General features: G+C 37.1%; 2 protein-coding genes across 2 annotated transcripts; one reads left to right on the top strand and one right to left on the bottom strand.

Annotated features, from left to right (window-relative positions):
- The first annotated feature begins 50,848 nt into the window (after positions 1-50,848).
- Positions 50,849-108,758, top strand: TMPRSS15 (transmembrane serine protease 15). The gene is made up of 27 exons (XM_074816707.1): positions 50,849-50,993; positions 53,447-53,577; positions 53,879-53,946; positions 54,801-54,845; positions 57,129-57,271; positions 58,978-59,022; positions 61,893-62,009; positions 63,939-64,058; positions 69,621-69,729; positions 72,395-72,504; positions 74,412-74,549; positions 76,410-76,559; positions 78,870-78,972; positions 79,435-79,585; positions 80,780-80,921; positions 86,105-86,194; positions 87,485-87,610; positions 88,080-88,211; positions 90,610-90,720; positions 93,366-93,498; positions 99,321-99,416; positions 102,786-102,835; positions 103,283-103,457; positions 105,374-105,555; positions 105,804-105,899; positions 106,839-106,978; positions 108,603-108,758. The coding sequence occupies exons 1-27, from the start codon at positions 50,849-50,851 to the stop codon at positions 108,756-108,758; spliced, it is 3,204 nt and encodes a 1,067-aa protein (XP_074672808.1).
- A 4,727-nt stretch (positions 108,759-113,485) lies between these two features.
- Positions 113,486-142,097, bottom strand: CHODL (chondrolectin). Its single transcript, XM_074816844.1, has 7 exons — positions 142,007-142,097; positions 124,455-124,767; positions 123,539-123,696; positions 120,346-120,393; positions 119,878-119,961; positions 118,106-118,208; positions 113,486-114,018 (listed from the first exon to the last, which is right to left on the bottom strand). Exons 1-7 carry the CDS (start codon positions 142,095-142,097, stop codon positions 113,934-113,936), a joined length of 882 nt encoding a protein of 293 aa, XP_074672945.1. The 3' UTR covers positions 113,486-113,933.
- Positions 142,098-144,179: the final 2,082 nt, after the last annotated feature.

Below are 144,179 nucleotides of genomic sequence, written 5' to 3'. Positions count from 1 at the left end.
TGCCACTGCCCGAAATACCATCTTAGGTCTTGAAAGGCAAATTTTATGGTGACATGGTACTCCTGAAAGAATTGAATCAGACAATGGGACCCATTTTCGAAATAATCTTATAAACTCCTGGGCAAAGAAACACGGCATTGAGTGGGTGTATCACATCCCTTATTACCCACAAGCGTCTGGAAAGATTGAAGGATAAATGGACTGTTGAAGACTATGTTGAGAGCATTGGACAATGGGGGATGGAAGCACTGGGATATAAATTTAGCAGAAGCCACTTGGCTAATTAACACCAGAGGATCTGTTAACCGTCCTGGTCCTGCCCAAACCAAACCCCTTCCCCTTCATACTGTGGGAGGAGATAAGGTCCCTGTAGTACACACAGGGAAATGGCTGGGGAAGGCAGTATGGATTGCTCCTCCCTTGGGAAAAGGCAAGCCCACTCGTGGGATTGTTTTTGCTCAGGGACCTGGATGTACTTGGTGGGTAATGTGGGAGGATGGGGCTACTCAGTGTGTGCCTCAAGGACATTTAACCTTGGGGGGAAAATAATCTGTGGGGTGAGTTGTATGTTGCAGGAAGTGATGGAGGAAGTAGGAACGACGAAGAGTGAACCAGATACGTGCAATGATGACCCAAACCTAGCCGGTGCTGGAGTCCAACAGTCAAACATACTGCTCTGTCCTGAACATCCATCTTGACAGATGGGAGCCAAGTCACTGAACATCTGGAGGAGTGAAGAAAGCTTATGGAATGGATAAATGAGTGTTATGTGGGACCTGGGCATGACGTAAATGGTATGGAATAAGGAGTGGAGACTGTACTGGGTCTGGCTGAGCTGGAATTGGTTTTCCCCTGTAGCAGCCCTCATGGTGCTGTGTTTTATGTTGGGAGTTGGCAGGGTGTTGATAGCACACTGGTGTTGTGGCTACTGCTGAGTAGTGCTTACACAGCACCAAGGCTCTTTCTGACATTTCCCCCCACACACAGTGGGACGGGGTGGGCAAGATCTTGGGAGGGGACACAACCAGGACAGCTGACCCGAACTGACCAAAAGGATATTCCATACCATATGATGTCTGCTCAGTATAAAGCTGGAAGAAAGGAGGAAGGGGGTGGGGTCACCCTTAGTTCTCCGAGGCAACCACTATGTGTATCGGAGCCCTGCTTCCTGAGAAGGCCCGACATCGCCTGTTCATGGGAAGTAGAGAATAAATCTGTTTTCTTTTTTTTTTGTTTCTGCGTGCGGACCTTTGCTTTGCTTATGTTAAAACTGCTTTTGTTTTACCCACAAGGGTTGTTGGGTTTTTTTTCCTATCTTGTTTTCTTTCTCCTCTTTGCCCTGTTGAGAAAAAGGGAAGGGGGGGGAAGTGATAGAGCGACTTGGTGGGTACCTGGCATTTAGCCAAGGTCAAACCACCACAATAGCCCTCAAATTACTTTCTGAAAGAAAAATGCATATGGGAGGTCCAACCATATGATAGTTACTGTGCAGTTCATCTTGACATCACTATGATATTTTTGGGTATCTTTGTAATGTGCATGCAGATCTACTGTCCAAGACATGTGGAGCATGTCTAGAAGCACTGGATTTATTATAGATGAGCTCCACAGTGTGTGCATGCATCTTTCTGTCTGAAATCTAAGAAAAACATCACAGCATCTGTCAGTTGAATAGATTTTTCCTGTCTTCTTGTAGTTTTTTTGAATCTGAGTTACAGTGTTCATATGACTTAACTCATCTCCATATGCATGGGTGAGGATCATGTGATGTAGGGATAATATGACATAGGATGTTGCCTGGCATAGTCTGCGTTAGTGAAGATTCTCATTCATATATGTACAATCATTTTGTTCAAATGGTGTCGAGACTTCATGAAAGCTCAAGAACTGAGGAAACAAAAAGAAGAGAGCCTAGAGCAATGTGATACAAAAGCTTAAGTATAAATGCCTCCTATGATCAAATATACTGAGGTTCACGTGGCACTACAGTGACAGCTCTAGCATTGTAAATGAAAGTAGTAAAACAGTCATAGCATCTCTTGGGGGAAAGAAATAAAAATGGAGTATGCTTTCAGTAGGAAAACCCTTATACAGGAACAGAGTCTAGAGAAATGCCACAGGCAAGCAAATTATACATTCTCCTAAGAAATATATCCGTTTGTCCACTAGTGCTAGTGAATTCCTTCACTTTCAGTTTTGCAGTCTGAGTCAGATACTGCAGATTTGGGGAACAGTGCAGCCTTTGTCTTGCTGATACAAATGTTAGTTGTGTTGTTGGGTATTTTATCTCAAGGCTGAAGGGAGTGGAAGTACATTAGCAGCTAGTGCTCTAAAAGGCAAGTGGAGCTATTTCTATGAAAATACATAAAGGAAAAAAATCTAAGCAACTCCAAGGCCAATAAAAATAATGAATGAGCTATGCTGGCCCATTAGATCTTTTTTTTGTTAGCTAAATAACAAGTTTATGCTTTACTGTTTCTTTTTGATTTTGCTTCCTCCCAGGCCATCAAGAAATCTGCTGACAAAAAGGAAGACGTTTTTCTTTCTTCGCTAGGCATATGGCATATGACTTAAAGGAAGCATAAAGAAACTTACAAATAATTTCTTAACAATACCTTGTACAGCATTAAAGACAGTAACAGATTAATTTCCCTTATGAATAATGTGAGCCTCTGCCTGTCTCCCACCCCAAAAATTAACAATTTGTTAAAAAGAGAGCTTAAGAGATTTATGTCTCGGATGGCTCTCATTTCATTCTCGCGGGCATCTGCCTGCACAAGGAAATCTGTATTGATTACCACAGTCATCTACCACTCATTTTGAATAGACAGCAAGCTTGAACATCAGGCAGATTAAATGCTTTCAACCACCAAAATAAAACTTTTTAAATTGAGATTGTAAGCAGCCTGAATGTCTGTCTGAAATGTGAAATGCAGAATATAAAGGAAAGTCCCTGCATGGTTAGGGAAATTAAGGGAAAAACTAGATTATCCCTAAATGGAACCAAAAATACTCACTTTTTTTTTTTTTTCTGAGCCACGTTTGAAGTGTCCAGAACAGATCATATTCACAGAGATCTGTATTAAAGAACAACTCATTGAGGGCTTTCAACACACACTGCACATTGTGTGTAAAGGACCTGATCCTGCAACAACTGAGAGTGGCTGAAGGACTTTCAGGCTTTAAACCATGATGGTGTACTAGGCCGGCTACTCATAGGCTGAAACTGTAAGCAGACCCTGATGTTCGCTATAGTTGATTAGATAAGAAATGTTTACTTTTCTTAAGATTTCTGTAATCATATATTTTTATAGGCAATTTCTTACAGAATAAATTATTCCTATTTCAGGAAAATCTTTGACTGACATATTTTTGTTGAAAGCAATCATACCTCCTCTAGCTGATGTTACAAACTGCAAAAATGTTACCCTATGAGGGTGTAGAGGAGGGCTTCTCCAGAAAGGGGAGAGTGAAGTTAACAGGAGAAAGAGCCAAAAGATGTTAAATAAAGAGCCTCCTATCTGTTGGAGGAACTGTTAGAAGACGGGGAGGATCTTTCCTGTCCTCCAAGCTTTATGAGATATTTTTGAGGTTCAGAAGAGGCTGGGAGGGCTGGTTTAAACGTCCCCTCAGCTTTTGTTTGCACATATGTATTTTACAACATGCAGATCATCACAGCAATTTTTTAAATGTACGACTCAAAGTTTTTACAGGTAAATAGATGTAAAGACATGGCATCTGTTTAACTCACAGACTGTAATGTGTCTGGAGGAAACAGTTTCTGCTAAGAAAGTTTGAACAACTTCTGTATTATCTCTTATTCTTTTATGCAAAAACTAGACTATGCTCTAGTAAACATTTTGAAGTATCAAAAAGAAGCAAAGTGACAGTTACTTCTCTCAAATGCAATAAAAACAATGCTGCCCCACTGTCACTGTTGTCTGATTCATATGCCAAACAAAAGGTAATGTACTTTTTCCCAGATATTTCCCTTAATCAGCGTAAAGCTTGAAATAAAAGCTATATCTGAGTATCAGCCTTAAATCTTAATCTTCTTTCCTTGTCAGGTCTCTGTCATTACTTTACAATGTTTAAATATAGATAAATAAAAAGAAGGCATGTCTATCCACTGCAGTCATATAGCTATTAGAAGAGTAAATATCTTAACAGCTCAAAGAGAAGTGAAACCCAAGAGAGAGACAAGGTTTAAATTCAGAAGAATGCAGTTTTCAATTTAGGTGAAAACAGGGTGGATTATGAGTTGTTTGTGACTACCACCTCACTGTTTATTTTGCTGAAGATTTGTAGTGGTAATTAAGTGATGACTTCCAAGGAGTGCTGAGTATCCATGGAAATAAATAGACCTGTCTTTATAGACACAGAGATGAAATGAAGGTATTCATGGAGTGAGAATTTATTTATTTCTTCATTTAGTTTGTAATGCTGTGGGAATATCTGTCTTAATTTAAAATATTTGTTTATTTGCAAGTCCTGTGTTTTCATTTTTGTTTTTGTAGTGGGAATAAATCACACTTTCAGGTGTTTAAAAAAACCCACAAAACTTCAATGGCTCTTTTGCATTGCACAGTGTCTTCATGGGATACTTTGAGCAGACTTCAGTCCAGAGACAGTTTTAGACTGAAATTATCAAGGTATTTGCAAATTATGGGCTAAATTCTGCAAAGTTATCTCTGACTCTGCCATCTATGAGTTTTCAGTACATTATTCTGTCAGAATAACTCTCTTGTAATTGAATAGCAATTTTTCTCTCTGTTGTTCAATTGGCTTATACCCTCTAGTTCTTCCCCATACTTTGACCATTGTAGTAATAGGCATAGTCCTTGGACAGTTGCATGCTCAGTACAATGGTATAAAATTGGGATTTTCATTGGACTGGATTCTTGCCATTTAACCTGATTTTTCATTAAATGCTATTCCCATTTTGACTGGATAAGGCTGAGTTTCATTAGAAAACAGGACAAATTACCATTTTCTCCTAAAAACAAACAAAACAAACAAAATAACAACAAAACACAAAACCACTGGGAGAAGTAATAGCTTCAGACCCAAATTTTATGCTTACTTTCTGTCACTGCCTCCAATTGCATATGGAGTACTCCTGAGAAAAAATCCATCCTCTTCCTCAGATTAGCAAAGGAAGAAGAAATGAGCAGCTGGTTTATTTTTCTGGCTCCCATCTGAATGTAAAGCTTCCTGAGCTCGTTGAGACCATTTTGATATGATTGTTGTCCTGCCCTCTTTTCATTTCTCATAATGAAAATACATCAGTGTTACCAGATTTCTGAATAATCTCCTGGTTTGGTAACTGATTTTTTTTTTCTCTCATTTTAAGGTTACATTGGCAGTGTCTTTCAAATCATTCACAAAAGATATTTTTCCTTACAACACTGTTGAGGTTTAAGTTAAGTAACAAAGAATAAAAGTAGAAAACATGATGCTAAAGCATAATTAACAATGTCTATATTGTCTGAACTTGTGAATGGGGACAACTTTTTCTTGTAAAGAACAGGCAATCTTTTTTTTTTCTTTTTTTTTTTCCTTTTCCGAAAGGTGTTTCCCTTTTGTGTCCTCTTTCTTCAATGAGTATGAAGGATTCAGAAGTAAACTAAGTGCAAGAGTCAGGTAAAGGAGAGCCTGACTAACTGCAGTTTGTTTGGAAAGCAGTGCCAAACATATATCTTTACATAGATAATACAAACAATAGAATGTCCCATTTTTACGGCCTGCCACTTAACTCTTTTCCTATGCCCATAACTGACTTTCATCTACTAACAGTCATTGTTAACAGAGGTGTCCTAGGTTTAAATGCTTCAGATCAGACTCTAGACTCCTCTTCTGTTTCACATTGTATTATAGTGCAGTGGCTGTTGCTAGGCATGAAAGGTCATGGCTGAAATGCCATTACTTTAGCTATCCACACTCAGTTATTTTCATTTGCTGATGAGAATCTGAGGCTAGTCAAGCAATTAAACTAAATGTAAAAATAATTTTGATAGCTCAGTGGTTTCATCATGAGAGTGTTATCCTATTTGGCCAAACAGTTGTCTGAAAACAGACATAGTGGTGCTTAAATGCAGTCTGCCTAATGGGTATTTCTAGGTGTTTCCTAGAGATTTAGGAGGCCAAAGCATGAACAACAACTTCTCACTGTGGTTCCAAAGCACTGCAGTAGTGATGTTCCTTGGTAGAAATGAATGACACTTCTGAGTCAAGGTCTAGTAAATTAGAAGTTTTCATACTATAAAAAAAGGACAATATTTTGGGCATGAGAGTGAATACTATACAATTTCAAAATTATTTTTACTTGGATAAAAAAAAGTAAATGTCTAAATATATTCCAATACAATCTTTATTAAAGAGTAGTAAGTTCAGAATCAACCAGATTGATCATGCATTTGGAACTAATGGCAATGAAATTATTTTGAATGCTCTAGGTTTGTGTTTTGCTCTTCTTGTTTGTCTTTGCATATATAACTGCATAATATATGCTGCCATGAGGGACCCCCAGGGCTCTAGCAATTGTGAGAACAGTCAGAGCAGTAGATTTGCCATGATTTAAAGAGAGAGCTTTCATTTACATTTCTCTTCCACCATGAACCAGCAATGCAATTGTGGGAATATCTCCCTCATGTCTGTCTGTGACAGTGACCCATGAAATTACACCCATGATGGTAACAGAGACACACACACAGAAGAGATATATCATGTTTTCCTCTCTGAGATATCCTCTTTCTGATTTCTCATGGCATCCTTCTACACTCTGAAACAAATGTCATTTTAAGTTGATTCTGCATGGTTGATCTTTAACTTTGGAAAAAGTTGGCACATGGACTACAAGGGATTAAGACAGCCAAGAAAAGAGAATTCATTTTTTGCAGCCTCTCTGGATGAGCCATGTCAGAGTGCATCATGGATCCACTGTGAAAGCCATAGCAGATTACTCAGCAGTTGTAGAGGTTCTACTTGGTTTTAGTGATCCACTAAAGTGATTTGTGTATAAAAGGTGGCATTTGGCCCTGTAAGCCTTAATAAACCCGAAGAACTTAGCTTTGCCATGTTTGACATAATGTGAACTAAAGTCCTAAATCACTAGAATTATATGAACAAGTAAGTGGAATTGTTATGGACATGTTCATGGATGAACTTAAAATTTCACATATTTCAGGCATAAGTGTGTCCTCAGATTGCAACCTTTCATTATAAAATTCTCAAATACAAAGCTAAACTCTCCTCATGAGAGGAGATATAAACAGCATTGCATTTCCAAAGCAAGTGATTCAAACCCTCCTTAATTCAAGCAGAACAAGAACAACATAGTAAGGAATGCCATGTCAAGTGTTTCTCCATGTGAAAGACTGAAGAACACTGACAAGTGGAACACCATATGGTGGGTGGGGGAAGAGTTTCATAGCTGTAGACTTACGTATCAGAATACCAGCAGTGTTCATACTGACTCTTGAAACTTGGACTATGATACTTAAGAAAGCACAAATGGTCATTAACCAAGTATGGAAACAACCTTCAAGATATACTTCTGACTTCATTTCTGCAACAGAGAATTTTCAGGAAAGGACTGGATTCACCCTCTTTTTCCAGTAACATATTTCAAACCAGGGCTGTGAATGGCTGTAAAGTTACTGAAAAGTGAAGTGGAAAAAAGCTTGCTTTCAGCCTGCCTACTTTACTTTTGGGTGCCTAGCCTGTGGTCTCCATAGGCTGACTGTCATGTCATCAGGACAATTGATCTCGCTTTCTGACTATTCAAAGATACCTTATGCTCTGCTAACAGCTATTTTTTTCCCAAAGATGATAGTTGCTCACAGCTGCTATCCTTTCTAGATGCTTGGCAGTCCCTCTTCTGTCACGCTGAGAACACCTGGTCATATAACTGAGAGGCTACTGGACCATTTGGAAGGATGACAACTAAACACCAGCTGTAATCACTAAAAGAGTTCATTCATCTTTCATTCCTCTCATCATTTCCTGAGATGTCTAAAGGAAAAAAGGTGACCAAGAGTGGGCTAAAGTAGTTGTTCTGTTAGTCACAGCCTACTCCTAGCTGCCTTCTTTCCACAGGGATTTTTGTAGCATATATGCACTAAGACAGTTTGTTTCTGGGAGAACATGGTATTTATTGCTGTGCTTGTACAGTATAGTTTAATTTGTACAGGTGAACCAGGCCCATAACATATATACTTCTGATCCTGAAGGCTGTGTATACTGCATAGCTAGAAAGACTGGATGCAATTGCTCTGTTTTGTTCTAGTTCTCTTGCTGTTTCTATTCCTACAGTGCTAGAGAACATTTATTGCAGTTTAAACTTTCCCTAAAAAATATCACATTTCTATCATCCCAATCACTCAGTCACTTGTCAACTGTAAGCAAGCCCAGCCTGTCAAGGCTCATATGCAGAAAATCAGACAAGGATGCTGGTTTAAGTCATAGTTAATAAAATGACAGCTCAGGCCTCATCTTGAAACTTCAGGAAAACTTAATTACACTTTTTGGGTCCACTAAACTGATTTTCTCTGCTTACTAATAGCAATCAGTTGATTTAACTTTCTCTATTTTATCAAACAGAAAAGGAAAAAACATCCCAAAGTAGACAAATGGGATAACTATCTTATACACTAAAGCTATAACTATTCCACACGTCACTTCTCTAATGAGATTATGTGGAAACTCTTAAATCAGATAGTTGCTTCTTTCTAACACGGAGCATTCATCTCATTCATAGTTTGCTCTTCTCAAGGTTTTGCCTGGTAGCAAGCCCTTATCTAAGCTGCAGTTGATCCTACACTGTGAGCTGTTTCTCTTCTGTCACCTATTCCTTACTTCTCACACTTCTGTCATGTTTGGTTAGCCATTCCCTACTCTGCCAGTTGTTCCTTGTTGCCCTTTGCCTAATCGCTGCTTGCTCAGTGGCCTGTTCCGACTATGCAGTTTTACTAATAATTTCTGTTAATTCAGCTCTTACAATATAAACATCACTGAGGCTTGACACAGCCTAAATACAACATCACTTATCCAGCTTCGACTGCTTTACTAGAAACTCTTAAGTAAAATACTCCATTTTTCTTTTTCCATAGCCCATAATTTTGCATCCACAACACTACAGAATTGCTGCTTAAAGTGAGCATTTACCTTAGAAATAGAGTTGTGAGTTGGCCTGTATTTTTATATTTTCTTACAGCTCCAGACTTTCCTCTGGTTAGCTATGGACTCGTTTTCAGTAACTGCCAAACACAACAAAATAGCATATGTTTGAAAAGGTCACATGTTGTTAGTCACTTTCATTTATTTTCTTTTCTCTCTGTCACATATGCACAGAGCACTCTTTTGGTCTCCTATGCTCTCTGAAAATCTCCTGTGTCTTTCATTTAGGATCCAGCCACCAGGTTTGATTCAGAATGCAGAATTTCCACTCTGCAATTGTAGGACTACAATAGTGTATGGAATAGGATGAACTCCATTCTCTAATCCCAAAATTAACTTTGACCCATCTGAGTGTGGAATTTCTTTATCTGCCTTTTTGTTTTAAATGGTTTATTCCATTCAAAATTCAGAAGATATCTGGTGCAAAAGTAGGTTTCCATCCAGTAGTAGTTACAAAAGCAACGTCAGAATAAATTGTAAAGTGACCAGATTTAGGCCACACTTTCTGAATTCCTCACTAATCTCAATTTAATCAGCTGAGGGAAGGCTTACACTAGAAATAGAAGTAGAAGCAGTTGCTCAAAATATAGAAAAGTGAGCAAAGAAAGGAATCCACTTCAAATGGATGAAACAATGAAGGAGGAAAAATCTTGATTTTAGGAAGATTAAGCATGGCAATTCACTGTTGCATCTGATTGGTCATGACATAGCATACTGTGGGCAGCCGGTAATATTAGTCAGTTTAAGAGAAATTAAGCTCAACAGCATAGCACCACCATTCTCCCTTAACAGCTCGGTGTTCTCAGATAGCATCAATAAAAATGCCCTAGCCATATGGGTATCACAAAATACCAGTTTGTCATCCCACTGACAGTCAGCACAGCTTGGTCCGAATAAAAGTAGTAACATTGTTCGCTGAGGAAACACATTCATTTTTGAAGGTCATTAGCTTTCTCCTCCAAATTTGTGTTGCCTGGACTGTTCTGGGAAAATCATATTTACCTTCCTGGAAAAAGAGTAAGCACTTGCTTTTCATACAATTCCATAAAAGTCTCAGTAACTCCCATTACTGCTGTAATGTATCACAGACCTATTTGGTACTCCCTCTCAAACAGCCTTAAACCTTTAATGGATTAAGATACTTACAGTTCGTCACACAGGAGTAAATTCCCTATCTCTGTTGAAGCTCAGAACTTGCTGCTGGGTATCATACACCTGGCTGCTTTCACTTGCCATGTCCCCTGCACTGTTAGCTGGATGTACTGGTTTTTTCCTTTCTTTCTCAGTAAGAGATAATCTCCAGTTTCTGTGGATCTATTTTCTTTTTACTGGCACTGGACTGCACAAGCTGTAAAGAACATATCTGTTAAGTCACCTTCGAAGTGAGAGCAGGGGTTTTCTAACTGAAGGCTGGCAAATATGAGCTCCATATTCACAGTAATGGCAGTGATATTCTCTACCTCAAACAGTCTTCTTTTCCTAAGAGATCTCCTCATAACTCACACGCTTTCTTAAGGCATTAACAGGATCCACCTTTTTCTTGGTGTGAGTTGGCTATGATAACCGTGGGCTATGGACAATAACCCTGGCAAAGGCAGCTGCTTCTGTCAGTCCTGAGAAAGCACAAAAGTGCTGGACTGCCCTTCCCTCAGCACGGACAGAGGGACCACCTCATCCCATGAGCTCAGTGTGGAGGAAGACCTTTCAAAGAAAAAAAAAGTATATTGTGTGGACTGCTATGTGCTGTTTTCATGCTGTGTAAGAAATAGTTACAAGAGAGTTTGCATTACCCCTGAGGGTGCTGATGTTTAACAATAGACAGACCCCTGCCTGATGAAGAAAAAGGCGTACAGTGTTTTATACAGTGTCTCTAGATGCTTTATTATCTTGAAGCATCTGAGTCTCACCCAGAGTCTGATATCTTGCAAGCACTGTACTTCAAATGCAAATTAATAGATAATATTTGTTGAACAGATACTGCCAAATGGATATGTCTACCATTTGTGCCAGAGTGCCTTGTGGCTTCTACAGAGTGACAACCAAATACCCACTGTAATTCTCTGAAGAACTGTCCTAGAAAAAATTATTTAAGCCAGTTTGGCTTTGGCCCTTTTACTAGTGCTATGCTCAGAATGGGAGTCTGGCATTCAAGAAGATATTCGGTATCATACATTCAAAGGACAAGTGATGAATCTTCTGATCTGAAATGACTGACAGTAGGCTGAGACATTGAAGAGAATAGGGCTTTAGTAAAAATTTCTTGCAAGGAACTCATACTTCTGGTACACCTGTGAGGGTACCTTAAATGTTTTAGTAAAGATCTGTTTGAAACAGGCACAAATATGGAAATATGTTGAAAATTTCTGTCAGAGGTATTGATAGAAACTGTCATATATGATGTCATTAATGTCTTGTGCAATGGAGTTTGGTGTTTAAGTAAAGCAGTTCCTGCTGAGCTATATATATTTAAATTGGTTGCTAGGCTAGCTGTGAAGAAAAAATGTCTCCTTGAAGAAAATGTTAGTTTTTATTCTTCATGAAGCTCTTGCTTGTTGAGATCTCCCTCAGCATACTTGACTTAATTGAGTTTCTAAAAGTAAGAAATATGTTTTGCTGAAGATGTGAGACTTAATAAACATTTAAAGTTTAGTTATATTTGGAGTATGAATATGCAGTATGGCAAAGGTATTTTAACTCGACCGCATCTCCTTATTCGGAGGAAATAGAGTTATACCTACAATGAACCTAGTAATCCTTATGAACTGATACTTATCTAAAGCGAGTAAACAGTCACTGCTCTGTACATTTAGCTAGTACTTACCATGAATCTGAACGTGGATTTCCCTGGAGTAACATCTAGGATGCATACCATTTTGAGCTTGTACTCTTTTAGCAAGAGCTCCATTTGACTTGTGCAGCAAGGAAGTTTAGCATACTCCTTCACAGTGCTCTCACAAAAATATAACTCTTGATCAATTACTGCCAGCATGACCTTGAAGTCTTAATTATTAAATTGTTTTATACTATTCCTTGCAGAGATGACACTTACTCATTAATTTCTCTGCATTCCTTATTCCCAAGATATTTTTCACCGAAGGATTAGCAATTTTATTTGGCTACTTATTATCTTGATTTACAGGTTACTTATATAGATTATAGACTGTCTCTATTTAGGGCATTAAAATTTATCACTTAGATACAGCAAATAGCTACAAGTGTGTGGTCGTTTACTGTCCTGTAAATGATCCCATTTGTCACAGCAGTTAGATTGAGCTGGGGGGATGCAACTTCTGAATGCTGCCTGCTTTCCATAGCAAAAGTTTTTAACAGAACACAACTACCTGTTTTTGCCTGCCCTGAACAGTTGTGGAAACAGCAGTAATATCCAGTAGCTGTTTAATATGATGTTGCTTGTGATAGAAAAATGAGAAAGAGGAATTGTGAGTATATGTGAAGAAAGACATGAAGTCCAGTCTTCAAATGTGATTTCTTTTAACTCTAGCTGTGTTTTGCCAGGAGTTTACAAGCACAGGAGGCTTGAAAGTTATGGTCACATGAAGTATATGTTGAGTTTTCCTCGGTGGCCAGTATTTTCTGCACTCCTTACTCTATGAATCCTCCTGAGCAATATAGGCAGGGATGAAGTCACTACTTCTTGCCTGCTGGTCAATATCAAACAGTTCTGTTCAAACAGTTTTCTCTCTGTAACCTCTATATTTACTCTTCCACAAATTCATTGCTTATTTTAGTGTGTGGAAATGTCTCTTTCTTCTTTTCATTTTGTTTGGCCTTAAGTGCTCCTTCTCCAGCATCCAAGGAGAGGCTAGGGACTCTGGCCACCCACAAGGAAGAGGGCATTTAATTCTAGACTAGGCAAAAGGGCAAGTATAGGTCTATCCACATGTATTCTTTCTTGTATTCCTTGTCTTTCCCTTCTCCATCATTAAAGATGCATCACTGCACATTAACCCCAAGGCTTTATTTCATCATCATCCTCCCCACCCCAGAGACTGAGAGAATTGTCTCAGGATGTCCAGGGAGAGAAAACAAGAGACATGGTCAAACCTTCACCTTCCAATAGGAAAATGCATTCACTTTGTCTGCTCGAACAGGAGCCGGACTCTTGCTTTAATCATATACAACATAAACCATTCTGGAATTATAATATCTCTCTGCTTCCTCCCTAGCAGATTTAGTTTCTCATTCATCAGATGAAATACTGAATTTGTTGAACTTACCTGTGACTGTTTGACTGGGTGCTGAGGTTATAAAAACTGCTTACCTGCACTTAATAAAGGGCATTCGCAGTCATTTTAAGAGTATCTTGGCTATTCAAGTCTTGCCTTCTGAATATATTGTGGGTATGCAACAAACAAATCTGAATTTTCCTTTAAAATTTCATCAAAGGCATAGTTCTCAGAAGCCACTAGTTCTCTGACAGTCCAGGAGTGCCATCCACAGGATGAAATTAATATTTTTGTGCCATTTAATTTCTTTGATACTGTTGGAAAAAAATAGTTAAAAAAAATTAAATTAAATTCAGCAATTTACTTTTGATATCACTTAATCATTTACATTGCAAGCAAATAGAGAAACCTTTCTCTCAGCTAATCTTCCCCTTTCTGCTGGAATTGACTGACAGATAAATTTATGATTTAGATCTTTAAGCAGTTGATAATCGATTTTTAACAGATTATGGAAAGTTAATGGTACAAATATACTAGAGTTTGTTCTCCCACTAAAATAACTTAGCTGTGATATATTTTATTTCAAAGACTGTCTGTTGTGGTTTAACTCCAGCCAGCAACTAAGCACACTCAGATGCTCGTTTACTCCCCAACAGTGAGATGGAAGAGAGAATCAGAAGGATAAAAGTGAAAAAACTCGTGGTTTGAGATAAAGACAGTTTAATAGGTAAAGCAAAAGCCACATGCGCAAGCAAAGTAAAACAAGGAATTCATTCACCCCTTCCCATGGGCAGGCAGGTGTTCAGCCATCTCCAGGAGAGCAGGGCTCCATCACACATTAACGGTGACTTGGGAAGACAAATACCATCACTCTTAACATCCCCCCCTTCCTTCTCCTTCCCCCAGCTTTATATGCTGAGCATGACGCCATATGGTATGGGATATCCCTTTGGTCAGTTGGGGTCAGCTGTCCCGGCCGTGTCCTCTCCCAGTGCACTCACTGGTGGGGTGGTGTGAGAAGCAGAAAAGGCCTCGACTCTGTAAACACTGCTCGGCAATAGCTAAAACATCCCTGTGTTATCAACACTGTTCTCAGCACAAATCCAAATCATAGCCCCATACCAGCTACTATGATGAAACTTAACTCTATCCCAGACAAAACCAGCACACTGTCCTATGATATTAATAGAGAACATACTGCTTCTGTATTTGTTGAAATCACTAGAGGAAATATTCCTTTGCCCAAGGATAGTTCACTGGATTTTAAAACCATGAACTTCTGCAGGTCTGGGTTATCTAGCTAAAATAATGGTGTATAAAAGCCAATTTCCCAAACTAAGGTGGTATTCTCTGAGGAAACTGCTTAAATAAGAAAGCTGTAATTTCTTTGTGTATGTTCTGTTATTGAGTCTAATACTGTCTTAATAAACTACAATGAGAATAAAAGAAAGGATGAGGATTTTGTAAAATTTAAGAGGAAAAATTTTCCTCTCAAGTAAAGGGAAATCTGCAAGTAGAATGGAATATGCTTTTTAAAAGGTAACTGTGCAGAAACTCTTGTAAATCCTCCTTCACATCTTTCAAAATACCTGAGTATTACTTTGAATATTTTCATAGTGTGAGTCCACATACAGAAATTAATTAAAACTATGATTTTTTCAACTTGAGAAACAATTGCAGTTCAGCTTCATGATATTTTTGGTCAGTGTTAGTACCCACAGTGACAAAATCAGGCTCTGGTGGGGAGTCATAAATTATTTTGAGGGGTCTTGTACCATCAGTGGTATTTGTACCACTGTTCTGGAATTGCTGGCCTGAAATTTTTGTGAGCCTTCTGCTATTAGTTGCAATGAAACAAGAGATGGACAACTCCTCAAGGCCTCCTTATTATCAGAAAAAGTTTTCCTTGTCTTCCTTTCCCTATTCTCTTTCTTCCATTCCTGTTTTCTATGCTTATTATGTTTTGCCAAGTCACTCTAAACATGCTTTCTTTCCTCCCCACTGTGCATATTTGTCTGTTTTACTACCTTTTCTGTTCCTACTTACCACAAGGTTATGTTCTGCTCTGAAGAAGTAGTTACGAAAAACTAATGAATGACCTCAAGTCAGTACTTTCTGAATCTGTTCATTTCTTTGACCTTGAATGTCCTTTATCTTAGTACAATTCCTAACACAATAAGTGTAATTACCTTCCTACTGTCTGAATTTTTCCCATACTGTACGCTTTTTTTTAGTTAGGTCAAGCCCATCAAATTTTGTTTCCAGTCTACAAAATATGTTCCAAAAGGTTCCAAAGCGGAAGTGATTTTGATCCAGATATCATTTTATTTTGAGAAGGGAGTGGTATAAATTTGATTAGAATATTTTTGCAAAAGCTAAGACAGGGAAGCCAAAGACCAATAAGCATTTCAGCTGCCCAGTATATCTTGCAGAATTAACCTTCCATGATTAATTAGCCTTCTGTGCCCCTAGCTGAAAGTAAAGTTGAATCGGATGGGATTGCTTAAGTGCAATTGCACATACATGTAGAAATATAGTTATTGGGACTGATCCAAGAATACGCTGTCCAGACAGTCTGATTCCTAGCTGAATCTGCAGGAATGGTAGTTTCAGATTCATTTGTTAGACAAAGATGACTCAGGGAAGAATGCAGAAAAATTCACTATTGGTCCCATAATCTTACTGTGCAGCACAGTATTTCAGAATATCCTCCCTGCAAAGTGTGACCCAGAAATCTATGTTATTTCTTTATTTGTCAAACTGCTGGTTACCACTGCACAGGTCAGTGCTTAAATAATGCATCACTTCAAGGGTTATTCTCCCTGATTCATTTCTCACAGAGAGTAAGTTCTGGTATCATGGGAGTTCTTTGTTTATGCTATTAATCTCTATTAAGTTCACTGCTGAAAATGGAGAATAATCCTGGACTGTTAAAAAAAATGCCTGAACAGTTTTATGTATTTTTCTGGGCTTCAGATATTTTTCAGCTTTTTTTTTCCCTTGAAAAATCTCTGTGATGCTTACTCACTAGACTATCAACTCCTAATATCTGTTTCTACACCTTCTGCAGACTTACTCTTTGATGCCCAAATCTGCAAACAAATCCGTTTGTTTAGAAGTATTAAGATCTTAGTGTGTTGCCATCAACATGTATTAAACAGACCAAAATGTCTCATTTCTCTTCATTTTCCTATGTCAGTCATTATTGACAGTCTTATACTTAGCCTGAAGCTTTGCGTAGCTTAGGAGCTCTTTCTGTATTTGCACAATATTTACTACAAATGGGATCTTGGCCCATAATTAAAGATGCAAAAAACTACAGTAATATAGGTGACGGTTAACACTAATAAGCACTCCCAGTAATAGGTACCTCTTCCAGAATCACAGGGAAGGCTAGAAAGAGATAAATAAAACTGTTCAGAGGTACAAGATTTAAATCAAAGGTGCCCTGAGATATTCAGTATTATGCTCTATATGAAGAATGTTTAAGGGCTAAGAGAACGGTGTAGCTTCTGTTGTATCACCAGTACACACTAAAATGGTCTGCTGTCATTTTAACATACAGAACATAACCACTGAGAATTCTGCCAACGTTGAGTGTCTGAGCAAGCTGCATTTATTGCCTGATCAAATATTGGTATGATGAGAGGTCATGATCTTTTCTGAAATTCCATTAGTAACCTGTGTACTGGGGAGGTGGGGGGGGGGCTCTAGCATTATTTTTAAGCTTAACCACTTTAGAAATTCTTGGCTAAGATATCTATAAATAATACATATCTCAGGTCCAGACTAAAAACATCAAATTCACTCTGAGCTGCTAGTCTTGACTGAAAACAGATTGTGAAAGGTGGAGGAGGTGTGATTTGCTCAGACTCCTTTTTCAGGACAGCTCACAGCATTATGGAACAGAAATGCTGATGACTTTTGGAAGGTCTCATTTGAGAGTTAATCTTCAAAACTGACCTTCCCAAACCTGACAGGGGAGATGAGCCTATTGACGATTAACCAGTTTCTGAAGTAAGGGCAGGGACTGCTGGGGGAAGGTCTAAGGCTGCAAGGGATTGTCATCTCTGTTTGCAGGGATTAAGGCTGAGTAAATGAACAGGAAAAGTAAAAAATAAATTGCCCGCTAGGCCAAGGACAGATTTATTTACAGGCGGTAGAGAGCATGGTGCATTATAAGCATGTTTAACAGGCTGCTTGGGAACCATCTCAGACATGATATGCCAACCTTTGCTCAAATTTGTGCAATACCAGCCTGGATGCAGCTGTTCCAAGGGCTCCTTATCTTGCCTTTCCACCTGGTCTATGAATGCAGCAATCATTAACAACCTTACTGACCCCATGGCTCTTGCTACTAATGATAACTAATAATAAAGTTAATATGAACATTCATAGTATTATTATTTGTTCTAAACACAATACCATCTATGCACTAGAGGAATGTGAGGTTCAATTTTACAGATCATTATTGTCATGGTCTGTTTGAATATCTCAAATTTACAGGACAGTGTACTCTGTAAATTAAGCTTTATTTTATTAACTCATTAGCAAAAATAAAACCAAATTAGACAAGCAGTGTCTCAATTCTCTTTGTATAGGCTTTGTACACATGATTTCACTAATTCATTATTTCTTTAATTCATTAATTCTCTTACAAGTTCTCTAATTCCTAACTCACACATCAATGAGCAAAATGGCTCCCTAGCTGATGGTGAGAGTGCTCATCCTTCCTCCTCCTCCCCTGCATTGTTCCAGGAAGCATGAAAGCCTCACTAGTGTGGCTGCTGTTGGATCTGCTTCAAAAGTTTTTTGGGTAAGCTGATGTATTTATATCTTCCAGCTTGGAAGTTTGGTCTATACCATATACATTAGTTAGTGGATTCTGAAGAAACTTTGAGACAATTACTGTGCAAGAATGCAGGAGGTGATATCTGCAGGAGACAGGAAGCTGCTAGTGATAACAACTGCATAGTCACCTCTACCCTCTCCTGTCCATTGCATGTGGCCAGTGTGTTGCTCTGACTTTGACCTAATGGCGCTGTACCCGACACACATCAGGTCTTAGCATGAGCTGTGTGTTAGGCCAAAACCAAAGAAGGATTTGAATGAACAATCAGAGTTATGCAGTCATGAGATGTTTCAATAGCCTAGATCCTGGAAAGAGAGAACTCATAGAGTTCACAAGTAGTTTTGAATGCAACCTTTTGCAATGTAATGTCTTAAGTAATGTAGAGAGCAAGAACATTCAGTCAGGAAAGAGACTAATTAAAAAAAAAAAAGTGTCAGTCAAAAAAAAGAGGACCATATTTCTTTGGGAAAATCATATTGAATTTCAATGGAAACGGAAGCAGTGAAAATCTTTGGTGAAGACTAAAAATATGTAAGTGGAAAACTTGCATACAAAATCCAGGGTCTTGTCATGCTGAAAAACCTGTCTGAAATGTGAAGATACGATTGACCTTTTTCAGAAGTAATATCAAATCACATAGCCCATTCCCATTGCATGTATTTAGTTTCAGTACTAGAGGGAAGGAATATTCTTTGTTATTTTCTGTTCACTATTATGCATTTTTGTAATGTTTAGTGTTTCTTATGCCTGATACAATACCCTTGTGTTTATCTGTAGTATCATGGAGAGAAAGTGTAATGTTAGCTGAAGTTTGATGACACCGAATAAGGTTTTTGCTCAAGTCCTATGTCATGGTCCAGAAGCCTTAAATTAAATTAAAGGAAATTTAAAAAAAAAAAATTGTTAGTGGACATCTCAATACCCAGAGAGTTTGAAAAGACAAAAAAAAAAGCTTCCTCTTGTATCCCAGAGGTGAGTGTCTTTGGTACACTTTTATATAGTTGATAAAGAGTATTTTTTCATAGTCTGATCTCTGACTGGCATTAGCAGAGTAGTAGGGAAGGATGGGAAAGTCCTGAAAGACCAGAACATTGCCAAGAATACTAGCTTCAGATGTCTTTGAGATCCATCATTTAGATATGTGCACATCTAACATAAGCCTTATTAATTCTGTATAAACCTAAATTTTGCTCACTCAGTTCAGTAATGCCAAAGCCCGTCTTCCATGAGTCATCAATGTTACTAATATTATCCATCCACCTGGACATATTAGTAAAGAAAGATAGCAAGTTAGTTTGGTGAGACCTCATTTCTATGAATGTAGATGCAACTGGCATTGAAGATCATCAGTCTATTCAAATACTCCTGTGCTAGCTTGAGTGCTCTGCTTAGCAAGATGCCCCTAAAGAATCACTAGCCAAAGAGACCCAGTAGACTAAACAGCATTAGTGCACTTCTATTTACACTGTCATTACATTTCCGGAAAGAATTCATGGGGCTGCTGGGGGAAAATCTCTGAAATTCTGTAACTGGTAGACTGTGATAAATTTGTAATTAATGTGAAAATGTCCATCTGGCAACCATTGGCTTTTCAGATAGTTAGCAAGTGTGTATCTTAGAAGGTATATCATATCCTCTGTTATGTTGCATTAAAAATGTAGGTGATTGTGAATTCTATCACCTCATGTGAACTTTATATTGTTAATGGCCTTAGGAGTGGTGATTATAAGAGAATATACTTTACTGAAGGATAGATCAATCATCACCACATTCTTGCTGAATGCCTGAGATAACATTCCTGTTTTTACTGCAGTGATAGACAGTTTTTATCTTCCAGTAGTTCCTCAGTTAAAGTATCATACTTCCCAAAGTCTAGTGGGAAAAGCATTCTGTTTTACAGAATTCCATTTTCTGTGCCTATGGATTGAAGAGAAACAAAATTAAATGAAAGCTTCCAAAAATAGCCAAAGAGATTGTTGGCTGTTTTAATGCTTTCTCTATTCAAATGAGAATTCAGAAGGATATTCTGTTCTTTTGTAGACCACATAGGAGTGCCTATATGCAATGTATTAGTCTCAGATGCTTTGGAAGTGTCTAAAAGGACACCAGATAGCCACTTCAGCCTCTTTAAAAGAAAAGCCATTTTAGAAGTAGTAATCAAATACAGTATTCTGTAACTGAGATATCATAACTGGCCCAGGAAATTCTGACCCAGGAAAGCTGGAATGACAGCTGGTCGATGACTGCTCAGAACTTCTGTGACAGGAGCTGCAGTCACCTGCTACCATGGGCAATGCCAACATGTTTTCTTCATATACTGATTATTTACCTTTTTAAGACAAGTCCATTTTTGCAGCGGCAGCTTTCACCCCTTCTCTGGGAGCAGGGGGAAGGGAATAGGTGGGGAAAAAAGTCCACCATCCTGAGAAGAATTTGGGATGCTGGTGTCACCCTGCGTCTCTCTGCTTTAAGAGAACTGTCCCCACTGATGCTAGCAGCCAGACAAGCATAACACATTAGAAGCACAGATAACTAGTAAGGCTTCCTGTCCAACTGTTGGAAGGGTATTATTGTCAGTGAGTTTTTTCTTTACTAGTTTGAACTAGGAGTGGTAGTATTTTATAACTGGGTTAACTACTGCTTCATTTTCATTAGTGTTAAGATTTTATTAGGCTAACAATAAATTCTTGGCTCTGTGTACAAGGTGTGGTCCCTTCCACACATAACAAGATTTTTAATAGTGTACACTGCCATTCATACCAAAGTTGTGTACAGAGCAATAAACAAAAAAAATTAACACATCTACTTTCAAGTCACAGCAAATTATGAGGCAAAATCAAGGCATAACGCAACATACACAATAAGAGATGAAGACAGGGAGATGAGTGTATATGAATCTTTAGAAGATTTTCCATGTGCTAGTGGAACCTACAGCTGTATCAGCAGATTCCACTTGCCTTCATTGCTAGAAAACTTGAACCCTAATTTAAAATAAGGCTGAAGCAATAGGAGAGTAAGAAAAAGACACAAGTAGATACATGAGTTACAGAGATACTGTTTATAAACTGACAGCTATTTTCCCTCTTATTTTCCTTCAAATCAAAGCCCTTGTTGCTGATGATGTCAATAGCATCTGAGATATCAAGGACATTTTGCCGGTGATTTGTAGCTATTTAGCTCTCCATGCTTCTTGTTCAAAGGTTAAGAGAAGTGAGCTGGGTTTTGTTATTTACTAATTGCAGCCTGTCAGCTTAAACCCCCTTTAGCAGTAAGAAAAAAATCTTTATGAAGTGTCTATCTTTCTCCTCATGGCTTCTGACTGTGGTCCAACATTATGAAAACATGCAAATGGAAAAAAACATGGAAAAATAAGAGTGGAATTTGTTGTGGAGCTAAAAAATCAGTGAATTTGAAAGACACAGATCTTATTAAAGTTTAGCTGGGGATGGTAGGAGCAGTCTGGAAGGTGACAATATAATAGCGTTAGGAGATGCACAAAGTTGAATTTTGAGCCTTGCAAAACTTGTCCTAATTTAGTATCAGATCAGGTCTTGCCTCTGCAGCTGTGAGAAGCTCAGGTGGTGCCAATAGAAAGTCAACAAATCTAAAGGGACCCTTCCAGTTATCCAACAGGGAGTTACAGTTTCAGTATCCAAAGCCTTTAAAAAATGGCAGTATGAGCAAGAGTAAGTAGAAAAGAGACAGATATAGTCAGAGTACCACTGGATTCACTCATCTTTATCTGAGATCTTCTCCCTAGAAATTATTTTTCAAGTAGCAATTAAATTTGGCAATTAAAATAAACAAACAAACTGACTAGGGCTATCAGATCACAAATAAATCATGCTATTCTTGTAATTAATATACTTTTTTGAAACCTATGTGACTGGGTCAGAGTTTCAGGAACATAACTCTTTCCCCAGGACAGCTCTCATTCTGTTGTGCCCAGGAGTAATGATCTACACAGAAATCTCCTGTCATATTCAACCTTCTTTCCCATCTACCACTGTTGATGAGCCTGGTTTGACTTTGTTAAAAATCCTGTAGAGAAGACCACACTAAATTGTACATAAAATCACCACTATGCTGGAGATGTTACCACCATAGAAAGACTTTTGGGACATTTCTGCTTTTTGTAAACAACAATTGTAAAGCTTTATTTTTCAGTGCTGGAAAGCCTGAGTGATTATAATCCATTGTACCTACCTTCATACATCTGAAGTTGATAAAATAACAATATTTACACAGGTAGTGGTGAAGCAGAACCTAAGAAATGCTTGTCTCATCTTAATGCGAAGTACTGAAGATAAGAATTAATGCTGCAAAAAAAGTATTTCTCTGAATAAAAAAGCTCACTAACTTTTACTCCTTATCTTTCTTAAACTGAAAGATTTCAACAGGAATAATCTGAATTAATTTTTTTGGTATGTTACTTTGTTTTCAAGGATTTGAATAGAAAGTGCATCTTGAAGATACATAGGTACATACATTACTGAAAGATTCATACCCAGTGAGTTCATGCAGCCATCTGGAATGCATTGCTTTTCCTGATCTTTTTATGAAGAGGCAATCATTTTATTAAGAAGCAGAATTGTTCTTGCATAGCATATGTAATCATCAGTTTCCAAGCGAATGAAGGAACCAAATAATTTTGGCAATTACTCAGAGACCAAAATGTAATGCTTAAGTGGACAATTTCATAACTGTAACAACAACAAAACAGCAACAGTGCTCTGGAGTGGGAAATCAAGGCTGCCACTTTCAGAAACATACTTTGCTGTTAAATTCTTCTATTTTTGGGTAGTTCAAACTGAGATCTATTATTTCTGTCAAAGTTGCATAGACGCAATATAGTCACAGCCAGGTGAAACTGTAGATAGTTGAAGCATCCCAAAAAAAAGCATACACGTGTAATGTGTAACTGCCTACCCACATGGGTTAATTAACCACATCCAGAATGTAGCTTACTGTGGGAACGCTTCTGTGCATTTTCCCTATTCTCAACTGTCAGTGTAATACTAGGAACAGCAGTAAAGGTGTTCTTCTCAGAGTTGCACCCTGAAACCCAGGTTTGTTACACCTTTTTTAGTTCCAAATAGCAGAGGAAAAAAAAAAAATGAAACTGGTGAAGAGCAGCACTGCCCTCCGGTGGCCAGATTAATACTTCACAGAGGTAAGGCTTAGTTATTCCTTCAACGCTTGGCAGAGGTTTATGTGAAAAGCAGTGCCCAGACCTGTACTGCCAGCAAAACATCTGTGCATGGGATCGAAATTTTCAAGTGAAAACCCTTTTTTTTTGTTGTTTTGTGGTTTTTTTAACAAATCTGTAAAATATTTCTATGCAAGATTAGAAACCACTGCAAAATAAAAGTGGAGTAAAATTGTCTTTGGTAATCTATAAACACTATGGAGTCAGTAAAGATGAGTTCACTTGCTTCATGTCTCATTCACTGTCTCATGAGTTTTATTCACTGCCTCGTGAGTTTTCAGCCCCGAGATGAAGCATTTAATGGGGACTTGCCCTTGACCTGTTCAGAGTAAAATATTCAGTTTTGAGATGATAATCTTTTAGTCACTGGACAAAGCACAGTAGAACTAGCTCAGATAAATAGCAAAAATATTCCTATTTGAAGCTAATTAGAAAGAAGCAGGGAAATAAAATGTGTATATTTTAAATTTGTGTATATATAACTTTGTTTACATAGAAATAATGTTGTTAAGCAGTTGTTTCTGCTTAAATGTAATCCTTATGAAAAGATTCACTGGCATTCTTCCAGTTACCAGACCACCAATGGCAGCATTCTGACAACAAATTTTCAAAAGCTTTGCTTCACCTTGCAAAATTTTATTATGAGAAATTTCCATATAAGACAGAATCAGAAGTCTGCTTAAATCAAAACATCTGACTGACCCAATCTACAACCTCTCTTACCCTAGGAAAAACGTTTGAATTAGATTGTTCTGAGTGAATTGTTCTTGAAATGTCCATGTTCTAACTTCTCTGTTTTCCTAACATCTCTGTTTCATATAAGATGCTTACAACTAGCTGGAGTATTTTCTCCATTGGTTTTTAGATGTTTGTACTGGGAATTGAAGCTGCACTGATAGATTTGTGGTTTTCAGACAGTTCTTCCTTTCTTTTTGTAAAGATATATATTTTATATATAATGTGTATACACACCATATATATATACACCATATATAATATGGTGTGTATATATATACCATATATATTATATATATATATACACCATATATATTATATGGTAGTCCTTCTGCAGTCATTTAACATTTGTATTTTAAGATTCCTTTAGAGAGCTGTTTTGGGTTATTTTAAGTACATTAAGAAAAAGTTCCTGAGATCCAGTTAGCTGAAAATATCTAAATAATCCAAACTACTCTCTAACCTGTTGGTTTTTTCTTTTTCCCCATACTTCAGGCTGAGGCCTTGACCCACTCTTGTTAATATTCACTTCTTCAGCCACACGAACATAGTTGAAATTTCTAATAAAGGAGTTATATTTACTCCTTTGCTCTTTTTATTGGCACATCTTCCCTTACAATTGTATTTTTCAAGCTCGAACATTATTTTTACCCTTGTATAGTCTCCCTGGATTAACAGAAATTCCTCAGAGGGAGGATTTTTTACTCCCCTTGTTCTTCACTTAGATACTGACTTGACTTTACCAATTCTATGTCAGTAGTAAGATAGATGGTGTTCCTGACTGTGACATAAACTTGTGTCCGTCCAGATGCCATCTGTTTTACCTTAAGAAAAACTAAACAAACACATCGCATATGATCTTCATTTTCAGACGTATCTTTAAGTCTGCCATTATCATACCACTGTCTCCTAGGACCTTAGTTTTCTTGACAGATTTCTACTTCCCCCTTCCAATCTTCTCAAAAGATGTAAACTCATACTTGAAATCTTACACTGCAGCATCCCTTTTTTTAGCATGTTCTCTATTTTGATTTACTCATTCATGTTGGCTGCACGTTACAGACAGGATGAAGCAAAATATGATAGAATATGCTTAGCTTTAAGCGTATGTTTCCATGCTTTACTGAATCAAAGCTAAAATTATGAATCAAGTTTAATTTTCTCTTGATGATTTTCCAAATGTTGTGGCAATATGTTTCCCTCAACAACTGATTTGTTTAGTATTCATGAACATGCAAGATATTTTAAAACCATTCTGAAGTTCACAGAATCACAGAATCATCTAGGTTGGAAAGGACCTTGAAGATCATCCAGTCCAACTGTTAACCTAACACTGATAGTTCCCAACTACACCATATCCCTAAGAGCTATGTCAACCCGACTCTTAAACACCTCCAGGGATGGGGACTCCACCACCTCACTGGGCAGCCCATTCCAACGCCTAACAACCCCTTCTGTAAAGAAATGCTTCCTAATATCTAGTCTAAACCTTCCCTGGTGCAACTGGAGGCCATTCGCTCTTGTCCTATCGCTTATTACTCGGTTAAAGAGACTCATCCCCAGCTCTCTGCAACCTCCTTTCAGGTAGTTGCAGAGGGCGATGAGGTCTCCCCTCAGCCTCCTCTTCTCCAGACTAAACAACCCCAGTTCCCTCAGCCGCTCCTCGTACGACATGTGCTCCAGACCCTTCACCAGCTTCGTTGCCCTTCTCTGGACACGCTCGAGTAATTCAGTGTCCTTTTTGTAGTGAGGGCCCAAAACTGAACACAGTCATCGAGGTGTGGCCTCACCAGTGCCGAGTACAGGGGTAAGATCACTTCCCTGTCCCTGCTGGCCACGCTATTTCTGATACAAGCCAGGATACCATTGGCCTTCTTGTCCACCTGGGCACACTGCTGGCTCGTGTTCAGCCAGCTGTCAATCAACACCTAGGTCCCTCTCTGACTGGCAGCTCTCCAGCCACTCCTCCCCAAGCCTGTAGCGCTGCTGGGGGTTGTTGTGGCCCAAGTGCAGCACCCGGCATTTGGCCTTATTGAAACTCCTACAGTTGGCCTTAGCCCATCGCTCCAGCCTGTCCAGGTCTCTCTGCAGAGCCTCCCTACCCTCGAGCAGATCAACACTCCCACCCAACTTGGTGTCATCTGCAAATTTACTGAGGGTGCCCTCAATCCCCTTGTCTAGATCATCAATAAAGATGTTAAACAGGAGTGGCCCCAAAACTGAGCCCTGGGGGACACCACTCGTGACCGGCCGCCAACTGGATTTAACTCCGTTCACCACAACTCTTTGGGCCCGGCCATCCAGACAGTTTTTTACCCAGCAAAGCGTGTGATCATCCAAGCCTCAAGCAGCCAGTTGATCACCAGTTGATCACCAGCCCATCCCACCTAAACACTTTTTAAATTGTGGGACTAAACTTCACTGGTTTTTAAGAAGACTGATTAGTCAAAATAATGTAGAGACTTTTAATGTGGCTTAGCTTCTTTTTAAATATTGTCAGAAGTTCAAAAATAAGCTGACACTTTTACAAATACTGTAACTGAATATGCATTACAGTTTGTTAGAAAATTACTTTTAAACATGTTTTCTTAATTAAATATGCTTTTAAGAAGTTGTATTTGGATATAGATTTAAAATACCACTTAAATCTGGGATATTCACAGTGAATTTAGATTTTAATTAACCTCTATAAATATATAATGCAGCAAAATCCAAATGCAAGTATGGTTTTTTATACATTCTAAATATAATCACCATTCTGTGATCTCCTAGGACTTGCTTCACAACTAGCTGACATCAATGATGGTGATGTCAATGGGAGCCTCCCCATTCAAGTGGGCTCCGGATCAGGCCTGTTAACAACCACTTCCAGTTATGACCAACTGGATTTATAGTTAGTTGATATAATTCCTGAAAAAGCAGTGGGTGATTCTTGAAGAAACAAATGCATTACACCCCTAAGCTGATCCTTCCAGATATTAGATCAGGTAACATAATTATCTGTACCTGTCCATTTTGGGTGATAAAAGGGACATATCTCCTTGCTATCTAAATGCCAGTATACAAAAAAAGACCTAATGAAACAAAACCCACAGCTCCAGGAAAGAACATTTTAGTTCTATTATCCTGCAAAATTGCAAGAGGATTAACACAGCCTGGGGAAGATTGTAAAATGAATTATCCTTAGCTGCACTTTCCCTTATGGCCTGATTCCAAAGCAAAGCACTTTCCTTTCATTCACTATAAATATCTTTTCCTGTCATCCCCTGGTTTATTTTACTTTAGGGACATGATCAGCTTTTATCTGCTTTTAAAGATCCATCTCTGACAGCAGGTAACGACATTTGGAACCTTTTGCCTTCACTATCACTTTAGACGTTTTGTGCCATGAAACTGGTCATTTTTTTCCTTCTTAGTTTGCACATAGTGAAAGCTGATGCATCAGCCTCCTTGATGTTTCCCGTTGGGAACCAAGAAATCATCAGGCAAAAAGCCAAGTCTGAATGGGATCAACACAGAGACAAAAATTTCAACAGTGTTGTTTTTTCCTCAACTTTTCATTTAGCTAGAATTTCATATTGACTCTGCGCAGTAGGAAAGACTGACTCTCTCCAAAAACACTTTATTTAACAACAGAAATCTAAAGTCCTTCTTTGCTGTGGATGGAGGACACACTAAAATTAGTTTAGTCACTTTGCACACTGTGATGTCTAAATTCAGGGGATCAATGAATGATTCAGGGCGCTTGCAGGGCTGACAGACTCTGGTTCCCTATATAGCCCACTGAATTGATCCTGCATATAGATTATTTATCCATGTTACTTAACCTATGTATCTGTTCATCGGCACCAAAATACCATGGATCATCTTCCTGGATACACTTTGATGTTGGTAGGTTGTATGAGGAGCCCACGTGCTGTGTTCTGTGAGCAGTTCAGCGGTACAGAGGGAAGGGTTAGTGCTCTCTGACCCCTCTTCAGTCATGTCTGACATAGCTGAGCGAGCGCAAGGAGCACAATTTTAATCTGATACAGCCCAGTGGAAAAAAAAAATCTCCTTTAGACAACCCAGAAAGCACTTAGAAACCATTAAAGGTTTCTGACTCAGGGAAAAATGTCTGGGGTGCAGTTCATGGGCTTTACCTAAATCTGCACTTAACCCTTACGAGTAATAGAAGGATATCATACATGGTCTTAGTACAACTAAAACTAAGCTGTTTCCAACTTACATTGAAAGATATGTAATATTCTATTACATATTATCTTTGGGTGCTGCTTATGTTATAGCATGAAAAATTATGCCAAGAGTCCTGGTTTAACCAGGATAGGGTTAAGTTTCCCCAGCAGTGGGGGGGAGCTCTAGCCGGGTTATTCAGATACCATGCGGACGTCACATCCTGGCGTGGGAGCGCGGGGCTCGTGGTTTTATACATCTGGTCCTCTCACTGCTGTATTGGTAGATATTTTGCTCTGTTCATTGTTATCACTATTACTGTTATTGTTGTTGTTTGTTGTGTTGCTGTTGCTCTGTTGTATTAAACATTTCCTTATCACAGTCTCGGGGCTTTGTATTTCACTCCCTTTGTGGGGGAGGGGCAGCGGCCGCGTGGTCTCAGACCCCGGCAGGGGCTAAACCATCACACCAAGAAAGGTGTAAAAGAGACAAGAAAAATTAGATTAAACCAGTTAATAATTTCTTGAAGAATACTAGATTTACAAAATGAAATGAAGGATCATTTTTCATTAACATTTATGTTCATAACTTTCTATTTATTAAATATCTTTTAGAAGTTCATGTCTACTTAAATTATAATCATCAGAGTATACCTAAAGTACCATGAAAAATAAATGCAATTATTAGAAATAGATAACATTTGATTAAATTTTTAATTTTGAATAGGTAATAAAGACAAAATCACACTATCACTGATGTAACTGTAATTATTAACTGGACCAAAGTAAGAATAAGAAATAATAGAAAATTAGAAAGTAAAATTTGCATATGGAAAATTTGAGAGAAACATTTGAAGCTTTCTGGTGTGTTTTTTTCTGGGAAAACTCTCTTAATTTTTAATATACATGATAATGAAGAGAAACATTCAGAAACTTTCAGAAGTTCTTGGAAAATTTCCTCTGACATACCAGGAGCCTAAAATCTGTGTAGATTAAGTCCTTATAAAAGAAGGCATTAGAAGGATACATCTTAAGGTGTTTGAAAACAGACTGCTGTCAGGTAGGCTCCAAAATCACCACTACTGAAATGGTGTTCAGTGAGGGCAGCGTACACGCTACAGTCAAGTGTCTGTTTAAAATTTGTAATATCAACTTCACTGTGCAGTGAAGCATCATTATGAAAGTTAAACAGAAGACATGGTCAGTGTAACTACTGTAGCACAATGCAGAAATCCTGGTGGTTCACGCAGTAGTATAAAATCTCATTGGTGAGAATCAAAAATCTTGTTTTCCGATCATGGAAGAAGAAAATTATGGTTTATTTGTCTGAGTTAAAAATGTCATAATGTGAAAAGAATAAGATTCAACAATAAACAACATGGCTGCCTCCTGATACCTAATATGTTTTTCCCAAGGGTTGGCAAATCAAGCAAAAAGCCTGATTTTTAACCTAGGAAAGAACTCTGAAATTGAAAAATAAAACTGGGTAATTTTGCCAGAAATGTTAAATTATCTTCTAACTAACATGCAGAAGAAAATTCACAAGAGTTAAAGAGCAACTAGTTGTTTTCCAGAACAAGGGCCAGAGCTAGAGGTTTTGGTGCATCTTCCTGAGAAATTAAATTTAACTCTGTTGTTTCATAAATTCTGAGTAACATCTGACATATATTAACCTTGACACTTTGGATTTGAATGCCTTAGAGCAGGTAGATTTTTTTTTTTTTATGAAGTCATGGTAAGGGCTATAGATAAAACTGGAAATTGTATCACAGTGAGAACTTGTATCTAACAGCCTATGGGGCAGAGAAAGGAATCATGGGGTGAACATAGATGAAAAATTGTGTCGTTTTGGTTGTCATACTAACTATTCCACTCCTCCGTGTACTGCCAAATTCAATATATGAAGTTATTTCATATATATCCATGAGCAGTTTCCTATGTGAGGTGTGGATAATATAGGTTAGCAAACTATCTGGCAGTAGAAGAGCAGCGATAAACTAGCTAGCATATATAAATTGCATTATTAAATACTAAGAAAAGGCAATCTGTAAGACAGAAGGTACTAATTCAAATTATGACTAAAGGCCCAAAATATAAAACATTAAATTAAAAGTGTATTTTAATAACTAAAGTGCTGAATAAGTTTACGTAATGTTCCTGTACTGTAGTGTCATAGAAGAATTAACTTGCCACGTCATATATTATCCTAGTCATATGAAATGGTAAGGAAAGGACATAAAATAGAGGAATTAACCAAGTGCCATCCACCTGTAACTCGGTTTCATTTAATCACAGGGTTTTTATTGTAATACTTTACACTAAAACTGTTTGCTTTTTAGGTTCAGATAAACTATTTTATAATGCATTTCCCCTTTCAGCCCACTCAGAAATTATTTTTCATATTTTGAAGTCTGGGAATTTTCTGCTTTAACTTGATATCATTAGTTCTATTTTCAATACCTTTTGTAATAAATTTTTGTAATTAATTATGTAAACTATAACTGATAGAAAGTGACAGTGAAGAAAAAGGGGTCTTAAACACAGGCAGATTAGTAGAAAATAAGTGTATAGGCTATGATGAGTCCAGTGTTCTATGCTCTTACATCCTTTGTCAGCTGTTGCAGAAATGTAAATATACCTTTTCATAATTAGTTACTTAGAAATATGATTAAGAAAAAACATTTTATCTTAAATAATGTTCCTGTGATTTAGAGTTGTACATTTGAAATTAATAAGCATCAGTACTTCACTGGTTCCACTGAATAAGTAAAATATCATTTTCACTGGTACACTACTTTCCATCATAGGCAGTTTAAGGAACATAACAATTAATGAAACATCCCTGGTCATGTGTCAGTACAATTGAATCTTATGTCTAATCATAGAATCATAGAATCATAGAATGGTTTGGGTTGAAAGGGTCTTTTGAAGATCATCTAGTTCAACTCCCCTGCCACGGGCAGGGACATCTTCCACTGAATCAAGTTGCTCCAAGCCCTGTCCGGCCTGGCCTTGAACACTTCCAATAACAGGGCATCCACAGTGTCTCTGGGCAACTTGTTCCAGTGTCTCACCACCCTCATCGCAAAAAATGTCTTCCTTCTATCTAATCTGAAATGACCCTCTTCTATTTTAAAAACATTGCCCCTTGTCCTATCACTACAGGCCCTGGTAAAAAGTCTGTCCCCATCTCTCTTATAAGCCCCCTTTATATAGTGAAAGGCTGCAATAAGGTCTCCCCGGAGCATTCTCTTCCCCAGGCTGAACAACACCTACTGTCTCAGCCTGTCTTCGTAAGGAAGGTGCTCCAGCTCTCTCACCATTTCTGTGGCCCTCCTCTGGACCTGCTCTACCAGGTCCATGTCTTTCCTGTGATGAGGATTCCAGAGCTGGACACAGGACTCCAGGATGGGTCTCACCAGGGGAGAGCAGAAGGGCAGAATCACCTCCCTTGACCTGCTGGCCATGCTTCTTTTTATGCAGTCCAGGATATGATTGGCTTTTGGAAGCGATAAGGGCTACAATTTTATATTAGATGAAATAAAAACTGCATAAAGTCCAAAAATTATCATCTTAGAAGGCAAAAGTTCATGCAAGAGTCAACAGTCAATCAATGCCAGTCTCCTTATTGAAAGTTTACATTGTGCAAACTGGCTGGAAGAATATGTGTGCACATACGCACTGACTGAATAGTCAATGTCTTTAAGATCTGCCAATTGTTAGAATTAATGCGTATGGTTACTGAAACATCCAAACCAAAAGTAGCTTGTGCGAATCATGAACATAGATATTCATCAAGTATGGATCTGTGAGGTGATTTCCTTGAACTTGTGGGAATGATTATACTTGTGCCTTGATCATACTGTGCCACTGAGTAAGAATACATCTTGAATAAGCTTCCTGTAAAATTGCACTGTTTATAGTATCTTCAGCTTTTCTATTCTGCATAAAGTTTCTGGTCCTGAATTCTCATTTGGTATTTTTAGAGGAACACAATTCAAGCATAGGACTCAATTTTCAAAAGAGCTCAGTCTTAAAGTGTGAATATGACCTATGTTAGGCCCTGTGTGAAGTTTGAAAGCAGGTTATGCTGTTAGATTAATATAGCTGTAGTCTGCTGCCTGATATACAAGGGGATTCTACACCATCAAAGGATGAGTGGAGTACAACTGACTGTTAGCCAACTCTTCATCCCTCATTTACATCCTACACAATTAATTTCTGTTCCCTTTAGCTGTCTGTCAGCATCCAAATCTACACTTTTCATGAAGTTTTAGAGCTAAGTGTTTCATTGTTATGGCTTTAGGTCAGTAAAGTGAGTTGCAAAAGTCATAAAGAGAAGGAGTTTTGCCTATAGGTTGATTTTTATTCTTTTTTTGTCTTGTAAAGCCACTAACACATGGTAGGCATAGTTTGCTGTGCTTTAGACAGGCTCTTATTTTAAACCAAATTCTAAATTTCCATAGGAAAATGTTATTTGCCTATGGGAAAAGTACATTTTCCTCCTGGTTTTCAAAGGTTGAAGAAATATCTTCATTTTAAAAAAAAGGTGGGGGGAACACCTGCTTGCATCATCCTACTCCCTGTAGGACCTCCTACTCATCCACTCTTTACTGAGAACATGTGTACCACCTATAATATTTAAGTTTTCCAGGGAGGACCCTAGCTGCCTCTCCAAGCAGGCATTCAGAGCTGAACCAATAACATCTAGCATATCACTGCTAAATCCCTGAGCCCTTTCAGATAAGCCCCATCTGGAATAAGGAATTTAGGAAGAATGGTAGAAAGACTCTAAGTTTTTTGTTTTGTAGCAAAAGTTCGAGTGATAAGATATATCCTTTTTGCTTCTTGTGTTATAAATCCATAATAAAGGCATGCATTATCATTTACAAGCTTTCAAAAGGCTAAACAGAAATACCTGCTTCCTCACATAAGCTTAAAAAAATAAATCAGTACCATTTTAACAGAGTGCAAAGCTCACTCATCTGTGTGCTGCTGCTGATTCATAAAATCGGCTTTCCAACATATCATACAGAGTTACAGTAGCTCATTTTCCAAGAGACATGGCATATATCTTACCTTTTTTTATTGAATTTGCTCCACAGTTGTACAGTAAAAAGCGTCAGTGCTCTTCTAGTCATTGGCTAAGTTAAGGCTAACTTTGCAAGTGTTTTACTTGTTTAGATTTGGTGATAGGCTTTGTTACTCATTTCATTTACTTGAAGCATTTTAAAAGACAAAATGTATAATATGTATATGACCTTTTATTACATCTGTATCTACTTGCTATTGATTCTTTCCTTTATTGATTCTTTCCTTTGGTTGATGATATCAAAACCAATCCTAAGTAACTGGTTAAATTTTACTCATGCAATATCAGGTGTTTTTTCATGTCAAGCTGTTCAGTCACCTTTGTCTAACATTTCTTTTCCTTCTACAGATAATGATATCTCTTCCAGTGCAAGCTCTGAACTGTGAAATTTCTTCTGTGAAGATCTGAACCATTTTCCCTTGATTTCTCTTCCCTGTTTTAGCCAGTTTTACTGGTAAAGTTTGTAGTTCTGTTTTTCTCAGAGATCTATTTTTTCATTCTCATCTTTCTCACTATAATTATTATCTTTTGTATTCAGAAGTGCCATACCCTCTATGTGTTGTATAATGTGAAAAAAATATCCAGAACAAACATTCAATACTAAGACCCGTCACTATCTTGAAGGTGCAGAAGGCTTCCTTTTATTTTCCTCTATTTGTTTTTTTGCAGAGTAAATTACATCCTGAAAAAGAAAGTTAGATCATAGCTAAGATACCCATTGCCTGAAATCAGTGTTGTTTACTTTTATTATGGTAATGTCTAGAAATCTTATGAGTGAGGTACTTTCTTGCAACACGTTGTGTCTGTTGTGATGTCCAAGGTCATAAAATTACTTCTATTCAACCTTTTCGTTTCAGTGTCTGTGAGACTTAAGGACATATTTGAAGATAGGTGTGAGCTTATGTGCTCTTCTAAATTAAGGTTTTAGGATCTACTTCAGCAATCAGGTGTATAGTGTCATTGCCATGACCATGCAGGTCTCTGCTCACAACAAACGTGATTCAGTGATGAAGTTTTTGCTGAGAAATTACACTGAAGGTAGCATGTGCACATCCATAGGAAGATAACTGTTGTTATTAATTCATTAGAAATGGCATGTATATGCTCAAAAAGGAGAGGTATGTCTCAGCAGCCCTAATTAACAGTGGGTATTGTTGGAGTAGATACTGGATTACTAAGTAAAAAATATATTTTAAGGGACTTTTAAAGAATACTTTTAATATGTACTTTTTTTAGTTTCTTTTAAATATATACAATTTTAAATATTTATTTGTATGTGTTTTATATATATACATATATCCCCACACAACCTTAGTGAAGTGTTTTACTATCCAACAGTACAACTGCTAAGAAGTTACTCATTAACAAAAGTAAGTCTTATCCCACAGTGGATGGCATGAGGATTTTTCAGGAAAACTAAGGGAGCTGTAGCCTTCTCTACTCTCTCACTCCAGTATGCACTCAGAAAGTTCTGGTGGTTTTTCATTCTGTATTTGTTATTTTCCTAGTTGTAGTTAGTCACCTAAAGGTAACTTCAAATTTTACTCATCAAAGTTTAAGTTATGAATACTTCAAATTAAGGGTTTATATCAAAAGCATGTGGGGATAGAGAAGGCAATTTAAAATTATTTTTGCCTAGATTCATTTAAATCCACTTTAATAAATAGATGTTCTTCTCACAGCTGATGAAAGCTGATTATTGCCTAGGGAAGGAGGTAAACAAATCCGGGTAACTAAAAAGAATGTCAATGGGTTAAACAAAACAAACCCTAAGAAAAAGATTGCTAAAACTCTGGCCTCAGCGTTATGCATTTGCTCTGCTCATAATGACAGACAGTGACATAATCAAATTCCTGCCTGGTATGAGACGCGTAAAGGGGAATGGAGAAAAATTCAAATAATTTATACTTTGTAAAAAAACAACAAAAAAATCTAAAATAATATTTTTTTAAAAAAATCCAGTCTCTTTTCTCTACTCTACTAAATAAGCTGAAATTATCTTATTTTCTCCCAGAAGACTGTGCAGTAGAATAAAAAAAATTCTTTCTATCCAAGAAGGGAGTTCTAGTGAAAGAGTCTGCCACATGAGTGGAAGCTTTCAAATACTATAGCAATTTCTTGCAACTTTTAGTTTTGGTTTAATAAGAGAGGTAATATGATTCTTCCTTGAGTGCAGTAATGGGAATATGGCCCTAAATTCAGGGTTTGTAATAGCTCTGCTTTTTATTTTCAGATGGAACAAGAACTCCCACAGCGCCTTGATGAAATCATGCTGAAAGCCACAGACTTGGGAAGGAATTCTAAATAGGAAGTGCTCTTTTAAGGGAGTGGCAATGTGGCATCCTCTCTGGTGGCTCAGCCCTCCCAGAGGAGCATTTCTTCCACCTGGCTTGCTGTTCTCCACTCTGTCCCAGGCTGAGTAGCTCATTCCAGTTATTTTCCTCAGTCTTCTACTCCCTCCAACCCCCATCCCAAATAAAAGTTTTTTTCTGAAAGGCTTTCTAAATAGCATAACAAACAGAAGTTCTTAATCATAAGAACTGCAGCTATAATAATGCCATTAACTATTAGCCTCTGCCTCCACTGTGCTCAGATGCCCACTGCTGCTACCACCATTTTAACAGAAAGCAATGAAAGTGCATTTTGGTCTTCACCAGCTGTGCTAATGTAAGAATGCTTCCAGTTGCAAATACTTCACTACCTAAAGCTATCTCCACCTGTGCCACGCTCTCAGTAGCACATACTGACCAGCCTGTGTGAAAGATTTCTAACTAACCCCCTGTTTTTTGTCTGAGTGTTCTGTTGTAAGGTTGTGGGCATTTGTGTGTTTGTTTTAAATATGGACTTGATGGTGAAATCAACATCTTGGCCTATGACTTCCCAGATAATAGATTTTGAGCTTGGTGATTACAATAGCTTGAGGAGTGTAGATGTGACATTAATAAAAGTGAACATGAAGTGTTAAGAATGTTAAGACCACATGTATTTCCTCAGATTCCTACTCTGACACATCTAGACAAGAAGAACTATTTGGCTTCACTCTATTACAATGACGTGTTTACAAGACTAGGGTTAACATTATATTTTTTAATGTTTTCTGCACTCCATTTTCCTAAATACTACTAGGATTATGTGATCTTCTCTTTGAGTTCATTCATCTTCAAAGGCTGAAACTGTCTTGTGCATTATCATAACATGTGAAGAGACAGCCTGTAAGCCCTTGTTAAACCTCATAACAGTCTATGATAGCATAGAAAGTGAAGTTAAATGTGACCAGTTTTAAGCCCAAAATTGAGCAAGACCTAACAAACTTGCCTTTCTTTGCTTAATAGAAGTTCAACAGATTCTGGTTTTACTCTCAGGGAAAATACAGTGTTTGACTATTACATAACATCATAAATTGCACATATAGTATGTTAATCTTCTCTTTGGTAGCAGTGTGCCAATTAATACAAAATACAAAGTCTTTTTACTGGATGAGTGAATATGTGAAGGTTTAAGATATGAAACACAGTTGATGTGTTTCAGCTTTTTTGTCTCTGAAATTGGAGACTACATTTCCATTAATATAAAAAGTTGGAATATCTTATCTTTTATTATATACACCTTATTCCATAAGGCAAATAACATAAAGACCTTTTTTCTTTTATTGTACAGATTTACCAAGAGGATTAGGTAGACTTTGTGCCCCTTCATAGCATTCATCGCTTCAAACTACTGTGACCTTGTTTCTTTATCGAGCTGAAATTGTATGTATGTTGTAACTTATACTAGTAAAATTCCTTTCGGGATTGTTAAAAACACATCTCCACACACAGTCACAGAAAGCTTTATTTAGACCAAATTTCTGGATCCTTGTAGAGAACAGGAAGTAAATAAGATTCTTCCTTCATCCACAATATTAAGATTTATAAATTTCAGATCTTTTCCTCTCACAAAAGGAGAGCATAGGGACTTACCAAAACTTCTTTGAAGATGGAGTGTTGTGCTTGTTAAAGAAATTTAGGATCAGAGCAAATGTAATTAATAATTGTTTTCCTCTGAATATTGTGAATTGTATTGTTTTAATTTGAGCCCTAATGCCTAAATCAAAAATAATTTGTCTAACTATTTGAAGGAACTATACAATCCTGTTTCATTCAGGAGATACAAAGCTGAGACTACAGAAGTGAGAGATCTCCTGTGGAAGAAATTTGATCCAGGGAGTTGTATGCCTGTCATCCTTCCCTTCCTTCCTTCCTTCCTTCCTTCCTTCCTTCCTTCCTTCCTTCCTTCCTTCCTTCCTTCCTTCCTTCCTTCCTTCCTTCCTTCCTTCCTTCCTTCCCTGCTTCCTTTCTTCCTCTTTTTCTCTTTCTCTTTCTTTCTTTCTTTCTTTCTTTCTTTCTTTCTTTCTTTCTTTCTTTCTTTCTTTCTTTCTGCCTTTCTGCCTTTCTTTCTGCCTTTCTTCGTACTTTTTCTTTCTTCCTTTCCTTCTTTTTTCCTTTCATTTTTCCTTTCTTTCTTCCTTTCTTCTTTTCTTTCTTCCTTCCTTTTGTTCTTTATCCAAATATTTAACCTCTGTAGTCTTGGGCATTTTTAAATTTTAAAATCATGCAACTTACTACTGTCTTTACTAACAGTGTTTACTCTTATTTCTTTGGCAAATAAATATTTAAAATTAATGAACAAAAGGAATGTTTCAAATACTAAGCAAAGCAATTAAACAGAGTTAGAATACAAGAATATGCTGCTATTCTTTGTAAAATATGAAAAGAAATTTATAAGTTTAGATTTAGGAAATGATAATTTTGGTTATTTGATTTTGTCTTTCCCACATCCAGCCCATTGTCCACTATGGCAGAGTACAAAAAGGAAAAAAAGGACAGAAGAAGAAAACATAGAAGCAAATAAAAAGGAAAAGTGACATAGGGAATATACTTCAGAAACAAGTTTTTTCAGTAGAGGGTCTTAAAAAATACACTTTAAAATTTCAGAGATTTTTGAAGGTGGAATAATTTTAAGTAGCACAGCCATATATTTTCACGAAATATCTCTAAAGTCTGATAGGGTTTACAAATTAAGAAGCAGACATACTCATTAAAAGTAATATATTTTACAAATAAAGAGTATCTGAAGCACTTCAACCATCTGCTTTTCAGAAGTTACTGATATTTGGTAATGTTTGGTTATTTTCTCTATTTTGTTGCGTATCATAGAACTGATTTAGAACTTATTCAGAATAAGACATACGGAAAGTTAACTTCAAAAGAATCCTTATTTCATTTTTCAGACCAAATCACATCTAACACTCTGGAAATAACAAAATGTCTGGACTTATATCAAATGATATGGGTCTGGGCCACCACTTTTCCCTGCAGGCCTAGTAGACTTTAGTGTAGGAGAATGGACAAAATTCTATCATGCAATCATTTTTATACAGTGTATAACTATATTCTTCAAACATTACCGTTGTTATTCCACACTGTCTGTTATCTTATGCAAAATACTGTAAAATAGAGTAAGGAAGTAGATTAATAGTAGATTAGCACATATAAGTGCCACAACATTAAGTATACAACAGGTATCTTGTGCCAACACAGCATTAGGCTAGGCTAACTGGAAGCAAGATGTCCAGGAAATACTAGAGATATCAGAAAGAGTTGAATTGGAGCTCTCCACAGGTAAAAAGATCAGAATAAAGAGCCTAACTGCAAAGTAGCTCATAATTTACATCCTATAAATTTATGTGATTCCCTGTATAGATTTAGGTAGTTTTAGATCAGTGCTTAAAATTATAAAAGAAAGATTGGCATGACAGTATTGGTCTGACCATGAGATTTGTTAATGTAGGCATTCATATCTTCTTGTAACTTTTTAGAACTGAGCTGTTAGTGAAGAGTTTCCTCACTAGGAGGTTAAAATTCCCTACTACCTAAGTAGTGTTAACTCTTAAAACAATCGCTTCTCATCTTTTTCCTCTTTTTTTCTTGTCATTTAGTGCCCACAATGTCATCAACTGTCACCAATGTGTGGGCTTCATATCACTGTATTAGATGTAATGTTTATCATACCTACTTCATTGTTATTTATTTACTCAGTACATTGTACCATTAGATTAAATAATATTCTTTTTATCTATTGTACCAGATCCAGCTGGGTGGAGTTAAGTCTCTTCAAAGCAGCCTGTATGGTTCTGTGTTTTGTATTTGTAACTAAAGCAGTGTTTCTAACTCAGTAATATTTTGGCCGTTGCTGAACAGTGCTTGGACAGTGCCGAGGTTTTCTCTTTTTCCCATTCTGACCCCTCAATGAGTAGGATGGGGTTGAGTAAGAAATTAGGCAGGGACAGAACCAGATCAGCTGACAAATTGGCCAGAGAGATATTCCATGACATATAACATCATGCTTTCCAATCAAAAATACTATAAATACTTGTAGCTAATCTTACTGGAGAGATATCTTTGAACCTTTGTCATTCTTTGCTACTGTTTGGAAGTGTGGGTGTCAACAAAAGAGCGATGGTACCTCTGTATGTCAAGATGAGTCACTGGGTATGAATCTGTTCATATTCAACTGTACTGCAGAGATGGCATTCATTTCAAGAAAGTCACATTCAGGAAAGGAAATTTTGAGCACCTGTCATAAGCAGATCACTCTGGAACTAAGAAGGGACCAGATCACTGCAACCAGACTCAAGCATCCCAGGCAAATGTAGTGTTCTGACATGTTTAGCAGTTGTATCAAGCTTTCCATACAAGAGGTGAACATGTTTCTCATTCTTCAACAAGTCAGGATAATCCAAATTCTGTTGAAGGCTCAATAAACATGTAAACTTGGGATCATTACTAAACTTGTATTTAAAAAATTAAGGAACACAATATATATATATATAAAGTAGGCTTTTAAAAAACACAAGGCATGAACAACTTTGTCAGACAGATGGTTCATCTATCCAGGTATCAATCCTATTAACAGGATGCGCTGTCTCTCAGTGGGAGATGCCACTTAGGAAACGTACAGAAACCTGGTTACTCCCAAGCCTAATAAATTTAGTTGCCCTCCTCTGTACCCTCCCTAAGTCTACTCTGTTGTTCTTCATATACAGAGGATGGAAACTGCCCATTCAGCAGAAGCTACACTCAAGATGAGAGTGCCCAAGGGTTCTAAGTAGTGATTTAACTAAGTTTTAATGATGTCCTCTTTATTGTAGCCATTAACCCTCCTAATGGTGCCCTCAATATTTTCTTTGTTCTCCTGGCTGCCCCCATGAACTGAATTGAAAATTTCAGATGACTGCTAACAATTCTCCTAGGATCTTTTTCCTGAGTTATAACTTCTACTCTCAGCTTTATCATCATGTAGTCATATTTTAGTTTTTTTTTTTTTTCCCCTAGATGTATGATCTTGCATTTACCTACACTGAAGGTCATGCATGTGATGACACAATTTGACTTTAGAATTTATGACCTCCTTTTTCTCTTGGATAAACTACATCTCAAAGATAAAGTCTCAAAGATAATCAGTAAGAACAAATATGGGGGAGGGGGGAGAAAAGTATATATACTATTACAAGTATGTGACCCAAATGAAAGTGTAAGCTTATTGAAGAAAGTCGGATTTTTGTTATAGTGTAGGAAAATATTTTATTAAAGACATTAAAAAAAAAATCAAACAAATTTAAATAAACCAGATTTATTTTTCAAGCTTGTTCTTTTAGAAGGAGTCATCATGGTTTTTACATCAGTCTTTGCTACTTCTGGAAAAAAAAATAGAAACTTGGGCTTAATAGTTGTTATAAAAGATGTGGGACTCAACTAATTCAGCATTTACAGATCCTGAATGTTACATCTGCATTGCCCTGACACCCTAAATCTCTAAAAAATTGTTAGATCTATGGGTTCTTATTCCTCCAGAGAGGAGTCTTGGAGGTCAGTTTATAGCAGATTATGCTAAAATCTTTTTGTCCCCAAGACAATAACTCCAATAACTCTAAACACATATGGGGTTTTTTTTCAGTTGGTAGTAACAGGAAAACCTTGCAATATAGTTGTACCCTAACAATAATGCCTTAGAATATATATACAACTCAATCTAATATCTGAATTTTAAGTTAAAGATGATTATTTTGTGACCGAAAATAGTTTACTTTTCCATTTAAAGAATTGACAGAGGTATGAGAAAGGGAATTACATTCATTTTATCAACAGAATTGCCAGCTTGGTTCCACTTCTGTAATCTTTTATCATTTCTATATGTAAATGAAAAAGAACATCAAATTCATTTGCAGTACTAGTACTTAATAAGACAAATTTTTAAAGATAAATTGATTTGAAATGGGTTGCTTATGCAAAGTTGGGAAAAATCAGGAGGTTTATAGGCAGTATAGTGATTAAGGGTTCAAACATTTCTATTGAAATAATTGACATATCTGTTAGTTGGAAATGCTGAAACTCTTGTATACTTGTATAGCAAAAGTAAGATATATAAATACAACCTAAAATGCTGATATATTTACAAACTTTAAAAATTCTTTCTTGCAGAATTATACTGAAGCATCCCCTTCCTGTTCCCTGTCCCACCCTTCCCATAAGGGAAAGAATATTGTATGAAATCTGAAATATAGGTCTCATCTATAGGGGATTTTTTAAGGCCTGATTTTTGGCAGGATTGCCATTTGGTCAGTTTCTAATAAATTTTTTACTTTTTGCCACATTTCAGACTGACTTAAAACAGCAAATGTTTTTCAATTTTTGTTTTTTATTTTCCTCCAAAGCATATCAAATCTGTCAGAGTTGTTTTACATTTATATGAAAATCCTTCCAAGCAGAGTAGTCTAGTGTTTCAGATGTCCAGTTTTCATCGCTTTCTGAGTGGCAATTCTGATTTTTAAATAAAGACAAATCAAGGCTGAAAGCTTGTAATAGAAAAAAGCTATACAATTTCAAATATCATTGTTAGTATTTCATGTGTTCTGTTGTATTTGATATCGGGTAAGTTTGTCCCATTTTGGATAGATATTAAATAAAGAAGTCATCACTAGTTTTAACAACAGAGTTATAAAACTTTTTACCATTCAGCATCTTGGGAGCATTTAAATTGTTTCAAAAGAGTTAGTCTTATTTTTGTAGCGCTCACAATGGGTAATGAGGAACAATATAAACACAATGACCAAAATTTGAACTGTTTAAATAGATGAGTCCAATTATATGAACCTTTGAGAAAGTAATTACATGCTTAGTTGACCTCATTTTCAAAATTCAAAGGCATTTTTCTCATCCTTTTGTGTTATCTGTCAGCAACTGTTAAAAAAGTTATCATGAAAAAACTCAAAATAAGAACCCCATTGTACATTCTTTATTTTATTTCTCCACCATCTTGGCAAATGTCTGATGTGAAAAGTTAATTAGGTGCAAGAAGCTAAATGGATTACCACAGAGGTCTAATCTGGATGCCTTTCCACATGTGTTTAAAAGAATATAAATTATCTTTTGTTCAATAGTTATTTTGTGGGTCAAATACAGAGGACAAGAAATAAAGAGTCATCAAATCATTTAGTGATCTAACTTGATCTGTGTTGTCTTGTTTGGGAGATCTTGAAAGATGGAGAATGATAGTTTACTTATCATCCCTTTCTTCCAGAACAAACACATAATTGTTGCCCTACTGCTATGTTAGGTGTAAAGTGAGATTTTTCAAAGGACTCTGCACTGATGTAATTCTTCTACAAGTCAGGCTCAGCTTCTACTGAAGGTTTTACCACAAATTTCAAAAGGGAAGAAGCCGACTGAGACTGGATGTTTTTGGAAGGATGTGCAGAGTATTTTTTACATCAAAAAATGTCATGCTGTCAAAGCACTTTGTAATATTTGTATTTAGAGAGAGCAAGCTTATGCTTACATTTGACACATTGAGCACTAGGTAAACACTTAACAGTGCTCTTTTACAGCCTCTTTGGCCTGAGCTCTCTCCACAATTTGTGCACTATTTATATGAGTGAATTCCAAGGATTCCAGATTTACTTCTTCCTATCTTCTCCTTTAAATTGAGTATTCTGTGTCTGACCTGTGTATATGATTTTCTTTTGCTCTGGCTGATGTGGTTAACCAGAAATAACCCCAATAAGGTGGTAAAAATGGCACAATGACACAAATGACACAAATTTTTGAATATGTATCAAGGATAACAGTTTGCTAACTAGCATGGACAACCTTGGGAAAGGTTGCTGGGGATGACACAAAAAGACGAGAATTAATTTTAATGACAATTGTTGAATATTTAAACCCAGTATTTTCCCCCATACTTTGTAGAGGTTATAGCTAGGATGGAAAGATGTTAGACTAGCCCATATCTTAAGTCTTTGTTTCAGACCTTTTCCCTTTCTGTGTTTTGTGGCCCATTAACATGCAAACAGATATGAAGATTTTATTCCAAAGTTTCTTTAGAAACAAATACATACTGACAAAAACCTGTGTGTCTAATGTAGAAAAAGTAGCTTGCATTTATTCTATCATCCTGAATAAAAGCTAAGGAAGACAGATGAGAACCATTCCCCTGCCATTTTAATTTTCTTTTCAATGCCTCCATATTGGCCTATAAGGCAGAAATCTATATTCACAGTAATATTGCTGTAATTGCTTTTATTCATAGAAACTATTACATTGTGGTAAATTTACTGCTGTTTTCAGCTACTGCGCCACACTGGCTTTTACATTAATTCAATCAGAGCAGCAATAATGTTGCTACTTCCTCTTGACCTTTGTCTTTTACCTGCTTATTTTGCCATTCAGTGCTATCAGTTAAGACTCTGTGCCATACCTGTTCCTGCCTCATTCTATTTACTTGTCAAAGAGAACTTTGCATTGGCATGCTCTTTTCATTACTCAGATGGTTCATGCTGGTTTGTTTTCTTCTGTTGTCAGTCTGCACTAGCTAGTGTTTTATTTATTGAATGTTATTATCTTCACTTTGATCCCATGATCCACACCTTTTTTCTCCTAATAGTAAGGGAGAATATAAGGAAGCACATGCATCTAGGGGTGCAAAGCCAGCTGACTAATTCCATATGACTAACTTATTTTCTGAAAGGCATCATGCTATGCTCAGCTCAGCTAATTTTAACTACCTAAAAATTAGACATTTATGTTAAAATATTTATGATGTTGCTTTAGACAATGAAGAAGGATTGACTGCCTCCAGAAGAAAATTCTTCCCCTCACCATTAGAACTCTAAAGTTAGGTGAAAGTCTTCCCTTACTCTCAGTGCTAGCTGCTAGCTCTGTGATGACTTCTGCTGAAGTAAACTGGATTCACCATAGATTTCCTTTCTGAATACTCATAATCTGCCCCACTTTTTACTACAATCTGTTAAGAAACACATCTTTTTGATTCTGACTTAAATAGGATTCTCTCATTCTGTGTTGGGAACTGGTGGAAAAGTAAGTGAATGTTGAGCTGCAGCTATCCAAAGTCAGACAAGGTATTGATTGATCTGGAAGGGAGCATTAATGCTGTCCTGTGGAATCTTTCTGGATGTGTTTAAACAAGGGAAGTTATGATTTTGTTGGTGCTGGTGGTTTTTTGTGGGGTTTTGTTGTTGTTGTTGCTTTTTTTTAAAAAAAAAAAAAAAGGTCTTCCTCCAAATTGTGGGAAAGGTAATATATTCCACTTTTGCTTTCTGTGCAAATTTTTTTTTCACCAAGCCAGTCTGAATAATTACAACTGCTAATGACAGCAGTGCATTTTTAATTACTTTCCTGATATGGATCGATTAACACGGAGACAGATTAGTTCCCAGAAATCCATTTGGATCACGTCATTAAATAGTTAATTTTAATCCATATTTCTGAATCCTCTTCAAGGGTTGTATAAAATCCATGGGGCTTTTATGCTTTTTTTTTCCCTTTGTGTTATAGGCTTATTGGAAGTCAGAATTTAATCAAATTGTGAATGTACAAAACAGCATAGATATTAGCTCATGTGATAGGAATCTAAAACTCCTCAGAACTCTTTGTCAGAGTTTCAGTATGGTCTTCCATAGAAAGTAAATTGCATTCAGTTACTTAATTGCATTCAGTTACTCACTACTGTACTATTTTGCACAATACACATCCCATCTGTTTAGGTTTAGATAGTGTCTTAGAGCAAACACCGTTCTCAGATGACTCCATGAGCAGGTCTTCCCACTACTAGTAAATCTTCCAACGTGATGAGATCCACCAGACATCAACTCAGAGTTTTCAACAATTGTTACTTCAGTCTATACATAGAGCCCCAATTTGAGGAATGCTTAAGAACTGAAGGCAGCTATCAGTGTCCAGTTCCCTTCTCTATCTTCCCACCTTTGACATAGTTTCGCTGAATGGAGACCTACATTACCTAGGCCTCTGAGCAGTTACACTTGTTACATGACCCTGAAACTAAGGGGGTTTTTTTTGGTTTGGTTTTGGAGGGTTTTGTGCTTTTGGTTGTTTTTTTCAATTAGCTAAAACTGTATGAGTTCAGGGAAAAAATTGAGACATTGTTCCTTCATACCTTTCATTTGACTAAAATACCGGTCTTTCCAAATTTGTTTAACATTTTTGTGTTCTATGGCATAGTTTTTTAATCATCTCGAGTCCAATTTAAGGAAGAGAAAATTACTCATTAGTTTCATCTTTAATACCGTATGCACTTTTAAAATTTTGTGATCTTGTCTAAGAACCTCAGGATAAGAAATACCATCCTAGAAAACTGAGGATTCAGCAAGTCCTCCAAATTGGATTATCCTGGAAATGGGTAAAAATAGGGTGTATAAAAAGACTACGTAGTCCTCTGCTGTCATGACTTCCCTGCCAAGCTGTCTTGCTGGGTCAAATATGCATGAGAAGATGTTTGAAGAGAGAATAGCACAGTAGTGATATATATTATGCCACTTTTAGTCAAGCAATATTAAATACTAGATTACACAAAGAATTCTGTATTTTTAACTACTAAAAATTCTGATAACTTATTTAGCAAACAAAGTCCATGTTTTTCACTTCATGTAAGGTTTGACAGCTGGCTGACCACTACCACGTATCTTCCTCATCCTCCATCCATGCAGTTGGAAGAATTAAAGGTAATCAATAGGCATGTTTTGGATTTTTTAAATATAGCATTACTGAGAAGTTGTTCTTTCGTATGAGCTCCCTTTTAAACTTCTCTTTATGATGTAATAGTAAAAATAAGCTCATAATCTGTTTCTCCACTTTCACTTCAGATCCATTGATTTGGTATTCTGCCTCCCTCTATGGAAGTCTGAATAGCAAAAGGGACGAATCACTTACACATCTGAAAACAGATTCTGTAAGAAAGCTGATTTTCATTTCGCTTTGATAGGGGAGGGCAAGTCTGTGTGGGTAACCAAAACATTTTCCCCCAGATAGCTAGCTATTAATGGAATGTCAGGCTTTAGGTACGTTGGTGATAGAGTGGGTATTAGAGGAATTACCTGAACACAACATCCCCTCCTTTCTATGTCAGCAGTCTTTTCACCCTGTGCTAGAGAGATTGATTGAACAACAGAATAAAAGCAGCCCAATAAGGCTATAAAACCTGTGGAGCTGCAGATGTGGATGCAATATAAATGACGTAAATTGTGAATCTGTTAGGCTTCTACCATGGTAATGACCTATTTCTTTAAAAATTACCTAATCTTATATTTCACTAGTATGACTTTAGTGATAATTCTAAAAAATTATCAATTATCACTACTTAAATCAGTTGCCATATTTCTCTGGCTTTGAACACATTAATAGAGTATTTGCCTTTGTACCATTTAAGCTATTTTTAAATCATGGTATAATTGTTTTATCATACAGTTCACAAGCAGTATCATAAAACTAGAGCTTAGAAAATAATATGCAACTGATTTCATTAGTTTCCTATTTACAAATTGTTTGCCAATAGAATTGAATAATCTGGTTTATTATTTTTAATTTTATATTCTTTTCTCCAGTGAGTAATTTCTGCACTGCAGGCTGTTGATGACCTGTGAATACTCACAACTTGTAGTAGATGGAAGTTCTCTAATTTGGTAGTAACATTGGTTAATGCTCACTCTTTTCCTGAATGGATCACAGTGTTTCATCAGTTTAGTCCTATCAATCTATAGAGGAAATGGAAGTGAAAAATAAACTTCAGAATTATAATCAAAAGAAAAAATATACAGCTAAGACTGCAGAAGGAGAATGAACAGGAAGACAAGTAACTAAATGAGGAATAAAAGAGTACAAGTAAGTGAAGTCAATGGCTAGAGGGAAGGTTGCAGTTACAGGATGTACTTGTCATTAAGAGACATAGAAATGGCCTGACAGAAACCTCTTAAAAGTTCAACCAAGTTCAACAAGTGCAAAGTCCTGTATCTGAGATGGAATAACCCTATGTACCAGTAGTGGCTGGGGGCTGACAAGCTGGTAGGGGTGTCTAATTGCTGCCCTCAGCTACCTAAGGGATGACTGCAGAGAAGATGGAGCCAGACTCTTCTCAGAATTGCATAGTGAAAGCCCAAAAGGCAATAAACACAAATTGCAGCAACTGAAATTTCAGTAAGACATAAGGAAAAAAAAAATCACTATGCAGGTAGTTAATGCTGGCACGGGTGGTTTTTCCAGAGTGGTTGTGGGGTCTTCCACCTTGGAGGTATTCAGATCTTGCCTGGACATGGCCCTGAACAACCTGATCTAATTTCAGTTAGCCCTGGCTTGAGCAGGAGGTTGGACCAGATGACCTTCATAGGTCCCTTCCAGCATAAACGGCTCCGCTTCTATAATTCATGATTAATGGTAAGCTTGCTTGCATTGGCACGGTGTTGAAGTCTGACCCTCTCATTTTGAAGATTTACAAATGAATATGGGAAATCATAGGTTCTTACATTCTTTTTTAAGCAGCTCACAGCAGTACAGACTATAACATGTTACAGACAAATTAATGAAAGAATTCACTCTTAATTACTATCAGCTAAGTGTCTAGGGCTTACCTATTAATTATTGCTACCATGACCTTGTTGCCGGCTAGAATTGTTTAGCAACTGAGTTCATTTGTAGAAGTCACAACTCCAGCTGGAGACTACCCATGCTAAGTTATGTCCTTGGCCAGACTGTAATCAATGTATATGAGCACATATACAACTTGACTATCACATGCAAGGTGATAGTAAAAGAACTGAACTGTAAATGCCCACAACTTTTACTTTTCCAGTTAATTGCTTCACCATTAGGGCATAAATCCAGAATTTAAAATGCAGTGACATCTGTGGGTATTAATGTTTATCTTTTAGTAGTGATATATAATGTCAACGATACAAATAGTTAGATTATGCAAAATATGACAGAGGAATCTCCATCTGCACAAAACTCCTCAGATCTGTGACAGAAAATGTCTGATTAGGAATAAACTTGTACTGTTTCATGCAGCACCAATGACAGCAGTGAGTTAACCCTGGCTGGCTGCCACATGACCACCCAGCCACTTCCTCATTCCCCCTCCTCAATAGGATAGGGGGAGTGAGGAAAGGAAAGCTCATGGGTCAAGATAAAGACAGGGAGATCACTCACCTATTACCATCACAGGCCTTGGTTTGGGGAAAAGTAATTTAATTTATTGCCATCCCCAAGTGGCACAGGAGGATGGGGACTGAAGGGTTGTGGTCACTCTATAGCAGCTCCTCTCTGCCACTCATTCCTCCTCACATTTTCCCCCTGCTCCAGTGTGGATCCTTCCCATGGGTTGCAGTTTTTCAGTATAAACCTGCTCCATCCTGGGCTCTCCATAGGCTGCATTTCCTTCATGAAATATCCACCTGTTCCAGTGTGAGGTCCTCTATGGCTGCAGTGTGGATACCTGCACCACAGTGATCTCTCCATGGGCTGCAGGGAAATACCTGCTCCACCATGGTCTCTCCAGGGGCTGTAGGGGATCCCTGCTGGGGTGCCTGGATCACCTCCTCCCCTCTCCCCTCAGGGCTCTCAGGGCTGTTTCTCACACCTTCCCCCTCACCCCTGGCTGTGGGGCAGCGTTTTGCCCTTCCTTACCCAGGCTTTCCCCGAGGTGCCGCCATCGTGTCTGTGGGGCTCAGCCGTGCCCTGCAGTGGGTCGGTTGGAGCCGGCTGGAACCGGCTGTGTCTGGCATGGGGCAGCCCCGGCCTCCCCTCACAGCCGCCCAACTGCGGACCCGGGCCAGCCCCGGGGCACCTGAGTGCCAGTACAACTATCATATAATTATTTAGATCTGCTAGATGTGGAATAACCTAACATGTAAAACTGAGCGAAATGAGATGTTTAGAGGTATTCTGAACTTCTGTGATAGAGTGAACGTTCAGAAAAATATAGAAACTTAAAACCCTTGTAAAGAAGATTATTAAAATTATTGCTGAATAATCACAGCAACAGAGATACTACTGTGTCACAGTTCAGCAAAGTGTTCAGCAGTACAAATTTAGTCTGCTCTTATACGCACATGAATATATATATAAAAATACATTTATATTCATACATGTGTGTCATACAATATATACAAAAGCAATTCTTACTCTAATTCATCTAGCATGATGACTCAAAGATCTCATCCAGTTGTAGAATATAGACTGAGTTCACTCTTGCTCTGTAAGGGCAATTTGATTAAATTGCCCTGAATTTTGTTTTTAAAACTTTGCATTTAAGTAAATATTTATTGTTAATAATCAGAAGTGTTAATGAATTTCTTTCACTGTGTTATGATAATACACTAAATCAAGTATACTAATGTCAGGCCAAGATTTTCATTGTGATATAGAATGCTTTAAATCTGATCAGTGGCGTTGCAGAGGCTTTCAAATATCCCAGTTCTCAAACACTGGGCAGAGAACTGTTATGTCATACAAGAGTCTTATTTTGAGCTTCTACTGCTGAATTACCGTTCAGTGCTGAACACATTGTTGAACTATGGCAAAGTAGTAAATAACTCATTTGACAGCATTTCCTATCTACATAAAATTACTTTTAAAGTAACTTCTTAAGCATAATAATGAAAGATATGGCTTTCATTGTTGTCCTCATAACTGCACCTGTGAAGAATTAGCAAAAACCCTATACACACTGTAAATCCAACAGCAGTATTTTATATTAATTTTCACTTAAATATATCAAATGACAAGAAATAATGCAAATCTGGTGACCAACCTTACGTTTCTGTTGGTTTGCTTATTCTTTATCTGTGACATAATCTTAAGCATTTCCTTTCTGAAGAGATTTCTTTTCTTCATATTTGCATATCTTGTGCATGAATATGGCTGTTCATGAATATGTTGTAAAATCTTATGTCAATAAAGTTTTATGGTATAATTAGTTTACAAGCATCTCCTATAAATATCTGTTCATGTGGATTATTACCCACCTTTTCAGGTTGTGTCTTTTGTCAGTCCTTAATTCATACAAGTTTTTGAGACAGAAATGAAACTCAAAAAATCACCTGATAAGAAATATGTTCCTCTTAGTTACTATGAAATTTTGTTTGCTTCTCTGCTTGCAGTTTTTACGTGTGTCTGTGTTGGATTGATTGTACTTTCATGGTTATCAATCCAGCAGTTAGAACGAGGTAAGTAGCTAACCTTTAACCTTTTCAGGAGTTCTTCAATATATGTTCAGACTTTGAAGCCAGTGGTGTTGTCATTGTAATTATATTTCATATTTCATGCTATGCTTTTAATGCTGGGTGGGAGGGTTGGAGGGGGGGGTTATGTTTTCCTGCTCTCCTCCCCTGGAAATTGATGTGAAGAAAATAAGTAAAAATACAGGCACTTGAAGCGTGTCCTGAAGCCATGTAAAATCATTTTCATGGTTTAGACTTTGTGAGAGGTCCCTAGAAGGCAATCCAAGCTATAAAGCTTTGGTTATTCAATTGTATTCATCAACCAGATAAGGTAATATGGCAAGTTGTGAATTTTTGCTTTTTTCTCCATGTATGGGGCTTGATTTAGAAACATATACTGATAATCCACTGAAGTGTGTGGGGAGCTTTAGGTGTTCTACATCTCTTGGAATCTTTTCATTTTTACTAAAAAAAATGTTAAAGTCATTTATTGGTGTGAGAGAGATTCTGCATTAGAATCAGCTCCCAGTCCTATGTAAAGTTAAAATCATTCTTAATATTTAGCCAATTATCAGAATGTGATAGAATCAAGCTACTGATACTCAAACTAAATTTAAAAATTGATGCAGGATGATTTTCAAATGGAACTGAAATTTTGGGTTAAAGATTTGGTGGATATATGTTAACTGTGCCCTGGTAAGGCCACTCCTGGAGTACTGTGTCCAGTTATGGTCTCCCCAGTACTTGAGAGATATGGAGATACTAGAGAGAGTCAAGTGAAGGACTGGTGAGATTCTGGAGTCTCCATCCTTGGAGATATTCAAAATCTGTGTGGACATGGTCCTGGTCAACTGGCTGTAGGTGGCCTTGCTTGAGCAGAGGGGTTGGAGCAAATGACCTCCAGAGCTCTCTTCCAACCTAATCCTTCTGTGATCTACATTTTTGATTGGAAGAAAATGTATTTAGGTCTATGGAGCCATCAACACTAATAGCAAAATGATATTTTGAAGTGGGGTGAAGGAAACAGGTTAAGCAAAATGTTCAAAAAATATATTTTTCATTATCGTGATTTTTGTAGCTGAAAAAATAATTCTGATACATTGACATTTTTGGTGCCTTTGTTAACCAAAAGTTAACTATTTCATACTGAAGCACATGAAGGCTAAAGTAGCTGTAAGCCGTATTTTTAAAAAACCTGTTTTTTCAGAATATTCATGTTTATTACTTTAGTTGCTATTGGTTTTCATTCCAGATTTTAAAACTTGTTGTCCCTACTGATTTTCTTCCCCTCTTACCAGAATACTATGACATTCCAGTAAAATAAAATGAGCTTAAAGGTAATTATGGTGTATTACTGCATCTAGAGACCTGCTTTAAATTAATGACTTAGGTTTTAGGAGATGAATAGGCAAGAATTTAATAACATATCAATAATAATTATAAAACATTTTTTGAAAATTATATTAGACATATATATATATAAAAATACCTTTTCTATTTGAAAACATTTGTTTAAACAGATTTGCAATTGTTGTAAGGATAAATGGTCTTCAAAGAAGTTCAAAGTAGTCTGCTGTTACTAGTTAATAGTAGCAAATTGGTGTCACTAGGCTGTGCCTTCCATCACAAGCTGTTTATTATAGCATTTATTAGTTATCTGCTTTTGTCTTAAAACTTGTTTTGTATGTTAATGCCTTCAAAAACAACCTAAAAATACCACTGGTACGGTAACTGGTAAGCAAAAGACATTTTCTATCACTATCAACCACATTAATTCAGGTCTTATATGAAAATTTCCAGTGTGTTACACAGTGAAGAAATATTTTTATAATGAAATGTTTTATGCATACCTCATATGCTGTAACACATTAAAAATCAAGATTAACTTTTCAATAAGGACCAGTTATCTAGTTTCCTCATAAATCCTCCAGCATTTCATACATGTGTTGGTAAGAAAGATCACATCAAAAATAGTTTAACTAGTCTGACAGTAGTGTTTTCAGTGCTGCCATCAAAAACATAGTACATATATATAAAAAGTGCACAGCATGTAATACAGAAATTGTGAAGTAGTAATCCTTAATATTTTTAATCCAGAACACACAACTATTATTCTTCCTATGTATCTTTGTCCCTTGTGTTAAACATAACTGATCATAGCATTGTCTCCTTTATCTATTCACAAGGCTGCTGGAAAACAGCATTTAAAACAGAATTGAAAGTAATGAGAGCCAAGGACAAATAGTATTCATAAAAATATATTTATAGTTGCAACTATTGTAAACATTGAAAAATGTCATCACTTTTTTATAATCAGCACTAGGCAAAACATCTCTGATTACAAAGCAAAACAGAAAGCTAAAAGTTATTGCATTGATAATCTGCGTGGAATAAAATCTAATGTTTTTCATTTATTTCTATATCATTCAAACCACTGAATTATATTTTTCATTATCTAGCTGAAGCAGATGGGAATACTCATGCCTATATTGGAACATTTAAAATACTCTCTGGGACATCATTCACTCCTGCTTTGGAAAACAAATCATCAGCTGATTTTAAAATCCTTGCCTTTGATGTTGAACAGTTGGTAAGAACCTATTGGTCTCTGGTTAACTCAAGAGTATTTGGTAGATGCAGTAATTCCATAACATGATCTGCTGTTGATGGCTTTTTCCTCTCTCCAAAATTAGATATTTCAGGTCCTAAGCTTGGTCAGAACTAAATATATTCCTTATTTGTGAAAATCAGTGAAACATCAAGGAAAAAGTTTGCTTCTGTAGCCTAGATTTGGGAAGGAAAAATTATTTAGTATTAAAACTATGAATGCAGTTTCTAATTGGTTGTATTTTTATTACTGTATTGGTTCGAGATTTCTCTTTTTCCTATAGATACAAAAAGTCTTTCAAGCAAGTGACCTGAAAAACAAATATAAGAGATGTGAAATTTCCCAGCTCAAGTAAGTACAGTTTAATTAAACTTTGCAAATAAACATCAAAAGTCCTCACTTAGATATTTCTCTCAGGAGTGCTTATTATGCTTTGTTTTTCAAGAGATCCTGGGGAACATCCTATATTATTCCTTCCATGTCTTATGTCTTCCAAGTACTGCTGTGGGAAGTTTGACACCAATGTGGTTTTTTGGGCAAACTTCTTTCTTGGACTCCTATATGTCCATGCCTTGACCAAACCAGTAAGGCTGAGCCCGAAGACCAACTCACAAAACTTCTATATTTTAATGAATTGCTAAATTTTTTTTCTTTTTTTTTTTTTCCCCCCAAGGTTTATTAGTTGTTCTGTGTTTGTAGGGTTGCTGTCCCTTGCCATCTAGAAGAAAGTTTAGGTTAGAGACCTGCTGGCATAAACTGAGATGAATGGAAATACACTCATATGTCCCTATATGGACATGGATCCACTTAACTCATATTCCTTAGGGCACTAGCAAGTGAGGCTGTTATTTGACACCAGGTAAATCTGCACTCTGTGTGTCCTAGAAAGTCCATAAAATAGGTGCAGTAAGACCTGCTTCATTTTTTAAAGTTTGTTTGACCTGATTTTTCAATATCCTATTATGTTGATTGTCCTACTGAAGGCAAGCTGGCAAAAAAGTCCAGTATATGCAGTGAGGTCTGTAGTGTTAATTCCATCTGCACTGTTCTTAATAAGGTCCTGACTCAGCAAAACACATGTAACATGTAACATTATTAAACAGTTTCAGAATATGCTTCCATCCTATCCACAACATTCCTCCACTCATGGGGAATCATATGCTTTTGTGCTGTGTTTGGGTTTATTGTTGGTTTTTTTTCTACAGGAAATCTGAAGATGGACGTCAAAGATTCAAGAAGTCAGAGACTGGGTAATTCCATATGACAAATTTTACTTAAAATATGGGCAAGAGACAATTAAGCTAATAAAGTTTTTCTGTGGACAGTAAATAGATGAAAAAACCCCCATCTTTAGAGTGGATAAGGCCCTCTAAAAAGCATATGACACTTCAAGACATGCCTCCAAAAACATCCTTTAGGATTAGAAGAAAAAAAGCTGTAATAGTCCCTGGGACTGTCAATTTAGAAAGAAAAATGGGAAATGTAAGGACAGTGAAGTAGGTAGGAAAGTACCTAGAGAGGAAAGGATATCTGTGCTGAGCTCGCTTGTGGAAAGCTGCTTAGACTTTGGGCAGATCTTACATTATCATTAGTAACTTAAGTTTTAAATAAAGGTCTGATGACACACTATGATAGGCAAGAACAAAACAGAGAACAAAATATTAAGACTCTCGAAGAACTGGAAGACCTTGAGAAATGATTGCTATAATTAGTTGGTATATAGGTCAGACCACAAAATTAAAGAAAAGTGCACATTACATGACAACAGATGATGCAATTCTGTGATTCTGTGATACCAGCTGTTCTTGTGACATTAATGCTTTCTGTAAATACATAAAAAGGATGAATATTCAAAGGAGATAGTTCAGTTGAATGACTGTGCTTGCAAAAGACAGATGGATATTAGCCAACTGTGAATACATGTATGTTTAATATGGGAAGCAGAATTGAATTAGAGCAGTCTTTTGGTTGGAATAGTGAGGGCATAAACCTAATTAGCTAGAAAGTTGGAATATGATCACTTTATGAAGGATTTTATAACATCAGGGAATGGAGTACACAGTGGTAGGAGTAGGTCACTTCCACGTTTTTGTCCTTGTGAAAGTAGATCCAACCAACACAATTTGATTTCTGCACATAGAATGGGATTATTCTCATCAAAATTTGGGCAACAGAGATGGAGACATCTCTGAGCTAGTTGCTCAAGACTCTCTTTGTAAGTGATGGGGTTTTGAGAGTTTTCTTATCTGGTCAATTTAGATGCTTTTTTTAGGAGGAGATCAATTATGCCAAAGAACAGCTTATTTCTTTCCATCAACTACAATGGGAATCTAGGTATCTGCACTGTAAACACCTATATTTGGTAAAACCAATTCCACCCCCGTATCTTGACACAAATACAACAGACATCACAGAAAATATGATGTCAATGAATGTTGAATCCGGCTTTTAATGCATCAGTAAGGATTTGTCTTCATTTCCACTTTGAAATAATACTTGTAATATTACTTTGTCTCAGAAGTTCTTTTCTAGCTGACTCTTGTGATTTTAAAAGTGTTTACCCCTTTGGGCAATCACCCTTGAAACTGCTGAGTCACAAGGATAGCAATAAAAGCTTTTGTTTGCTCAGCATGGCCTAGGGGTTATCAGAAACATGTAAGAAATTAAAGAGGAGAGTTTTCCCACATATTGTAGATGGCAAACTATGCTCAGCAAAATGGCAGGATTAATCACCCCTTATCAAAAAGTACTACTGAGTCAGTTGCAATTGGGTAGTATAAATGCTTAAGAATATTAAGAATAAAAAGGTTTGTACCTGAATTTAAGTAAATGGAGAAAAACTTTTATCTTTAGCAAGCATCATACTTTGACACTACCTTAATCTAGCTACAAATATAAAGCAGTATCTAGAAGGGATGGGAGAGAGGATACAGAAAACACTCTGGATAAAATTCAGGCCTTATAGTAGTTAAATGTAATTTAACCACTGATTTCAAAATATCTGTGTTTTCAGCCATTACTGTTTCCTTATGAGAATCCAGGCAGTCACACAGAAGATCCTCACAGATGCAGAATCCACAGATGATGTTTGCTTTATAGAAGTGATCACTTTGTATTATATTTTTATACTTTTATTTTTGAATATATTATATAATTTTTATAACACTTCAAGGGTCACCATCAATATTTTAGGGCTTAAACTAGAACTGTTGAATAATAATAAACCTACTTCTCCTTTAGTTTATTTAAATTCAGCTCCATTGCAGCAATTGATATGAATGTTGTTTTGTGTTTTCCCACAGTGAAAGCAAGAGTAAATAAAGAAAAAAACCCTGTTTCTCCAAGGTTCAAACTAGCTGATAATTAAGACGTGTTTCTTTATGTGTCATCTTTGCCAGCCAACACTTAAACATACTGTGAATTTGCAAATGGAACTTGTGTTGGAATGAGATATTGTCTAGATGATAAGTCATATGACAGATTTACTTCATTAGCTTGCATAACTAATCACCTTCTCTGTTTTGTATTGCTAGTGTTGTTGTGATCTTCAACCTTTATTTTACCCAGATGGTGACAGTTGAGAAAGTAAAAAATGATCTGGTTTTGGGTATCAGCACAAATAAAACTAATATTAGCCAGACTTTGAAAATTGATGTGAACAGCATACAAGTCACAGGTAATGCTAGTAAACATTTTTTCTCTGTATAAATCCTTGAGAACAAAGGTAACATGACGGAAAACTTTGACACTCCAACAGCAAAAGGACTGTTACGTATGCTCATGGGTGCCCTCCTTCCCCGTTACAGAACTTTCAGTGGCAGTTCAAAGAACCATTTACAACCTTGTCAAGTCAGGATTATGTGTGTTCACTAAGGAGCAGGTAAAGGACAAAATAGTGATTTCCCAGAGAAAACCACTCAATTTCATCATTTTTATATAGCATAACATTTGTAATTTCATTATCCCTCAGATTAAAGCAATTAAGCCCCAACTGTGTTCTTTCATAAGTAAATGCAGTTATCATTTTGTTTTGCTAAAGAATAAGGAAAAGGGCTCTGACTCATAGTGAGTGAAGTCTCATTTATTGAAAATATGTCAGTAAGAACAAAAAACAATACAGAGTGTGGCTTCTGGAGAAGTACGCCCAAGGAGCTGACTTCATATCCTCTAAAGCTTAGGTAATGTGTAAAAGAAAAAAAAAAGGAATTTGGCTTTAAAGACTAGGTAGTTTTAAATTCTGCAAATATACAAATAGAGTGATTTTATGTAAGTACTAGAAAATTTATCAAAGCCTAAGTGGAAGCTCAACAAGATCAATGGGAATCCTTGCTTTTACCTCAATAAGCTTCAAAACAGACCTTCACCGAGGATGAGGATAAAAAGTAATTTGAAACCTTTGAAGTGGAAGTTGATTAGCTGACATTTGAAGACCTGCTGGAGATACTATTAAGTAGCAACTTACTGCTTTAAGAAGAGTGGGACATCTGGCGTGCAATGTCTCTTACTCTATTCTAAAAGGTGCATTTTTTGCTAAGTACTTTGGATATTCAAAAGCTAAATTGAGAGTCTTGACATCTTTATTTCTCTTTATTACTTGCACCAAATATAAGAAGTTGTTCTAAATAACTGCACATCACTGTGGAAAGTGATTGCTCAATATACTTCAAAGATGCCACCAAAGAAATTTATGAAGAGCTTTTTAAAAGGTTGTATATCTGTTGATGAACTTTGAAGTAGTCAAACTTTTCTTGCTGTGGATCATTAAAATGCCTCTTTTCACATGAGATATAATCTGTCCATTCCATCAGGAGTGCTTCAATAAAATAACTACTGTAACTAATTAGCAATCATAATCATATATGGCACTTTTGCATCCTATATCTCGGTATGTTCTGCAAGTGAAGTTTTACTCCTATTTCAGAGAGGGAGGGAACTATGACACAGGTGTGACTTGCTTGAAATCACAGTTTTCACAGTGATTAAAAATAACTTTCTTCCTTGCAAATTATCCTAGGTTAATTTTAACTCATTTATCTGGTCTAAAAACTGTTCTATAAGACACAGGTGTTCTGAAAATCTCCATAGTGTAAAAAGTGTCAAGACAGATTTCCCAGATGAAGACATTTTATATGCAATACAATGAATAGGGACTGAGGATTGAAAGGCATTAGCATAGACCTTTCCTCTTTAGGAAAATTCATAGAGTTTGAGAAAAGACTGGGATCAGGGTGAGATAGTCAGAAAGAGGGAAGCGGGACACTGCTAGTGATTCAAAGATAAATAGCCACAGCTGATTTTTTTTAAAAACTTTCTTTCTCTGAGTTGTATAAAACTAGATACTGTGCTATAAAAGGAATTTATAATGAATTTGCTTTCTTCCAGTAGCTGCTGAAAATCTTACTACAATGATACCTTTAACATCCTCAGGTCAGTATATTTCATAAAACAGAAACTATTTTTTGTTATCAATACAATATGAAGAAACGTAAGACTTGCTGTTCAGCTGGTATAACTTAGTAAAGCTGCCTTGGCTGTAGCTGGGACTTGACTTCTATGGTCGTTCATTGATAGTGATAGATTCAGTGGTAGTTAGCCATCTTTCGTCGTTTCTGACCATTTGAGAAAGCAGTGATCTGAAGTCTGTACAAAAGCTCTAAGAGCTTAATTAGTGGATCAAATCAAAAGTTGAGTCTCCATCAACCAGCTGAGGTGCAAGCTGAAGCTTTCACAGATTTAGGCAGGTTGATGAGGCTGGGGAGTCCTACTCTCATGCTGTGCGTACTAAGCAATGTTGATTGATAGACTTTCTTTTCACTATCACTATCATAGGGTATGAAGCAGACACAACTCCTTGGTCTTACAAATTCACGGAGTACAAACCTGCAAAAAGTCAGTCAGACAGCTGAATAATACAGTAGGTGCTTTGTAGCACTAGACGCAGGTAGAGCTGTTGCGTACAAACTGCATATAAATTATCACTTACAAATTCTCCAGGTCAGGATACTAGACCAGAAGCTTCATGCAATTTATGTGAGCTAAAGAAATGCACCTATGAATATGGGAGCCAAGTATTTATTGATAATCTAATTACAGCCATAACAATGAAGGAGTTATTATTAGTCTAGTTACAGACCTACTAACGTGTATAGTCCAAAGTGTAAAATTACTACAGCTTATTCCCAATGATACAGTTAAAACTGCTAACATACAAATTTTTCCTATCTATTCCTTCCTCTGATATGTTATCTCAATGCTCCCCTGAGTTCTAAGTTCAGTGTTGCTAATCATCCTCAAGAATAAACTGGGAGGTGGGCAGGAGGTCCTAGAGGAAGGGAGAAAGGAGCTGGGACTTGTCAGCACCCCAGGCTGGAATGGGAATAAATTTTCTGGTGTGGATTCCTTTCCCCTTGGTCTTGGGTCTGCTTGGGGTCATTTTTGTATGTTTGCTAACACTGTCTGCTTCCTTGCTTTTTCTGTTTCAGTCCAAATCCCAATATATGCCCAAGTTTTACCATATGTGGTATGTTTACATCTGCTGAATGTTTGGGTTTTGGCTCTGTTGACCCTAAAACCATCATTATCCACCTCACATGTTACTTTACTGAGATCACGTAGTAATTGACCATTTGTGATTTGTGCTTATACCACTGATGTCTCTGTCACTGTCCTGTGCTTTTACTTTCATGGGTTTTGCTGTCAACTTCTGCATGCACTTTTGGGAGTGGCTGTAACAATCCCAATTCTTTTCAACAGTCTTCAAGACATAGCTTCCTGATAATTGTCTTATTAGAACTGCTCACTCATGTATACATCCATGTTTTAGGTCTTTGAATATTTCATTCCTTCCAAAATAGTCATCCTTTAGAAAATATGTAAACAGATATATGGGTAGATATGTATGTATATAACACTTTGGAAACTACTGGGAAGGAAGGAAGGAAGGAAGGAAGGAAGGAAGGAAGGAAGGAAGGAAGGAAGGAAGGAAGGAAGGAAGGAAGGAAGGAAGGAAGGAAGGAAGGAAGGAAGGAAGGAAGGAAGGAAGGAAGGAAGGAAGGAAGGAAGGAAGGAAGGAAGGAAGGAAGGAAGGACGTTTCCTTCTCTGAACGTAGCTGTGTGAGAACAGTCCATCCAGCTGCACCCTTCCTGCACCTTCTACTGGGCTTTCCTCTCTCTCTCTGCCAGTGGAACTGTGTCCTTAAATTTGCTGACATAGAATGCTCCATAATCCATTTAATATAAAATGGCCTAGCTTAGCTTAATAGTGTTTGCTAAATAAGGATGTTTTGGCAGAAAATTGGTAGGATGTCCTCATGCAACTTTGTGCACTAGGAGGTCTGGGAGAGCAGGAACATCTAACAAAAGTAAGTCTGTAATTAGCAACTTCTGCCAGCAAAACTGATAGATGACAAACTATAGAAAAGGCCTTACTACATCTCAGTTTATTCATTCTGGTCCTTCACCTTATAAACTAAGGGACAGGATCCATTAGCTGTAGTGACATGGGGATCTTTTTCAGCTGAGGACATCATCATCCTACTCACATATTTGAGTCTTAATGTAAAAAGTAAAAATAGTAAACAGGGATGCTAATGCAAATTCAAAGAGAAAAAAAAAAAAAAGACTATTTGAGAGCTGGAAACACCATGGGCATCCTCAGTGATTGTTATCAAAAGCACCACTAAGTGGAAGTTGTGTTGGAGAATGACATATAAGCATTCCATTTTTCCAGAATGTTTTGCGGTTTACTATCACTAATATAAATTTACTTATGTACCTAGGCATTTGTTCATGTGCAAATATGTATACACACAGGTATGTATGTATGCCTGTATGCAAATATACAAATACTAAATAGGTTTGAGGCTCTTCTCCTCACACTGCAATAACTGATTTGTTGAGAAAATTTATAAGAAAATGTACATATAAATTTTAGTACTAATATTAAAGTTGTTGTAACTTGTCTTGTTTCAACAGATCCCATGAGTTTAATTACAAGTTCCCTGGCACGAACTTCAGGTCAGAACTTTTACATATCAGGGGAAGACAAGAAAACATTGCTGTTATTTTAACGGGAAAAACACAAAAGACTTTTGAAGTAATTGAAAAACATGTGACTAGAGCTAAAAGAATGAGATTTAAAATACATTTGGGTTCCACATTATTTTTCTTATGTTTATCTTGACATTTGACCTTCAGGATCAAGTCACTCAAGCTTGCATTACCATATCATTACTTAAACTGGGGTTTGGGGGTACAGTAAATAATGCAGATATAAGAACAGACTAGCTGCTGCTTAGTTCTGCCCAAGCAACTGCAGAGGTGCTCCCAGAGAGCAAGAAGTAGAGTTCTAACCATCAGTTGTGTTTGCCCATGTTCAGGACAACTCACCACAAGCAAGTCCTCAACAACTGTAGGTAGATAACTATACATGGGGAGAGCAGGGAGGTTATATGAAACAGTCTGAGATCTTAGAATTGGACTGTGTACAGCCTCTACTCTCATCACTCATTTCTCACATCGCATTCTTACAAATACGTGATATGCAGGTTTACCTTTGATTTGACTGAGGAGACCTCTTCAAAGAGAAGGGGCTTCTAAGGCTGTACATCCTACAGATATCGTATATGTGTTCTGTATATTGATGTATATATTGACATTTATACTGAGTGGTCATTTTTGTTTCCCATTATTTCTTGGAGCTTTTTTTGGGGAAAAAAAAAAAAAAAAAAAGTTAGAAAACTCTTACATGACTTCCCATGGACAGAAAGCCAAAGCTGTCAAATCTTTGAAAACCTCCCCTAGCCTTATTAAATGGTGAAATATACATGACATTTATAAGCATTTTCAAGTGGGTCTAATGTATTTACTGCCTTTTTTTGTTGAGCATAGAAATTACATTGCAATTTAGGGTAATTGTTTAAAAAAAGTCAAAATGTTTTACTAGAAGATTATAATTTCTTTCTGTCCAGTAGGTGGCAATGCTGTTTAGTTTTCTGAGTTGAAGAATAAAGCTAGAATTGATCATGTCATATGTAAACAATGTTTTCTTGTATATTGGGCTTGTGCAAAAGCCATTTACAGATTATTGGTTGAGTTTTTGTTCTGTGTCTAGAATGCACAGTTTTGTCTCTGCTCATCTGTGGCATTTCATTCATTGGCTCTGTATCACCTCCAACACTTGACTAAAGTATGTTTGGTTTGCTTCAGTTACCAACTGGATGCAAAATGGCAGCTCTTTTGCTTTACAATGTCTGCACTGCTGACACTGAAAGTGTTTTGTAAAGCACTTTGAAATGCTACAATCATCCAAACCAATTTCTATCTTTGTCACTTATATACAATATCATACAAGCATTTACTTAATCTGATTACAGAACTAACAGTTTTATGAAAAAATAAATCAAGCAATAATGGTTAGAGGCTGCAAGATCAGTTTTACAAATTAATATTTTTCCTTCTTGCATAAGGAATTTTGACCTTTTCCAGTAAGCATTTACTGAAGTAAAGAACTACATGAATAGATCTAGATGAATAGTTTCCATATAATTTAATGCAATTTTCAAGGATTTTTATATTAGTAGTTACCCAACGTTTATTTTAGCTGCATGGTTTTCTTTGCTTTAATAAGACCTACTTGAATTCTACAGCTCTCTAAGACCAAAACCATCTAAAGACTAAAAGGGCATGTTTGCTGTGGGTGAACATTTATGCTCTAGTAAAACACTGTTTAGTGCCACAATTTTAAAGATCTGCCCATGTATTTTATTTGCAGAAATTTGCTTTTAACTTATAAATTTAATTTGCAAACCTGAAAAGAATAGGGTTTCTGATATTCCTGGTATTTCAAAATCCAGCCTTAAAGGCTTTCATTTTCAAGATATGTTGGTTAAAAAAAAGAGATTCTTTAGCATGATGAAGTGCAATATTGTGATGTGCTGAAGAAATTAAATTAAATTGTATTCATCAAAAAACAGAGATTTTTTTTTTGCTGTTATTTAAACCAAAGTACAGTTTTCTCATATTATTCAAGCATAAGAAATTGGAAAATGTCATTTATTATATTGCATAAAGTAGTTTATTTGGGTAGAGAAAGGAAATGGGAATTCATGGACATTTTCTTCTAGCCCCACTTAAAGCATAGTTTCAAAAAATATGTCACTTCTGAAAACTTATGTTTTTAGTATGTGATATTTCATTCCAGCCTTCTAAAAATGCAGTTTTGTAAAACACGATAGAGTGGTTGATTTGATTTGTGCTAAAGTAACCAGTGGTAAGTCAATTTTCCTTTGTAGGGAAACTGCATTATTGCTGTATTGTTATTGCTATTGTCCTTATTATTTCAGCTGAGTGTTTGCCACCTGCTGAACTTTGTGATGATGGTGTAACCTGCATTAGAAAAGATTTATTTTGTGATGGAGTCTTCGATTGCCCAGATGGTTCAGATGAGTCTGAAAAAAGATGTGGTAAGGATGTAAACCGCTGTAAATCAGTGTTTTTAAACATATTTAAACCTGTCAGTAGTTTGTAAAGAGTTTACAGGCAATAAACTGCACAGTGGAGTCCAAATCAATTCTACTAATAACAAGAGTGATTGTTATAAATTCTGTCTTGTAAATTGAAAGGATTTTCTTTAAAATTCTTATTAATGAAGAATATGCTTAATAAATAATGAAGAAATGTTACAATCTGACTATATTAATATAAAATAGTATTGACATTTTTATTACTATAGAAATATTAATAATATTAAAAAATATAATGTAAAATATAAAATAATATAGAGATTTTATTTGAAGCTGTCTGCCAGTTATATCAAATAATGTTTTTTTCCAAATAAATTAAAATTATGACCCTATACAGATACAAAGTCACCTTCCCTAGTATCAAAAACCATCTAATGGCATATATGGAGTCAAAAGAGAGGTTTCTCTTTTGATTCCAGCATTAAGAATGTGATCATACAAAACACTAGTAACAGCTTTTCCCAGGTTACTATGTACACTCAGATACATTGATACCGTACATCCAGAAGGTTAGATGAGGTGGAAGGGAGGGGTCGGCAGTGGCAGCATTTCGCAGCTAGGGCAGGCGAGTGTAACTTCTGCCACAGTAGGATGGAGTCCTGGCAGGAACTCTAACTCTGTCTGTTGGCTTCCCACCTGCATCTCACTACACTTAGTGCAAGGGAATGGGAGTGTCTGTATGACTCTGACACAAATGCTGGAGCTGCTGGCACCACAGCGAGAGATGCAAGGTGATGATGTGAAAATCTGGGCAACCAGCTCTAGGTGGCCCTGCTTGAGCTGGGGGCTGGACCAGATGACCTCTGGAGGTCCCTTCCAACTTCAAGCCTTCTGTGATTCTGTGAAAATCTTACAAACCTGAAACCTGATTGGTTTTTAAGGGAAAAAGTTTATATCCTTCAGTGTCAGTGAGTTTGTTTGCCTTTCTCTGACTGCCTAGTTTTCCTGAGCGCCTTTTTGTGCAGAGCAACCACTGCTCCACATACCAGTGAACACTGTGAAATTGTACCAATGAGTCTGACTATGTTGCTGCTTACCAAAGTGCATGGGCAACTTTTTGCTAGTTTTAGGAAAAGTTGGAGCAATTAAATCCCTGAGTGTTTCGTTTATTTGTTTGGTTTTTAAACATAGAATTTGGTGCTAGAGATCTCGAAAGCTTATTTCCCTTCTGCTGTGAGAACAGCCTTCTGAGCTTTCCTGAGAATAACAACGGCGGCATTCTGGTCTGAGCTTTCAGAAACATGTAAAATGATGGGCTCTGGTTTAAAAACAAGCAAGCAAATAAAGGACTAATTTTTTTAAAGAATATGCAAGCCTGACTCTGAAGGCTGGTGACATGCTGACCCCTTCTGTCAGAAGTGGAATTTTCTTCAGAAAAATAAGATGAACAGCAGACCTGACCATTATCTGCATTTTTTTGAGTGCAGCCAACATAGAAGGGAGACTTAGCTGAACTTTTTGGGGAAAATATCCATCAAAATCTTTCAGTAGAATATCCACTGAAATGCATCTAAATGTCTAGTTAGCATAACAGCTGCATCTAGCTAGATCATAACAATGATGCGTTATGAGAAGGCCCCCTCTATGGTTGAGGAAATCAGAAGGTCTTAAAGTATCCTCAGCTAGACCTTTGTTCCACTGCAAGAGTTCAGGTAGCACAACCCCAAAGGGGTACATTCATTTCTATCATACTGTTTTTCAAGACATAGATTTTGTTTGAGGTATTTGTTTATTTGGTTTATTTTACTTTATTTTAAATCTAGCTAAATAAAAAAGTGGCTTGTAGCTAAAAAGTAGTATTATACATCTTATCAAAATAAATGTTTTCTAGTTACTATGAATGATTAGGTCTGAGTTTACAAGTTTTTCTCACATTTTATTAAAGATACTATGGTCAGACCTCTTATATAGGACAGAATTTAATTGATACTCATACACTGGTAGATACAGACAAAAATAAGCTCACCTACTTGCAGTCAAAATTATGTAGACATGACTCAGCTGTGGCCTGGAGGCTACACAGTGGTTTAAGTTACGAATTGTGCTTGAGTAGTTTTTTTTCAGCAGAGGCATAACCTCTTATGAACATGGCTTTTGGATCTGGTTTACATCTCTCCCTGAATCTCTACCAAATATAAGTTGTAAATGATCTGCTCATTTGTAACTGAGGATATTATTTCTTAATCAGCATTTTAACAGGCACTAAAGAATATGCACAACTAGCTGACAATTTCAGGAACATACATACAAGTAAAACTAAATACAATATCATAAGAAAACTAGCTACCATTACAGTCCACTTCAGGGAGCTAAATGATTTGCCCCTGTTCATCTTACTGATTCCTGGTATTTCCAAGCAATTTGTTTAGCAGTTTCAGCTCATAACCTTACAGAAATACAATTCTGGGTGGAGAACAAATTGTTGCTCCATGACTCTTATGTTGCCTTTTCAGCCTTAAAATTTTCCATCCAAAAACTCAGAGCTTTTCTAAATTTATATATTTAGGTTTCTTAGCAGACTCTGCAAAACCAGTGGAATGAGTGTCAATAAGCCATATGCACGTTTGGGATACCTGCCAATTTTTCCACCTCTTTGATTTTTCACTTATGTCCCATCCCTCGAGTAACTTAATACAGTCATATAAAAGCTAAAATTGTCTAGATTTTCAGAAGTGTGTCAGAGTTTCACAATGAGATTTACAGCCAATTCATAATTTGTGCTACAAGTGCTCTTGCACACAATGGAGCTGCTGCTCTTTAAACAACTTTGTTTTTTCATCTTGATTATTATTCCCTCTAGTACTTCTGATTTTAGCATATGTTAGTAGTTTTAAAATATAGGATACGAGGGTGAATTTTAATAGTCTCATCCTCCATTAGGTAGACTACAGTAAAATCTCAGATTCTCAGCAGAGATTCAGGCAACTGAACACCTTCATTTTTTTGGTTTTATTGATTAAAATTATCTTGAAAGGTTTCTTTCTGGCTCTGCAATGCAGTGCAGTAACAAAAGGCATTGCAAAAGTGCAGTTAGCAATTTCAATGAAAGGGTCTCTAGAGAAATGTGAAAGTCTGAACAGCATCTATTAATAATGGCTGGCATTGCTGAAAAGCAGCCATGTAACACATAAGTGTAAGGAAAGGGAGACTGGAGGCTGATCCCAGGAGGTGATTGTCTCTGCAGATTCTCTTTGCAGTTAGTGTATGTCTAGGCTAACATTTTGTGAGTACCTACCTCACAGCATCACCACAGCACTGACAGGTATTAATCGTATATAAGCCAGGAAGTAATGTACTGCCCTTGGCAGAGAAAGGTCTTGTCAACTGAAATATGTGGGCTTGATTTGACAAGTTTGGGGAGCTTCTCCCTGCAATTCAAGGATAACAGGATTAAGCCCTCCTAATGTGCCCTGTATGCAACATGAGTAAATCAAAATGGACAGCAGGATGCATGTTTGGGAAACAGTGAAAGTGGTTCCTACAAAAGATGTCTCCTGTCTCATCAGGAGAACAGCTGAGGCTTATCTGACGGCTCCAGGAGGAGGCAGAAGTGAAATGACTTCTGTGACCCTGCCTGCTTTTGACCACAGCTGCCTCCTCCCTGCAATGAGGAAGAACTGGGAGGTTCTTCAGGGAAATAGAACCGGTCTCAGCTATATTTCTGCTCATTCCTGAGATACTAAGCACTGACTATTGCTAGGCTGTGGATGAGCAGCTTAAGGACTTTTGCCTGAATCTTTCTGTCCTGTTTCAAGTTACTGTCTCTTAAGAGATAAGAAGAAACAAATAAAAGTAAACAAGAACAGAAATTAATTATTGACAAGAGCAAACATTTGTCATTAACTTTATTAGAACAATATGCTATGTCTCTATTACTGCCAGTGCTATACATTCTTTTTTAGATCAGGATGTGTCTTGCTAACCACATGTTGACAGTACTACTTTTTTTGCACACTTCATTAATAACAAGCCGGGCACTTCCCTTCTTCTCACACTGATTTTATTCTTCTCAATGGGAAATGGTTGTAAATATTAGCCCATTGGTAAGGACAGGAAACATATGAATAAAAAAGGACAGAAAAAGTCCTTCTATGCCAATACCCAGCTCTAAAGCTGTAGCCTATTCTGATAAAAAGGTTATATAGAATAGCAGGGACTTTTCCCTATGTATTTAAAATCTTATGTGTTCTGTTTTCCTCTCAAAGGCCATGTAGATTGCAAAAGGGAATATGTTTCTAGTCTAGCTCATGCATTAGACATATCATTGTTAGTGAAATTTATTCTGCACAGTTTTTATTAACAGTGCATGAAACAAAGCTTAATTTTTATGTTGTGTTTGCTAAAGTGGTAGTCAGAAAGAATTTTACACTTATAAAAAGAACAGAGAAGGAGACTCGATTTATCATTTTATATATCATTTCCCAGAGGAGGACTATGCTCAATAAAATTTCCATTTAATTTTCAGTATGATTGATTATTCATAATTTGGATAGTCATTATAGGTATGATTTAATTTCTGATGTTAATGAAAAGCTCTAATTTCTGATTATCTGCCTCAAATTGATGAACTTATCCTTATCTCTCCAGATAATCATGTATGGTACTGATTTTATCCTTATCTGAAAGTTCTATGATGCTTTCTGAAAAACTGAAGAAAAAACAGTCAGACAGATTCCTAACATAATGTTCAAGAGACGCAGCAAAAGCTTCAACAGTGCTTCAGTGTCTGCTGAAATAAAATAACTCTACATGAATTAGCATTTTCAATCTTGCTGAGGCTTAAAAATATATATTTTGTTTTTAAATAACTGATTTTTAAACGGAATAACATCAATAGAATGGAATAGCAGCACCAAGGTAACAAAACTAATTCAAAAGCTTTTTGAAAAAATGTATGATGATGGATGACATTTACCTCAGATGACTGAATTCAATAACTGGCAGGAAACTTAGAATATCCACTTATCTGTTTGAGTACTTCGTAATATATAAGGCGAGGAACTAGGAAGCCACTCATAAAAGTAGAGATAGCAATAGTCAACTATATCTCTTCTTACTTTTATTCACATGATATCAAATTGTTTCTGGTAGTGCAAACACAGTTTCCTGATTTAAAGTAGCTGTAGATAATAACTGTTAAGGCAAGATCCCGTTTCCTTACAAATGTATAAAAGAAAATGAAAGAAAGAGAGTTGGATTAGTTGAATCCAACTGTTGGATTTGAATTATTTTGATTGGTTTGGATTAGTTGGATTTTCTCTAATTTAAAAGGGAATTATCTGTACTGCTTTTTTTCTCATATAGTACTTTGAGATTAAATAGTCATAGGAATTAGAAGTGGGAGTAAATTGGTAGTGTGTTTTACTTTGTCTTCCGATTGTTGTTTACAAAGCATGTCCAAGGTAACCCATGTAAAACAGTATCTAAGGCCACCCTCATTTTGGTTCTGATTCTGTTTTTCAAATGGGATTTTGACAAACGTTCTTCATTATATCTTTACAGCTGCAGTTTGTGATGGAAAATATATGTTGACGGATTCCTCTGGGTTTTTTCACTCTATGAATTATCCAAAACCATATAATGCAAATATCATTTGCCAATGGATTATACTGTAAGCCATTTTCTAATAATTTTCTACAAAACATTTGTTGGATTATGAGGTGATATTGTTTCCTGCACACGAACCTTATGCCATTTGTTTATATTCCCAAATACCCAAGCATGGAAAATACGTAATAACATTTTCTTCTTTTTATTTATGTAACTTGTTTGAAAAACTGCATGCCTAAAACCCATAACCATATCAATAATTTTCACACTTACAAAAATTCTTAGGTATGATTTTGAGAATCTCGTGTATTATATGCATGCACAGGAATATATTTGTACACTCAAATCACATAACTGCAAGATATTTGTTTCAAAGTATTACAGTAAATACTAGGTATTAGGTAATAGTTTTATATGATATAACTGTTACTAACAGACGGAATTTTCAAGAATTCCCTTGTCATTTATGGGTACACATTTCATCTGAGAGTTAACAGTACCTGTGCTCCTAAGTCATTTAGGAATATGTTTTTAAAATGCATGAGTATCATTTGATATAATAACACCAAATGCCTTTTAAGCCCTAGGCACAAGAAGTGGAATTTGTTTAACGAAGGGTACATACCTACAGGGAGGGACAGTTATTTGACTTTAACACTCTAGGTCCACACCTACAGGGAGGGACAGTTATTTGACTTTGACACTCTAGGTCCGCTTCACAGGCCAGGGAGGAAAAAAACCATAGTATGTGATAAATCTCATCCTAAAGCACACATCTAAAATAGGTTAGATAATTACAATTTGGAAGCTCCCAAAAATCCCTACAATGACTGCCAATTCAGAAGTTACTGCTTTGAAAGGCAGTAATTCTTATTATGGGTTTGTAATAATGGCCATTCTTTGATTCTGAGAAGTATTAATTTGGTAGAGGAGTTTCAAAGGAGATTCAGGAAATGTCTTTAAAACTGGATAAGATTTGGACTTCTCATTCCCAAGGCTCCTTTGAAAGTTCTAGCTTCTGAGTTTGTTCAGGACTTTTGTCTTCACCTCGACACTTCAGGAAAAAGTCATGGTTTTGCTTCTGTTTAGTACATATGTTCCTTCTCATCTTCAACAATACTATTTACTGATAATTACTAGCTACACCTGTTTTAAAATATAGGTGTGTCACAGGAAAAGCATCCTTCAGAATACGAATCTAATTTTTTCCTCAGCTTATGGTGTTGCAGAATTTGAGCACGATAATCATGTCTCAAGTACACTACCTCCTTCTAGGCTGTCAATTTTGCTTCAAATGCTACTACAGCTGCAAGAAGCATTGTATTAGGTGGATATCTATACCAGGTATGTAGCTAAGAAAAGCTTGATTTTGGAAAGAATCATGAGTAATTCTGAATAATATAGTACAGGTGCTGCAGATCTGTGTAATTACAGGTTGATCAATGACAAAAACAACCATCAGGTTTCATTTTCCGGTTACCTGCTTTAAAAAAATCTGTCAACAGTAAAGGCCTGAAAAATTCAATATGGTACTCAAATTTTGTCTGCCTTTCAAAAAGAAGTGTTTCTGTGAGGGAACCTTTTGGGTTTTCCGGTAACCAGTGAGAGACATTTTATCCTATTGTTTTTATTATCCCTATAAAAATGTGTTAAAAGTCACCCCATAATACATTCAAGATTTGATTTCTTTTCTGGCTTTCTTTGTCTAGAAAGATTTCCCCATTACCTTTAGGAAAAGTTTTTACATTTTCACCCCATTAATCTCCTCCCCAAATGAACATGTAATTTCCTCTCCTTTTAAAAGTAAGATCAGCATGCTCAGTATTTCCCTGAAAGATTATCTTCCTGAAAGATTACCTTTCAGCTATATTTTTTACTCTTTTCAAACCAAGGATATTTTTTTCCTATGGAGAAATACATAACAAAAAACAAAGAAAATGCAAATATTCATGCTTCTCTACTAATTGGTACTGATAAGCACCAGCAGGTTGCTGTTGAAAGCTATCTTCATTGGGTCTCTCAATTCCAGAAAACAACAAATAGTGGTATAGGAATTTAAGCTGATTGTGACAGTAGAGTTTTAGAATTTGGACTACCATATATGTTTAGTGGAAAGGCAATGGGAGAACTACTTAAATATAGATTACTGAAAGAACATAACTGCAGCAAAATAAAACCCAGCATTTTTTACACTTTAGTTAAAGTGACTTTAGGTATTAAACTTACTGGGTGATGGTTACGTTTGATAACATGTTCCCAAACAGTGGGTTTGAGATCCTCAAATCTTCATACAAATCCTGGTTTTGTCATGAGAGGCATTCTTTTGGACTTTTGTGAGACAGATTTTGATACCTTGATAGTCATATTGATACCGTGATACCATTCCTCTGACTTTAGGAATTCTACCTGAGCAGTGAGATGTTATCTATTAGTAACATGTATTAAAAAGTAATTGTAAATCAATGAGGTGCAGATAAAAAAAAATATATATACTTAGTAAAGGCATACCTGTACTGTTACAAAAGTTTTATGCCCTATTTCTTTGATAATTTTATAAACTGGAAGTTAGGCAAATAGGTCATCTTGACTAATAATCTTTATTAATGTAATTTCACATCATTTCTGAATTTAACATCATTCAAGCACGCGATGAATACTACGATCAAAAAAAGATTACTAGAACATGAATTTCAGTTCTGAGGTTTATTTTTCTCTTGTTATCTTAGAGTGCCTCAAGGATTATCAATTAAACTGAACTTTACTTCTTTTGATACTCAACAATATGGTGACAATTTGAATATTTTTGAAGGTATAGGACAAAACAAGATTTTAAGAGGTAAGGTTATTTTTCAGCTAATATTACTTTTCCATTAATATATTTTAAGTGGTAAAATAAGCATTTTTAAGTGAAAAAAATTGTATGCGTATGTTTAAGTGGAAGAATGCATCTGTGTAAAGGTACCCTGTTAGACAATTGATCTTGATATTTATGAAGTGACCAGATAAATGCTTCCCTAATATATTAAGAAATATCTACTTTTTTTTTAAAGATCTTATTCAACAATCTTGATAACTTAACCAGAGCCATGGTCCTATGGGGTCCATGTTTCATTGGAAGTATGTTGTCAGAAGATCCTGTAACATCACACACAGTAACATAAACTGAAACTGTTGGGAGAAGTACTATGATACTCCCTGAAATTCATTACAAGCATGGCATTTCTTTCCTCAGACCTTGAAATATTGATGATACCTTATCTCTGTCTCTAGATTCTATTCTGGAAAACTGGGATTTTGCCCATTTTTCACAAGATCTATCCAGCTGAATTCATTAAGATATGAAATACATGTACTTGAAGATAAATATGTAGAGATAAGTCAGAAAGAAATATTATTATTTATCCTATTTTTGGAAGCAGGGCAAGAATGGGAATGAGAAATAGTAAAATACTCATAAAATAAAGAATGGAGAAATTCTACCCTTCCAGTAGTGGTTTGAATTTTACCCCACTTTGGAATTTCAATTTAGATATGAGAGATTGCTTCAATAATATTCTCTGCAACAACCATTAACTTGCATGGATTTAAGGACTGCTGTGGTGTTGACCAGTGATGCCACAAAGACATAAAGACAACATTAAAGACTGTCCTCCAGTGCATTGCCTAAAACTTTGCAGTTTGAGGGGTAGATTTCCAGGTGTTGGAAATACCAAATATAGAGGAAAGAAGGACTACAAGACATTTCCAGATTAAGACTCTCCACTTAAGTAAGTAAAAGAACGTGAGAAGGAGGAAGGAAAATAATGCACATAAAATTAAAAATATGAACGATGATGCCCGTTGTCTTTCCTTAATAATTTGGCACTGTTTCAAATATACAGTATTACAAGTAAGTAAATAGCTGCTCCTCAGAAAAGCAAAGTTTACGGTGAGGAATTCAGGATTTTCTAGTCACTAGTCTAACTGTTGTTGCCTGGCATCATATCAGCTTTAGATGGAGGAGCAACTGTTTTACTGTAGGATGACTGGTATCAATCCTTAAATTTCATGCATATGGAATATATATGAGCGAATTGAAATTAATTTAGAATTTAAAGTCAAAATTTAGATTCACTGTACCATAGAATCATAGAACTGCCCAGGTTAGAAAGGACCTTGAAAGATTTTCTGGTCCAACCTTTCATGGAAAAGGGAGCCTAGATAAGATTATCTAACACTCTGTCCAGTCACTTCTTGGAACATTGCAGTTGTTCCTGTGCTATGTGCCTTCTTGAATACATCATAAAATGAAATTACTATGTAATTTCACAGTTCCCTTACTCTTTGAATATCTGTAAGTGTATATGCTAATTATTAAACTATGAGAGTAAGTATATATGACAAACATATGTAATCAATACTGTGATTCTAGAGTTTCAGAGTCCATATCTAAATCTTGAGAACATTTGCAGCATAATAAGCATGGATATGAAGATTATGGTGTTGAATATATGTACTATAAGAGATGTTTCTCCACAAGCTGATATCCATATTGATGGATATGAGAGATGGGCTATATGGCAGCCAAACAACTAAATGCCTTCAGGGTTTTGAAGCTATTGTTGGCAGGATCACAGTACAAGAGGGAAAGCATTCTTTAAGTCTCAAAAAACTAATCCACTGTATCTTTGTGACAGCACTGGGGATTTTAATGTGCATGGGATTGTTTTCTCTCTGATTATATTATTCTTTATTTGTTCTCAGCTTCTCTATCAGGGACTAATCCTGAGACAATTTACATTTTTTCTCATGAGGCTACCGCACAGTTTATATCCGATTATTCTGAAAATTACAATGGCTTTAATGCAACGTATACTACATTTAACGCAAATGAACTAAACAGTAAGTGTTCTCTTTATGTGTGTGTGTTTTTTATCCTGAAAGTTTGGTGAAACTATATTTTCAGTTTGACAAAATGCAGATTTAAAGGGAAGCAGTATTTTCTGGCCTCAGTCTACTAACTAGATTCACTTTGAGACATTTCATACTGTTTTAAAGATCAAGCCACTGATTTGACTAAGACTGTCCACAGGTTTAAAGGCCTGTATCTACCAGTAGGCTGATGCCTTACAAAGTTAATCTATTTAAATAAGAGTAAAACTCTGTCCATATCATAGAATCATCATAGGATCGTAGAATGGTTTGGGTTGGAAGAGATCTTAAAGATCATCTAGTTCCAGCCCCCCTACCACAGGCAGGGACACCTTCCACTACATCAGGTTGCTCTAAGTCCCATCCAGCCTGGCCTTGAACACTTCCAGGGAGGGGGCAACCACAGCTTCTCTGGGAAACCTGTTCCAGTGTCTCACCACCCTCACAGTAAAGAATTTCTTCCTTATATCTAACCTAAATCTACCCTCTTTCAGTTTAAAACCATTATCCCTCATCCTATCACTACACTCCCTGATGAAGAGTCCCTCCTTATCTTTCCTGTAGGCCCCCTTTAAGTACTGGAAGGCTCTCCCTGGAGCCCTCTCTTCTCCAGGCTGAACAACCCCAACTCTCTCAGCCTGTCCTCAGAGGGGAGGTGCTTCAGCCCCCTGATCATCTTTGTGGCCTGCTTTGGACCCACTTGAGCAAGCCCATGTCCTTCTTATACTGGGGGCATCAGAGCTGGACACAGTACTCCAGGTGGGGTCTCATGAGAGCAGAGTAGAGGGGGAAAAATCACCTCCCTCGGGCTGCTGGTCACGCTTCTCTTGATGCAGCCCAGGATACGGTTGCCTTTCTGGGCTGTGAGACCATGTTGCTGGCTCATAGTCAGTCTTCCATCCACTAATACCTCCAAGTCCTTCTCCACAGGGCTGCTCTCAATCCACTCATCACCCAGTCTATATTTGTGCATGGAATTGCCCTGACCCATGTGCAGGACCTTGCACTTGACCTTGTTGAATTTCATGATGTTTGCACGGGCCCAGCTCTCAAGCTTGTCAAGGTGTCCATCAGATTCTTCTCAGCCAGTGTGTTCACTAATGAACACTGCTGAATCACTGATACTAATCATTATTCTGTGATTGCCTGACAGTACCTCCTCTCCAGAGTTTCTGATGTCCTAACTCATTGTCACAAGTAGTAGTCCTAAATGGCAAAATTCAGGAAGATACCTGTTTCAGTAAATAGGCATTGGAAAAAGTCCAGATGCAGTAAATCTACAGTGACAACAAAATTCAGCAATATGACTCATGCATTGGTGTTCTCTAGTAGTTGGGAAAAAAATTAGATGCAGATTGGACAAGTAAAGGCTTCTTCAGCTGCTAAATCTTGAGCAGGATGTGACTGGGAAGGAATATGCTGCAGGAAGCATCCAGAGTGCCAGCAAACTCTTGTCATGTGGAAGCCCTTACTGGGCACTGATCTGGACTGCCACTGAGCAAAATATCATAGGAGGAAAAGTGATAAGGATGTTGTAGCAAATATATGTGAGCAAAGAAGGATAAAAGGAGAAGGACAAGGAAAGGGGCATCCTTGGTGCATGGAGCACAGCACTTATCTTCTGAGCATTCAGCTCTGGTGGTGTGCCCTTTCAACTGGAGCAATCCAGGCCTCGGCAAAGAAAAGAGGAAAAGAGCAGGGTTGGCCCTTAGTGTTAGCTATGCAAGGGGCCCTCTCTCGTTTACATTGTTCATCACTCATTCTTATGTAATTCTGAGAAAATACTTAATGTCTCTGTCATTTTTAATTACTAGAGTTTCTTATTCACAGATTATGAGAAAGTCAATTGCACTTTTGAAGATGGCTTTTGTTACTGGATACAAGATTTAGATGATGATTCAGACTGGGAGAGAGTTCAGGGTCCTACCTTTCCCTCTATGAGCGGTCCTGATTTTGATCATACATTTGGCAACATGTCAGGTAAGATCAAATACAAGTTGCTTGCAGATTAAAGGAGAAGCTTGATTTAGCTTATGTTATACCATTGTACAATGGATTCTTCATAGTGGTATTGTTGGGATGTAATTTTTTTCTGCCATAAAAATGAGTCAGGGCAACCAGACAAAACGTTTTATGCTACTGATTGCCATCTTGTGGAAATATACCAAAGCTAAAAGAAGAAATAAAGGAATATATAAACCAATTAAAGTATGAAGTATTGAAAAATTTCAATGCTATTAATATGCCAAAATGCCTTATCTGAGAAAGGAATTTCTATTATGCAACAGTGTTATAGGTCAAATAACTTCATGTTTACCTTAAGGAAAAAAACAAGTATAGTTACCTTTTAGGGAAATCACTTCTATTTCATTCCTATCTACTGGTGACACCCTCATGGTTGTCACCACGATTTAACATAAGTTGACCTGCAGGGTACATATGGCACCTGTGTCCCCAGTTAGAATCACACACCAAACACACTAATTTTCAACATGTGAAAAATACAAACACTCCAACTCTTAAAGCAAAACAACTTAATTGGAAGAGTGATCATATCAAATGTGGGCTTTAATTAAAGAGACAATACTGATAGGAATCAGATTTTGAATGTGTATCATGAATACTTATCCCAGAATTAGACTCCAAAAGTTTTTTTCTGCTTCAACAGGAAAATGAAACAATCTCTTTCTCAGCTGATTTGTCAGTCCAGATAAAACTAATTAAGATAATCTGGATTTTGCAATGGTTATATGTATTCTATGCAAGACTTATATAGAATTTATTCAGTGACAAATAACTGAAAAAATTGAAAATTGTTCTGGAAGAATTTACTCCCAGGAAAAGAAAAATATTATTCAGCATATTATTGGTTAGCAATTATTCCATCTCTCTGAGTAAATGCACACTTTCTAAACAATCTTCAGAACACTGTTTTATCTTCCCACTTGACTCTTAGAATACAAATCAGATGAAAGAATGTAAAAATTTTAATAAAACACTTGACAGTGATTTCTAGCTCTCTTGAAAATGTTTATTTATTTTAGGTGCTCTCTGTTTCACTGTGCTAGATCTAAGCTGACATATGTAATGTTGCTATATATAATGTTGCTATTATATTGAATATTCAGATTTCTATGACCTGCATTTGAAGTAGAAATGTGAGCTGCATCATTAATAACTAGCTATTACTTATATTCAGTGAGACAGTGTATTTTGGTTTGGTTTTGCTGCTCTTGAAAATCAAAGAACTTAATACATACTCAACAATTGATTCTGAATGCTCAGATAAAACAAAGACAGAGAACTGTCATGTTGACTGTATGAAGACGTTTTCTGAAAAAGAATACTATGTTCATTTTGTTAAAGCTAGACACCATGTATATTTTAATGCATGCTTTCTAAGTCAACACAGGAAATGAAATGCCTGATTCAGATTTCAGACTAATTTTCAGACTTTAACCTCCCACAGCAAAAAGATAGCTGATCTAGAAATATGAATAACAGATTGTAGTATATATAATTGAAATTATATAATTATATTTATATTTGTCAAGTCTATTAATATAATATCTGCATATATATGTATTAGATAGATTGATAGATAGATAAATAGAATAAAAACTAAGATTACAGCCATGATTTCACTAAAGCAAGAATTTTATTTTAGGACATTTAGCTCTGCCTAATTTTGCTTTTCTTATGAGACAAATCACAGTGCCTCTCTAGCCTGGCCCCACATTATATTTCCATCTGGCAACAAGAAGTCCAAATTCCCAGCTGCAAGGAATTAGCTCAGAAAAAGCTAAAAACCCAATTTCCCCAAATAATGTGTTTTTCTTGTGTATAATTCTTCATCTTGTTATAAAATACTCATGTAGTCATTCTCTCACCCCCCCTCAACCCATATTTCCCATTATTATGTGGACAAAAATCATAAAAATGTTAGGAAATTCTTCTGCAAAATCACAAGCAATGTCAAACAGGAAGACATTTTTATAAACTGAGTAGAAATTGCTCAGGTGAATCATTGCCTTCACTAAATAAAAGGCAGATCTCCCACTGACTTCAAAAGGACTAGTTTCCCATTTCATGTCTAGTTCTGAGAAGTGTCCAAGAAGCTGAAAAGCTCATTTTTGTATGTTGTTGACTGATAATCATTCACATTTATTGTGTCAGGAATCTTCCAAGACATGCAACTCTATCTGTGGGTGATATTATTGATATTATTTTTAATGTAAAAAAAACCCACAGTAGTTCTGTACTGACTAAAATGTGCTCATTATCTTTCAGGATTTTATATTTCAACACCCATAGGACTTGGATTCGGAGAAGAGAGAGTCCGGATTATGAGTTTGCCTTTGGTCTCTTCAGATTCATCTTGTCTAAGCTTTTGGTATTCTTACATAAATCCTAAACATATACTTTGTTTAAGAATAAAACCAAATAGCTTTCTTTCATATATAATATTAATCCAAGTCAGTGTGCCAGCAATACAAGCTTGCTTCTGTTTGGGTTTCCATGATCAGTCTCAACCCCAGGCCTGAAACTTTGACTCCTTTATAGGTTAACTTTAATGTATTTTCTTTTTCACCCTGCATTCATTTCTATACAGAAATGATATTAGGAATCCCTGAAATGTTTTTGGTCATGAAGTTTAACTAAGCCTCTGCAGAAAATATGGCAAAGTACCAAGTAAATCTTCCAGGTGTAATCTAAGCATACAATTCATTTTACCTTCATGTCACTGCAAACTAGTCCTAATTCCATAAAACTGTTTAAAAAACAAAAAGCTTGAATTTCTTTCATTAAATTTCACTTTGTTCTAATAATACCAAAATTGCTCTTCCCGCTCTAGGTATTTCATGTACAGTACTAATGTTTACCGTTTAAGAGTTAGCATAAGTAATGAGCATGGTTTGGAAAAAATCATTTTCCAGAAAGAAGGAAACTATGGAAACAACTGGAATTATGGACAAGTAACTTTAAATGAAACATCTGATTTTAAGGTTTGTTAAACTGCTAGTTCATTTCAAAATTTATTTTGGCTAAGCTGATATCAGTTTTCTGCCAAATGAACTCAATGATCCACAGCTCTAAAGACAATATCTAGTACTATTTACTAATGCATACCAACAAATAAATGTTAGCATGCAGAAAACTAGAGTCCCCATTTGAATTGTCATCCCCCCCATCCCCCCCCACCCCCCCCACCCCCTTCCCTACTCTGGAATTTAAAGTATTATTATAGTAGAAAACAGAAAACCTGAACACTGTCAGGGGACAATCAAGTTATCATGAAAGAGAGCTTTCCACAAAACAAGGGTGTTCAAAGTCTATCAAAATCTGACACAGAGTTTAAAATCTTGACAGTGATATGAAGCACTTAGCCATCAGAAAATTTAAATTAAATAATTTCAGATTCCGAAGCAGCATTTTCACTAATTAGTTACAGAATAATTCACTGAATGTGTGTTCCAGAGGGAAATGTATTTGGCACCACATGGTTAAAAACTGACCTGACTTATCTGTAAACAAAAGGAGGAGACTTATGCTAGAAAATTCCTTCAGTAACTCTCTATTGAAAACAATTTCATTTTATAGATATTTGAGATGGCTTGTCCTGCTATAATAGTTTTGACTGATGCAAAAGCACTGCCAGAAAGATGCATTTACCATCTGAGGAAGTAAATGCATCTGTGACCTGGCTGCATCAGATTTCCAGCAAATGTGTGGTTTACGATCTCAGGAAAAGTGCTATTTCACCAGCACAAATTCCTTTACTTTAAATATATGGATATTAAAACACAATAACAAACAAATCAGATTAATTTCATTTTTTCATGGAGATAAGTTATTAGATCACGAGAAGTTTGGACTGATGAGTGATACAGAATTTGCATTTCAAAAGTTACATGTATTTATACATAAAAAGTAAAGTTACTGAATAGTTTTTAATCATGTTCGTCATTTATATGAATAAATTCCTACATTCCTTAGAATGATCCACTCAGTTGGCATAGTGCTGTTTTGTTTTGCGAAGAATCCTGTCTCATCCCTGATGCCTTTCTCTGAGTGTAGCACCAGTGTGTATTACAATGGAGATAAGGGTATTCAAGAAAGAAGACAGAATGGTTCAGCATAAAAAGCTGAAAAATATTTCATTAAATTATAAAATTCTAATTTTTCTTCATGAACTTCAGGTTATTTTTGATGCCTTTAAAAAGCGTGGTCCCAGTGATATTGCCTTGGATGACATTGGCTTGACAAAGGGAAAGTGTAATGAAAGTATTCACGTGGAGGCAACTGTGATTCCAACTGTTACTACTGTTCCTTCAGTTCCCAGTAAGTAAACATTAAATTACAGTTGATTGCCATTTCCTATGACTGTATTTGTGTATAAGTGATTCAGAATTTTCAGCTTGCACTTTTATAAAAATCTCCCTTCAACATTACAAAATTATCTTCAGGATAACATACTTAGGTTCCCTGCCCATGACTCCATTGATAGCAACGGAACTGGGAGATTCACAGCTTAAGCTGTCAGTACAGTATCTTCCAAAACTTGAAGAGTGGAGGATAATTAAAGAATTCAGAATTTGTCTCTAAAAGCTTTAATTAGTAAAGCTTCCAGGAAGTCACTGAAGGGGAATGAAGAAGAAAGAGAAGATTATAACCTCTATATTTGAAATTATAAGCAGTGTAGCAGGGGAATAAGAGAATGAGCAAAGTCATATAATAATATCACTAAAGGTCTCAATAGTAAAAATTCACCAAGCTCTGAGAACACATGCACACTGAAAACTCCCATATTTAGGGGAGTGGATCTATAATAGTGCTAGAATAGTTTAAGAATGCAGCATGATCTATGTGAGTGTCTAATACTCAAAATGGAGGTATTACCTGGAATAAGGCTCACAATGAATGAATTCTTTTCTATATTCATTTAGCTGTATTGTTATCCCTACTATATCTGAATACATTAAAAAAGAATAAGAAAGCAATATTTGCTTTGAAAAAATTTTAAATAGGGAAAGACAGAAAGACAGCAGTTCTGGTTTCAAAGGGACCGAGTGGACAAAAAAAACCAATCAGAGGACTTTTGTCACTCCCTGATCTAATAAGAGGTTTCAATATTTGCATAAATTATGGAATGTGTCAAAACCTAAGCCTGATTTCTTTAATTTTACCATTGCTGACTGTCCTGGTTTCAGCCAGCATAGAGTTAACTTTCCTTGGGCTGAGAGGGAGCACAGCTAGAGGGCTGGGTCCAGATCGATCACTGGAGTATTCCATAACATGTGACATCACGCTCAGTATATAGGCGGACATGTGCTCTCTCAGGTGCTGTTTTCAGTTTTCCGGGTCAGCATGGTGGGATTTTCTGGTGCGGTCAGATTGCTGCTGGGGGGCAGCGGGCTGCGTACCTGTCGTCGTGCTCAGTAAGCCACGGCTGCATTTTACCCGTTTTGGACTTACTATTGTTACTGTTGGTTTTGTTACTATTAGAAAATTATTTTTTTTATTTAATCTACAAATTTCTTCTTTCGTCCCTCCCCTATTTCACCGGGGGAGGGGGGTGGGGAATTAAACAACTGGCCATGTGCTGACTGGCTACCGGCTGAACTCAAACCACAGCACTAATTCTACTCTTTTTGGTAAGGCAGAAGTGATGAATAAGTTCTTGCTTTTTTCCTGTTTGATGGGAGCTCATCTCATTTCATCTCACCGTCTTCTTGGCACCTCTTCTGAATCCCAGGTTCAGTGGGAAACTGGAGGAGGGTTGGCTTTATTTGCACATTTTTGCCACCTTCTCCAAGGCAGTAGAAGTTACCGAAACATGGAATGTCACTACCTATAACACATATGCACTTCTTCAGACAGCTTGATCCAGACACATCACACTGCAGTCTTTCAAAGGAAAGCACAGAGATTTAAGCTTCCTCAAAACATTACAGTTCCACAGAGCTAGTTAGAAGGCTCTCACTGAGAAAAATGCAAAAAAATACCTGCAGCCATCATTATAAATCTGACAAATGATATAAAACAAAGAAGAAAGATTGTATATGATCTTAACCAGGTCTACACACATTCAAAGCAAAAACTGGTACAAATATGAACAGAGCTTGTGTAAAAATCATTAAAAGATCTGATAGAGCTTTGTAATTTACTGTGAAAGAAGCATGAACTTTTTGGAAAAAAATAGATTTCTAAAAAAGACCTATTCACAGATGGCTTCCAATCATTAAAACAAACCGTGAGTATGTTCCAGGACTGCCTCTTATTAGATTTACTGTCATTTACAAAGTACAACTAGTTGCTCTCTGGACAGCATATAGTAAATAAAAATAGCCTAAGATTAAAATAATAGAAAAGGACTGTTTGCATCGTGCTTATGTTGAAGCACTGTGTACTAATATTGTTATTCTATCAAATCTATCACCTCTAAATCTACTGCATCAAGACAGGTAAGAAAACAAAACCATCTAAATATAAGAGCAAAATTCAGTTTTAGGGCTCAATCCTGAGACACGGGGAGGTAAAGTTCAATCAGATGTCTCTGTCAGCAACATTAAATTTTAATAAAATTTAATAAATTTTCATTTCAGTCATAATTTAACAAAGTGGGTTTTGGAGTTTGCAGTTTTCATTAAAGTGACAAGCGTGGAGAGGTGCTGACGTTTGCCACCACCAGCCATCTTTCAGTTGCTGTGGGTAAACACACCTCACAAGTTAGCATCAGTCTAATGATTAGTGGTGGAACAACCCTGTGGTAAACGGTAGCCGAGTACTGATGTCAAAACACCAAAGAAGTGTCATTCAGACTATAGATTTCTACCCAAATAATGGTGATAAAGTTTTAATATTCAAAAAATTAGGAGATCAGGTGACATATATCTCCTTATGAAACAGATTAGAGAAGATCCATACTGTCCTGCAATATGATACAAAAGCACAGTCTAAGCTGTTGCTGGGGAAAAACTAACTTATTTGCATAACTTTCTTGAGGCATGCTACATGTACGTTATCTGTAACCTGCTGAAAAAAGTGAATGTTATCAATCATCTTCAAAGAAGTATGAAATTACTTTGATGGATATGGTACAAGCTTACTAACACTAATGGTTTCCCTACAAATGTCATGTCTATAAACAAGAGATGAAAGAATTTGAGCTGAGCCAATTTCTTTTGCTAGACTTAGAGCTTCAGTAAGAGGCACTGGCATCATTCACAGTGCCATAAAAGCTCACTGAAAAGTAAAAAAAAAAATTTGGTGGTGGGATATGGAAGTAGGATTTGCTTTTGTCTTTTGCACAAGATTGTCAGCTTACACTTTCATCTAAAACAAAGATTGCTTTCATCTTCATATTCATTTATAACCTGTCTTTTAATACAAACAACAGTGTGGAAATTACAGTGTAGATTCCACACTTAAGATGTGTATGTCAATATGAATTAAAATTTTGGCCAAAGCACAGAGGAATTTTTGTAAGAATAGGTCATATATCATTTTCTACAGTGTTAAGAAAATTGTCGATTATGCTCAATGAAAGGACCAAGATTATTGGTGCTGATTGCTATCTTGTTCTCTAACGAGTGACAGCCATATGAATAACTCCATATAAATTTGTGTTTAAAGATCACTGGAAATTGTTAAAACATTTTTTCCAGACATGAGTAAAATCAATTACTTCTATCTTTTTTCCATGCAAGAGAAATATTGTTACTAATGTGACTTACATGTAGTCAACACCAGATCAGATTTCATCATAAGTTGTCCCTGTTCGGCTATTAAGAATGTCGGTTTTGCTCTGCTCATATCATCAGATGATACTAGCTAAGAATCATATATTCTTCACCCAGCTTTACAATAGTTGTGTGTCTGTGCAGTAATGTCTCATAAAAAAGGCCAGTGTAATGTTTATTTGTTGTTAATGGTATTTACAGAAAGTAGTCAACATTGTGAGCCATATAGCTGAAACATAATATACTTGTTAGCTGGTGTGTGATTGCCAACAGTTTCTTTTCCTTTCAGAGAGATTGGCTTTTCTTGCCAAGAGTGATTTGGTGAAATAGAAAGTTCTATAAGATGGCTGTCGTGAGAAAGTTCAAATCTTTCTTGTATTTAGTGGAGCTTCCTTCCAGTGGGATTCAATGGGCAAACGCAGTAGGACTTGTAGATTGTGCAGTCCCCAACCCAGTGGCTCAGAGTACTGACAGACATACCGAAACACAAAATTTGAGCCATAAGGGTGGTGAAGGGGAATGTTAAAGTTTAGCCAAAATCTGAAAGTTAAAAAAATAAATTTTAACTCGATGAATAAAACAACAACAAAACAAAATAAAAAAGGTAGATTTCTTCTGCCTTAACTTTTATTTCCTCAAGCAGGTGGAAGAGCACTGTTTATTTTTTAATAAATTGCAGGCAACTGAAGTAGGAAAACACCAAAGTTCATTCTGATGATACAGCTGAAATGAAAATAAATAATATTTCTCAATATGAAGTAACATTTTGGATTATGAAACTGACATATTTTGGATGTAAACCACCATCTAAACAAAATATTGAAAGAGAATATTAAATATATAAAGTACAGTTAGCTATGTCTATGTGTGTGGGTGCATGTATATGTGTGCATACATATCTACAATATTTGCTTTTAAATAAATTTTACCCATTTTTATATATAAGTGCATATACATATTTATGATAAAGACCTTACTTATTCAAGCTGTTGTTTCAAGAAAAAAGGAAATGGCTACTTTTACCATTTATAAGGTTTAACTGTAAAAGTTTTTAGGGTCCTGATGAAATCAAAATAACAGTGTAAGGGGTTTTTTGCTATAAAGTTTATTTGCTAGATGACAAAATGGGCTTTATACTTGAGCATCTCTGCTAATGCTGCAAGATCAATCACATAATAAGGAAGGCTTACAAGATAAGTGCATAAATGATTATATTGGGGGAGGGGTCTCCTCTATTTCTTTGATGTTTTCTAGCTTTTATAATAATGTACTAGTAAATTATACAGCTGACTGTATCACATTCTTTTCTTCATATTTTCTGTCATGCACAGCTTGCAGACCAATAATGGCCTAATGAAGGACAGACTGTGTCCTTCCCCAAACTAGATGGGGAAGACTTCTCGTAGCATCAACATGAATACAGACATGCAGCTGGGTACCAGCACTTCACAAACAGCAATGTATGAACTGTAGCTGTAGATAACACTATGGCATCGATTCTGTGTGTCAGCATGTCTGACTTAGACACTGTAACTAATAAGGACAGTGAATTTCTTACACACCTTATTTCCTCAATGCTCTGTGTCCTTACCGGAGTATTGGCTTCTCACAACTCATTGTTCAAGCTTTTTATCAATGGTACCATAACTGAATCCTTACGGTGATGAAGTTAGCTTGAATATACTTTTCATAAAACTACTTATTCCAAATTATCTTTGTTACAATGAATTGCAAAAATAAGACAATAGGTTAATTATGTTTTTGAAATGTTTTATTTTTCAGCTGACTGTGGAGGGCCAGTTGAACTCTGGGAGCCAAACAGTACATTCAGCTCTGAAAACTTTCCAAACAATTACCCTAATCAAGCTTATTGTAAGTCATTCTTCTCCAAGTCTTCAGGAAAAGTTTAGCCATATAAAAGTAGAGATACTAAATCTGCTTTCCCAAGTCAGATGCTGTCAAGCAAAAAAGTTCTAAGCGATCTTTTAACTGAGGTCTATATGACACTTAGCAGAAGCTAAGGAATCATTTTAATCACCAGTTGATTAAAAAGGGATGAAGACAAGCATAATTCCTTGGAATGGGTTCAGGCAAGCCGATTCCAACATGACTATTATGTCAAATATCTTTATGTCAGTGCAACAACAGACAAGGTGCTGAAAGTCCCCATTTTACCATTACACCTCAATGTATTTGCCAGGTTAATATCATCATCTCTTCTGTTAAATAGTTAACCTTTTCTAGGGAAAAAGAATGTGTGTATGCATTTTTCAAGGGATCCCCTCTTTATTGAATGTTTCTTGACATACTAGTGAACAGACATTATTCTACTGATGTTATTTGGTTTAGATTAAGGTACAGCCGGCAAAAGTGGAAATGTTTCAAAGTGGTCCACTATGTGTTATTGATGGATGAAGCAAGGAAGAGAACTTTGTCATTACTTCTTAATTACATTTTAATTATTTATTACTTCACTTTTAACTAGAGAATTGTGTTAGGATGCTAATCACAAGATTTGTAATTTTATGTTTCTGTCGCAATTGAGATATGGCTTTCATTTCCAGCTATTGCTTTCACAATTTGCCAGGTAATATTCCTACTAGTGAGAAAATACTTTTCATTCTATGAACAGATTAAAAAATGGTTGGGTTTTTTTACTTTCTTTACAAGATTTCCATAGTATCCAAAATTATGTAGATTAAATAAGATAAAGCATAGGCAAAACAGAATCAAATACTTCTTCTCTAAAAAGACATCTAACCTGAAAGACAGGCTTCTGTGACTGAGTATAGACATTATCTTACTATCAAATAAGAGTTAACTGACAAGATTGACTGTCACATTTTCACAGTTACAAAAAAAAATAACTTTCCTACTTCAGGAAAACTCAGAGTTGTCATGAATGGTAAAAAAGTGAAGGTGTATATGTATTAGGAGCCTAAATCCAGTTTTCAGAAGTGTTTTAGAGAATGAGAGTCAATTGAATTATGGATCTTGTCAAAATAAGAGGCTTTTAAAGATAAGATTTAGACTTCTAAATGTCTGGGGTGTTTCTTAATAGTTTAGCAGAGATTTTTTTCCCAAAAATCCTTCAACATGAAATAACACAGTAAATGTAACAACTGAAAAGGTGATTTTTCTGTGTGTGTTATTATTTTCTAGGTGTGTGGTACTTAAATGCTGAAAAGGGAAAAAACATTCAACTTCATTTTCAGGTTTTTGATCTGGAAAATATTAATGATGTAGTTGAAGTCAGAGATGGCAGAGGACCAAATTCCTTACTTTTGGGCAAGTAACAGCATTGGGTACTAAAATGAATGTAATCAGGGCTGGAGCAAACTGATAGATATAATATAAAGGAAATTAATTCTCTAATTTCGTTCTACATTTCCTCACATTTTTGTGTCTCAGAAATTAGGATGAAAACTTGAGAAAGCATACTGTATGTGACATCACATTTCCCAAATGTTTGCACACACTCAACTTTCTTTGCAATCTAAACAAAATTAACGTCTTGATAAATAAGACTTCTCACGTATGTGGACAAACAGAAATGTAATCCCTTAGTTGAACCTTATCTTTCTATACTGATATGTCAAACTTCGGGTTGAGCTTTTATCATTGTAGTCTGATAGCAGTTAGGTTTGGGGGAATAACTGTATTCATGTGGTAGTATGATTTGCTTTTGAACCCAAAACATTTTGAAATGCATAAAACCAAAATAGCTTAAATGCATTCATGTTCTCCTGGAGAACAGCTGTCTATACAGGACAAGACCCATTGCCAGATGTCTTCTCTACAACAAACCAAATGACAGTAATCTTCCTTACGGACGAGTCTGCAACAAAGAAGGGATTTCTTGCAAACTTTACTACTGGCTACCATCTAGGTAAGCATATGAACCCTTGTATTTAAGAGGTTATGTCAGTTGAGAAAAAGTGGAGAGTAGAAGGTGACTCTTAGCCCTTGATCAACAGAAATATGAAGTTAAAGAGCAGTTACCCATCTGTACTTTATGCTTTCTAGCATGAAAAGTGACGTTTTTGTTGCTTTAGTGTAATTGGACCAATGTCTGTATCATCTGCAGATCTGTGTGATATTACATGAAAAATTGACTCAGTATTTTGACCAAAAACTATTCAAATATTTAGAAGTCAAATACAAACTATCCCCTATACAAGGCCCAGAAAAGAACATCATTTTGTGACTCATTTGAGGGTGTCATTACTGTGTGTTTAAATGCATTTGTGAAATATTTATTATTGATCACATCCACTAGAAGAGAAAAATGTATATGGTAACTGATTAATATTTGCAATACGGTCCTTCTTGCATCTTTAAAAATTTGATCCTTAGCATGTGAAGGATCTGGGAAGAGTTAGTCTTTTAAATATTTGGACAGCAGTGTTTCTGGTCCCAGCCAGTCCCTTTCTGAAAGACTCTTGATTTTGTTGGGGACTGCAATTAGACTTGTCACTCATGTAAGTAATTCAGCAATCAGCTCTCCAAAAACATGCAAAACGCAGCCAAATGCTAAAGTACATGGAACAGCAATATGCTTACCAGGACAAATACTTACTCTAACTCTAGGCCAAATCTTGACAGAATTAATTAGAGGTTTTGTATTACTTCTGTGGAAGTCTGACAGCAGAGAAAAGAGAAAGAAAAAGCAGTGTGTATTCAGAGATGTGTGAAGTACCATTCATTTGCAAGAACAGAAAGACAACAAGAATCTACACTTTTTTTATTTATTATTATCATAAAGGACAAGTGTCTGACAGCATGTTTAGCTAGCTGCAGCTTTTCTATAGATCAACAGTAATAATATTAACTTTCTTAATCTTTAAAAAAATCTTAATTGATTTACCTTTGTAAAATCAACTTTGTTTAGTCCCATTGTGCAAGACTGAGAGGTAGGTTTGTATGGACATATGACCATTTTGCTGCTTCTTGTTCTGCCTTCTCTATCACATTTGATCAGTCCAACAACACTAAGCTTTTTTTTAGCTGGTTCAGTGCCTTTGCTGAGCCAGCTTTGCCCATATTTTGTTGTAAAGTAAAAATTAAGCTTAGCAAGGTAGAGTTCTCAAAGTGGCCATTGCCAATTCTGGTTAAATATATTTAAAAGGTTCCATTTGCAAAAGAATTACGCTTATTCATGATCTTTGCAGCCAAAGGACAGAGACTGTATCGTTAGCATGCAGGCCCAAGGATAAAAGGATTGTCAGTAAATAAATTAAATTTACAAGACAAGCAGATTTTTCTTTTTATTTTATTTTTCCATGAAATACTGAGTTTTTGGGAAGGAAGCATAATTTGAAAAGAAATACTTTTTGGCAGTATGCAATATAATAAAAAACCTGTCTAAGTGAGAACTAAGTTCTATGGAAAACCTGGCATCAGTTATGGCCATTGAATGTAGGAAAATCTGGTTTAGGCCTTTTATAAACCATATTCTTTTGCTTCCATATTCTACAACAGACCATACTGACTGATGAATGAATCATTTTATATTAATATTACAAAAGCAATTATCTTGCCTTAAATAGGACTGCTAGATAATTAAATGTTTCAGTCAGTAAGTCCAGGAAAGTAAAATAAAGAAAATAAACAATTTTTCAATAGAATTTGTGACTGTGTATTTTCTGTACATATATAGAATCATACCATTAGAAATAACACTTTAGCCATAGAAGGAATTATATAGCTTTACATATACTCTCTATCTGCTCTGCTTTTGTTACATAACTGATACTGAAGTAGCTTAATCCTACTTTTGTGAATGTTTTCCTCATTCATTTCTGTTAGTTTTGTCTCTTCCACCTTTCCTCCCAGACAGGTTTCAAAACCTTTCTTGGCTTTCAGTGCCTTTTTTACTTGTACGTTTGACCTGACATACTTTAAGGTTTCTAAACTTTTGTGAAGGTGCTGAACATCTGAAACTTAAAGTCATTAGTCACTTTTGACAGGATTTGATCAAGGTTTGACTTTTCTCATGCCTCCGAAGTTTATTACATGTAACAGAAGAACACTAGTAACTGAGCAATGCTAAATATAGCAGAAACTACAAGGTGTAATACCATAGATTTTATTCTTAATTAGCTTCTATTTATCTGAAAATAATCTTTTTTTTAAAAAAAGAGATGCATAGGAAAGGAAAGAAAAGGAAATCAAAGGTTCTGCATACTATCCACTCCATTTTTCTTTCAGGTGAACTGTATGATCTCCAGTGAACATCAACCTTCCTTGTAATTACAGATTCATTTTCCTTTCCTGTTTTCCTCCAGGAGCTTGTGCCATTGATGAGCATCGGTGTGGTAGCGGGGACTGTATACCATTGCATAACCTTTGCGACAACCTACCTCAGTGTGAAGATGGCTCTGATGAAGCAAAGTGCAGTAAGGTTTCCTTCATACAAAGAGAAGGAATGCATGCATAATTGGTAGGAATTACCTAGGAAAACAGCCACAAAACCTCAGCTAGTTTAAACCAATGCAGCTGCATGCAGGCTGTGCCAGTTTACACAGCAGTATCTCATTGAGTTTGTTAGGGCCAAAACACCAAAGTTTTCTGAGACAGTGTATGTAAGCTGGTGAAGATCTCTGGAAAAGGTAAGAAATTCCTCTGTCCTTAAATCTGTGGATGCCTCAAAATGAAATGAAAACTCATTACATTTCCTTCTGTATCCATTTTGTATTCCCAAATTCTATCACTTTTTGCTGTAATACTGTTTCACAGTAGTATAAATTCTGCCATGTAGGGTAGAGAATAAGAGTCTTCTTGATGCAAATTCCCAGATAGTCTTGTGGGTGTGAAGCCAAACTGCAGCATGTGGCACCCTCCAGCCTGCCTGGACTGCATCTTGTAGAGGCATTGCCATAGAGTCAAGGGACAGCACAGCTGCCAAAGCAGCATCCATTGCTCCTAGTGGATGTGGATGTTCCTACAACAAGGAGACCAATAGCTATATTGCTTAGTCCTCTGGTAAAATGGTTCTTTCCAAAATGTAGGTGTACAGTATGTGGCTTTATTTCACATAACATGGTAACAGCATTCTCTAAACAATAATTTAAATGTTAAACTGATGTTAAAATCATGTTGGGCCTTAGCAGAGAAATTAAATTGCTGTTTCTGACAAAGTGCTGTTCTGACAATCTATTATGGAACAGTAATAGAAGAATTAAAAGTGGATTTTTAAGCTCACTACATCATTTTCTTTGTGCTAAAGAGAACTGCTAGGAATCAGATATGTTCTTGGATGTGTGCTGACAGTTCTCATTGATTTCAACATCTTTTACATGCATATATACATATATATATTTGTATACATGACATATATAAATATATGTATATCTATATATGTCCAAAGTCACACTCTTTGCATTAGTGCAACTAGCTATTTTGTTGCAAACATTTTCTTCCTTTAAAATGCATAGAATAAAATTCACTTCAGCTTCTTCTTAAGCAAAGAGGGCTTGAATGGCTTTTTCCAGTCATTGCTAAAGATCTGAACAAGGTAACCATCACCTACATTAACATGATGTACGTTTTCCCAAAGATTTATTTTGCCATAGATTGTCTGTTACTTCACAACAAATTACCTCACATTAAGGGACTGGGAGAATTGTTTCCAAGAACCCATTTAATCCAAATGTTGGCTGAATCAATCTAAGTCTTAAAATGAAAATTCAATTAGGCATCCTCACATTGAGTCTTTTCAGTGTCCAAAGTCTTGCTCATTTTCCTGAAACCAATTTCAATTTCTTATCAGAAGTGGCAATTTGAACTAAACAAATGTTCATTTTCAAATACTCCAAATTCTGAAACTTCCCTGGGACTGCAAAGAAAAGGGATAGGGTACCTCTTCCTTTGCAGAATTCTAAAATGTATGACATTTGAATTAAGCAGTTGTTAAGTGAGTGCTCAATGACTCTCTTATTCTATACCAACAATGTATTTGGAGAAGAACATGGATCTGATGAGGAGAAAGGAAAAGGAATTAAAGTCCATTTAGAAGAGAGGAGAAGTGTCAAAAGTAATTTGGAGAAATCCCGCAGTGCAAGCAATTCTGAGATTTTTCAAGACTGCTTGAAAATTTCTCATGACTGAAATTTACCATTAATTAATCATTGTATATCACTTCTTTCATTCATGCACTCTAGGTGTCAAAGAGGCATGCCCAAAAATGTAATTTTTTTTTTTTTTTTTTTACTGTCGTGGGTACGCTTTACTTTTCTGTGGAAAAGGGATTTCTGGACAACGTAAGATTTAAAAAAAAAATTGTTTTGGCAACCAGTAAATGTCAAATGGATTGTATGTTTCTTCCTACTTCATGCTGGCAATAACTGTCATCTGCCTGAAATGCAGCTGTAGCTCCTGAGACACACATGGGATTCGGCTGACCTTCTTAAACCTTATGGTCCAACTTCCTTAGTCACTATGCCAATAGCATAAGATTTTTCACCAAATACTTAATGAGTTTCTGAATTTTTGTTCTGAATGTTTAGTTTGGGGAAACATTTTTATAGAGAGATTATTTCTCAGGGAACTTTTATTGTTTGTGTGTGTTTTAACTAAAGCTGCAATGAAAACAGTGACAATCTCATAGCAATTGGAACTGGAAAATCCAATTTTTTCTGTCAGCTCTCATTTTAACCTTATTTCCTATCAGTGTTACTGAGCATCATGTAGCTAAAGCTTCACAGAGTATTTGGAAATTACATAATGCTGTCTGAGAAAAAGCATTGGTTAGAGTTGACGGAAAATGTACGGTTTATTGTCTATTCATAAGACATTTGCAAAATACAGGGTATGAAATTCTCCCGTGGCAGAAATATAGAAGGAGATAACAATAATGTTTCCTTCCTGTGGGAACACAACATCCTGGATATGCTGGGTTTATTACTGCTGTAATGTATTCTAACTTTTTTTGTTCTTCGCCGGCAATAATAATTCTGTTTATACTACATTTCTGTTGGCTTGGGATGGGGAAGAGGGTGGTTTACCACCTATCTCAAATGATTCTGTCCATTTTGGTCTACAGTGAGATTGCTTAATGGTTCTCTAAGCACCGAAGGGCTGGTACAGGCCAGGATTGGGAAAACATGGCACCTGGCATGTGCAGAGGATTGGAATGAACAGATTTCAGACAGCGTATGCCAGCTGCTGGGGCTAGGGTGAGTGAAAAATATTCCTCCCTGTGACTTGTTTGCAGGTTTGCTGAGTCTGTATATTGGTGTTTTCCTCATCATTTTATCGATGTCTTTACCATCCAGGAAAAGGGCATATGTATTTTTCTGAGGCAAGTGATGTGCTTGGTGTGACAACAGGTTTCTAAGTGTTGCAAACCCTGTTTTGATGGCATTCATTACAGGATTGATGACTCTGAATATGGCAGAATAGGCATGAGGATACATATTGGAGAACATTGGGAGACTGATGTGGAGGTCTTTTGTCACTTTATGTCATCATTTACACCTTCAGTTTTATGAGGATGGCTCAAGAGTAAAGCTGGAGCAAACAGCAGCTTTGGCTGCTCTGCTATCATACTAATATCATTTCAAGTAAATTCAAGATAATCACTTGGGTATTCTTCTATTGGGGTCCCAATACATTTCATGCCTATCATTAGACCTGAGCTGTTGGGAGAGGAAACTGTATTTCTCTTGAGGTATACTTAGAGGGGGGAGGGAGAAGGGAAGTATATGACTGAAAAAGTAGATTTGGCTTCAGTCACTGTTCAGAAGGTTTTCCAGGGAAAGGGGGTGACAGAAATGTATTTTTCAATCTATGGTAAAATTTATGGCCTAAATTCTGGCCGTATTTACACTGTATGAAACTTCACTGCCATCCACTGAATAATAAATAGCTTTCCTACAGTGCTGAGGTTTTTACACGATGTCACTCATCCAAGTAATAATCAAATTAAATTCTAAGCTTGCAATTCATTATGTTGGTCTCTGATCAATGTAGGATGCTCTAAATACTCTTCTGATAAATTAATTGTAGAAATCACAGTTAGGAGGAATTAGAAAATATCCAAGTGTTATTTGAAAATACTTTTAATCATTGGGTGAATGTGTGATGGTTTGGTTTTTTACTTTTTTCCCATTGGGTAGGTACTGTATTTCTGTAAATACCAGATACCTGCATGCACAAATCCTAATTGTGATTTATGTGTGTAGTTATCTCATTTACACATGCATATAACAGCATACAAACTATGACTAAATGTTCTTCTAGTCAAATACCTTGTCCTTTACAGTGGCCAGTAGCCTTCTTCCTTTGATTCTTTCTCCCCCTTCCCCACCTTCTTTCCCTCTATAACTTCTAGACACTAGTCATTTTGTGGTCTATTGGTTTAATTTACATTTTTATATTTGATAGGCTTCAATGAACTTTGTCTTCCATGGTACTTTTTATTACCTTTTAAAGATTACTTATGCTTTTGTCTCCATAACATTCTGTGGCAATACATTTCAGTTTGCCTCTATAAGCTAAATATAATTGCTAAAAAAATTCCTACTAAGTTTCCTAGTTACTTCTTTTTAATTCCATTTCTCAGGTTATTACATATTCCCATTATCAAGAAAAAGTATTTTTAAACCTAAATTGCAACATATTCTCGATTCCTGGGTGCTACTGCTCTTACTGATCCTACAGAATAGAATAAAATTCTCATATATATACATATGTATATATAACTCCTGTAAGCATCATGCTGTTTCTGCCTTCCACAAATCCCCCTGTAGCAGCGTATTTGTTAATAAATAGTACCATATTTGTTACTAAATGGATGTTTGTAATAACATGTCTTGAGTAGGCTATAGCTCATGCTTCTATACTGAATAATTACCTAGAATCATACTTTATTAGAGAAAGAGGGTAAGGTTCATCTAGGACAATTTACTCTTGCTGTTAATTGCTTATACATTTGCTAGTCTCATTTGCTGTTTAATTTATGAAAAGGACTGAAATGACAGGATTCCTGCACCATATCCTGATTATTTATGTAGCTGGGCTAGAAAGTGCAATGTTCCACACAGATTCTAATAAATCACACATGTGAATCCTTTTGCCTCTATTTTTCAAATGCGTGACTGTTGCATTTGTGATATGTGCCAAACAGGAAGCAAATCTGGAGGCATGCCTATGTGTTCATCTACAAAATATAGCTTAGGCAAATCATTTACAAATATTCTTAATGAGTCTGGAGTGCAAGGTGCACAAATTGATGCTCTTGAGAAACCTGAACAAGATCCTTTGCTCAGCTTGCACTTGTAACTGTGTGCATTTGACAACACTGTTAAAATCTGAGTATTGTTAGCATTGCTTTTCCTTGAACCAACAAAATCATACGATGAGTTTTTCACCATTCTACTGGTCTGGTGTGAAACATGCTTGTTTCCCTGGAACCAGAGTCAGCTGGATCTTTACTGAATTGTACCCAGGAAGGGGGTAGACCTTGCAATTTTGCCACATCCAAAAGTCAAACAAGGACTGAGAGTTTAGGCCTTGTTCTCAACCCTGCAGTCAATTTTCTTCACAAACTCTCAAAATTCTTGAGAAGAAAATGAGTTCATTGGAATACAATGTCTTGTTTGAGATTTCCAGGTCAGTTAGGTGTTCATCCTCCCCACTTGTGAATGGTCAGTAGTAGGCTCCTTGAGACACGTCAGAATATCCTGTCTTTGACTGTCAGACTCAGGTTCTCCAGGTGTGCTCAGAATATGAAGTATGGACTGAAAGGGGTGGAAATGATCCCCCAGTATTTACGCACAAAGAATTTTTATTCTGATGGATAAATTAGGATAATAAACAGATAGCATGATCTTACTCTGCTGTAGAGCCAATCAGTCATGTGCTGGATTTAAGAAAGAACCTGTTTCTCAGTGTGCTCAGGCTGTGTTTGCAGCATTGAGGAACAGAATTAGGACAGTCCTAATTATCTGGCGATTAGACTTAGTTTCATGTTTGTTGTCACCAAGTAATAATGTGCAATTTGACCTGAAAGCCACAGAAGTCTCAATGATTTTTTTGGATTTGTAGGTCCACAGCTTCACTTAGGATCAGACACTGCTAGTAAGCTTGGCTTAAACCCATTGCTTAAGAAGCTTCATTTCAAATCCAGAAAGTATTGAGAGGTTACTTTTATTTATAATTTGCAAATTTTCATATAAAAATTGTGTGCACACAAGCATTTAGAAATATTAATCCAGGTGTGAACAAAGCTTTTTTATGCCAAAAAAAAGTGTTGGTTATTTGTAATTTGCTGTTATTCTTCATTGTTTGTTTTTCTGTCACAAAATCAGTGGATGAAACAGAAACACTGCCCTGTGTCTCAAACACAAATCAAACAAACTGCAAACATCCCACAGCCTGAGAACTAAACAGTGAATTACAAAACGTGTGAACATATTTTCTTCAAATAAGAAATGCATCATTTGGGGGTTTTTGTAAGACAGGGAAAAGAATTGTAGCTATCAGACAATTGCACTTCTATCCTTACTCTGAGTATTTTTTTCAGCATAGTACCACATAATCTAAATCTTTCTCAACATTTGCTACTGCTTATTGTTACTGAGCACATCCGAGACAGAGCTAGAGACTGAAATCATAGTGATCCATAGAGTATTTAGGTACATGAGGACCAACATCTGAGGAATTTACTGCACAGATATCTCTGTACATATGTGTCTAAGAAACTTCTAAGACTAGTCTCTAAGTTTTCTGTAAATTTTGCCTAGTGAGCACGTTGAATGGAATGAGGGTTACTTAACACCTAGATTAGCCTCTGAAAGGCCATTTTTGTCGCAACCTGCAAGATTTCTAAAATATCATTTTCATTAACAGAAATTAAAGAGCTGTGACACTGCATTTCTGGACCTGCAGAACAAACTATATTCTTGTTACTAAACTGAGTATCTCCAGGAAAAGTGTATGATTTCTTATACTTACAGAAATGCTTAACCCTCATCATTTACCAGTAAGTTAATTAAAAGAGTAGCAGATTGATTTTTGTAGTCACTCATAAAGCTTAGAGATTTCTTGTTGTACGTGCTTCAGTACACTAAGAAACCAAACGAAATTATGAAAGGTTTTCTCACAAAAGGGCTTAGATTTTATTTCAAAAAGCTGGGAAAGCTTCTCTGGTTATGAGGAAGTTCACAGAATTTCCAAACTGTAATCCAGAAATTTCAGCATTTATTTAAAAAAAAAAAAAAGGCAGAAGAATGGGAAATAGTTTGCTCAGTCTTTGCTGAAAAAGATCAAGAAGGATGCTGAGGTGAGATAACAGATCTTCACGAGGATCTTCACAAGTATTATGAGGTTGGTGGAAGCTTTGACTTGGAAGGTTTGTAGTGTTTGCCCTATTACAGGGTCTGTTACAGTAATCCAGTAAAATATACATGCATTTAGTTGAAGTTTCCTGGCATAATATGCTATGGAAAATGTAAGCCAGTAATATTAATAAATGTACATACTCTACACACTCTATGCTTTTCCTGGTAGCATGTTCAGTTTTTAATTGGTAAAAGCTCCTGGTCACTAACTTTCTCAGGAAACAACTTGGTGCCTTTTTGACATATTTGCACTTACATAAGTTCAGTGATTAGACTGGTTTCTCATCGTAGAATTTGACTCTACCTACCTGGGTTGGCACTTTACTACTTTTCCAGACTGTCTAAAATGTTCTGGGGTAATCTCTGAAGTACATCTAAGTATACTAGTGCTTTATATTGAAAAAAGTCTGTACACTAGGCTAGCCTGTACTGAAAGTCTCTCTATGTATGTATATATCTAGAGACAGAATTAGATATAGCTTTGTCATCTCCGGGTTGAGAAATGCTGCAGTAATTACATTTTCAGTAGGGTGGATCATACACCTCTCCTAGTGGCAAAGCAGGGCTATTGAACACCTCCCTTCTCCTATGCCTAGTCTTACTCTCCATACACACCAGATTTGCAGGCAGATTCTAGACTTCATACTTCCCAAGAGAATAAGATTTACTGCAGTCAAAGAGAAGAGATGGTACTTCAGGTGTTCCCTATGTATTAAACCTGCACAAGTGGTTCTCTTCCAGCTCCTGAGATACGTATGGCTAAAGGGTAAGATGGGAGTAGGCTGTTACCCCCCCAAAAAATTATGTAGTCTGACCACAGCTATCTGTTTTCCCCACACTTCCTCAAGAGAAAGCAAGTATTTTTATTGGGTGTATGTTGCAAGCTGGTCATACGCAGTATCACAAAGTATATGATGCAGAATGTATATGATGCTATAAAGTAAATCTGGATATGGGTTGTAAACACCAAAACAATTTATCTCACCAACAGTACACAGAATTCTTGGTGTTCAAAAGGCCATCATTAGAGAAAAAGTTAGTCGAGGAATAGACCCCACTTCAGGGGAACTATCCTGTTCAACAGCAAATATGACACCCTTGATCTACTCCACAAACAATTATTTTGATTTCAACAGACCTATGAGGTGAAACTTAACTTCTAAGGAAGGTAGCATTTATTCCATTAGATTCTTCATGACATAGTTTCTTCTCTAGACACAGAAGTATAGTATCAATGTAATTACACACACCCCCCCTGCAAAAAGGCAAAACTGTAATATTCCAAGGTTCCGTTATTAGTGTTCTGTTTTGCATACTAAGTTTTAGCTTCATATATTTAACAATCGGTACTGCAAATCCTTCACTGTGTCACAGAAAAGCAAAAATTGATAATTTACTGCTATTAAAATAATTTCAATCTCTTTCAATATTATTGTAGCATTAGAAAGTTTACAATAAGATGTAAGAGTGAAAGTAGGTGAGTTGCATTTTAATCCATGTGAGTTTCAAGCCTCAAAAATCTCCTCATAAATAGTCATTATTTCAGGAAAAAAATGATGCAGTTTATTCCACCAGCATAATCATTTCCCAAACATTAATCCACTGGTGGAACAGGATAAATATCCAAAAATATGCATGTGTGTCTTTTCTTCCAGGGATGCAAATATGTCATCAACTGTATTTTTCACTGGAGATGGCCCATTTGTCAACATCACCAAAGCAGCTAACCACGGCCTAATATTTACAAAAAGGTTGGTAAAGTGAGGTTTCTTCCTCATACAAAGAATAACTTAAAGTATGGTGGTGATCATTTATACATTTATTCTAGCTCAAGTTTATCTGAGAGGTAACATGATTCTGTATGAGGTCTGGACTATAAACATATCTACATTTTATTCTCTGCCTACTGCTGAATTCTGTGTAACACTGGCCAACACACTCTTCCCCCTTTCATTCCTGTCCATCTATTGTAAATTTAAAAGGAGACAGGTGCTTGCTAGCATTCAGTACAATATTAAGTGAAGTCTTTATACTTTTACTGTGTAAATGATAAATACTGCTATTTTTACATTTCTCATCTAAAAATCTCTAAATTATGAATCTATAATACAGTAGAAGAATTAAAATGGAGTGGCATTCACCCATGGCTATATAGTAGTTATCACACTAGGTTCTCTCTGTAATTAATAGAAAAAAAATACAATCTCCAACTTGCAATCCATCAGGGCATCTCTTGAACTATGATGAGTCACACTCTATAATCCATTGACTTTACCGATACAGATTTAGGACTAAGTGTGGATTGCTAAAGTAAGTAATCCACAGACCGATATCTATATTTAAACAAATTAGTCCCACTCAGAAATTACTTCTGGGTTTGTCTCCAAATTTAGTAGTGAATCATTAGATGAGATGATCCTTGGAATACATTTTATTATATTCTAATCTTTCTCAGTCCAAATAACAGCTGAAGTGATTCTGAAGGGTCCTACAAACTGGTGGAGTTTCTTGTAGATTAAATGAAAATGTAAAATTAGCACAGGATTATATTCTCAGTAAATTCTGGGATTCACAGTACACCTCCAAAAGGAGAAAGGCTTGTCATCATCAAAAAAAATATACATAATTACTTCAATTACTGGCTTTCTGCTTATAAGAGGGCTTATTATACACATTTTTCTAGAATCCTCCCAAAAGCACTGAGGCCGAAAATTACTGTCTAATTGCTAAAATGCTGAAACCATGTTGAGGATGGCAAGAGTCCATGTTCTTTCAGGTTTCCTTTATAAACATACCACACAGTAACAAAGCAGGAGAGAATTCTTAATTTGGTATGCTGTATTTTATCTACAGTTTAAAAAAAAAATGATACATTTTATGTTCTAATTATACTGTTAATCCCAAACATTTATCATTCTCACTGGTGGTGAAAGCATCTTAAACTAACGGAATATCATTGCAAGCTATTTTTCTTTTTTTCTTGAGTGAATGTCTAAACCAGCATTGCCACGAGAGATATTAAAGAGTGCTAATGATTTAAAGATGTCTTCTGTTAATATCTATTAAACACTAAAAAGTGATTCATGCAGGAGGAAATGGAATGAATTCATTCATCTTAGTTGTACTTCTGTTGCAGAAATAGTTATCTTCTACCATGTTTCATCTGGACAGCTGATAGGAATCATTTTACAGGGTGACACCATTACAGATTCACACACTTCTTCTGTACATATAATGAATGATAGAAAGATCACACAGATTTGATAATTTAAAAAATCAAATTCATTAATTGGTATTCAAACTATAAAATGTATTTCTCACATTGTCTGGTCTTGTTTAAGTGTAACTACCACTGAAGCAAAGGAGGGCACATATAACAGGACTTGAAAGCTGTGGTGACAGAAAACTGTTCTCTGATCCCCTTAGGTAATGTATTTCTTGGCAGGATAGCTTTGTAACAGGGCAAAATCCTGCCTTGAAGATATATGTGAGCAGCTTCCACAGGCATAATTGCTTTTGTCAGTCCTAAGTGACAATCGTGCTCACAGATGTCCCAACTACTCCAGATTTCTGCCTGGCATTGCTGCTTCATAGTTGACACTCAAAGAGGCACACAGGATGTTGTATTCAGCACATGCAATGCCTCTTGCCTTCTGGACTCTCTTGTGCTGACCAAGAGGCAGCTGAGGACTGGTGAATTAACGTGCAGACAAGGAAGTGGTTTTCATACTGGATGCTAATTTCAGAAAGAAGAAAAAGCAAAAAGGATTTCTACTAAAGCAATCAGTAGGTACTGGTGGGGGGGGCAAAGACCCTCGTTACATGAGACTCCCTGCTTCAGTGTAAAAAAATAGGGACAAATCTGACATATTGGATGTTAGTTTATGCATCTACCCAAGAGAAAGCACAGGATGGATAAAGGAGCTAATATACATTACCACTGACCACCCTTTTAAGGCCTATGGAGGGAGCTTGGTCAAGAGTATTTAGCTGCTATGAAGTTCATGCAGAAGATGGTATTGGTTTCCTATGGATTTATGCATTTCTGGTTGTCCTCCTTGATGTCTGTCTCACTACCAAGGGACACTCTTATGAAATCAGTACAGATTTGAATACAAATTACAGAATTTGGTTTCCACTTTTTAAATTACACTTATAAAATTATGCATTGGTCTTGAAGAGGAAAATGGCTATGTGAGACTATTCAGGGCTGGAGGCATATCTCATTCTTAACCCCCCTGTAGTGAAGATTTAATTGGGAAGGTGGGGGACAGTTACAGTTCCCAATTGCCCTTCTTGCACCGCTATGCCATTGAGAAAATGCTGGGTCAATCATGCATTATTTCACTCACAGCAGATACCAGATTTTAAAGCATACATAGTGAGGGATACATAATACTATATCACATTTAAAGTATCCTTCCCTTTTTCTATTTAGAAATGCATACTGTAAACTAGCCATGGACAGACTTTTTTTTTCTCTGATATATTTCTGTGTGTATCAGATTTAAATTGCTAGCACACACACTGTCCCCAGTGTTCAGATTCATTACAAGCTATGAAGATAATCTTAAAACCTCTGGGTATCAGAAATGCTTGAGTAGTTTTGATCTGTGGTCTTATACTCTTCAGACTCTGGCTTTATATCTCTGCTAAATAATTTCTAACCCTGTATATGCGGCTATATAATTTACAGTGCATTATAATCTTAGTAAAAAGATAGTGATATCAAACTAACCTCTGAAATTCTTTGGTCACACTGATCTCTAGTGGTAAGATACTGAAAACATCTCAAAAGGTAGAAAAAATACCATATGCAATTACAATTTTATTGAAAATCTGTCACAGACAGATGACTCATTTCCCTAAAACACAAGGGGAGTCTACTTTTATTTCCGTAAGATACAACAATTAAGTGTCCGTTGAAGAGGAATATGTACATTTACTACTATATATAATTTTGTATATTTATAAATAAAATGTAATTAAAACATGTAGGACGAAATATATTTAAGTTTGCTTAAATGCTTATATATACGTATGCATGTATGTATATTTGACAGTCATTTAGTGTTACCTGGTGTGTAGATACTTGTGATTTAATTGCACTTTCATTCTAGAGAACACTGTTTGAACAACCTGGTGGTTCATCTGCAATGTAACATTAAACGTAAGTACATATACCCTGGGAATATTTCCCACAGAAATCAAGTTGTTCAGTTCATAAAGCCTAATGTTTATAGTTTGAATTGAAAGGTTAGGGAATGGACTATAAAAGCTATACTCGTAATGATATAAACACAGGAAAATTTACAGTCTTCACTTGTTTTCAGAGTTAAGTATACACTAGAGATGCGTCTATACTGAAAACACATACATAAAAAATCCAGAAGGTCTGAGGAAAGAACACATCTAAATCCAAGTTATAAAGTTGCATCTTGATTTCAGCTATAAAATGCCAAACTTTTTCCACAGTAATAGTATTTCTGAATAGCAGTTCAGACACTACAAAGCCTATTTTTCCAAGAATATTAGCTAGTCTAATAAAACATGCTTTATCTCCCCAAAAATCTACATTTTTTTAGGGTTTTGTTGTGTTTTTTTTTCTTAATTTTAGCTTGTGGAAAACACCTGGTAACTCAGAACAATGGAACAAGGATTGTAGGTGGAAGTGATGCCAGAAGAGAGGTTTGGCCTTGGATAGTTTCACTTCATTTTAATTCCAGACCTGTTTGTGGAGCTTCCCTTGTCAGTGATGAATGGCTGGTGACAGCAGCACACTGTGTATATGGGTAATGTTCATTGCACTCAGAAGCTAACACATTCTGATACTCCCACAACATGCAAGTATCCAAATGGTGGAGAGTCGTCAGTAAAGCTGGGTTGAAGTATGACCTGAGCCATTGCTCAGTCCTGTATAGAGCAAAGCACACTTTCAAAGGATCATACTGAAATCACTGAGGAGCAGCACTTTTTAGAGGGTTTCTAGATATTTACTTTAGAATGAAATTAATACATATTCAGAAGTGCCTCTTTCTCTCCGCTGACTCCAGGGCATCTCTCCAACTAGCTGAGATGGCCATATGACATCCATGCCATGTCTTGTCTTTTTTATTTTAATGATGATGAAATACTCGTTTTATGTGCAAATTCAGTAAGGAGACATCAGATTATGAATAATTTGTGACACTGATATAAAAAGTTGACAACCAGCTCACTGTTTAATTACTGTGTTTTGAATCACTTTTGGGCTCAGCTAAAGGCTCCTTTACTTTCTGGTACACCCTCAGTCCTTACACTTTAAAGCAGAGAATCATGGAAACTAAGCAGCATTTTCTGAACAAACAAGAATTGCATTTTAAATATATGGTATTAATACTGAGTATTTGCACTTAACCCATAATTAATGTGGGCCTCCATTAATTAGTTGAATCTCTGCCAGGGGTATAAAGGATGACATCATACCTCATAAAGGTAAACTCACTGTTGCCTGTTCCTCCTGTATATTATCACAGATTGATCAAGACTTACTATGCATCATTAGAATGAATTTTGATTTATGTGCATTGATTAGGCAATATTGGATATCCTCTAGATGGTGTTATTTGTACCATTCAAAGAAGTGATGCATATTTAAATATTTTCTAGGGTTTGCTTCCATAACATCTATAATAAAAAAAAGTGCTGGAGAAGACACCTAGAAACTGGGATGGCAAAAAAAGAAACATTAATATTCAAAATTACAGTAGAGCTTTCATTATAAATAGCTAAGTAGTACAGCAGTGGAGACTATGCCAATACATTAATGCTGCCTCATTGCATAACAGGAGCTATATTCCACAGAGAGACACTGAAATGAGAAGGATCAAGCCCTCAGTTTTCACACAATAAATCCACACCTGTCTTGGTACTTCCTTTTCACTTAAATCTTTTTGTCATCTTGACTTTGCTGGAATTTTCTTAAGTGGGAGCTTGCAATTTCACACCTTAATTCTGAACATTAACTTAAACACTCATAGTTTAGAACAAGATAGCCTCCTGATGTCAAACCAAAACATCAGCAGAAACCAACAGTACAACAATCATTCTGAAAACGTATTTCTGAAACTATGAACTGGTTGATTAAAAAATAGCAAATAGCAAATAATTAAGTTCTCTAACTTAAATACAGCCTCAAACCAGCATGCACAGCTCAGCAAAAAGTGCAGATTATGTAATAATTTGTCTTAGCATACCTTTTTTGATTTAGATTAGAAAATTAAGAGACCAATTTTCTGAGTCTGTGAGCTGCAGCATTTCCAATGACATTTTAGACCTATTTTTCTTTAGATATTCCATAATAATTTTCTAACTGGGACTGATATTAATTGCCTGGTGGGCAGTCAGCAGTATTCTTTACAGAGTTTAAAAAGCCAAAGTAATTTAGTTAATGTATTTTCCTCCTCTGCACTACTGTCTGATTAATTCTTTATAAATAATGTATTATAAGCTTAGCATAAAAAATCAACCACATATTTCTACAGCGTGGATGTTTCAGATAGTGTTACAATCACAAAATTGTAAGCACATCCACTACATTCTATTTATTTTGACAAAATATGCAAATGCTGTGAATTACCATGAGGTTAAAGATTAGCTTTTTACCTAACATATTTTTCAAAACTTTCATTAATCATTGGTAATTGTGAATATTCCTTGCAACTTCTAGGAGGCAATTAAAACCATCTCAATGGAAAGCAGTTCTTGGCTTGTATGACCAATCAGATATGACACAGCCTTCAACAGTAGTTCGAAACATCGATCAAATAGTTATAAATCCTCATTATATGAAGCGTACAAAAGATAGTGATATTGCTCTCATGCACCTTCAATACAAAGTGCAATACACAGGTGAGTTGTTATTTTCCCATAAAACAGATTTACTCTATTATGCAAAACTCTTAACTGTGCTAAGCATATGAGCGTGATGGGGTGGCTGTACATTTTTTACAACCTAATCATTCTGGAGTCAGTCCAGTACTTCCTGGATATCTTGCCCAAAAAGTGGGTTTGAATTAATGAACGTTTTCTTATGTGACTTCATAAAAACCTGAACACAGGGAAGAGGTTAAAACTGATTTCTTGTTTCTCATTCACAGTTTACATACAACCTATCTGCTTACCAGAAAAAAATCAACAGTTTTTACCAGGAATTAACTGCTCCATTGCTGGCTGGGGCAAGATTATGAATGAAGGTGGGTTGGTCATCTGCTTGGAAAATCATGACAGGCATGAAGCCATGAGGGAATGCTTGCTCCTGATTCCACAGGGGTTGCTAAGGTCGAATAGTTTAGAGAGGTACTCCTCCGTGTGAAAATTTGGGAACTATCCTCCTCCACTGTTCCTTCTCTAAAGCAAAGTAATAGAGCTATACCATATTTATTAGAAAAAATATACATATCTAAGATCATTAAATTATGAAAAAACCTTATTTCATCCCCTTAGAAATTATGATGACTGCTTTTCCCAACATGAAATGTGTACGTTTTATTTCCAGATATCAGGTGGGGGAGGAGGAAGATTAGTCTTTCTGACAATGTGCAAATGATTTTCCCCAGAAGTCAAGCATACTGACTGGAGTGTGAAATGTATGTTCTGTTTGTATATCATATGCTCCAGATTTGGAGTCTCTGTGAAATAATAAACATGCCATTTCACTTCCACAGTTGCTTGTATGCATTTGCTTTTACATCTTCAGAATGAAATTGCATTTAAAATTTTGAGTAGGTATTATTAAAAAATTCTTTTATAAAAATTCTTTTATAAAAACTTGAAATACTCAAAGTTACACAATGACAGTGAAGAAACATCAGACAATCCAAGCTCCTAAACCCTTAATTATACCCTAGATCTCCCCACAGTGAGTTCATAGTCATTGATTTTAGTAATCTTGATTTAATTATAACCAAATTCAGTCCCATTACACAAATGAAAGACAGGATTCAGTTAATAAGCATCATTTAATCAGTGACTGTGTTACAGGGGTATAAACCTGAATAGCACAGCAGTGAGGCAGGGCTTCCTGCTGCTCGGTACCATGCCCAGCATGCTGGAACAGGCACAAAGCCATCAGTGTTCTGAGTGGGATGTACATACTTATTACAGCAGCTAAACGTACTTTGTATTTTCATCAGGTCCCACTTCAGATATATTGCAAGAAGCAGAAGTCCCTCTCATTCCGAATGAAAAATGCCAACAATGGATGCCAGAATATAGTATTACTGAGAATATGATATGTGCGGGATATGACATAGGAGGACGAGACTCCTGTAAGGTAAATAAAAGTGACTCACTCATTCCTACTGCTACCATACACCACATCTAATTACCAAATAAAATGCTACCTGACCCTTCAGTCATTAAAACCAGGACAATCACTATCCATGACTGTAATTTCTACTCACAGTATTTTGTCCATTTAATGCTTTATCAGGATACAAGTTAAAAAGATAAAAATCTTGACATAAACAACCATGAAGGGAGATAAAAATGAGGACTGGAAATTCTCTGTGCTAAACTTGGAATAATTACTGCTGAGTAACTCCATGAAGGAAAGAGGGACATGCTTAGGGAAAAGCACAGTACAGAGAAATAAATACCAAATAGATTGAAGGGAAACAGACAGCTTTTCCCCATAATCTGTAGACTCTGGAGGCCTTTCCTAAGTAGATGCCACAGTATTTTGCCTTTCTGCATTGATGCCATATACTGCTTCCTGGGGATCTAGTTTCTATCCATTCCAGCTCTATTTATAACACTCTGCCGCTCTTTGAGGATGTAGTCAGAGTTGGCTGTCATGTAATTTTTCTTCCAACAATATGAAGTCTATGTCATGGAGACTGGCTGGTTCTTCTCAAGTCTGATGAGAAGCACTCACGTAATTGCTCTTGCCTTGCCCTCACAATGTAAATCATCAGGTGCAGTGACTGGCTAGTTTAGTCTAGAAGGAGGAGTGTATGCAATCCCAATTTCACTTGCCATTCCTTCAGCCTCTGTGGCTTTCCTTTCCTTTTTGCCTTCTGAACCTCATACTGAAAAAAAGCAGTGTAGCACCATAGGCTGATCTAAAGTACAAGTGATCAGCGTTGTGATCAATGACCACTCAACCATAAGCAAAGATGAATAAGTGAGTTCTGATAGCGCTTCAGCCTTTAGGCTGCTGTCACAGCCTTTGAATGTTTGTAGATACCCTGGAGTTATGGGCAGAAGTATTTTAATGGCCAAGTCCTTGCAGAACTCTCCCATAAAGCTCCACTCACAGCGCCATGAGAAGACAAAAATAATACTGGCTCAACTAACTCATCAGACAACAAAAAATAGTCATTGTTTTCTTTCTCATCAAAACAAGGCACTCATGGCTGACTCATCCCCCACTCAGGCCTTGGGATGAATCAAATTTGTTACCCCACACTCTACTGCAATGCTACATCTGCTAAACTATTGAGAAGGAGAAGCGTGTGAAGGACACCTCCTCTTCTGGAAATCTTTCAATCTTTTTCTCTAAATTTGAAATTGCAGAAACTCTGGGGTGACCAAAAATACAACTGCATTTTGGCTTAACAGATTCAACTAAAAAATAATCCTACACATTTACCCAGGCTTTGTGAAAGATGAAGGGCTAAACATAAAATTAATAAGCAAAAAAAGTCACTTGAAACCCAGTCCTGTACTGAAAGACTAATAAGAGCTTAAGATCACATCTTTTAAAAAAAAAGGAAAAGGATTATCTTCAAGAATTTTTCCACATGGAAGAATTCAGATTGATCTCACTTGTGGTGCTTGACACAGATAGGGATACAATGTCTATGATTAAGGATCAACACAAACAAAACATTATAAACAGGCTCCGCTTCAGAGTTGACACTGTTCACTTTTAACTTTTGAATTTCATATTGCAGGGAGATTCAGGTGGCCCCCTGACATTTGAAGATGGTAACAAGTGGTTTTTGGTTGGTGTAACATCGTTTGGCTATAAGTGTGCACTTCCCAAACGACCAGGAGTGTATGTTCGAGTCACCATGTTTGTGGACTGGATCAAAAAAATAATCTATTAGCTTGATATTTTTTAATTATAGAAAAAGAATTTAAAGGCTGAAAGTAAGCCATTGTTTTATGATGTAAACCAGACTGGCATTTCAATTTCACAGTTACAGAAACTCACAAAGTATTTAAATTTTGGGGAGGAAAATATTAATAATTGGGAACTCCCTTACCAACTGAGAGCAGTATTTCAAAATATATGCTGTGGTTTTGTTAATAAATCATTTTATTTATTTGAGACCATGGAAAAACAGTTTCTTTGAACAGCAGTGCACTAAATGCATAGTGGAGGGCTTTACAAAGCACGGGCAGTAAAAAAAAAAGTTTGAAAACTGCAACTGCTTTATTGAAAAATGGTCTAAATTATTAATTTCAGGCCAAACATTACCTTTTTATGTTTTTACACTGTAATTTTTAACATGCACTTTCATTTCAATGCAGTCAACTCTTATCAGTAAACTCACCACCTATCAAAATGAAGGTATATGTTATCTGTTTAAACTGGGCTCATGGGAGTTCTTCTGTGTCATCTATTACAAAAAGCTCTGGAATTAGGTTTATGGATTGTGCATAAAGGCTGATCATGTATCATGCTGCTTTCTAATGAAAACTGAATGTAAGCCAAAAGTTCTCTCTTGTGTAATTCATTTAGAATTAATAGATTTAAATAAGGATTGAACATAGCTTTTTAGTTTTCTTTTTAGGCAAGTGTTTTGGCAATTCTTCAAGCAATTATAGATATGTGCTTGTGTATACCCAAGCACAGACTCACAATACTGCAACTTCCTCTCATAAAAAATAATGTATTTTTAAAAACATCTGAATAATGAGTATCAGCTATTCCTGGTGAATAAAAAGGAATAGGGTTTCTTTGATATATTACATGCTTTTTCTGTACGGGTGACGTTTGCTACTGATTTTTGCTTTGTATAAGAACTATCATGATAGCTCATTACAGCATTCTAAATGGAAAAGAATATAAAGCAAAAAAGGAGGTTTTCTCTTCTTGTGTTCTTTTCTAAATAGGTTTCTATTAAAATATAATTACCTACTTGTTGAAATACCTTAAATTCAATGGTGTCTAAATAATAGTGTAGTATGATGCATTTCCTTTATTTCTGTTTCCATGTTAGTGTAACAATATATTTTTAATTCCAAAGTACTGCATGCAAATACAAAATGCATTCTAACTTACTGTGTATGTGTATCTATACATACACACATAGATGTATGATTTTTGTAAGGAGCTCCCACACTTGGTGCTTACAATGCCAAATGCAGATATGAAGTGCTCAAAACACAAGGCTAGTTTACAAACACAGGTTGGCAGTCACTGACAAAAAAATATCAAGTCCCAAACTGTTTTCAGGTCTTCGTAAGCATTAGAGGATTAGCTTTATCAATACATCTGTGACCACAAAGAACACAGACAGATGTTAACTAAGCCAGATAGAAGATAAAAGGTATTTTAGACACCTTCTTTCATATAAACCACACAGTTTTTAACATTAAAGTTGCAAATCCTATCTTTTGTAGTGGACTACTCTCTCCTTCACTTGAGAACAGCCACTGAAAATAAAGTACATTCTGTTGTCAGTATAAATTGATTTGGAAGAAGCAATTATGTTAGAATGCTTAATTAAAATGTGACATGATTTCTGCATTATTTACCATACATCACTATTGTAAATTGTGTTTCAGTCTGATAATGAAATACAAGAGCCAGCTGAAAGCAGATCCAGTCACTAGAAAATGTGCTTCCCAGAAATATAGTAATATACTTCTATTTATGTGTATTTTTTGCTTCCCAAAATGCAAAGCACAGATGTATTTTCAGGTGTACATTAATAAACCATCCCATCAGACTAAAATATTTCCTATTATAAACTCTGGTATAGAAACATATATGTAGTATAGACTAGTATAATTAAAAATAAACATTTTATTTCAACTACTTTATGTCTAGATAAAACTAGACCACATTCCAGCCTTCATTCAGCATCCATTACTTTAGCTGGCTACATATTACCCTGTGGAGAAACGAGTCATTACTATGTTAAAACACGTGGGTAGCATGGATTATTTTCAATTGAGTCACAGTTCCAAGATGTTTTAGAATAGAGGGCGGAAGCTTGATGCTGACTTACACTTGCTTGCACCTAAAAAAGTTAAAAGATTAAAGAAGGAAACAAGAGCTTTCTCTCAGATGCTTCCTGCTTGCAAAAAAATAAAAATTATATTCCCTGGAGAAAATGGAGGCAGTGGGAATATAATGTTTTTAAAATGCCAAACTGAAGCCATGCCATCCATCTGAGTACTAGCTAAGGTTTCCTGTTCATCCTTCAGTTCCTTGCCTCACCTACTGCTGCCATTTGGAAGAGATTTAGAGAGGCACTGAGCAGAAGGGAATGTGATCACCGCAAGGGGACCCCATAGCTGTACATAAAGGCCAACAAGCTTATTCAAAATGGCTTTAGTTGATGAAATCTGGCACCTGAAAATGGAAATAATTTTGCTTTCTCCATTCTGTAGCTTTTAACGTGAATACAAAGGACTGAGAGGGTTGGGGGGGTTTATTGGTATTTTTTGTTGGGGTTTTTTTGTTTGTTTTTCTTTTCAAATAGCAATTCTGCTGCTACTAATGGACCAAATACAAAATGTGTTTTTTCTGGATTCTCTAAGCCCCAACGAAATCCAAAGGGAATACCAGTATAAAGTCTAATTTCTAGGTATTCTCTCTGCAAGTGTGCAACACACCTATCTTTCCCCCTTTCCTCTTTTACCCTTACTCCTATCTCCCTTTCATGTATGGAAATAAAGGAAATAAAGATTAAAGAATTTGTGTATGTATGTATGGGATTAGTATTTTTTGCATGGAAAAGAATCACCAGCTGAAAGGTGGGAGTCGTAAGACTGTAAGTTTGATCTATGCGCTATTTGCAGTCTTCTACGTAGGAATCTTAAGTTTCTTTGGATTTTACCTAGTAGGTAAGAACAACATCCTAAGCAAAGGAAATACATGGAAGGAAACTATTTCCTTCCCCTTAGCAGGTGATATGATATGGAACTATTTTGTCCTAATAACCAGTATTTCTTATTTACATATAGAATCTGAGTACATCATAATAAATGCATTACATGCCACTTTCCATTCTTCCTTCACATAGAGTTTAAGACTGGTCCATGCTGATAACTGCCCAGCAATCGCCTTCACCCTGTAAGAAAGACATCTGAAGGTATTTGCATTCTCCTAATTGCTACATGGAAATTACTTCTGCTGCATTAATCATAATATCGATTGCTACACCTTTACATGTCCTTTGGAAACACAAAGTATGAAGAAATAGTTAATCCTTAAGTTAAAGGAAGTTAATCCTTCAAGACCATAAAAAAGAACTAAGTTCTTTTTATCACAACTGTTCCCAAGAAAGAGGAATCCCTTGCCCTCAGTTGAGTTAAGCAATACTTAAGTCAGGGAAAAAACAATTCTGGTCCTGGTGATCATGCAGGATCATAGTATTTTCTTTCTGTTTACAATCACTACAAAGGAAATTGAAGTAAGGGATTGAGCAAAGGAAGAAGTTGTGACTGACTGGAAAAACTACAGAATATTTTAAGCAGGAATAGCAACACTTAACCTGAACTACAGAAGAAGGCTTCTTCAAAGAGAAAGTAAAACCATGGCGTTAACAGTGACTTTAAGATGCTTCCAAAAGTGCTTCAGCAATAGCATTGCACAATTAGTATTACTGAACTTTTAAATGTTTTTTCTTTACTCAGAAAAATTGATACACATTTATCTCTGAACTCAAAGCTGTGGTCAACATCAGTTAGCACAGTCTAGGCAACCCAAAGAGTAATACAGTTTTTTCTTCTGTACTCCCCAGCATCCACCCATCGTAGTTTTGAATCCGTGTTAATGTAAAGCCAACCAGCTTCAACTCGTTCTCCTGAACTCTTGCTGCAACTGCAGCAAAACCCCTTAACTTCCTGTTACAGCACCAGGCTGTCACCAACAAATCAGCCAGAGTGCTATTGCTACCACCCCAAGATCTGCTCCTAATTGACTGGTAAAATCATTCTTATAGCACAGAAAGCTCTTAAGGAACCAAAGAGAATGTACATTAATGATATTAATAATAACTCTAAAAGAAGACTTTAAATGCATCAGGGTTACCTCTAAATCTGTCTATCAATTAACATAATTAACATTTTTCTAGCTAATAGTCTGAGTAATGTTGGGATCAATCTATTATAGTGCCACTTCCCAGAAAAGCCATTTGTCTTCTCTTTGATCCAACATTACATTATTCCTAACAAACTATTACCTATATTTACATGATCTTTAATGTCTTTTTACATAGATTTACTGAAATAAGTAATTTTAATCTTAAACTCTTGCCCACTGTGATATTTTTTTCCTCAGAAAAAGTAAACAATATTTTACTTAAATAACAACTAATGGCTACCTTCAAAAGACACCTCATTAATGAGGTATCACTTGCCAAGTTATTTATTGACCTTGGACCAATATGTCAAAAAGTTATGGTTATTCCCTGGCAAAGTGGATTCATTATATGACATCAAATGACTTTTATGAATCCTTGAATTCTGTCACATCAGATTGATGTCACAACATGGTAGCTATCTCTGCCAGTGACCTTGTTAGTCAAATAATTTGTGTGCCTGAGGATCAAAACCTGTGTTAAGTGTGCAAATAAATACTAAACAAATATTTTGTATCAAACATTTATGCAAAGATAAATAATTGTTACACTGTAAAATTGTCAGTTCCATTTACAGTACATCAACTAGGTTACAATACATGAGAGATTAAAGGAAACAAAGAGGGTTTGTTTAACTACAAACAGTCTTAAAACTGATATACATTGTAGATACTTCCCCATAAAAACTTCAAATGCTCTGTTCATTGCTCACAACTAGCTAACTTACATCTCTTAGCAAAATAAACGCATACCCTTTATTTAGCATGGCATATTTTGTCACTGAATTAATAATCAAACATTATATAAAAATGATCTGAACATTTGCCTCAAGGGGGAGCTTACAGTTCATTCTTGTAGATCCTTTGCATTTTCAAGCCATTCCAAGCTAATGTTCTTTGACGACATTATAATACAGCCTGACTGCAAAATGTTACTTTTGTTTTGGTTTCAGTCAGTAAATCATTATACCTCCATGCTACTGTCCTTCCTAGGCGTCTTTGAAATCCATAGTGTGGACTGGTTTGGACTGGTTTTTGTTCTTCCTTTACTGAAAAATAAAAATATAAACTATTTTCAGTGCCTGTGTGCCTTTACAGTCCTGATTCAGGTTTGTGATCAGATCTGGGTATTTCATCCCCTATCTGAAGGCCATCTTTGTTGCTTTCATAGCACAGGTTCCCCATCAACAAAAGGGTCATGCCCATGCTGCACCAAACATAGCACCGCAGCAGTGGGTTGAGATAAGCAACTGTTACCAAAGTTACCAGACCCCTCTGTTTAGCTGTGCTCCTCCCAGGAACTGAACTGACCTGGCCCATATTATTTTTATTTATTTTTTCCAGTTCACCTTCAACCACACCTGCTCATACAGGGTGGTCTTTTCAGAGACAGGTGTGGACACTGCTTGACCAGGGTGGTGGGAGGCTGGGCACTTCCCTTGTCTGGGGGGGATGTATTGGGGACAGGAGCACACACACCCCCGAGCCCACATCCAACATGTTGAGGGTGCAGCCCACCCACCCCGGGGGGCTACCACAACCCTGCCCACACGCACCCTGGAGCTGCACCCCCGTGACCGCAGTACAGTAACGGGTGCCAGGGTGTACTGGTACACCAGAGAGCCTCTTCCCTGCAGGGCTTGACCTGACTTCTAATGAAGTAATGGCACATGAATCAGACTCCTAGCAATGAATGACTGGTAGAAAGCTTCCTTAGGCCTAGTTTTCATTCAAAACTATCAATAACAGGTTTTGTGTTTGGTGCTGGGTTTTTTTTAAAAAATAGAAAAGGTAAAAAAAAGTACTTGCTCTGCAATACTGCAAAAATGTTCACTCATAATCTTTACAGGGAGCCCTGAGGTACCCTGTAAATTGATGCCAGTCTTTCCACATGGCTAGCACCTCTGCTACGACTGCCAGAACACACCACCTTCCCTCACTGAGATGGTAGATGACAGTGCACTGCAGTCTACTGAAGAGGCACTTCATGAGCCACTGTAGCTGCATTTCAATCAAAATGTTTTAGTCTCTGGCCAGAATATTTCACACTGATTTTTTTTGTTCCAATTAAGTAAAAACCAGAGGAGGAGAAGTAGCCCTATGTAATTCTGTAAGTTGGAAACCTGAGAGTCAAGATCCCAATAGTCCTATATATTCAGTTTTGCTCCTTTCCTAGTGTGTAAATGTAAGCGAGTCTGAGTTGATTTAAAAATGTACCATGAGGGAGCTGAACGGTACAGTAGTTTTTAGTCCCTCCAGACTTACCTCTGAAGTCCTACAAAGTAATGCATTATGTACCTGAGCCCATTGGAGTAACTGAAAAGACTCCCATTGGTTTCAGTGGACTTTAGATCAGGCCACAATGCTATAAACAAAGCAATTGCAATGAATCAAGTAGTTTCAGCGTTTCTTTCCTTAAGAAACTGTTTTACTACTTCCTTCTAGATTAACACAGCAAAACCAGGCATATTTTGTAAGTTAATGATGAAATGCTTTGAATGGGGAGTCCCTGCCACACAGCAGGAACAATTTCCAAATACCTTGGATCAGAACTTTAGCTGTATAAAATGAGCTTGTCTTCAGCGAACCTACGCTGATTTTCAACAGCTATACATCTGGTTCAGGAAATAATAGGTTTTAGTAAGAAAGATGCAATAAATAGCTTGAGCATATCGCTGTTTTGACCATCAAATGCAATCATAGAAACTGAGAAATATACCAGGTTGGAATTTAAACTTTCTGCAAGGCATTCAGATGATAATGGAGATGGGTCTTTGAAGCAGTTTCTCCTTGCTTCCCTGGAAGAAATGAAAGGGAGAGCATCTAAGCATGAATGAGCTGATCATTTCTACTAGCTACAGGGAAGACGTTTTGCTTTGCCTTATTACTACCCTTTAAGAGCCCAACGCCAGGCAAAATTAGTCATGACCTTTCAAGCTAGGCATGTCCTGGGTGGCCATCGATTGTGGCTTTCAGAGGAAAGGTCACCATGTTGTGGAAGCCTAAAAAAGAATGAGAAGTCAGGTTCATTTGGAAAGTTGGGGACCCCTCCTTCCCCAGCAGGACAGAATTCCTGTCCTAAAGGTCTACAGTGTCCAGCTGATCAGTTCAAGCAGTTGCTTCTTTTTATTAGCTTTTTTCCCCAAGAACTGCGTATTTGTGATGAACCAAAATGATTCGTGAGGTAGGTCAGATGTGGAAATACAACTGAAAATAGATGGGGAAACATTTTTTGAAAACAAAGTTCTGTTTCAACAGATAAAAAAGAAAATACTTCATTTTTGGTGATACCAGAATATCCTCTTTTGACTTAAGTGAATTTTAAAGAAAAGTTGTTTATTTTCTCTAAGTAAAAGCTTTGGTGCAACCCAAAACGAACATTCTGAAAAAAAATCTGTTTTGATTCAAATCCATTTTCTTCCTGATTTTTGTATCATTTCATTTACTAAACTAATCAGCTATCAGAAAAAGCACAATCTTTCAAGCTGAATTTCCAATATCTGTGTCATGCAATTTTTAAGTCTTGGAAGCTCAGATGAATTACTTCTGGATGAACTGCTATAGCATCAAAGGCCTGATCAAAGCCCACTGAAGTCAACACTACTATTTCTATTGATTTCAGTGGGCCATGAATCTCCCATTGTTTTCCCAGGAGTATTCGAGAGCTGAAACTATTCTGGGGAGAAAAAGAGCTGCCAGAAAAGGTATGAACACATATGTCATACTTACCAAGAAATCCAGATCCAAATTGTATATTCTTATTGTAATAAGGGTTGCAGATTTAGATTACTTATATAATTGCTACTGTTATACATATGATTCCTTTATTACTCATGATTCCTTACTATTCTTTTTGCTTTGAGTCTCCAACGTTCTACAGCCCCAGTGCTGAGATTTGGATACAGCCTTTCACAAGCATGAATTTTCCTGCCCTAAGACATGTTGGAAAGTGCATTTTCCTTTTCTTTATAGGAAAATGCATAAAATAAATATGGAACCTAGTTTATGATGCAGACCTCATAATACCTTTTCTTTATGATTGCTTGTTTCAGTGAGACACATTGAAGAAAATGCTAAATAAAAACCACAAAGAAAAAATAAAGACTAGAAGTAAGGTAGAAACTTTTTTTTTCTAATTTCCTAAAACAGTGATATCATATTCCTTACTAGTTTTCCTGTTCCTCAACTGGAGGAACAGCTTGTGAATCTTGTTGTCATTATTACTCTTGTTATTTTACCAAAATAGTGCTTATCCACAAAACACATTTCAGTATAAACTTTTCTGGATTACATTAACTTGAGAATGCTTCCCAAAAAAAACCTGCGGAATGAAAAGTATCCTTGAAAGTTTCAGAAAGATTAGTACAGAAAAAAAAATAATTATAATGTTGTCATATCTTCATATATCATAGTTTGAGAAAGATAAGAAGTCCAAAGAATTTTAAAGCATGGATCAAAACATATCCTGTTTCATAGGCTGAAATGTTTCCTATTTCCATAATAATACATCTGTTTCACACTACATCTATGTACATGTATCTGTTTACTTCACTCATCTTCTTTGGCAGATACATGATGTACAAAGGAGTTGCACTGGCGTGTGGCTCAAAACATGTTTTTGCTTTTTGTTTTCAATTTGTCTGCTCCAGTGACCCATCTGTTGCTCATATGGTATGCACACTGAACAGCATTAAACAGGTGCTGGCCCCTTAGGTTTATCCTTGGAACAAATTGCACTTTTGGTCAGAAAGTGAGGTGAGTCCTTGAGTTCACCCTGTATCAGTGAGGACGCCACTGTTAGCCCAGATGCTGTATAGGTGGTAATCACGATGGAAGAAGTGAAGTAAAAGTGCTGACAGTAGCTCAGCCCATCAAATGGCCAGCAAAGATACCTTCTTCAGAAACAGGTGAAATCTTAATGGCAGTCTACTTTGAAAGACTATTTCAGCATGTTGTGGAAAAGCCTGAAGGTGAATGTTCAGCTGTAACAGCTGTAAACTACTTGGATTTTAATAGATGAAAAGATGCTTATTTGCATATTTGGGGACAGATGTAAGTAGTCTTTCAGTATGAATAGCTTGCCAATGGAAATATGAATTCTGCATTATAATACCATTATGGATTAGTATAGTTTACCTTTTATGAAGCATCTGGAAACAGCAAGTCCCAAAAGCCACCAGTATCAACAGAAGTAGTGGTATAGTGGGTATTACAACATAAATTAGATTCGGAATTATACCTACAAGACAGAAGTTCTCATTAATGTCTCCCATGTTGAAATACTCTTAACCATGTAAGTAAAAATCTGGAGTAAAATATCAGAAATACGTTAACTTACACAAACGAACTTTTATACATTCCTTCTATAGGAAGAGCTCCAAAAGGTAACTCAGCAATATTAAGAATAAAATAGTACTTCTCCAGCCATATGCAAAATATATCTCAAGGAATTACATTCTGATGTTTTCTATATGCATCAATATGAGATTTCTAATTTTGTCATTGAAAATACACATATTTTAACAGAGTACATTTCACAGCCTATTATTTTTACAGTCCACATAACCTGTCTACTCAGTTGCCCTTGCATGTTGGATTCCCACCCATGCAGGACCACCAGAGGAACAAACCCTGCTCTTGTCTCCCCATTCCCCTTAAAAGACAAAAGTATGCTCTCCTTGACTAATCAGGAGAGAACTAAAGGCACTCCCCTGCACGTCCCTGGACAAAAGGAGTGGGAAATGGTACAAGATCAGACTCTATTATCTGCTACTACAGAGGCTGGAGCCTACAACTTCCAGAGGGGTCTGACTGTTTTTCAGCAACTATATGCACATGTTTTATAAGAGTATAATGTACAAATTGTGGAGACTTTCTTACCCTTTGTCCTCTTTGGAACACATTTTCACTAGCAAGAATAAATGTGAATGTTCAGATTGGGTTTGTTTATGAGCTTCAGATAGAGTCTTTGCATGTTTTGCATAAATAGTATTACTGATTTCAAAATACAGTTCATCAGTATATCCACTCCTCTGGAGTTACAAACAATTGGACACATCAGTTAGGAAACTGGCTCAAATCCAGCCAACCAGTGTGGAAACAGAGCAACAGCTTTTCATAATCCCATGGTGTAATCCTGTAAAATCCTGACTTGCTCCTTAGAGATGTTCAATTCCTTGAACTAAGACCATACTACAACTCTTCAGAAACCTCAGGACTCTGTTCAGGACATAAATTGCTAAATGAAGTAGCTAGGGGCACTACAGCAAGCTCCTAGGCAGTAGGTATCCATTTTCAAAATATCAAGTGCCATCTCTGCTAGAAATCTCAGTAAAGCACTTAACTCTTCTTACCATGTGGTGTTCCTTAAAGCACAGGGTACTTGGGGGAGCTATGGCACAGTGCTTATTCTGCAGATAACCAAAAATTTCACGCCCTATCTGTTAGGGCATGAAATTTTATCTGGGGCCTTTTTTGTGAGCCCCAGGTATCAGACGTAAAAGATAATATACGCGTTATATGTTTGTTACACATGCTGGGGAAGAGGCAAGGCACTGGTTACCACAGCCTAGGAGGCGGCACTTCACATCTGGGTGAACACTGGTGAAACCTTGTGTCTTGACAGAGGCTCACCAGCGTCAGCGACAACAGTGCAGATTTCAAGGACTGCTAAACTGTAGATTTGGATCCAAGGTTGGGGAGACATGGAAATAATTTGTTTCCACAGTTACAGAGAGGACTGACCAAAACTCTTGAAATGTTATTCAAAAGTATACTTTTTCAGGGCACTTGCTGGGGAAATAGACTACTTCCTCCCATCGACAATAATGGAAATTGTAGAAGATTAATTTAACTGAGTCCACTGTTAATATTTTTACCAGAATACCAAATTCATATGAACACATTACCTGTTTCAGTAGCAATAACATGATACTGATCTTCTGGTTTGCTTGTGTCATAAGGATTTCCTGCTGGCACTGTTGGTAAAATATCTGAAAAGGATATCAAACATTTTAGAGAAATAGCAAGTAAAAAAAATGGCTGTTCTGTTGTTAAATGAATTAATAGTAATTACATCTAAATTTCTATTGAAAAAAATGAACATTTTCAGGATTGATTAAACTGCTGGATATAAACATGTAAACAGGATTTTATTGCAAAATTTGGATTACATCTGGAAGAAGAATTATGAGCAGTGCTATTCTGAACAATAGCCATATATCTGTAGCTATTACTCTCTAAAGGATTCATTTTTCCTATGTTCCACTTTTAAACTATGCCTGTTAAACTTGAGTAATTTTGGAGGTTCTTGTAAGCTATCCTTATAATTATGTATTTACCACTGCAACTGAATTTAATGTTTCAAAATTTCTTACCGTAATCTTGCTCCGCTCTGTCTCCTAATTCTTTTTCTAAGACATTATCTGTTAAATCAATATCTGAAATCAGTTGTTGAAGAATGAAAAATGTGTGTAATGAAACAGATGTTTTCATTATTTTGCATGCAGTCTCACAGAAATAGATACATTCTCCAAAACAGTAATTGCTTAATTCCTCACCATTTAATCTTTTTACCAAAGACTATTTGCAAGCTAGTGTCAAATCACTTCTGGTTCATAAATTTTTTGCTCCTTAGAAAAGGGCTATAGTTTATTCTAGTTCCAAAGCTTGGTGGCTTCTGCTAGGTTACTGGCTAAATCACTGAATCCCTTAATTTCTTGTGATGAATAAAACTTCTAACATATTCAAAGTTTCATTTGTGCAGACAACCCTAAAACAATGTAAGAAAAGAAGTGTTCTTGATTAATACTTAAACCTTATTCGCATTTTCAAAATAATGCTTACAGAATGTTGACTATGAAGCAAAACAAAGCAGCACAAATTTGTGAGGTTACATGTCAGCTTCATGCAGCTTGGTTTTGCAACAGGCAGCCCTAAAATAGAAATCATGAGCAGTGGGTTCTAATACATCACATAAGGAAGTGAAATCATTAAAAGAGGAATGATAGTATCATATCTCTTGCAATGCATCAGAAACTGGAGAACCAATTCATGGCTTTGAGCTATATCACAGAGGCTTGCAAGCTTACTTATGGCTATTGTTACAACTAAAAGTTTAGAAAGACTACAGAATTAATTACCTCAGACTGGGCATAGGAGTGAAATCTGTTTGTTTGAATACCATTCCTTATCATAAAATTATATTAACATAATAGTGCTATGAGCCTGCAGTTCTGAGTGTCCTGCTAAACACAAAATGCTGGGAGAAATCAAAGAAGCAATAAAGCCTACTAGAACAAAGGCAATTATGTCATCTACTCTGGTAAAAAATGGCTATGTTTGACCATAAATAAAGATATCAAAATACCACAAAGAACTGAGTTGCTGGCTCGAGACAGCAGAAGAGGAGATGAGTTTTTAATTTCATTGCATAATCAAAGCTACAGGAGCTGGACAGGAACTAAACGTGGTTGCAATTACCAATCTACAATTAAATTTAAGATTGCTGAATGATCAATATGATCTAAAGCGAGACTGAACATTGCAACAGTAAATGCCATCAAGGGAGGTACTATAAAAGGGCTTAGAAATATGAAAATGACTACCAGAAATGTAGTTGCTGCTTGAGTAAGACTGCCTAACAAGCACTGCCCTGAACTTGCCACCGATACAATTTGGTGCAACTTCATCATGGTCACCCACAACATCTCCGTTTCGGCCTATGACTGGTATCATACACCATATACTCAAAACAGACAGTAAAGTTGTGAAAAACAATATACTCATAACAAAGTGAAATTCAATACGCATGTGACACTTTAATACTCCTGGCAAAATGGATGTATTTTGTATTGCAAATGGCTGACGTTGAAGCTATTACAGTAATTTGGGGGGGAAAAAGGTCTCACTGTTTCAGATAGCAAATGTAATTTTCTTAAACACACTGTGCTACTTTCTTCAGGCAGTGAAAGAAATGTCAGATACCTATTTATATACATTTATGTACCTACTCCTCTTCTCCATATGATAGAAAAATACATTTCTGGAGAATAGTCTGTTTTGCTAAAGAGCACAATTCCAACAGCCTGAAAAATAAATAGCTACAATTCAGTAGTATTGTATTTAGCTGCATAACAATGTCAGTCGCAATAATAATCTACCCATATAGTTTGCCTTATTATATGCCTCATTATACACTAGTAATCTTTTTCTACATAGTGAAAGAAATAGAAATTCATTTTCATTGTTACTGTTATCACTTTGTTTTCTGCCAATCCAAAACACCCATATTTTCAGATGGTGAAAGCAACAGGAAAAACCAATTCTTTATCACATCTCAACAAGAATGGTAAGTAGTTCACTATTACAGAATAATTATTTCACTTAAATGTTTGTTTTTACAGATACTAAATATATTTGAAAATGAGCACTTTTAATCAAACCTGCATCTTCTGACATAAAAATGTTGCTATTTTAACAACTTAAAACATTTTTATTGTTCTCTTATTTCAAAATACTTGTTATCTGTTGTAAAAGTGATAAAATTGTATTTGAGTGGTCTATGTGACCAAGATGATAACTGACCACCATAAGATATAGTCACTAATAATTTTAGAAGCAGGAACAGATTTGAGGGATGGGGGTAAAATGTCTGGGTATATCAAGCTTTCCAAGTATTTAATATTTGCTTGCAATATTAGTTGCCATTAATATCCCCATTACGATACTAGACAGTTAAGAAAGCTATCTATCCACCAAAACTGCATGAAGAAAATAGTCTGGATCTCTACAGACAAATTATTTGAAAATATTTTCATGATCTTGCTGAAAAACACGTTTTCATTTACTGTTAAGTACCACCAAAGTAGAAACTTACGGGCTCAACTTGAAAGTTTACTCTTCACATCCTTTTTCTGTTTGCACAAAGTTCTAGTTTACAGTCCATGTTTCCTCTACTGACATATACAGAACCTATGTCATGTCTGAAAGTACAGCCAAATTGCCTAAGATCTGGCTTTTTCTGTCACGACCTGAACTAGAATGCATCTGTTTTTCATATCTATAAATCTACATGCATGAATGCAGAATTTTCTTCCTGCTGTTCTGGACTTCATTCTTTAAGCCAAAACATTTTGAAATAGTCATAACACGTAAGTTGGTATAAAATGGCAGAGGTTCACAACTACAAGGACAGTGTAATTTTTTTACAGTAAGACCGATATCTTGGTCGTCCTACTTGATAGCAAGCAAGGAAAGTAGAAAACGGCCACTTCAAACACACTGTAGAGAATACAGTAACTACTGAATGAGATAGATCAAAGTAAACCTGGGAATGCATGATAGTGAAGCTAACCTTGAAAACATTTTTATTGGAAACATATAGGTTTATTTAAAATATCACTGGATTTGATATATTACATCCCCTGTTAATGTCAGCTCAGGCACTCGCACACCAAAGGATCAGTACCAAAGGCCACAAGACATTTGCAGATTCCCTCACAAAACAAGAGGCAACTGTTTTTCTAAGAAAGTGTCCCACCTGTGAAATACAACTTTAGTTTCTCCTACCTGGGCCATACTTGCAGATAAAATTGTGCTTCATGTTGCATCTATCATCATTCCATTGATAAAGATATGGCCCTCCGAGACCAGGGTTTGCAGTTGGCTGATGATACATCACAACACAGGCTTCACTTCCACAGGAAGGCTCATCTGTATACCAATTTCTAGTGGTACACAAAGACAAACTTTCAAATTTTGAAGGTAAGGTTCATCAGGACACCAAGGAAAAGAGTGTACATCAGTGAAGACATGTCAACCCCAATGGTCCCATCCTCTTCAAAGATACACTGCATTTCCCACAACTCCTCTGTGAAAGAAGTTTAGGGCCTGGACTCCACATCTCTGGATCTTAAAAAAAATTCTGACCAGTCAAAGCACCTCTGCAGAAATAACACCCTACTGCTCTGCTACCCTATATTCCTTCCTATCTGACTCTTACCTGTCCCTTTGTCCTGAGTCCTGTGAGCTGCTGCTACTCTGGCCTTTGTCTTAATCAGGAAATTAAAGGCTTTTCAAAAGACAGGGTAGTAACAGAACAATTTACACTAAGTAACATGCATTAATTTACTTGGTGGCTGGCTCCCGCATTCGAGGTGGCCAGAGTCTTGCAGGCCTGCTTTCAGAGCACGTCCTAAAGACACTGTGTATGGCAGAAAAACTTTCAAAAGCCATACAGAGGCGAACTCATGAGATAGGATCAAACTAAATTGTAGGCTGAAGCCACACTGCCATCTTTTTACAGTTTCAAATTCAAAACCCTGGTTGCCAGCTCCCCTTTATCTGGAGAAGTTAAGGAGGGATGCTACTAACTTCATGGGGCAACAAGTCTTCAAGCTTCTTTCTAGAAGATTTGACTTGCTGGGTATTTCACGCTCCATTTCTTTCTACGAAACCTTCTCAAGAAGCAGTTTTACAGACTTACCTGAATGGTGAAATATTTCCATCAGCCCACTGGTAGAGGTCAGGGCAAGCACTTGAGGTGGCTAGTCCATCGCCACTTCTCCACAACCCAATCCAGAAGTCACCATCAGAAATCCCGGAGCCTGATTTAGTGAGGTTTTGCAACATGTTTTCTATTAGTTGCTGCTCGGCTTCACTGTCCAAGCTCAGTAAAGCTCCACCATCAATTTCACAAGCTTGGCGGGCCTCCTGAAAGCCCACACGTCTAGACAAGTCCTGGAAATAAGCTAGTTTGTAACAAGAATTCTTGAAGTCACCATAGCACACCTTTTGACCTGAAAAATATAAATATGAAAGCATTTAGAGTATAGTAATGAACATCACATCTGCAAAGAAAAAAAACATACCACAGCAAGCATACAGTGATAGCGAAGGACAGTAGTTTTTTTTCGTGCCCCTGTCTGAAAGGACTTATAGTGATACACTGACACTGCTGAAAACCTTATCTTTAATTTAAATTGCAAATATCATACAGTTCATGGGACTCTATGGCTTTCTTCCCAAGGCCTGTGAAACTCTCCAAGATACTGAAGAATCCTATGAGCTTCTGGAAAAATACTCTCTACTTTAATGACTGTGCCATCAGGCCCCTCTGTTAAAGCCAGGATATGTTTGGAGGGTATTTTCTTAACTATTTCATACTATGAAACTACTATGAAACTATTTCATACTAACAGATCAACTCCACTTTTATTTTGTAATCAAAGCTATTTCATCAGAAAAAAAAAGTTTAAAATTCTCAATTTTATGACAAGAAGCAACTAGCAGTGTCTTGATTCTGCTATCTAACCTTGAGAGGCTGTATTCACAAGGACCTCATAGCTACTCTTTGCTGTAATGTGTCTTAAGTACAACCTGTAAGGGTGTGTGGGAAGGAGAGTGTCTGCCCTTTTAAGGATATCTGGCCAATGACTTTTTCAGTGCAAAAAGGAATAATAAGAAAAGGAAGAAAATATGAAGACATAAACCTGACAGGAAAACAAAATGGAGAAAAACAAGAAAAAAAACTACCTCATCAGACACACTAATTGGTGGGCCACCAAGAAACTGCAGGCAAACAGGATTTTGCAACTTGATAAGGATGTCAGGGGGGTTAGTGGGACTATGCAACCTGATGAGGGACCATGCAGGGTTAGAGAATGGGCAGGAACAAAGGGTCAACAGACAGAAAGGGGTATAACAGGCCGGTCGCATGTAAAACAGGGTCTGCATGTCTGGATGTGTGCCTTCCCTAGTGACCTTCTATCTCCACCAGCTGATGAGGAAGGGGGGACTTGACTGTCTATGCTTATATGGGTCCTGTTGAAGGCAACACCTTGCCTGTGCCAATCTGTGTGATGGCCATGTCAGTGTCCTGTCTGTGGGGCACTGGGATACCTGCTCAGCTTTGCTACTGGTTGAACCAGCAAAGGCGGAAGCAGCAGTCACATCCCTCAGCTCAGAGAGGCCCTAGGTAACAGGGTGGGCACCAGCAACCAGGCAGAGGCAGTCCTGGGACATGAGGCAGCCAGCCACACTCTTAACATCCCTTAACACAGCCAACAAACTCCAGATATTAGCAGATATCACAGTACTATCCAGATACCATAAAGCCCTGTGATGCTTTCAGAAAGCACTAGATCTACTGCATTCACACCAGTTTTCCCTTGCCCATCAGTGTTATGTCTGCAGAAACAATCAAAAGCCAAATGAAGAAATAATGTTTATTCCTTCCAGTTCTTTGGCTGAGAAAGACACATGCCTTTTTCCTAAAAAGGAAAAATCACTATCTTCTTCAGCTAGTGAGATTCTCTAGAGTTTATTCAACATATATAAGGTGCAGAATGAACAAACTCACTTATCAGCTGCAACTGAACTGCAGTATGTTTATTTAGGGACAGGAGAAGGGTTCTAAATATAAGGAAATAAGCTAACCATCTCTTAAAAAAAATCAAGTTTTTTCAATATGGAAATTTATCATTGGAGAAGAAAAGTAGGAGAGTTTATTTTGCTAACCAAGTAAGAATTACTGAAAGATACCAGAGTAATAAGAACTACCAAGCATTTTCTACATTGTTTAGAAATCAACAAATTTTATCATTTTACCAGAATATTCAGCAAGGACAGTATTTTATTGGACCATCTCAGTTTTGCATTTGAAAATCTTGTATTTACTCCCAGTTATTTACTCCCAACCTAGATATATGATTCATGTAAACAATCCTTTGGCTTTACCTTTGAACAGGTTTTATCCTGTTTTACCTTAAAAAAAAAAAGTGATTTGTTACTGGGAAACAGCAACATCATCCTATGACTTAAGCTGTAGTTAAGCTTTATAAGCCAGTGTTTTTCTATACACAGAGTAACCACAGAAGTGAACAAAAAAAATCCTAGAAGATACAATAAAGTTAATTCTTCTTGCTTTAGTGTTGCTTCATTTTTGTATTTGATGATGAGTAGCATACTTCTCATAGCAGATTGCACACAGCACAAGAGCTGACTGGAGGCTTCTCTGTATTTGCACAGAGCATAGTTTCAAGAATTTGCAGAGAATAAGCATACTGTATCAAAGCTGCATGAATATAGGAACATAGAAACAGGATCATCTCATGACTTTTAGCTAAATCTGAAAGCAAATCATTTTTGGGATCTTTTTTATTGCAGAAATCTGAATTATAGGGGCAATAGGGATAAACTGTGTTTACTTTTCTAGTGTTTCCTATGATTCTTGTAATCTTTCTCAAAAAAAAGTCTCCAAAACTTTTTCTTTATGATACCCTACTGAAATTCACCTGGGAGAGGACTGTTGGTAAGAGAATCATCTTTGCAGTCTCATTCTTACTTAGGCTTGGCAGAGAGACTTCTGAAAAGTCACTTGTTTATCAGTAGTTAATCTGCCAAAATAATACAGTAACAAGAATAACCTAATATAAGGACAAGCTTGTGCCACAGATATCCATGGAAAAAGCCAGGCTCTGAGATCAGGAAGACAGCACCTGCTTGGACTTTCTCTGTTAATGTCCTGAAAATGCTGTTTATGTCCCAGTTCTTTTCCTGCTATTCCTTTATTCATATAGGTTAAGAGTCCTGCTATCAATGAATGTAGCAAGAGCCATAGTCCTAGCTGGGCAACGGTGAATAAGAATCAAGGGGCAAACCCTTTGTTAGAGATGTATATAAATAATGGGCTTCCTCATAAAACTTCTTTGAACAAAAAAAAAATACCCCTATTAAAGTAACAAAGTGATAACTCTAAATGCTGAAAAGTCAGAGGTCCAAGAATGAAAGCTGTATGTGAAATCACAGTTTATTCCCTTCATCTATAACGCTGCAATTTGAATTTTGTTAACGTGATCACCACCTTTTTATTTTCCCCAGGACCTCTGTCTCATTGACAGAATAGAGTACACAGTGAAGGAGGAGCTGATCAACATTTTGATCCTCACCACTGGGTGAGTGACAATGGCTTATTGCCAGAGTACACATATGTACATAAAATGTAAACATCCAAAGGCTAGTACTGAATTATGTAGGGCGCTAATCATTTACAAGGAAAAGGGACCACACTTCTCCCTCTAACTAAAGACTGGATTCAAAGCATTCATTCAAGATATATATGCAGATTTATGGAGAGTCTTTTGTCCATTGCCTTGTTCTTTTATTTTTTTTTCTTTTATTTCCCAGACAATTTTTATAAATAAACTCTTTCATGATTCCTTTTATTCTGTGCACATACTCCTTGACACCAAGTAGTAAGCTATGAGCAAATTCAGGTATCAAAACATCATTGTCATGATTTCAGTCATGCAAGAATGTTCAATCCACTGAGATGAGTGGGTTGGCCACTACCGATCTCAACTCCCTGTGCTGTGCCTCCCTGTCATGGGAAAACAGCTAGCTTTCCATCCCTAACACACACATCCGCTCCCCCTCCCTGTGTGTTTCTCAGCTGCTGAAGTGCCCCCCTCACTCTATGTTCTCATGCAGTCTCTGCTCTTCTGTGACTCTCCCAAAACCTGAATCAAATGACCTCTCCAACAGGACAAATGGGTCCTTGCTGGCTAACTGACCAAGCTTCTTCAGGGTACTTCTCTCCCAGTCAGCTGCTGCACAGAGACTCACATTGCCAAACAAATGGCACATGCTGTTTCCAAGCTGCTGTAAGGTCATGTCCGTAAGCTCAGCTTCATCACTCACACCAAGCTGAGGAAAGCAGACGGGACTTCGCAGAGCAGGGAGGAGGAGGACAGGCACATGTGACGCACAGAGGCAGTTGAGCTGCTCGACAGGTGCCGCTGTACCCAGTAACAGCTCCCAATGGTGGCAAGCTCAGAGCAGGAAGCCCTCTTGGAGCCATCCAAAGCACAGATGGGAAGGCTCAATCAGTACCCAACGGTTTATCTGTAAGGGTTAAGTTAAAATCTTGAAAAAAAAAAAGTCTTCACACAAAGTTTCTTCACCTAAACTGATCTGAATAATTTTTGAGGATTTCGTTGTTATTGCAGATGTTTGTGCAGGGTTAAATAACTCTAAAATAAAGTATTATAGAGTGAAAGAACAGAACAAGTGAAAATTTGCATACAATCCAACTCCTAAATTACTTCTCTCTCTACAGCGTGGCAAAAGTAGTAATTTCCTTCTTACAGGCTGATCATTTGTGCAAGAATATACCTCGAGAAAACAATAGAGAAAACAGCAAGGAACCAAGAAGCACTTGGCATTAAGACCCATCAGGTGTCAATGAAGTATGTGATGTAGAGTAGTAAGCTTTCTGGAAGAAGCTGTGAAATTTTTTTCTTCTAGTTAATTTAGTCCTTGTGTTTAGGCAATGACCTACTCTGAATCTTTTCTTTCTTCTTTTGAAGGGGACTTTTATCTGCTACAGTGGAGCTAGTTAAATGTGTTAATGGAAATCCAAAGTTGTGCCTTAATAGCTGGCAAATCGGTTGACATTTTCGTGCTCTTCTCAGAACACACAGAGATGTCAAGTTTTCAAGCTTCATTTTTTACAGCTTTCTCTCCTTACTAATTTCTGAACTACAAAGCAGAAATAATTTACCAGTGAAAAGCGACAGAATGGACCACATTATATAGCAGACAAGTATGGAAACATTAGCTACGGGCTATTTTACCTTTTTCTAACATCTTTGCAGCAGACAAGACTCTACTGTTTATTCTAAAGAAACATTTGTTATTTCTACTGTATAAATTGAATTCAAATTCTTCTGTCACAATTGACTAGAACTAGATTTGTAAGCAAGCCTATTGGAATGTATCAGGCTAGTTAGGCCTTTACAACCTTTCCACAAAATCTGCCCTGTGCTGCTTGAGAGAAGAAAGAAAACATGAAGGAAAACATTATTTCATCACAGGGTATCCAGAAAGGAAAAAAAAAGAAAAGCATGTTATTTAGTCCTTCCTTCAGCATGAGACCAAAGATCTAATGAATCAATTTAATAAGATCTAAGAACTTATTCTTACTGTTTTCCCTTACAAATGCTCATACAAGTTAAGGTTTCAACCAAACTTATCTATCTGCAGATGTGGGGTGTTTATGTCCTTCATTTCATGGAGTGTATTAGCTCCTCAATCCTTGACCTACCTTCCCTCACCCAAGCCCAGACCCTGGTCAGAAGAAGGCACAGAAATAGGCAAAACACACACTTTGGCTTGGTGTCATGAACCCATACCTTAGCTTTTGATCAACAATTGCTTTCTTGTCTGTTGAGGGAATAGTGCTGTGCTGAAGCAACGACTAACAAAGACTACTGTTTTTTTCTCTGGTTGCAAAACTGCAAGATTAGGTCTCCCCAGCTTCCCTAATGGAAATGTCTCCAGGTTTGTTCTTTCTACCCCTCGTGCGTACACGAGCCATACAACATAGTTCTGGCCCTGTTCCCTCAGCCTTAGCAGCTTTAGTTGCCTACTGCAGAGAACCTGAGCTGGCTGAAATTCCTTTGCGCTCACTTTGTCTCACCACGCCATTTAGCTGAAGAAAACAAGTGTACAGTACTTGCTCTAAGAAGTGTTAGTTACCATTTACATCCATATGGATCAATTTTCATCTTTGGGTGTCACATAGCAGCTCCATAGTAGAATGTTTTGATATCAATATTAAAACAAAGATAGCTTTTAGTTGAAATAACTGATACTTAGTTAAAACATTTCTGCAGATAATTCTGCAGGGGAAAAAAATCTCCTTCATGAAAAGGAGAAACAAGGAAATTCTCAGCTGATATCTCAATTATGTTTCCATTATGTTTTAATAATGATGTTTCATTAAACAAAAGTAATAGGTTACTTTAGGTCTGCCACGACACAAGTTATAGAAAATTGTCATTTAGAAGCAAAATTACTGATAAAGTACCCAGCTCAAAGACTCACCTCCCTAAGAGCATCAGGCTCAGTCCTAATTACACCCCCATGGGCAATGAGGGGCACAAAGCTTATCTTGAGTAACACACATGACTCAGCTGGAGGTTTGAAGATATCAGGTAGAAGATAAGCTCCCTGCTGTTAAACCCCATCCCTCTTCTTGAACCTCACAAACTAACCTACAGTCCAGGGTCCATTACCATTAGCATCCATCCAGATTAGTGGGGAACAGCAGCTGCATGTGCATAGCATAGGTGAGAAGAGAACAAAGGAATGCACAAAGCCTGCTGTAGAAAACTCCATTATGCTTTTATACTGTGACTTTTTTCTTCCTAAGATGATGGATTCCGCAGAAAACACCGGAATGTTAAATATTTAACACTAACCAGAGTCCCAACGGTCAGCATGAGACTGACAGAGGCCTCTGAAAGTAAAGTAACAAAGTAGAGACCTAAGGACTTAAGTGAAATAACAGCAAGACAGAAATCTACGTAAATTAACCGAAATATTCCACTAGCTAGATAATATTTCTCTGCTTGTCTTAAGATTAGTCTTGCTCTTGAATTTGTGTGAGCACACTCACTGCAGGCACTGTGTAAACAGCATGCAGAACACTGAGGAGTTTGTTTTCACCTGTCCCTGTGTCCCAGGGTGCTCCTTGCCAAGTCCCAGTAATGCACTCCAGAATGTGGCCATTAAGAGGCTGAAAGATACTAAAATTTTCCTCATCACATTTTGATTCACAGAATTGTCTAGGTTGGAAAAGACCTTGAAGATCATCCAGTCCAACCATCAACCCAACATTAACAGTTCCAAACTACACCATATCCCTCAGCGCTATGTCGACTCTACTGAAACACCTCCAGGGATGGGGACTCCACCACTGCCCTGGGCAGCCCATTCCAACGCCCAACAACCCATTCTGTAAAGAAATGCTTCCTAATATCCAGTCTAAGCCTTCCCTGGTGCAACTTGAGGCCATTACCTCTTGTCCTATCGCTTATTACTTGGTTAAAGAGACTCATCCCCAGCTCTCTGCAACCTCCTTTCAGGTAGTTGTAGAGGGCGATGAGGTCTACCCTCAGCCTCCTCTTCTTCAGACTAAACAACCCCAGTTCCCTCTTCAAAGCTGATGCATCTTGTCAACTAACCTTTGTATCATCCCATCAAATTTTGACTGGGTTCAGCCACTGGTCATGTTTTGATATATTATGTTACTGCTGTTGATGTTTTACTGCATCATATTTGTGTCCATCTATTGAATTTGTTCTTTTGATGATTCATATTATTTAAAAAAATACTGTGATAAGATTTTCCAATTACATTCTGTGTTCATTTATGATGAAAGCAAATTGTCATATTCTCTCCCAAAGTTTGTAATACTGAAGACACATCATTCTCTAGCTGAGTCAGTATTCAAGTCACAGGTGTTGCTTAGCTCATGCTCCTGAGCAGGGTAAGAAATTCCGTATGCTCATAAATTTGCCATTCAAATACCAGCTGCTATACACATCATATGCCAGCCTGTACCTGTATTAATATCCATAGCTAACTCTTCCATACTTTAATAGTTACTTTTTCCTCCTACCCTCCTAATAACCAAGTCTGCAGAGAGAAGAGACATTTATTATTGGTTTATACTTTCTCTGGATTAGGGGTTATGCCTAATCATCATAATACAGTTTCTCTAAAGTGATTTTTCTTTTGTGAAAAATTTCAAAGATTCCCAGTCCCTTTTAAGAGCTTATATAAAATAACTGAGGGCCACATTTGCCTATTAAGTAGCTGCACTTCAGGCAGATGTGTACAGGCAGACAGTTTGTATACATCATATCATATATGTATCATTAGCATGTAGACAATGTCTAAGGTGGCTTAGTAGAGGCTGGCCCCAACCTCTTAAGCAAAACTCATCTATTAGCCAGACTTTTTACAATACTTATCATAATGGAGTCCCTTTCTTGCTAAATTCTTAGGCATTAGCAAAAATTATGTATCGATAACATGTATAGAAGTGATAGGAAAAGGCAAATTCTTTCTATTCTCTCTCAAACGCATGCCAGATAATCTATCTTTAGCCATTAACCATCCCATATCTTGTGAATTAGTGAAGTCGATCACAGAGGTCCTCAGACACCAGCCAGACAGACATCTCCAGCAATAACACAGCTTTTGCAGAGAGAGAAAACAAGGGATGATGGAAATTGTAAGTAGAAAGTACTGTATTATACCAATCATACAGAGATTTAGTACAGTTATGCAGAACATGAAAGCTACACAAGAAGCATTTGTCCCAGCCCAGTCCCTCTCCTTTATTTTCTGTTTTGCCCTGGGAAGTGACTTTCAGTTCATTTATTGCCAAAGTTAAGTTTTCACCTGTATGTCAACCTTTACTAGTTATGTTATTGTGTTTCCAAGCACTTTTGGGGACAAGGGGTTGACTTGGTTATTTCTGAATAACCACTGTTCTCAATAGACTCATAACAGCTACACTTTTACAAAACCAAGCAATAGGAAAGGAGACTGTTTGTAAAGGAGCACTGGGCAGTGCTGATTTGAGTATTAAAAGAATATTACTTACCACTAACACCTGGATTCTGCCATCTGGCTGAATACAAAATATGAAAAATACAAAAATTAAATCTGATAGCTTCCCTGCATATTGCAGCAAAATAGCTTGTTAAAAACAAATATACATACGAACACTGATAAGTATTGACCCAAACGGATTATTTTTGGGGAGGTTTGTTAAAGCCTCTATGTGCTCAGAACTTGCACTGTTCTAGGTCTTGGGAAGACGCAAGCAAGGATTCCTTGTCCTACAAAACATAGATATGTTTTTCATTGTATTGAATAAAGCACTGGGAGGACCTGTCTTCCCCAGAGCAGACTAGAAGTTTGTCTGAATTTTCAAAATCAGGGATGTGGTGTTTCAGACACAGTCTTGTTCTTGATGTACTGGGAACTGGAATACCTGCCTGCATGAAAGGCTGCCATCTTCACCAAGCAGCGATAGGCTTATTCACTCATTTCACAAAGAAAATAAACACATACATTTATTTCTTATAGTTAGCTTCTCAGCCCCGGCACACATGGCAGGGATCTCAGGCCACTGATAATGGTGCTGTAAAGAAGTAGCTTGATGTCTAAATCTCATTAGAAGTTAATCAACACTTGACCATCCATAATTACCCTTGCAGGAAAACATACAATTACAATTATGTAAACCAATACAGGGTAAAGGTCTTGAACTGGAAAATAAATATCCATTTTTATGAAACAGTTTTAGTCACTGATTCAAATGATATGTCAGTGTCAAAAAAAACCCACCTATAAAGTATTACCCAGATACTTCTTTTCCCCCCTGCAGTCAAATCATTAAAGCCCTGACAGTTTTCCTTTCTAACTGAAACATACATACTTTTTGGCATCAGATCTGTTGCAGATATCTAGCACATCATAAATTTAAAGCCTGAGATCCATTTAGCTTTTCCTGTAATAACAGTTTTCCTCTCTTCTGATCATGTGAACTTTACGGGTATATATCACAGGGCTGATCATGGCAGCCAGCCACCTGCTTCTATAAGGGGCCAGTGCACAACTGCACTGTCCTAGGGGTTCGAAGTGCCACCATAGTTGCTAACACAACCCCCTAAAAACAGCAAGTTGCCTTTCCTTTTCCCATGTTAAAAGAGAACCAAGATTGGTATCAGACCTATATTTTTCCCCTATCTGTCTTTAACAGGTCTAACAACATTGTCACTGTGAACAATGCAGGCTCCTTGGCATCACCAAGCATGATGAGGACAATGCACTTAAACTTAGCGCTGGCATCCGCAGAGGTGATAGGCTTTCATCTCAACGTGATACAATCTGCATCTTCTCAACTGACAATAAGAAAAAAGTTACTATGAGCACAGGACACGGAGCATAAACATTTTCTTTTGCAATATACACTCAGCACCTCAGTTTCCCTAACAATGAATTATGTTTGTTAAAAAAAATGCAGAACTACCCTAAAGTATAAACTCTTCATGTGTATAAATATCCCTATTCACTTCCACAGACACAAGCAGGCAGGCCAATGATAACACCCAAATGTCAATGGAATCTATTCAAGTCTATTCAAAACAAGAGGAAATATGATGTGTTAGAAAGATCTACACATCTACAAGTCTGCTGCAGGATGTGGATTATTTACCCAGAACTTAAAAAAACCCCACACTTACTGCTGAAGCTGCTAACAGTGTTTTCAGAATAATGAAAACAATCAAGCAAAAAGTCTTATAGACACACACAAACATAATAAATTTTTTATATATCCCAGCCTGAAGACACACCAAGAGTGTTAATAAAAAAGCATAAATGACACGAACACTGACAAGACTGGCAAATTAAGTCCCTTCATCAATAGTTTTCTGTGTAGCTGTGAAGACCAGAACAGATTTCCCAGATACTTTTAAGACAGACACAACATGGCAGCTAATAAGTTGTTAGTATGTTGTAGAAGACTTGACAAAAACTGTAGTCTGAATGGCTTAAGTGTAATGTGTGCCAGCCTAGGGGAGCAGGAAATATTCTTACTCTCCTGTCCCAAACCAGCAGACATTTTCACACATACCTAATTTTATATACATCAGTAGACTCCCTCAACAGGATTTCTCACAGGCATAAATCTAAGTTTCCACTGATTGCTCATTTCTTATTTTTGTCTCTAGAAGGATATATTCATAAATCTTTAGCAATTAAAATATACTCTTCATCAATCATTATCCAGAGCAGGCATCATCCATTCTTATTCTTTTTTCAGTGAAATTTGAATGGCTTTTTCTAAGTAAGTGTATTTTCATGGATGTTACCAAGATGCCAGTATTTGCCACAGATGCAAGTAAAATGTATATATATGGATGTGAAATTATATTAATTTCCTTCATTTATGGACCTAAAGTTTCCTAGGGTGGAACACCTTACATGCATCTCAGTACAAGAGTACAACAGAGTGACCATCTTTTTGCAGTAGTTCCACAATTAAAAGAAAGCAACAGGCAAGTCCTTGCTCATTCACCTTTGTCATGGTTTGAGCCCAGAGGACAACTGAGTACCACTCACCCATTCACTCCCCCCTTCCCCCTCAGGAATGGGAAGGAGAAAATAAAGTAAAAGGCTCAGGAATCGAGGTAAGGACAGCAAGGGATGAATCACTCATTATAGTCACAGCAAAAGACAGACTTGTTAGCAGAAGAAAAAAAAAAAATCACTTTAATTCAAACACTAACACCACCACCACTTAACAGACAGAGGGGGACAGTGAGAAGCGTTACCACATCTTAAAAATACACCTTCCCCCACCCCTCCTTCTTCCCCAGCTCAGTCTTGCTCCCGGTTTCTCTACCTCCTCCCCCACAGTGGCGCAGGAGGCAGGGAATAGTGGGTGCAGTCAGTCCTGCTGCTTCTTCCTCCTCAGGGGGAGCACTCTTCTTATTCTCCCCTGCTCTGGCATGGTGTTTGTCTCACAGGAGATAGTCCTCCATGAACTTTCTCTGGCATGAGTTCTTCCCATGGGCTGCAGCTTGTTCCTGTGTTGCTCCACCATGGGTCACCCCCATGTGTTGCAACTGCAGGGGCTGCTTCTTCCCTCAGTCCCAGCCTTCTTCGGGCACAGCCACCTGCTCCGGTGTGGGGACCTCCACAGGCCGCAGGTGGGCATCTGCTCCACTGGTGACCTCCATGGGTGGCAGGGAGGGCGGCCCTGCCATCTCACCACAGGATACAGGGGCATCTCTACTCTGGCACACCTCTCCGCCTTCCTCCTCCTTTCTTCCACTGACCTTAGTGTTCGCATAGATGTCCTCCTTACAACTCATCCTCACAACTCCCAACCCTCTTTCAGGTTCCCCTACTTAAATACGTTATCACAGAGGCACAGCTAACTGGCCCAGGCTTAGTGCAAAGGCAAGTCCGACTTGGAGCCAGGGGGGACTTCAGGAAGCTTCTCACAGGGAGCCACTGCTGTAGCCCCCCTTCCTGCTACCAAAAACCCCTGGCACACAAAACCAGCACAACCTTCTACTAAAAAAAAAGTGGTAAAAGCCAATCCACATAGGATCTTAGAACTGCTGACAATTCACTTAAGGCAAAAAATAGAAGGGACCTTTGAGGGAAGGAGAAGTTAGAACATTTTTCTCTTAGGGTATATTATCCTTTATAATAAAGTTAAATGGAGATTATTTCACATCTTATGGTGAAATGGAGGTTATTTATACACATGAATCTATGGAGGTTATTTATACACATATACAACCCCATATGGGAAGAAACTGTTGAGATATATAGAGCAGGATTCATCTCACCAAACTTTAGTTATTCACAATGTACCTGTTCATATCTGAGCTGGCTCACTGACCTCACTATTGAAACAACCAAAAGAAACAGGCATTTTCAGGGTACATCTGCAGTATCATCAAAATCTATGTTAAAATTAATTCCACTCTAAAAATACTGATTTTTTTTTCCTTCACTGCTTATAAAGTGATCTTAGAGTGATTAGCTGTATACTGCAGCTACATTTAGATCTAGAGCCATGTCAACTGTTTAGTTAGGACTCAGTATTTAAGACTGCTTGGAACTGAAGGTCCTACTGTCTGTCAGTGGTGGGAGTAGGGACTGCTTCAGCAAAAGACTCAACTAATTTCCAACTAGTGAGTGACAGGTATGAGTATGGGATTAGAGTGTAGAAATTACTATCAAGTCATCGCTTCATATCACTTACTTCACATCAGTACTATACATTTTCGGATCCATGAGAGATTTGCAAAGAGAAAGTCATTATGAGAATTCGTTTAAAAAAATAGTGTGGTATAGAGCACTTTAAGAATCAAAGCGCATTTTCCTGCAAACATCTTATAATCAAGAAGTTTGAACTACACAGGATCAGACCTGAGCTACGGAGAAGTCAAGGTACAGAACATGACTTCAACAAGGCGACTTTTTTGCACCTAGCTGTTGCACTGGGACAGCACACCAGTCGTGTCTCACCAGCAACAAGAAAAGCCATGTGAAAGACAAGCAGACTATCGATACTGTCTCACATGTGACTTATCATAGCTCCCTCCATGGTAGGTATTTTCTCTTGGGCCCATTAACCAAGTGGGGTACTGGTGCTTGGCAATCACGAGTCTGAGAATTGCAATGCCTTCCTCTATCTTTGAGCAAGACACTGAGAAGAAATTGTATTCCTGGAAAAGTAGCATGCTCACCTGAGACAAAACACTAGAATTGTTCAACACTCTTCCCTTAGCCGCAGAATAGAGCCACTATCTGGCCAACCCGCATTGCTCTCCCCCATAGACAAGGAGGTAAGCTTTACAGGGTTGATAAAGGGGGGTCGCCTCTAATAAATCAGTTTCAGGAATCAGACTTCTATAAGTACTTTGGTGTTTCTACCTTGCTACAGGAGGACTCATTCACCATCATGCATCTCAGGTTAACAAAACTATGTTATGATCTAGGTCATAGCAGTTCACCTAATATAAAATGTCTTTCCACAGGGTATTATGGAACTTCTGGGTGCGGAGCAAGGTGTGTTTAGCAGAAACATATATTATATCCGAGAGTGATTACCTCATTTCACTTTAAGAACCTAGATCATCAATTTGTCCCCAAGAAGATATTGCTCGGAGAGTAATTAATAAAGGAGACCAGGAGAATTAAGTGCCCAACTTACCTTGTAGTTCTCAAAGTCTCAGCTTTAGTGATTACTAAGACCTACAACTGAACAAAAAGATCTTGTACCATGTGGGCATGCATGTCCATTAAAAGCTTTTCTAGTATGGAACCGAATGCTGGGCATTCACAACAAAATGTTGTCTTCGGTACACAACTGTTGCCTATGTATCCCATAGATGAGACTGGCAGTGTTTTTTCAAACTACACTTTCTCAAATTCTGAGCTACAAATGTAGCTTAAAATTAGCAGTCCATGCGCAAAAAAAAAAAAAACAGTGGAAGGTTTCATCTACAGAAAATACTTAAAAGTCTAACAGACAAAACTCAGGTGTAATAAGCAGGCCAAGCCAATTCAACTAAATTAAACTGTGCCTTTTGAGAAAGGGTTTGTTATCTCTATTCAATTCATTACCCATGAAGATACTACTTTAATTATCTTACTTTACAGTATTTTATGACCAACTCAAATCCGGTCATAAACTGTGCGAATGAACATATCCACATCCTTAAAGGCATCTGAAGCAAATAAGCCTATATTTTAGGGGCAACTCTTGCTGTTTCATGACCCACCAAATGCTTTCCTTCATTTGACATTTTATATATCCAAATACTTTAACACCAAAATGGATATATATTGCTTTAAAATACTGTATCAGTATTTAATCTGATATTGATGCATAGCAATAGCAAAGAGCAAAACTTTTAAAGCCATAGAAATAGAAAGCAAATATCAGCCATTAAACTATAACATCTATGATTAATACACAGGCTGTTAAATGATTAGTAATAAGATTAGCTTGCATCTTTCCTGCCCAACAGATACTTAAAGTAATTGCATCTTTGCAAACTGCATTATCATCACTTCATGTTCTTCATGATGTCATGGGACAGCAAGGCAGACTCAGCAGTTTCTCCTGAGCCCACTCTGATTTTTTTCTTTAAGAATCAATTCTCTGGCAACACTCGATATTCTGATATGGAGGCTGTGAGCACTGCGCACAAAACATCCGTCTACACTAAAAATTACAAAGCATTTGCATTACTTCTCTTACACAATTCCCAAATTAAAGGTGACAAAGAAGTAAGACCTACATGTGAATTGTTTGATGCAAGTACTTGTTTTAATTATATCCTAGGAAAATTAACATACTTGGAAAAAAAAAAAACCAAAACAGAAAACCTTTACCTAAGGAAATGACATTTTGAAAAGGTAGACCCTTCCTTCCCTGCCCTCTTGACACTGATCAAAATGGTTGAAATTCTGCAATTATTGCTAGGTCTGCTGCAAACTTACTGCAGTAAATGGGAATCTTTCCACAAGGTCCAGTGAGCATTCAAGTCCATTTCAGGAATGCTTTCTATGCGAGTGATAGGAATATATTTAACTTAGCCGGAATGAAAGCAGCAAGATTTCCATTTATTCCAGATTATCATGATTGAAGCATAATTAGCAATTTTTCAGAAACAGGTCTGGTTAAGATGTAAATTCGATTTTAAATGTAAGCCCATTTAAAACCAAACTGTTGGTTCTTATATAAGATAGACAGATAAGCTAGATGGAAGCCAGGTGAACAGCACACACTGACCAATAATTCAGTAGTACCATTTCTTGTTTGAAAAAACATCAACTACTACTACTAGTAGCACTAAACCTATCCACATGCATGTGGCAGGACAGGGGTGTGGCCTTTAAGAAGAAAAAAAAGTTCACCTGCCAGTGTATCAGAATATTCTGGCATAAGCATACTAAATATTTTTGGCTGTTATTGTCTAGAGAATCTTTATCTAATGAACACAACTTCAGCCAATATGCCTGATAGTAGATAAATGGTTCCTTCTGTAAGTGGCTTCAAACCCTCTCCTGTATTCTACCAGCCAAGTATTAGCAGCATAATACTGTGCTATGAGACTCACTGCATGCTTTGATACGCTTCAGGGAAATAGGGGGTAGAGCCTGTATTCTTTCAAAACCCCAAAGCCTTATATGCATCTAGGAACAGTTTGACTAAGCAGTATACACATATATTACAATTGTTTTAAAACCTGGACCTCTACTCAGTTTGCTACATGTCACTTAAATGCAGAAGCTTCAGCTAGAAGATTAAGGGACTGGGTTTCCTCAGTCACACATGGACTCCTCCACTGAGACATAATGCAAAATGCATCTCATAGATGAGTAATCTTCACTATTTCTTAAAATAACAAGGTGTTACATAGTATTTATATATATTGTTAAATTAAGAGCTCTGCTGTATCACATTACAATTCACATTATAACAGAGATACATGGAATATTTCAGGGTACACTTCAGGCAGGCAAGCTTTTTCAAAATGTAGGAAGTACTGCTACTTAGCTATTGTTTCCCAGAAGATGAAGTTTCACCAAAAGCCCAACAGCACATCTCAGTTCTGCACATGAACTTGCTTCAAATAAGACATCACCAGAATGGTCAGTGACTGTACTCCATCAGCAACTAAGAAAACTACCTGAATTCAGCAACCAGATGTTTGCTGAAAACAAGACTTACAAAAAAGTTTTCTTGCCATGCTACCATTACAGCCTCTGAAACTACCGTATACAAATAATTTGCATTGTTCTGGAATTAGTTTGTAAAGAGACATGTTCTTACCTGCATATACAAAGATTTACACACATAACTTAACAAGTAGGGTCAAGTGTGTAAATCTTTGTTTCAAGACAAATGTTGGGATGTGCCTGCACACACGACATGCCTCTGAGAGCCCGTTAGCTTTAGCTTGGAGGGTTTGACCCGAAGTGCAACCAAAAATAGCCTTTTCACTGAATTGAGCAGCTTCCGAGCATATGCACCTGTGTGCTGGAAATACCGAATGTGGTCCTACAGCTCTTAAATCAAACCTAAGCTCAAAAGTTAGATATAGATTTCTGAAGTGTCCGCCTCTCAGTTTTGAGAGTTATAGATACACCCACACATAACAAAACTATTCATGCTACACGCTCTTAGAAGTTTGCTTTTTCCTCCTAACTATATTACAGAGAAGAAGTATTCCTGTATAGATGCAAACAAATCTCTGTTGCTCAGAAAGACGCCGCAGCAAGTACACGCTCCACCTTCTCAAACAATTAAACCGGAGCTGCACCACGCAGGCGATCGGTCAAACCTGAACCTCTGCCTGCCCGAGACAGCCCCGCGCCGGCAGGAGCTGCCCGAGGGCGGCTGCAGAGGCCGCCCGACCGCCACCGTCCCGCCTCTGACCGCCCCGACCTGCGGCCGCTCCCCGCCCGCCGCCGCGGAGCCCCCGGGGACCAGCCCGGCCCCGGGCGCGCTCCTTCCGCCGCTCGCCCCCGACACGCGGGACGCTCCACGAGTGGGGCTGGTCCCAGGTCCTCCCCGCCGGGGTTCCCGCTCCTGCGAGCGCGGAGCTCCCGCGCCGACCCCCGGCCCCGCGCACTCACCGCTGAGGACGCGCCCGGCCAGCCCCCCGGGCCCGCACAGCACGGCGGCCGCCAGCACCGCCGCCAGACCCAGCCCGCCTCCGGACCCCATGGCGGCGGCCCCGCTGCCGCTGCCCCCCAGAAGCGCCTCGGGCGCTCAGGGCAGGCCGATGCCCGCCGCCGGGGAAGGGGCGCCCGCCCAGCTCCGCGCCGCTGCCCGCCACCGCCTCCCCTCCGCGCCGCCGTCCCGCCTATATCTGCTCCCCCCTGCCGAGGGCCGGCCCAGGCGGGCGGCCGGGACCGCCCCCGTGCCGCCCCCCGCCGCCCCCCGGCCGGCCACGACGGGGGCCGGCCCCGGGTCCGCGGGAGAGCGCCCGGGGGGCGGCCGTCTGCGCGGGGGGGCGGCGGGGGCGCGGAGGGTCCCGCCCGGAGCGGGGGGCCGCGGGGCGCGGGCCCTGCTCGCGGGCGCCCGTCTGGGCTGGGCAGGGGACGGGTGTCCGACGGGCGCTCGCCGCTCTTGCCGGGCGCTGGGCGGAGGGCGGCGAAGGCTCCCGGAGGGCGGCAGAGGCTCCCGGAGGGCGGGAGGGCGGCAGTCGGCCGCCGTCGGGGCCGCCCCTTCCCGCCCCGCGCTGGGGCTGCGGGGGGCGGCTGCCCCGCGCTGCCGGGTCCTGCGGGGTTCGCAGCCGTCTGACGGGGGGTGCGCGGGGTCAAGGCCCAGGGCCGTGTGCGTTTCCTATCTGTTAAGGGCTTTACAGCCTGACCTGGTCGGCGGTTTCCCTCTCAAGAACAGAAATGCACTATTGCCGACTTCAAATTGTGTAAGTGTACATCCGTATATGAAGGTGTATATACTGGAAAGTCCCCTTTTCTCACTGCCCTAGAAGATACTGCTGTCAAATTCACATCACTGTCACTCTGCGAATACACTGTAGTGATCCTTTGGACCTCTTCAAAGGACCACTCTGAAGACTTTGTTCTTCAGAGTCATGTTGCTAAGGTTTTTTCTGCAAATACAGTTTGTGGATTGTGTACTTGTGGATGCTTTGCCTTTAAATGGGATAGATCCTTACAGATAGGTTTAAAGGACATCTTGTATGCAAATTATTTGATGGTTTGCCAGTCAACTTCATCTTTCTCAGAACTCAGCTAGAGATCATATATATATGGCATATTAGTAAGTCATTTTCCCTTTGGATGTTTATAGCCAGGTTTTGAAGTCAATACATTTCAGATGACTGTGGATTTTAAAACACTTGATGGATTTCCTAGCTGCCTTAAAGCTACCTGAAATCAGTTTCTTACCAAAAAAACCATTGAAGATTATAAGCAGCAATGGAAAATTATGTCAAGCACTGCTGTGTTTTGCTACCAACTTTTTTGATTCAATAGCAGATATTTATTTGTTTGACTGATACAGATTTTTTTCCATATGGATTTTAGGCTTCCAAGCCAATAACTAATTTTTTCTACATCTATAGGTAAGTTGAGCTGTGATCTAAAACTGGTTGTACTGAGCAATACATTCTGAAATGGAGAAGTTACCTTAAATCTCCATGGCATCTGATATTCAACCTTTTCTTCTTGTAAAGCTGATGGTATGCAGAAAGAGAAGAGCATGACCAAAACCTATGATCTGAAACATGTTTGGTAATCAAAGCCTTTCAGTTCTATATGTTTTTAACCTACTCCTGTGTGGCAAATATGAGAGTTGAAGTTTGTGTGAATCATCTTGAATCTCAAGTGATGTTCAGCCAAAGAAGATGGGGAAAATTAGAAAGTTGTTACAAGTGTTCCAGAGTGTAAAGTCTCCTACTGCCTCAGAAATTACATGTGGATAGCAAGGGATGAAACCCTCCAAATTAGTGGGAATCTTATGTTGAATACCAGCCATAGATACTGAAAAGGTTGTCTTTCTTACAACTGCAAAACTTTGTTAGCTTGACAGCCCCTAAATCCACGTTGCAATGAAATAGTCATATATTTGCACAACTAAAGAAACTCGCCAGGCATCCACACCACCATCTCTTTTCCAGTGGAATTAACAGCATGCAGAGGAAAACAAAACAAATTCTGTCTTTAGAAAATTATGCAGCAGTTTTTTTGACATGCTTTATGCTGGTTTATTAGCCAAAATTGTATATACAGTGACTGTTCCTGGCATTCTGCTGATCTTTGCTGCACATCTCATCACACA

The sequence above is a fragment of the Strix aluco genome, chromosome 2, assembly GCF_031877795.1.
Source record: "Strix aluco isolate bStrAlu1 chromosome 2, bStrAlu1.hap1, whole genome shotgun sequence".
Taxonomy (NCBI): domain Eukaryota; kingdom Metazoa; phylum Chordata; class Aves; order Strigiformes; family Strigidae; genus Strix; species Strix aluco.
This window is presented reverse-complemented; position numbering and strand designations above follow the sequence as displayed.

What these genes read in the sequence shown, in the direction of transcription:
- CHODL (XM_074816844.1), bottom strand. Translation starts at nt 142,097, where the DNA reads ATGGGGTCCGGAGGCGGGCTGGGTCTGGCGGCGGTGCTGGCGGCCGCC. An exon ending in TATCTGCAAGTATGGCCCAG is followed by an intron (nt 120,394 to 123,538) that starts GTAGGAGAAACT and finishes TTGATTTAACAG; the next exon opens with ATAATGTCTTAGAAAAAGAA. An exon ending in TGTTATTGCTACTGAAACAG is followed by an intron (nt 118,209 to 119,877) that starts GTAATGTGTTCA and finishes TCTGTCTTGTAG; the next exon opens with GTATAATTCCGAATCTAATT.
- TMPRSS15 (XM_074816707.1), top strand. Translation starts at nt 50,849, where the DNA reads ATGAAACTCAAAAAATCACCTGATAAGAAATATGTTCCTCTTAGTTAC. An exon ending in GGCCTAATATTTACAAAAAG is followed by an intron (nt 99,417 to 102,785) that starts GTTGGTAAAGTG and finishes CTTTCATTCTAG; the next exon opens with AGAACACTGTTTGAACAACC. An exon ending in GCAGCACACTGTGTATATGG is followed by an intron (nt 103,458 to 105,373) that starts GTAATGTTCATT and finishes TGCAACTTCTAG; the next exon opens with GAGGCAATTAAAACCATCTC.